Source organism: Coloeus monedula (assembly GCF_965178545.1).
Source record: "Coloeus monedula genome assembly, chromosome: 3".
In the NCBI taxonomy this organism is placed as follows: Eukaryota; Metazoa; Chordata; class Aves; order Passeriformes; family Corvidae; genus Coloeus; species Coloeus monedula.
The window spans coordinates 18,559,742-18,703,920 of record NC_138783.1 but is presented as its reverse complement, the minus strand read 5'-3'; the positions used below and the strand labels follow the sequence as shown (position 1 = coordinate 18,703,920).

Below are 144,179 nucleotides of genomic sequence, written 5' to 3'. Positions count from 1 at the left end.
TTTTCCTTAGGCACTACTGCTTGCAAACAAGCATTAGCTGGCGTTTTCTTGTTCAGAAAGTGACCACCCAATGCTCTCTGTGACAATGAAAGAAATAATTTTCTATGAATAATCTCAAGCCTGTATTCAAAGTGGCACATTTAAAATTGTAAGTATTTATTAAGCCAGAAGTATCATTTGGTATAAAACCTATGATGCATAAAATCTTAAATATTTCTTTTTGCTCATGTTTGTTTATATCTTGGAGCAAGGCAAGGCAGCAGTAGCTTCAGCCAAGTCTCACATTCCTCTGACATTAGGAAGAACATGTTCAGAAGAGTTGAATGGTTCACTGGTTTACTTGTCCCTTTTTCTCCTAGGAAATGAGATGTCACTATGGTTCCAGATACCTTTTTTAATCCAGTTCAGAGATAATGGACATAAGCAGGCAAAAAGATCCTTGCCCCTCTCTGTAATCATCTGCACTAAACTGAACTCACCAGATTGTTCAGTTTCTGCAAAACAAGGTTTGTAAGAAGAAAATCCCTCTACTAAATCAGCCGATTAATGGAGGAAAAAAAACCCAAGCTAAAACAAACTCCAAGCTGATAGCACTTCACTATCCTGAAGATCACTTTTTGGTTTTTTACCAAAGAGAATAACCAGTTCTAAGATTCTCTCTCCTTTGCTAATATTCTGACTTTATTCAATCTGTTCATATCTACTAGATTTTACAGAAACTTAGAAACACAGAACACCCAGAATCTTTAAATTTGTAACTGGCTGATAGCTGGCAAGGGGTGGCCCAAGACATGAGTTTTACCCTAGATTCCAATGAATAAGCTGTGTACTTGCAAATATACCGCTCCAGTAGGAAAAGGTGCTGTAATTTCTATGAAGTGGAGGTAGGCAGGGAAGAAAGAGCAAAGACAGAGCTAAAAATAGTTGACTGATAATACAAAGCCTCACTCGGGCTTCACTTAGAAATTGAATATGATCATATGTGAACATATTTTTCTATTAGTGACCTCTGGAACATCTCAGCGCTAAGTGGTGCTGGTGTACAACAAAAGAGGGAGCCTTGTGCTTCTGTAAAATAGGAAGCAAGGCCGTGCTCCTTCTTCATACATCATCAGGCAGTAACAGGATAGAAAGATTGCAACACCTGAGACACAGACATCTGTGCAGGTCTAATAGTTCCTGTCAGAGCTCCTTTAAGGCAAACTCAAGTTAACTAATTTGAGATTTCTGAATGATGCAACTTCATGCCCAATCTAACACTGAAAACGAGGCCCTGATGATGGAGCACTAGTCAGTGATGAGGAAACAAGACTGAATATAGACTTAGTCCTCCCCAGCAGAAGGGGTAAGGTCGGGCTGACTGAGATCCAGAGGAACAAAAAAAGTGCACTTTCATTTTAAGATGATTCCAAATTTCTCAGGTGTACACAGCATGGTCTGCCTAGGAGCTGACAGCAATAGGACCTTCATGATCCACTCCCATGCACAACAAAATGTGACAGTATCAAGTCCCTAAAGTTTGTGGAGTGTTCCAAGCATGGAGCACATAAAGCTGTCAGGTAAGATTGTGACAAATCATTCAGCTCTCAGCCAGGAAGCTGAGGGGAGCTGGCACTGGAAAGAGACCATGATGGCCTGTGGGAGCTCAACGTGCTTTTCTAAGCTGATACTGAAAGCAATTGCCATGACAATAAGGATTGGGCAGCCAGCTGATATATTTGGCACACATACCTATGCATATCAAGGGTGCTAACAAGGCCCCTTTCTTTTCTGGGATTGCTGAGTGTCAGAACAGACCATGTACAAACACACCCTCTTCTCTATCAGCACCATTAGCAAGGGGAGTCAATAGTTAAAACATCTTGCTACTGACAATCAAAATCCAGAATAAAGTCTGCATTTAAAAAGCCACGAACAACTGGTCTAAGGCGAAGGAAAAGAAAAAAAGGGCTTTGTATACAAATGGTTCATTTTCTTCTGCATCAGTAGATGGTGCTCTTCATTTTCTCTTACAGGCTACTTCTAAGCTCAGTGCTTCTGTGCCCGGGGGTGAAATCTCTAAGTGCTTTTTCCAAACACCCTTCTTCATCTCCTTAAATTGCCAGACCTTCTTCCCTTTAAAGTGGCTGGACAATAATCATATTAGTGCTCAAGGGGTTCAGTCAAGAACTTCAGAATTATCTGTCATGGTAAATAACCAAAGGAGACAAAGAACATGTAGGATTTCTATGCCTTTCTGGAAGGCTACCACTCAGTAAATACTAATGTGATCCTTCTTTTGTAAGTGCTTCTGAAGGCGTCTCACCATGCTTCTGTCCATGGCTGTCCTGGCAAGAATGTCCTGAGCAGCAGAGTGACACCACCTCTGACAAGTGCTTGTGGGTGCACAGTGTTTACAGCCACCATATAAATTTGGCACACTGGAGGTGCATGAAAACCACCTTGCACACTTCTGTAACACCACTTCCCCCTATTAGGCTACTCAGAATCCTAAACACTGCAAACAGCCACATTCAGATAAAATTTCCAAGTGTAGAATGAGGGAGGACACATCCTAGGAAAGCAACACAAATACCATCCCATTTTCTGATGCCCAAAACAGAGACATCCATGATCTATCCAGTAGCAAAACCAGCTGTCTTCATCTCCACAGGCAGGCACAAATGCCCTTTCCTTGTTCTGGAAATGGAGCATCTGGGCATTTGTTCCACTGCATTCACTGTAACTCAGGCAGGTGATGGAATATCACACGGTCTGTAAAGAGGCATGACAAAAGAGAATCAATTTCTGGGCTAATAGGAAGAAAATAACTCCAAATATACATACACATAAATCAAGGAAGCTGGCACACTTACATAAAAGTGCTATAAATGATGCAGTACTGAGCAGAACTCTGTCCTTTCCAAGTCGCCTTTTAAGTCTATAGACTTCTATAAACAGCATTCTTTTTTTTTCATGGCTTCCTTCTGAGTCTGGCTGTAGAAGTTGCTCTAAAGGCAATGTGTTGTATGAAATGATATAAATTTATTAAGAATATTGCAAAATTCAGCTAGCCCAGAACAACAGTGGTAAGACCACAAACCACAAAAAGTGGCACTGACACCGCTGAGGTAGCAATACACTGCGGTACTTGTCCATGAGTTTCCCCATCAGAGGGAAAACAAACTAATAAACAAAATGGGCCAAAAATTTCATCCCTACCCCAAAAAATCCCCAAACCTCAAGGTGGTATCTGTAACCTTTACTGCTGCCTTAATTCCAAAGCACACCTGGTCAGAGGCCTGAGACTGAGTCTTTAAATCTCTGGCACTGTAGGTAACCCACAGCAAACCACACAGAGAGTATTAAGACTTGCTCAAGAATTAGCTCCTCCACAGCTGCTCCCTTTTTAAACCCAGAGAAGCCCCTCTTTTTTTTTTTTTTTTTTTTTTGTTTGTTTGTTTGTTTGTTTGTTGTTACTCATTGCCATTGTGTAGAGCCTGCTCTGTGTCCTTGGCAGGAGGCAGAGTATTTCCTTACAGTAGGTGAGGAGCAGAAGAATGTAGTAGGAACATGGATCTCTTTCTACAGTGGCAAGATTCAACACTGCCACAGACTTCTTCCACATAAATGGATAAGGTTTATATGTCCATTACCTGTTGCCCCTGCCCTTATGTAAGGGCTCAGTTTTGCTCTTGCAGCAGGGCTCCCAAAGATTTCAGGAAGGATGCTATCCAAGAGTTCCACCACATAGCTCAGCACCATCATCTGAGGCTCAGTGCCTCTGGCTACTTTAATGAAGCATGGCTCACATCACAGGGGCCTTTGTTATCTTTCCTTTACTGAAATGATTAGAGTTCTGTTCTCTATCTTTCACCCACATATCTTTCTTTATTTGTTACCTGTTTCTCGTCTTAAATCTTGCCTCTCTTTTCCCTGCAGTATTGCCCAGTTGTCCTTTCCAGTATGACTCATGATCCCATTCAACCTTTGATGTAACAGAGTCATCGTTGAACTCAAGTATCCATAACCTGAGGAATTTCCTGAGAGCAAAGGAATTCAGCTTCAAAATGTGCAGCTGAAAAGCATGCACCGAGACTTTGGAACTCGCTGTCTCAGTCTGCATTCTCACGATTTCTTTCTGAGCTAGAACAGTTGCCTTGAGAAAGCACTGAATATGGCATGAAGATAAATACAGCTTTGGCACTCAGTGCACTCTGCTTTTTCATTTGTTATTCTAATGAAGCGACACAAACCCCAGTATTTTTCTCCTGACAGAAGCCATGTATCTGAGAGCCCAGAAAATCTCTTTCTGTACCTTAAACACGTCTCTAGAAATGCCACCCTGCTGTGGTAAACTGAATTATGTATCTTGACCTGATGTTTACTGAACATTGGTTTGTTTTCACTCCATATTCTGCTCTCTCTAGATAAGACATGCTTTGAACAGAGAAGGGAAGAGGAAATGGTAACAAAAGATTATAAGAATTTACTGGCACTGGGAAGGCTCTAGCTCCTGCTGCTGAGGGCATGGGACAGGTTCTATTCTTAAAGGTAGAAAGATAAATACAGAACAGAGCTGACCTGAAAGAAAGGAGCTTGAAAAGCTCTCCAAATTAACACAGATGTCTGCTGGAAGGATCTGATGCTCTGGCTGCTCAGCTTATCATCATAAGAAAGTCTTTGCACAGGACAGATGGATGTATTTACCACTTTAAAATCCACTAATTAAATCTTAGTTAGGGTTAAGCTAGCAGAAAAGTCCTTATGCTTGCCAGAAATCACAGGCATTGGATATAAAGCAACACAGCTATTGATTCCACTCCAGGATAACAAACATCTCCATCTCTGAGCTACAGCAAGGCAGCTATCAATTAATTGGCAGCATCAGTGTGCTGGTGAGGGAAGGGAAGGATATGGCTGATCTGAGCAAAATAACCCTGAAATGAGATAGGATCTCTATGACCACTAAAGAAATCAATTGGCTCTAAGAAATGCTAGTTTCATAGGTGACACCTCGCTATTTGATCCGCATTTACTAAGTTTAAAAGATTTGCCAGCACTCCCCTCCACCTTCTATTAGGAGACATCAGTGACATGCTGCTAAAGGCTCATGCATGCAGCCAAGCCTCTGTTCTTTTTCCTATTAAGGCTGTCAGATCTCACATCTGAGGTAAGACAACCTTGCCCAATTTTCTCCCATCATATGCTTCACTGTCATCAGAGCCTTCCTTTGTGAATCAGTGCAGGAGAGACACTCCAGCTCTCCTCTACAGCTAGGGAAGCAAGACATGTCAGGAAAGACAGTGCTCAAAATGTAGCCTGCCCATAGCAAACTACCAGCTGTTCAGCCCAGGGTGAGTCCCTCACCCACCTCAGGATGCTCAAAGCAGCAGGTGTCACATCAGAAAAGCAGAGACATAAAAGGATGGTACTGTAAGTACTGCCAGCCACACATTAGCGAAATGCCTGATAACAGTGCTCTGCTCCCTCCTTTGTTTCTCCACACCTGAAATTTAACCATCTAAATCATCTATATGACATCTTTAAAAACGTTGGCATCAAAGTGAGAAGAACAGGTAGTATTTCATAGTTACTCTGTCAGGCTCTCTACAGCCACAGGGAAATATTACCGAGTCGATACGTAAGTCATGTTATAAACCACAAGCCTGTTAGGTAGGGTAGAAACTGCCTCACTCCAGGAATTGCGGAAGTACTAGTACAATGCCCTCCTGAAAACCCCCACACGCCTATCTATAAATGCATTAAATCTTCAGATTTCTCTAGTGCTGAATTAGACACGAATTAATGCTCTCAGCAAGCCATTGGAGACCTGAACTTGCAAATACAGTAATGCTCAAGGGAAATGCAGAGCCAAGACTCTGCATATATACCATAGATCTGTTTGCATAAAGAGAAAAAAGCTACTCCAGTGTGTGAAGGAAACTGTGTGTAATTACCGGCACTCAGCAGAAGCCAACCTGCATTCCTCATTGGATATCACCCTCCCATCATGCCTTTAAACAATCTCACAGAGCTGCTGCTGGGTAAGGTGTGCATTCTAATTCAAGGTTGGGTGTATGATCTTACTCTGTATGGTGCACAGTATTTATTGATTTCACTTTATGAAGAGTTTTGATACATTTCAAAGACAGACAGTCCTGTAATTTTACCAGGTTTTAAAATGCACTTCAGTACAGATTCTTTTTTGTATAGCTTGTATCTGGATTTCATTGCCTAAAATAAGCAGGCACATTAAAAAACTGAACTCCATTATATGATAGCAGAGAAAAAAATTAGCTTCAAGTCACAGCATTAGCGCATGAATCATGCACCCAATTATACATCTAACCAATGACATAGAAAACTTAGTCAGGCCTCAGAGCTTTTTTCCTCCAAATTGAAGAAAAAATAAGCTATCAACAATTTCTTTAAAAGAACCTCCTCAGCCTCCAGTTATTCAGAAAGAAACTGGGTTTTGGTGTCAGCATTGCATGTTTGTTCAACAACGTTATCAGTACAAACTTTTGATGTATACTGCAAGCTAACAATGGTTAAAAGAAAACCAGTTATGTATATATGGAGAAAATTCCAGCTTTTCTTTCCATGCCTCAGTTTTGCTATTGCTACTGAGCTGAGCACCACTCCAGGAAAACTAGTGCAAAGCATATCAGAACCTGTCATCTCGGTGTGATCTAGTGACCCTCTGTGAACTGTCCCATGATGTAAAGTCATGATGTGCAAGGTTTCAAACGCAGAATAAAAGCATTCAGTAGGAGAAAGTCACAAACCAGAATGGTCAGCCTTTACCACATTTTTTTTCTCCTGAAGTGGGTGAAAAACCCAGGCTGTGACTGTTCAGCTAAAATGGATATTTGCTTTCAAAACGGACAGAAAATAATTTACACTCTTCTCTCAATTTTAGCATGGCGCTCTAACTCCTAAAAAATGTTTCATTTCAAGTAAAGTGTACAGCAATATATGAAACCAATGCTTTATCCAGGATGCTTGAATCACAGCAAAGATGAACAGTTTTCAGCATCCATTTAGTTATGTACGGAGAAGAAAATAAAGCTCTGTGTACAAAGATCAAATACTAACACTAACACTGTTCTCTTGCTTGTTTCACTTTGCTTTCAAGCTTCAGGCATGCTGGTACTTTTTTTGTTCCCTCACTGAAGTGTGGGTACAGCATTTAATCCACCTCCCTTTTCCTCTCTACCCCTCTATACTACTTAATAACATACTACCTCTTTATTAGGGAGGTGTGGGTAAGGTTGGAAAATGGCTTGATCTACCTGCCTCCTCTGCTTGAAGGGAATACCATCAAGATCCTGAGCTCCATTGAGAAGAATCTTTCTTTTCAGCAGCTGCAGAGTGCGACCTAAGGGGTATTCTATGGCACACTTTCTGCTGAAATGACAGCCAGTTTTAAAGATGGAAATGCCATCTATTTCTGCAGTGCTCACACAGAGGGATAGCATTGCTGGCTGCTTTGAAGTCATTCAACTCCCATCTCAGCCACAACCGTCTTTGCTCCCCCTGGCCATATCTGACATGGAGAATGGAACCTACACACAGGTGTACATCAGTGGTGATGTAGAAGGATGTGCATTTTATTTTATGCATCAGTTACATCAATATCTGAACAGAAATCTCTAAATAGCAACCAAATCACACAATTTGCTGTCACCTTTAAATATTAAGTAATTTTGTTCTTTATATTATAAAGAGAGAAAATCCACTCATGCAACTATTTCTTCATCCCTGGTGTCTCGGTTTTGGAGACAAAAGTTTAGGAGGAAGCGCTCAGCAATGAGTGCCTCCTCCAAAGGGACAAGGGCCTCCCCTTTTCCTCTGTCAATGAGACAAATGGGTCACAAGAAGTGAAAGTGGGAAAAACCCCCTGTTTATTAATACACAAACAAAACAGGGTAGAACAGGATTAAAAAACGCTCAAAATACAGCAAATTCCCAGAGAGGGAACAGACACAACAGGACCAGCTGCGGCCACCCCACGGGCCCGCCAGGGCCACCCACAGGCTCCCTGGACCGGTGAGGAGGGAAGGGAGGCAGTGAGGCAAGGGAAGGGAAGAAGAGCAAGAAAAACCAAGAGAACCTTTTTCCCGCTAGCTGGAACACAAAGGAAACCCCAAGAAGCAGCACAGCGCTGCCGGTGCAGTCCCTCCCGAGCCCCGCCGAGCCCCAGAGCCCCCGAGCCTTTGGGCTGAGCCGTTCAAGCGCCCCGCACTCGGTCCCGTGGCTCCGGCCCCGCCCCCGGGTCCATCTTAAACAAACAGCGTCCTTGGGCACTGAGCGGATGGTTAAGGAATAAATAACATCATAGGCTTCATAACATCAGTCCAGGACACCTGGACAGTGCTACAAATAAAGCACTGACTAAGCAACCCAGCAAGAACTTATTTGCACCAATAATAGCACACAGAGCAACTCTTTCATAATCAACTATGGAAGTGGGAGCTGCACATACACAATAAAGAAGACAGAAAATACTCCCGAGGAGCATGTTTCATAAAAGAGAAAAACACCTTTCTTAACTAGTCTATCTCAAAATAAGACTTGTTAAGGACAGAACACGAATAGAAAGAACTTTAGTAGCCAAGATTAGAACCAAAACAAAAACTGAAGTAATGGGATTATTCTGCTAGTTCAAGGTAGCCACAACAGAGCTTGCTTAGAGCTTATCCGTGTTTCAGCAATGCCAGACTTCTGAAAGCATAGGGTCTTGTTAACCAGGAAGCTTAGTGAAATGTGTCATGACATTTGGGAAAATTCTCTTGGAAAAATTTGCCATAGAATCATGGAATGGTTTGGTTTGGAAGGAACATTAAAGATAATCTAGTTCCAAACCAAAGTCCTCCCTTTGCAGCTGCAGCATTTGTGCATGACAGAGTAAGGCCCCCCACGATACCTAAAGGGGTCCATGACTGCATTTTTCAGCTATCACAGACAGAAGTTCTGTCCATGCCCTGCTTCCTTCACTTTAATCCAAAACTCTCATGCCCAAAGAGAACTCCTGGAACAGTACCTACTTTGGCCTCTGAGAAATGCCAAAATGTACATGCCAATGTAGGACAGTCACTTCATAGGCTTTCAACATCTTGTGGGACAGGACAGCCATTTCCCATGCACCTGTGTTCTTACTTTCTGTAAATGCTAACAAGTCTCTGACAGTTTAAACTACAAGAGAAGCAGCACACATTTTGCTGTGCCCAAATGTGCTGCTCAACAGGAAGTAGTAAGAAAACAATGTTTTAACAGCCGTGAATGTGGCAAGATGAGCACCTTTTATCTGCTTACCAGAAACTTCTTTAAATAGAGATGCGACCACAACACTGTTAAGCTGAAAGGTTCAGTAGTTAAGTGATTCAGTTCAAGTTCACTACTCCAATGCATCACTGACCACTTTTCAAGGCTTAGCTTAGCTTCACAGTCATTATTTCAAATCTTACTCTTAACCTACACACAAACTAATTAGATCTAAGCGGCCATTAAGCTGCACTGCAGAGATACCTTGTCTTACTGGTAAATATTTGCAATCACAGATTAAGTTGAGGCAGGCTCATACATTTTTTCATTTCCTTGTCACTGTTTCTGACTCGGCAGACATGTGCATGACCTGCACTTGACTCCCAGTTCAGTGGCTCTCCTACTGCCCTCTGGCAACTGTGTCATGTGAGGGAAACAGTGTCCCTCTGGATATAATGCAGGAAGGATTTTAGAGGAGAAAACCACGTGCTTCAAGTGCTTTCCCCTGCAATGTCGTGGCAAAGGGAGGTGGGAGCATTCACATACACACCAGTCTGACTTGTAACAAGAACCCTCAACAAGACAGCCTAGACTTGGTCTCCATCAGATTTTAAAGAGCTCAGAACTTTTCTTGTGCCCACAAGGACAGGCCAACATGAACCATGCTGTGATAATACAGGCTTGAAAAAGTGGTGGAAGACACAGAGTTCAAATGCAGAGACAGCATCCTGAGTTACAACAATTCATTTCCTGAAATACCAGTCACTCAGTAAAGTGCAGTTGTTTTGCTCAAAGCAAGGGCTACTTTCATTCAGAATTGTGGCTGGGAACACTTCACTCAAGGTAGAACAAGTTTAACTCTATGTAACAAGGAGAACAAGCTTCTGACATTCTTTTAGCCACGATGAGAAAGTCCACTATGAAGGCTAAGCTGGTTAAGGACACACTGCAGAGCAGGAGTCAGCTTCATCACTTCAGCAATGAGGACAAGTGTGGAGTCAGTTTATTAGTTCAGGCCACAGCAAGGGGCTTAGACTGTTCAGGGAGATTCTCCACAAGGCTTCAGGCCAAACGTACATGACTTTGGGTTTCCTACGCTAGCTCCAACAGAGCCACATGGACATGCTTGTGGTAGTCCCAAGAAACTTTTAAAAGAATAAGCTTAGTATTTTAGGGTCACTATCTTGCTCACAAATTCTTCTTGTGCTTCGGTCAAAGTTGATAGAGTTGTAAGCTTGCTACTAAGCACAGAGAGGGACCTGCTGGCTTCACTAGGGTGTCTCACATGAGGAATAGTTGCAGGGTCAGGTCTTTGGCTGCCCAGGGGAAAGTATTTACCCGCAGTCTTGTATAAGTGTGTCAAGAGGGAACTAAAAAAATCCTAAAACCAGGTAAATGGATTATAGCACTTTAATAGGAAATTCATTCTTCTTGTGGCTATTGAAAGAAAAATCACTAGAGATTACATCTCTCTCAGCATATATTATCTGTGTGAACAGAAAATAAAATCTAGAGAACTCAATGGAAAAGCCACACTTTATTTCTGCAGGTTCTGATGAAGTGGCATCTGGTCTGTTTTCTCTCTGCTAAGTACACAGGGACTGCTCTGCTATCTTAAATCATCCAACACAGAAAACCCCACCCAAAGCCTCACAAGTGTGCAGTGCTAGCTTTCAATGGAAAATTTTCTGTGCAGAATTATCAAGATAAGAAATTTTCTCTTTATAGTCCTTGATAATAAGGTTTTGTAGCATTCAGAAAAAAACCCACCCAGTGGTTTCCCCACAGGAAACCCATGATACTGCTTTTAATAGGAGTCATAATTTCAGGGACAGTTAATGAGACAGCATTCTGCTTAACAGTGGTTTAAGTGAAGCGGTGATTAAAGACAGACTTTGTCTACAACGCACAAATGACCCTGATTAGTTTTCTAATTTTATCATTAAGTACGAAATTCACTGTAGGAGATAGAAGAGCTGTCTGCAGCATTTGAAGCTCACTTGAAAGGCCTCACACTTTCTGGCAGCTATTTTAAACCAACCTCTCTCCTGTAGCACTGTTGCTCATTTGTGTTCACTGCACAAAGAGCACCAGGTCTGCACCCAACATCGAAGTAAAGAGTCACGTGCTTGGCTTAAAAGAACAGTTCTACTTCTCCAATATGTTTGTGAGACTAGAACCAGCGCAGACTCCACTTCAGCATAAACCAAATTAAAAACATTTCTGCTGTAGTTACTTTGCCCAGAAAATTCTGAAATCTCATGATTAAAAATAGATTTCCATTTCAGACAGAAATAGAATTTACATCTTGCAGGAATACCTATTCTTTTCAAGACTTCTACTACAAACAGTGTCTTTCACATTCTTTGGAAGGGGATTTCCACTACAACACTTAGCAGAGAAAATGATACGATTTTTCAAAGAAAGGTTGTAATTTGAGTAGTAATAGAGAAAGTAGGCATTTGACGCCTGATGGTGTTGTGAGCTGTGCAACTTATTTCACCTTCAGGAAGCCAGAAGAGACACGCGTTCTGCGGTCTTAGAAAAGCACTACTTGCTGGCAGCTTGCATACATTACAAAATGTACTTACGTACTGTTTGTTTGACTCCATTTCAGCACAGACTTATTCCTTCATATTCATCTGTGCACACCAATATTTAATCATGCTATGTTTACTGTCTCCAAGAACTTCAGTAGCAAGAGCTATTCCCAGCCAAGTCAGATGTCCACTGACCCGTTTTCTTGAGATACTTGCATCATATATTTACCAAAGATCACATAAGTAGTTAAGCAGGCAGAAATACTTTCCCAGAGTATGCACCCAGGAATATATAGCTTGGGGACTTGCAAAAGAGGAGGAAATGCTTTCATATGCAATAGATGGGGATGAAGTAGCATTACCTTATGTCCTGTATTTCTAAATATAGTCATGATTTGTCCTTGTCTCTGTTATCCTGAATAACAGCACTTTAAGCAGACTACTGGCTCCCTAAGTTTTTTAACATAGCAGTGATACAAAGGAAAGGAAAAAAAGAAGCCTCATATTCACAATGGATTTTACTGCCTGAAGCAAATATTTTCTTGCTGTCTAACAGAGCTTTCTGTCTCTTGCAGGTTGCCCAAAATAGCATACCAAGTTCATGTTCATTCCAATAGACTTTGCTTTTGCAGCCACTCAAAGCTGATACAGTACAGCAATGATTTGCTCTTGGAGAGCAGATTTATTAACACACCAGCAGGACTACAAACCCAGAAATTCCCCACTGCATTCTCAGGATTCACCTTTCCATTATGCTCTTAATTATCTCTGAAGGAGTTTATTTCTTGTAAGCTTCTTGTTCAGGCTGATAAGCATTTTATTCTGAATTCTCTGCAGATCTCAGATTTACTCCTTGTGCTCTTAGCTGAGAAACGAAGCAACTGCCTTCATTTTTGCAATGCATATCTTCCACCATCTCCAGTTTCTCTCTCAATTCAGTATCCTTCTATAAGAATTCCCACCATTTTGAGTATCTTCACATTAATTCCTCCTACTCTATTCACTTCATTATGATAAAGCTTTGAGTAGTTAAGTCTATATCACCCTTACACTTGAATGGAAGGATATATTATATTAACCAAGACTAATCTGTTATTTCATGTTCAACTAAAATGCTGATCCAATAAATTATTTCTTAAGCATTGATCTAAGGCAGTTAATATAAAAATAATATTTCAGAGTAATAGCACCCCAAGTAAATATAGATTGCAGAGGACATTTTATCACATTAGAGTCTTTCTTGAAGAGCAGAGTTTTACATTGCTCCTTCGACTACACTGAGGGCTATTTCAATTCATGTATTCCAAAAAGACAAACATGTTCATGTGATTCACTTTTTTTCATAAGAAATGCTTCCTATTTCTACATTACACACAGTAGGAAATAAAACTGTTTGCTCTGAAGAAAAACCCCCAAACCCATACTATACCTAAAACATCAGAAGTTAACAGAAGGTTTCTTTGACAGTACTCAGTGTGCAAGCTTCCTCTGGAAGAACCTACTCCGATTCTGAGAATAAAATGGCTTCTCTGCCTAAACACAGACATATTTCATTAAATTTTAAAGACAAATACACACAGCAAGCCACATGCTGATTTATCCTTTCTTTACACAACTGTACAGGACTGTGGCCCCAGATTCATAAACTCTAAGCAATGGAGGAATCACATTATGTTATTCTGATCTGACCTTCAAGAGCGGGTGGTGTTATAATTCCTTCATCATGCCTCTGAATCCTGTTGTTGCTAAACTGTAGGCTCTCAGCAATGGATTTTCAGACTTGGCTTAGAAACTTCAAGAGAGGAAGAGTTATGTAGCACTCCTAGGTAAAATAGTTCTGTAATTTCGTTTAAGAGGTATCAAAATACTTCTGTTGAATTCAACATAACATTAAACCAAAGAAGATTTAGAGTATGAGTCTCATATGAATATTACAAAAGTAAGTTTATATCACATAAATGAAACTAATAGTCCTGTACATGTTCTTCTGTGGCAAGACAGGTGGATAATGAGTACAAGGGTACACATAAATACTTTAATTCTCTCTTGGAGGCAAACACTGAAGAGGAACGTGAGTTTGCTTCTTAAAGCTGAACCACATTTCCTGTTTGTAAGAAAGGAGATGAAAAAAAAAGACTGGAGGGATTTGAGATTGACGACAACTAGAGACAGGTTCATGCTGCCGGGTCCGAAACAAAAGAGTATCCAATATCTGCCAACATAACTTGATTTCCTGTTGGATAAAGGGGAGGGGAGTATTCCTAGAAACAACAAAACCAGGTAAGCCTTATTTTTTAAACTTGTGACCATAGGAGCAGTAGAACCATGCTATGGTACATTAGCAGTCTTCCAAGAAGGTGGCTCACGGTGCTAAACCTTCATTAATTAAGTTTTGATAATGAAGACTAAGCATTGGCATTAGTTTTATGCTGAAAATACTGTGCTGTGGGCCTTCTTATTTTCCAATGTGCTGTTTCCCTTCTGAAGTGTGAAGTTGTTATCTTACAAAGCAATTAGTTGTGCACTAGTTAATTGCAGTTTAAGGAATCTTTTTTCAGAGAATTAATCCTGTAATAAAAGCTCACGGAGGTGGAAGCATTTTTAATGCTAATTTAACATTCATCAATCTCTTAATGGGTTTCTTTTTCTAAGGGCCATTAGTACAAAATATTATTTATATCAAGATTTAATTGGAAGAGGGGAGGAAAGACAGTTTTATCTCATCTTTGACAAATTTGTAGACAAAAACAAGAGGAAAGAAAGGAAAGAAACCATTTTGCGCTCCAGATCGTCCCCATAAATCTGGTAGCAATTAATCTGCCTCTGTGGCTAATGCGTTGATACCACAGGTGGCATGTCCAGCTAGATGGTATCTATATTCCTCGCCTCATGTTCCTTTTCAGTACAAAAACCTGTTAGATGTATGGTATCTTCCTGTTATCCTTTGTGATGGATTGTCTAAACAAAATACATTAGAGCAAGGAGGAACAAAGCGTAGCACCCCTGCTACCTATTCTTATGTTGTTAGGAGGACAAATACCCAACATGAATTGTTAAATCTGGCTCCTGTCCCTGCAGGTAAGTACGTGATTATGTCCACTCCTTTGAGTTGCAATAAATTGAATTGCACAAGTTTATCAGGAAAGATTAGAATGTTTTGGAGGCTTTTGTTTTTTTTGGTTGTGGGGTTTTTTTGCCTCTTTTGCCTCACAGCCCTCCAGTGACAGTATAATGCACCCCATAAGAAGAAAACCTAAGAACAAATAACCAAAACTCTATATTTATTCCCATGTCTTGTCTCTGTTGGTGGATAAAGTTGTCAATAGATTTTTAAAGAGAAAAAGTACAATTAACTACGTATTTAGAAGGTATGTTGTTTGTCTGTGTTTTGTGGTGTGAATATGGTAGCTTCAGTTTATAGCATTGTAAAAGATACTAAGAGGTGGAGAGTAATCCCATCCCTAAAGTCAGTAAAGTAAAAACATTATCCAAATGAAGTAACTTACCTATGTTCTAGTTGGATGCTACTCCAAGTTTAACCTGGTTTTCAAATAGAAATGGAAGAATAGGAGCATAAGAATGTATCATTAATACTAAAGAGAGACTGATACTAGTTAATCAAAATACTGTAATCTTTTAAATTATTTAAATATACTGCTTCTCCACTCACACATCCCAAAGTCTTCTAACGATATAACAAGAATTGTTGTCCCTCTCATGAAACCTTTGGGTGTATAATGAACTTTTTTCCTTTCACAGAGGAGTACATTACTTTAAGAATATTTCAGTATTATTTCTTGTAACAAACTACTACCACCCTTAAGTTTTCCTATCACAGATAGAAAACTAGTCAGATAGACTGTCACAAAAAACCGTGATGGAATTTGAGCTTAGCGTATTAGAATCATAGTGTACTATTCCCAAGGGGCCTAATTATTCCATATGACTCTTTTCCAAAGATATAACAATTAAAAAAAAAATCAGTTTCATTGCTTGAATGAGAATGCCCCTGAATACAGTGTCATGGATTCTTTGGACTAACCATATAATACGTAAAAAAGAATAATCTGGTTTTGCTCCATTTGAAAATAGATTACTTGAATGAGAATTAAAATTAGAGAATAGAAGACACCATTTCAAAATAGAATATAATTAATCTAATAGACTTTCTGTTTATTTCTCACTCACCATCTACAATCTCCTTATCTTATTTTTGTCTTTAGCACAACCTGTTAACTGTGAGAGGTTGCATCTGCTGTTGTACATTTAGGGACAGCAGTGTAGCTATCTGTGGAGACAAATTGTTCTTCACACAGTCAGTCAGCTTTCCTTCTAATGCTGCTGTTGTCAAAGTAGTTAATATTGATAAAATGCAGTTATAAATATAAGTGTCATATGGGAAACACCTATAACAACAAGAAGACATGGGAAGATCTGGGAGTTGCATATCTGTAAAGCTAGGATATAAAACCAAAATTTCTCATATTTTGTATCTGGGTAATAAGATTAACTTGAAACTGATGTTAGAATGGCATAGAGCTCTCAGAACAGCACCATTACATCTCTGATCAAAGTGTTTACTGTGGTTTTATGGGCTAAAAACTGTTGTTGTTTCTCCAGTATAAGTAGTGTTGTCTGACAAACAAATATCTAGTATTGCAAAAACAAACAAGCAAAAAAATTGAAGTCACACATATTGTTTGTATACATTCTACTGAAACACAAGCAGATGTTTAAGTCAGTGTTGTGGAAAATGAATTTAAAAATAAACTAAATAGTGCTCATCCAGGAAGAAATTTAAATGTTCTTCTCTTAATCTACCCACCTCCATGAAATTTCCTAAATTGTGTTGAAGAAAGAACTATAGATTGTGACATTTAAAACATTGGTATATTTTATTAGAAATCCAAGTTTTATGTGGCTTTTTTCCTAGAATGTTTTTAAAGTTCTTGAGAAGTGGGATTGCTCAAATACTATAGAATTTAAATCTGAAAACTGAAATGAAAAAAATTGTATTCAGCTTTTACTATTTCCCAGGTAATAACTTCAATTTAAATCAGAAGTTGAAACAGGAAAATAATACTTGACAACAAAAAGTGGGTCAGTTAAGGGTTGAAAATAGTCAAATGAAACTAAGAGTTTTCCTTCTACCCTGGAAACACGAGGGAAAAGTTGGATTCCTGGATCAGAGAGAAAAATTACAACATTCTATATGAAGAAAAAGGAACAACGTTGGATCCTAACTGTACTTTAGGTACCTGCTAACTCTTCTTATTCTAATGAATCACAGAGTTGTAGCTTGTGGAATGGGCTGCCCAGGGAGGTGGTGGAGTCACTGTCCCTGGAGGTGTTTCAGGAAAGACTGGACGTGGCACTGAGTGCCATGGTGCAGTCGGCAAGGTGTTGTTCAGTCATAGGCTGGACTCAATGATCTCAGAGGACTTTTCCAACATAATTGATTCTGTGATTCTACCACAGTCACATGTGCTTCCCTTCTCGCAGACCACAATACTGCTTTTGCTTTGAAAAAGTGTTTGTAGGAAAAGAAATATGAAAGGAACATGAGAAGAATGGAAAATAATCACATCAGAAAAGATAAGACAGGAGAAGAATGAAAGATGATTCTGATTATTTAGGGACAACAGTGAGACTTGAAATTTCTTGTCCTGGACAGACTTGTAGTTTTGGACAGGTTGCATGGGATGCAATATTGAGTGACTAATTGCACAGTAACTAGGTTCCAAAGACTGGTGATTCTTGATGTAGCCTGATAACATCTTTTCAGTGTAGGATTTCCCATTCTTTTAATTCCCTTCCTGAAAAATTAGGATGATGTATAGCTGCTTCATGGGGGTGTTGTCTCTCTTCAGGAATGTCAGTATCTCATTGCAAAAAAAGTGCCTTTCAACATGAAGAGGAGTATTGCAGTGATAAAGAATCCTCAAACACCTTTGGGAAAACTCAAGTGGTAGAAAGGAAGGGAAACAGGACATTCAGTTCAAAAAGAAGGATAAATGGCCACTAAAAGCACCACATGCAAAAAAAAAGTTAAAAGTCTGTCAGAAAGTTACAGCTTGTTTGTTCTGCTTTGTTCCTTTTAAAAGAGAGTTCTGGTCAGGAAAGAAACCTACATCCCAGAAGCCCAGGTGATTTGTGATTTTTGCTACCACGGTTTATCTTGTCTTGTTTTGTCAAGACAAAGAGTTGGAGTAAAACAAAAAGAAAAGAGCTTTGTCAACACCAGCACAACAAGGGAACAAAACCTGTAAGGAGGTTTTGAGCCGGTCAGTCACGGAACAAGCACGCCAAATCTCGGAGAACATGAAACATGTCTGGGGAAAGTGAAGAATCAAGCTGCAAGCTCCTTTCACTCATTTATTTGGCTAAGTGTTTCCTCTGCAAAGGAAGGGTCCATATGCAACAACGCTGATAATTTTGGCCACTGGACTGTCACAAACAGGCTATTTTCCTCAGCATGGTTTGTGATGGAAAATTTGTATCAACTAGGTTAATCAAAGAATTAATTAAATGAAAAAACCAGATTTTGTGCTAAGGGGGGTTCTTTCCTGTCTTTCTTATTGCAAGGAGAGGCAAGTTTAGAGCAAAAGGACTTTTTTCAAATAACTGGACCCACCTTTTACCAAGTGATTTTCCAGGAGCTGTTTGAACTTTTCTCTGCAGTAGTACTGGGGGCTTCATTGGTTCCCCCAGTGTCATTCACTGGTGATGATAAAGGATGCTTGTCCTTTATCATCACCTCCTCTCGTTTTTCAGGCAAAAAAATAAGTACAAGTAAGCGGTTTTAACAGCTGTAAAACAAGACAAGAAAACACAACCAAATTTTGACATATTTTGCAGGGATTATTAAAACGTTACAGTCTTAGGTATTATTCAGAGACACATCCAGTGAATTTGTTTTGACTGAATTCAGAACTACTTTCATGAACTCTAGAATTTAGCCAAGAATTTACTGAATTTACTGCAAATACTAAGTTAAAGACAACTGCAGAAATAATTTCACAGCTATCCAGTAAAATTACTTTTTTCTTTATTAATATCTTATTTTTTACTACATCTTACAGGCAAACCAATAGCCTAATCTTTGGCTGAATTCCTATGAAAAAGTATTTCTGCTAACAGTTTATTAAAATTGCTTTCTTATTATTTAGCATCTGGTTTTGATATTAATTATTTTGATATTAATTATGTACCTTGTATAGCAATAGCTGTCAGAGAGTAAACAACAAAATAGCAGCTTCAATTACAGAAAGCAAAAATCAACCAAGCAAAAGGAATACAGTAAAACTGTTAGACAACACAAATGGCAAAATTATTTTCTTTCAGTTACAGAAATGGACTGCCATTTTTCTGTCTGGGGAGTTTTGGCCTTCCTGACTTTGGCTCTGGTTGTTTCATTGACACTGAATATTTCACACTGTATGAAAAAGAAGCAAGGTAAGTAATGTCTCTTTGTAAGGAATGGAGTTTCAATATTTAAAGTCATCCCTGCTCAGAGATATCAAGTCGACAAATTGATTCTTCTGAATCTTAAGGTACCTTTTGGCAAGAATGATTTTACTAGAGAGCATTTAGCTTTTGAAAAATTTTAGGAGAGTCAGGTATCATTACAGAATGATTGCTAACTGCCCAATCCACTGCTAAAAACAGCTACCCAAATCCATTCTCTGAAGGCAAACCAATACAACAAGAAGAATTTAGTTCTAAATTTTTACTTTTAAAGTATATTTTTAACACCTGCAATTTCCTTTCCTAGGAAGTACACTTTTCCTCTAACTGGTTATTATCTATTCTTCCATTTAAAAATTGTTTTAAGTAGATGCACTGATACGAAATACATCTGAGAAAATTTTCTCCCCTCCAAATTCCTGACTGCTCATTTGAATTTCAGATTTCATACAGATTTCATGCCTTATCTGTGTATTTTGGAAAAACATTCTAATTGCTTTTCATAATGGGATTCTACTGTATTTCTTAAACCAATGTGTCACTCGTATGACTACAGTCATACTCTGGTTTTGGTTGAAATTAACTTTTACTTTTTTGACAGATTACGCCAGTGCAACCTCTCTTACGCGTGCAATTCTATGGTTAGGAAGTTGTACAATCCTCACCATTCCATTCACAGAGGGAAAACTGCACCTGTGCTGTACATGTAGGGGTGGGCAGGCCAACACTGGTGACTTCAACCCAGCTAAATATACCTATGTATATAATCTATGTAAACAGAAGGCCCATGCTTATAAACTGCACTCACCAAGTATAGTCACAGGATATTAAGAGAGTTGCTGGAGTGTTTTGGGATGGGTGTGGGTTGAGCTTTTTGGTTCATTTTGTGTTTTAGGACTACTAGGCAGATATTTCTATGAGGAAGAATCACAGTCATTTACAAAATTAACCTGACCAAGGTTTAGGTCAGAGTGGCTGATGCTGCATTTCTCATTGAATTGGAGCTTACTGAGCTAAATTCTGGAGTCCTGGAGCAGAGTTTAGAAATTCAGGCATTCCTGAATTATTAATCAAGTTCTAGCAAGAAATCTCCTTGTAGCCATTGCCTCTCTGCTTCAGTTTTTTCATCTGTGTGGATCACAAGATGTCTTTTTCAGATGTACAAGCAGAACTAATAAAATAAATAAACCTCTCACTTTGTAATATAAACACACGATGCACCTCCCCAGACAGGGAAAATCTGATGAGAGAAAAAGATGAGGGAGAAGCAGAAGGTGAAGGAAATCAGGAATGAATCACATGTGTTGCAATACACTTTTTGGATACTGCAAACTGACACAGACTTTGCAGCCACAGCACAGGGCCATAACACAAACATTTCTCGTATTTGAGAAAAGAAGAGGGACAATTGAAGGTCCTGAGAGCCAGAGCTTTCAACTGTATTCTCTAAAACAAAATCAAAAGCATGTCTGTTGAGACAATTATCTGAAGTGTTCTAAAATAGCACGTTTCATTTTCTCTTAATTTTTTTTTAAAACAAATTTTCCAGCTAAAATGCATAAAGATTACGAAGAGAACAATCCAAGGTAAGTTGTACAAAAAGTTTCTTTCCGGCAAGGGTGAAATAAGCAATAAATAATGACAGATGGCTTGGGAGGGATGGCATAGAGGAAAATTCAGTATCTCATGCAGTCTGCCTGGAAATGTTGGTGGTGGAAAAAAGTTTTTAAGAAAACACAGGAAAAAAAATTCATGTGGGAGATACATCCTCCAGTCATTTTATCAACAATGAAATAATTGCATACTAATACTATAATTTTATCTGAAAGTGCAAGATATTGAGCTAAAGCACCACTACCTATCACTTAAACTCAATAATTCCATAATAATTTAAAAGAACTCTCAGCTCTCACAAAACAGTGAAAAAATTATAGTGTGATAGTTAATACTTGTGGAGCAGTAATTTACATGTATTTACATTTCATAACCATCTTTATACATGCCATCCAAAAGCAATAAAACAGTCTGTTTACAGCTGCAGGATACCATGAGCTGTTACACAAATCTGTTTCAGGTCTCTCTCTCTTATGCCATACAGAAAAAAACCCAACCCAAACCCAAACTTTAGAAAACAGAGATGGAGAGTCTCATCCCAACCCAAATATAAAAGGCCACTGAAATGAAAATACAAAAGACTGCACCTGTTACCCAAAACCAATTCTCAATTACAAATTTTCTTGAAGTTGGGAAGTCTCTGTCTATTAGTGCCTGTTCAGATGAAAAATACCACGGAATGTGGTGTTAGAGCACGACTTCACCCCCTTGACGAGAGGCAATATAGGGATGCAATAGAAAGGTTACACAGTGCTTCCCACTAAAAATTCCCATTTTACAAACCCACTTAGAAGCATTTTTCAAGTAACACCAGGTAATGAAACACAACATACCATTAAAAATCCAAAGCTGAACTTGTCTTCTTCGGTCTTCTCTGTTTGTATTGTCATGAGTATTTTAGTTGAATCAAGAGGGGACCTTTTAAGAACATCACTCCAAAAGACACATATAGTGCTTTAGTTTGTATTGCAGAGTGGTCTCAGAGGACATCAATTGGGTTCCTTTCAGTGATCATCAACATTTCTTAACCTACATCAAACTGTAGCTTAATAGTTTTGAGATTAGCTTTGTGCTTAATGAAGTTACAGGAGTGGAGAGTTCAGTCCTGGGCTAGGTGACAAATCTCTCCTGAAAACACCCACATTGCCATTTCTGCCCCCTCCAAAATTTTTGATCTTGTTTATAAGATCACAAACAATCTGCTATATATAGATATATACACACAATCTGCATATTGCTACATGTGCATAAAACATTTGTTAAAATAGAATATTGGGGTGCTAAATAAAGCATATTCTGTGAATTAAAAGCATTTTTTCATTCCCCTTGTAGCTATGATGGCTATGACACAGAAGATTATCCAGTTTATGGCAATCTCAACCAAGATATTTTAGGTAAGCTTCATTTTAGGAACATGTGTCTATTCAGTGGTTATAGAAATATATGATTAGAAACTGGCTGACTGACATATTTTGTGTTTCTCAAATGGCAAACCTGAGAATCTACATATTTTAACTATTAATTAAAATTATTAATAGATACTTGGGATAGAAATGCAGACCTTCATACTGCACTACTATGTATAAGAACAGACCTCATACTGAATTTGATTTTTTACAGTCCATACGGTCCTGTTCAGCTAAGTATCTCAAAACAAAGAGCTTGTCTAAATGTGAAGCTCACTAACTGAAATAACAGCTTGGTCCATGTCTCTTAAAGCAATCTAAAACACAGATTACTCACGGTCCAAGGTCAGTGCTCCCACAGAAGCAGGTAGAAACAAACACATAGCAGTTCTCTGCTGTGGCTATCCACAGATCACCAGCAATACTGACAAATGTGCTGAAGCCCAGCAGCTGAATGGTGGGCAGACAGCTTTGCTTTGCTTTACTGGGCTCAAGTTAACAATCCTTGGCAGAGAGACACCACATTAAAGGCTGTAGCATCATATAACTGCAGCTAGAGATAGGTGTGCCAAGGGTTTGTCTTTTGAAGTCTTTATAGAGTTAAAGCAGCATTTTTCTGCATATAACTTTTTCTGCAAGCTTTAATTGGGGTTAAGCAAAACTAAAGCACTTTAACTGAAGGGGAAAAAAAGCCCAAACAAACCCTACTTTTTCACACATAGTTTGCATGAATTTAATCAAGTCAACACTCAAATGCACTGACATTGTAAAACTTTGAAAACTGTAACGAAGTAACCTGTTTTACTGGTGGTTAAAATGAGACATAAAATGAGAAAATAACTAGAACCAAATTTACAGAACACTGAAGTAGACTCAGGAAGAGAATTTAATCCCCAGCTGCTGCAACTCACAACCTCTTTCTCAGCCAAAGAAAAGGCTGCCTATGCTGAAAAATAGATCAATATGTGGCTACCTCTTACTTGCAAGAAGTCCTCCCTGCACTCTAAAATAATGCCCGGTTAGTGAATAATGAGAAACCTCCCCTCCATATGAACAGAAAATGATTTTAATTTTCACAGTGTGTGTTTGAATTTCTTAGTTATTTGCCTCTCTGTAATTAGAAGGAGAGATCTGTGTGTGATTTCAAAACAAACATCCTACCAAAGAAAACTGGGGGGAGTTCATTCTCTAAAAGAGAGGATCTGTTGGTCTGATCTTTTAACTCAGTAGAATGTCTTAATAAAAAGATTTTTCTACTTTGATAAATTACAGAAGAATGTTGTTACGAGCAGATGAAGTCCCAGCCTCAAAGACCAGTTAACCAGCTACAGGTATCTTTCATTTTAGTTATGGATTTCTGAATTAGGGTAACATGGTCTGTCTCAGAGTTCCTTTATTTATCCTATGATAAAAATCTTCACACTCTCACAAAAATTACCATGCATATGGCATGATAAAGTTCAGCCACAGGCATGCAGATCACATGGAACTAAATCCACATCCATGGCCATAGCTTATCTAAAGAAGTAATTTTATTTGGTTTAGTTATCAACCAAGTGAAAACACAAGCTGCATCACATGATACTCATGAGTTTGACTGGCTCTCTCCTGTCCTGTGCAAAATCTATATGCTTTAACCAGTGAAAGTTTGTTTTCTATTGGTTCGTATTTTGTTGAGATACCTGTATGCCTAAAAGCATGAAAGCTTCAAATGAAATTTTCCTGTAATTGAAGCATTCCTAGCATCAATTTCCCAAGTTGATTGCTACATATTTCATAGGGATCGATTTTCAGCCTCTCTCTCAGGGTATTTCCAGGAGGTATAAGAATATCTTTTTTAATCTAGACATTCCAATGTCAATAGTCATTGATGGTTTGGCTTGAAAAGCACTAAGAACCAAGGGAAAGACACAAAAAGCATGCATTTTGCACTGGAAATGAGATCGTATATACAGACAAGAATCATCCCTCTTTGGTTTTCTGCACAGACAAAGCCTGTTAATAATGTTGTTAATAACTGGATTCTAACTAAAAAATAAAAAAGTGAAAAGAAAACCAGATCAAATAATGTCTTGCATCCCAAAGAACCTGGACTTTTTCCCACAGAGAATCTTTCCAATGATACCTTGATGAATTTTTCCATATTGCCACTATGAGTCATTTGCCATTAGGTTATATTGATCTGTTTTCCATTCTCCCACAGTTTAATAATTTGTACTTTTAATGAGTTGTTTTACAGCTAGCTTAGGCAAACTACAGGCAGAATTATGATTACAGTGTAGACATACTTGAAATCTTAGATATAAATTTAAAGCAAGGATAACTACCGGATGTTAAAGTGAATTTTCTTTTAGGTGGAATCTACCAATCAGATGTGTTATGCCTCACTTGATCACAGTGTCAAGGGAAAATGCAGAAAACCAAGGAGAAAGAAAGATCCTTCATCAGAGGAAGATGAAGAAGAAAGATCATCTAACCCCAGGGTGGCTTCCAAAGTTAGCATTTACCTTAACAGTGAGCAGCTGGCTGCTGAAAACATGGCAAAAGCAGAAGCCATTCATGATGATCCCATCAGATTAATGGGCTTGATTCATAATACAAAAGGAGAGAACTGAATATGTAATGAACAAAATACGTAACAAACCAAGTATGTAACCATAAAGTGAGATTTGTTTTTTCATTCTGGAGGAACAATGAATGATTAGAGATAATATCCTGGAAAACTGACATACTAAACAAAGGTGTGAAATGTTCCAAACTGTCTGCCAAGCATATTTATAGACTAAGCAAGACATAGGTCCAGGCTGCCACTCAGATGGATCTGCCCTTCTGAAGATAATTTGAGAGTTGCAGAAGCTGGTAGCTCAGTGTTCGCATGGTATGGATTCCAGTAAAAATTGATCCTGTTTTAAACAATCATCAGCTTTCAAGCAGTCCTAGAAGACCTGCTCCTTGCCTGTAGAGCTCTAGCAGAGTACAACTATTCTATATTGACTTCAATACTTTTGAAATGAGATTGTGTTTTGTACTTGCACTCTTGGTGATTAATTATTTTACCAATTAAGAACTGATCTGCTGTTCCACACTGTGACTGGTCTATGGTAATGACTGGAGAATAATTTAAGAGCTGATTTACATCTCACAAGACTTAGCAGTATCTTCATATATCTTTAGTTTCCTTTAGCAATACTAGAATACATCTCAAATCTCAACTCCTCTGCTAGTGGAATATTGTATCCAGCTGTATTCTGGAGTCCACACAGATATTATCAAACCATCTGTAACAATAAATCTTCTGGGGAGGATTTCTTCCTTCTAATACTCTATGTTACGCTTACATTCCTATTGGGTTTTCCATTGCCATCCTTACTATTTTACAAAAACAAAAAGAGGTTTTTATTTCCCCAGACCCTTCATTTACTGTGGGCACATGCATCTGAAGACTAAATTCTTTAAATGGTAAGTTTTATAGAGTGGGTATTTATTTCTATATTCTGGGAGTCATTATGTAGTTGCAGCAGGAAACAATAAAGCAAGTTGACATAATACACCTGCTTCTAGGTGTCAGACACTTCTGCCTTCTCAAAAAACCAGGATATTGGTGCCTTTAAAATCCACAGAGCAGCGGCAAGGAGCTTGAAACTCTGAAGGACACAGAACCCTACAGCTGTTTCAGGTCCTGAAAGAGATCGACCTGGAAACAAAAGGCCCATAGTACAGAGAACCAACATCTCTTCTAACAGAAATGGATGAATACATCAAGGGATGAGACAAATTTATGAAAAAAAAAATAATATAAAAGAAATAGTTGTCTGACAGCCTGGTTAATGTTTAGTTTTGTTCGTATTTAATGCTCTTATAACTTCCATGCTGGACCAAAAGGGGCTGAGTCCTGCCAGTGCTTATTATCCTGTGCTGGCACTTGCTTTTGTGTGCAGAACTCAGGTCAGGGTTCTTGGCTGCTACATCCCAGAAACAAGGCAGACATGGAATGAAAAGTCATGGTATCAAGGTCTGAGCCCAGCTCCCACCGGATTGGCAAAAATAAACACTGCTGAAGAAGGTACAAAAACCACTCTGAGGGAGAACCGTATTAAATCATGACACTGAGGAAGGCCCTAAGGGGGGAAAGGAGGTAGACAAATCCAAAATCAAATATCCAAACATCAAGATACAAGTGCATGAAACATGAATTTAATTAGACTGGGAGGAATTGTACTTTGTTCTGTAGCAGGGACTAAGTAAGTAATAAAATGCCTATCCATATACTCTTTCTTTCATGTACATATCGAAACTGAATACAATACATTCACAAAATACTTACATAAAGTATTTTAATTTAACTGGTACCAATCAGATGCAATATTTACACCTCTCAATTAAAGAGAAAGCTTTCTTAATCTCTCAACCAAATAAGCATAGGCTCAAGAGTCTATTTATTATTATTTTCCAACATATACATGTACCAATGGATACTGTATTTTTAATAACTTGTGCATACTTTGTACAAAAGTTAGTTTCCTAATTTTCTCACAGAATTTGCACTGTTGATTATGCATTACTTCTAAAAATTTAAGAGTCAACTTGTACGAGATGCCTAAATTCAACTTCTCATTTCAATCTGGTAATTAACAGAAATGAAGTACGCACTTCTCTCATTGTGTGTACATGTAACAGTTAAGTTCACTTCATGGGATTTAGGTACATGTAGTTTCCTTTCTATTCTCGGTCTTCATTGTTTAGTCCAGCTATGTGCTTATGCTAACATTCATTAGCTGCTTTCCCTTGCAACATAGTTCGTTTGAAGAACAGGGCATTTTTGTTAATATTCTCCTCTCTATATATACACACTTCCTTTCCACATTTAATCACTGCCTCCAATAACTTACTGATTGTGGCTCTCAGACAGGATGATCTTTAATGGCTTATCAGCTATTTCCAAGGCATTTCTAACGATGCCACATTCAAATTTAACTTTATTCTTTTGGCTCTTTACCCTCCATCTGCTTAAATAAGCAGCTGAATGACTTATTCTTTTTTTTTTTTTTTAATGAGTGTTGGGGTAGTTTTCAAATGACTACTGAATCCTTACATGAAAAAGTGTTCAATATTGTTCCACCGTCAAGTCATTAGAGAAAGACCTACATAAACGATCATACACTAGTTAAATTCTTTACATATAAAACAAGTTTCAACTAATTACAACATAAGAGGAGGTGCTAAGTTCTAGGTTTATACTGTCTCAGTAGCCTCATCTATTTTTCCAGTGTTCCTTAAAAAAAATTATAGCAAAGAGAAGCAGTGTAAAGCTGTTTTTATTAACAGTAAGTTTAGCATTCAAGTATCATTTCAATGAACAGTAAAGAATGAGTAAACAAGAAATATGGTGGAAAAAGCAAAACTGCTTGGAAGGGAAGGATGGAACTCAAAACACAAGACAGATCAGGTACCAACATGACACCTTTGTAACCTGACACAGATATATTCCAGCAGTAATTATAGCATTTGATAATCACTGCAGATGTACCTGGCTTAACAGTGGTGTTAGGAAAAACAACACAGACTTTTGCTTATACCATACTTTTAAGAGTCTGCTGACTCACATGGTGTAGGAAGATCAACTCTCCCTTTTTTGCTACTGCTAGCACTCAAAACATGGCACAGGCATGATCTTATCTTCCAACACTTCAAGGTTTTCCAAGAATGACTGCTTGAAATTACTTTGAAGTAATTTTCATGGAGACAATTTTGCTATGTTGTATAAACAAATTTACCTTCCTGTGTGAGCTGCATTAAAGTTGCTGCGTAGAAGTCATATCTAGATTCAGAACAGGTCCAAAACCCAACTGCAGTTGACTTCTAAGTTACTTTGGAACAGAAAACAATTAATTATGCAATCTCTCAGTACTGGTGTATTAAGAAATATTGGGAAGTAATTACCTCAAAAAATCCAAGAGGAAAATAGTTCATAAAACATATTCTCTACAGTGCATCCATGTCTGAAAAAGGAAGAAAAATGAGCCCCAAGACCATTTCTAAAAGACAATCTTTTGCTGCTGTCATTGAAAGAAATATAATATGCAAATTATGAAGAATGGAATGTGTGTGCAGAACTTTTTATTGCAGACAAAACCTTAATGGAGCTGGCTCCTTGTCCTATTCAAGAGCAATACTTAAGATAACAAGATTTTGATTTTACGAGCTAAAATAACATAAAACCCTCCTGTGCATCCAGAAATAAAGCCAAAGGAAACCAATTTCTTCCTTTTCTGAAGCTCAGAAAGCTGACAAGGGGCAATGCTGATAAAACAGCAAGTACTTGATCTGATGCTCACCACTAACACAGTCCCCTTGCCAAGGAAGGCCACAGCAGTGAAAACCTGTGGGACACTCACACCTCATTCTCATGGATTTGCTCATGTAGGTACACAAACTCCTCCTGAGAATTCACATAGGTGAAATAATAATGTTGAAAGTAGGTATTTGCTCAGAACAGTTTTTGATTTAGAATATATACTGTGTCAGGTACAACTTTGTCAAAACACAGAATATAACTATCAAATCCACTAAAAAGTACAAGATTTTATTGAACAATCAACTTTAGTGATCTACTTAGAAAATTTTAACATTAACATTGCATAGCAGACATAAGTCACAGCATACAACAGTGAATTTGGGTCTGAACTGATACATCCAGAAAGCATGAATACAGCAATTTAGGTAAATGAGCTTGTTCCTAATTATTAATACTTTAGGAATCAAAGCTTATTAGCAAATCAAAAGAATACAGATCACCTTCTGTTATTATAAACACTGTCAAATATATAACTCCAACTTAGCCATAAATCAAGTAAGAAGTGCCCTGTCAAAAGGGACGAACCCTTTCCCAAACATTTCTATTACAAGAAAGCATAAACCAGAACTAGTTGTGTATTGCCTACATATAACTACAAATCCTTGATCTTGGAAGAAAAAACAACACTGAATAAAACCTAACCCATGTAAAACTTTTTATCTGTAGCAGTCCATGAAAGCTTCTTGCTGAGCTTTAACCAGGGAGTCATCCAAGGGATTCCTACAATTGGTCTTTCCCATCAGTGTAGCTTAGTTTTCTGTATACCCTAAGGAAAAAAGCCCAAAAGCCCGGTTTAGATGATGAAGCAAATTACACAAAAATACTATTATTTGCTGAAACTCCAAAGAACAGAATGGAATTGAAACAAATTGTCAAAGCAAGATATCTCAACATCTTGATTGTGAACAGCAGCAGGGCTCACTGTCTGCCTCCCTATGTGCTTTCAGATGGAGAGGAAACTTCTCATACTATGTCATTTTAGTGTCTCAGTAGTGCTACTACATCAATCTGTGTATATCTATCAAACTTTGAGATGCAATCTTTGAATGTATTCACAAATAGCTAAAAGTTAAAGACACAAGTGAGAACACAATTATTTCCTTGTATATTACTTAAGAAATTGCATAAATTTTCTCTCATATATTTTGAACTAATTTGGTTTACATCTGACAATTAACTGTAGCAGTAAAGCTGTAGGACAGCATTCACACAGAGCTGAAGAAAAGTTCACTAGTTATGACATTTCCTTTTCAGAAATCTCTTTCATAATCATCTTCTAGATAAAGGCAATCTGGTTCAGACAGAAAGACAATATTCTTTTTCTTTTCACAACCATTCATAACAATATACAGCATTTTGCCACATGGCTTAGGCATAAAACTTCTGAGGGATCTGAAGCTGTTGAAGAGCTTCACTGCTGGGAACCAAAGAAAGCTAAAAATATCACACCACAGGCCTAAGGAAGCTTTCCAGCTGATAGTCCATTTTGGCTACAAATCAGCAAACATGTCTCTGTGTAATTAAAGAACAAAGAAATAGATCTTATTCCAGATGACTTGGAAGAAAATGCTGAAATCTTGATTTCTCTACTTATATGCATTAAAGAAAGAAAAACCTTTTCCTTTAGAACAGTAACTCATCTTACAGGAATGGCTACTTCGTATGGGGAGCCAGGATATTGAGGAAAAACAAAAGGTAACCCAAGAACTGAGCAGAACTTTGCTCAGCTAAGTAGGCATACTCAACATCAAAGAAATGCCCTAGCATACTCATCAGCTTGTCTCCAATCCTCCAATTATATAAAAAATAATCCAAATATAACCTTTATCAATATTGTATGTATTTGTAATACAAGCCTCTAAATTTCAATTCCATCTTTGCTTAAACTGAAACTTTTTTCTTTACATCATTAAGCCTCTTTTCTGGTTAAATTCTCCACACAAGTAGTATAAAAATGCTTTCAGCCTTCCTTTGAAGTTCTAATTCAAACACTGTCAGAAAATGTTTATATCAGCTGTGTGATAATCTCAAGCATACTGGATGTATTTCTCGACCAAGTTTGGGAAGCCAGCATAACTTGTGGTGACAAACTTGACTTTATGGCAAAAAAGTGAGTCAAAAATGTTTTGGTAAATAAAATTAGGACTTGTTTAGAGAGGTTTTAATGCTTTTAAAATCCTGTTGAATATTAAATGTTTGTAATTAAAAATCCAAGAGATCTGAAACCTGATAATCCTTTAAAAGTTACATATTTCCTAAGAAAAACAGACATAGTAGGGCAGTATTCAGGGAACTGGAAAGAGTGTCTTGCTTCCAGAGATCTAAATACACTGCCAGTACTGATAACAGCAGGAGGAGAGGATCTCTGCTATCTTCCAAGCAGAGCCACTGCTTGTTTACACAGAGCCAAAATGCAGGTAATGATGTCCAGCTGCACAGGGGCTAACTTTTTAAAGTCCTTTTAAATGACAGTATACTGTACTCTCCACACTCTGCAAATCTGAGAGGACTTGTCAGCTGAAACACACAGCCACAATCAAACAATTCTACAGCATATATAAAAGAATAAATGCCTCTATAATGAACACCAAATCAGGACTACAGTAGCTCTTCAGCTAGGTCATTTTACTATCTTCTGCTCAGCAGCTCTCTTTGCAGGAATGTGGCTAGTTTTGAGCACAGACACTTGTCTCTAAGTGTTTGAGCCTGCAGGTGTGATTAGCTTGGGCTCTCCCATCCTTATTTTCACTCTACAAGTACACGTCACCTCCATATCTTTAATACAGGCATAGAGGAGTAGGAATTCATTTTGAAATCTCTTTTTTCAAGAGGCTATTATTACCTTTTGTGACACTTCCTCACATTTCTGGGAGAGCTGCAATTCTCCATTGCCCCAGGCCAACCAGAGTGTGCACCTGCACTCCCAGATTCTGGTGATGAGAAACAGTAGTATGAAAAGGACAAGAATAATGTTGAGTAGCATGAATATTACAGAATGTTAAAGTATTAGCCTCTTTGGATATACTTCAGTGGGCAAATTTCTTTAAGAAAATATTCTCATGCAAATTAATGAAGTGTCTGAAACTAACCTTGCAGGGAAGTGCCAGGAATACCAAGAAAACCTTTATCTGAAGAATCATGAAATCCAGAGTCCTGAAAATAAAGCATTGACATATAACATTGATGAAAAAAACCATGCTATTTCACAGCTTGCCTCAGAAGAATTAATTGTGAATGTGAAAACAAGCGTCTGATTTAAACCAACAAGTCTAATGATTCCAGTGAAACCCAGAAAAACTTAATTTGTTTGCTTCATCTTGCCCATCCATAAAATTAATGTCATCATTTCAGGACAACACCATAACTGAGTCACTATTTGAGACCATTTTAACGAGTGACATTGTCTATTAAAATGAAATCAAATCTTTAATTTAGAATCATTTCAAAGTCATTAAATATAGAGAGCTCCTCACATGATCCAGGAGACCTGATACAACTTGTATTTTATCAAATAAATATCCCCAAGCCCCCAGAGCTGTAAAACCTCCCTACTGACCAAAGAGCACCAGAAGCATGCTATCACTAGTTCAAACAGCTCTAATCCATTTTTAAGCCCTTCTCCAAATATCTAAAGTGCACAATTTTTTTCCACAAGGTCCTTAAATACCTGACAATGACAGCAGTGATCTGCAAAAAAGCTGGGGTTGCTGCAGTTGTATGTGCTCAAAAAATCCACACCAGCTGTCTGAAGATTAACCATTTTTCTGTGGGAAAAATCTTGACATTTCCTTGAAGAAAAATGATGTTCTGGTAAAAGTTTCAGCCGCTTTGTTGGTGAACAAGGAAGAGAGTTTTGAAAATTTCCTGCTCTTTTAATTCTGGAAATTGCAGAATAAGTTCGAACAGGAGAGTTAACAAGAGCATTTACAGTTTCAGGCATCTGTATTTCTTCATATTTCCTTAAATTTGAAGCTCTCTGAAACCCAGGGAATTTTGGAACAGACTCCCTACCCAGCTGCTCATAGATCCTGTCAAATTCTGTATTACACTGTTTAGTGGACCTCACAAAATCACTTAAATTACTCTTCACTAATCTTCCTTTCTCTTCAAGGTCCTGTGAGTTTAAAAGAGGTCTTGTCAATGTCAAAGACTTTTGGAATTCTTCAGAACACACTTTGTAGTAGAGTTCCTCAAATGCATCTTCATATTTATGGGGCATCTTTGAAGGACTCTGATTCATAAACCATGACGAAAATGAGTGTTTGTGCTGGAAAGTAGTTTGTCTTTCAGAAATTATTTTTTCAGGATATGTGAGCACAGTATTTGATGATCTTGCAGGAGAATAGTTTGTGATAGGTACAGAATTGTTACTATTGCCATGGGAACTGCAAGCAGATGAACACAACTCTGAGGTATCAACACAAGAAACGTCACTTTTCTGAGTCTTACTCTCTTTTACAAGATGAAGTGCTCTTGAATCTGAACTGGCAGGTGATGTTATAAAACTGTATTCTGAGAAATGTTTGCAAGCCATTTTTTCACTTTCTGTGTATTCTAAATTCTTTGGTGAGGCAGTAGTCGGTAATTCATCTTCAACTAGAAATGTTTCTCCCATTCTAGCCATAACATCAGGAAAAGCAGTGTTGTCTTTGGAGACTATTTGGCCCTTTCCAGATGCTAAATGTTGTTCCAGACTTGAGTCACAGTAGTCCATTTTGATTGCATTTGTATCAGTATAAGGTGCCAGACCAGATGAATTACTAATAAGGCAATTGTCATAACAAAATTCTCTGCTCTCATTTCCAAAAGTTGGATTCTGCTCGTCTTCACTTCCGCAGCTACATATGCTGTGAAATGGTTTCTTTAGTTTACAGGCTCCTAACCTCCTGATATTGTTTACAGTGACATTGAGCTTTGGTCGTCTAGAATGCCTCTTGGACCTTAAGTGTCCAAACATGTATTTTAACACTTTTCTCTGAGACCGCTTGGCCATGAGCCTTGTAAATACCTCTACCATTCCTGGATACAAGTCTGCAAGAGTCGTATTGCTCCAGGAGCACTCCTCATCTGCAGATTGGTAATCTCCATGGATACCATCACTCAAAGTTTTGCTCAGTTCTGAACAAGGTTGATGCCTGGGTGTGGTTATTGTATTTGATGAAATGGGAACGTCAGAATGTTGTAACTGTAGATACTTGGATGAAGAACATTCATCTGACAACTTCAGTTTCTTTCTGCGAACAACAGCTTGATCGTCTATTCAAAAAAAAAAAAACAAACCAAAACCCCCAACAATTGAGTCAAAAAACAAAAACAGAAGACAGAAAAAAATCCAAACCTATTAAGGCACTTCCAGTAATACATTGTATGACTTAAAAACAATTGCATGTGATACAGATAGTCTTATTGTAATAGCATATTTCACCAAGCTTTAGTGCCAGGCTAAATGGATGATTAACATGCAATCAATTAGGGAAAAAATTAATACACTTCCATAACCATATGGAATTCACAGATTATAGAGGACAGAAATTAAATATATTGGAAAAAAACCCACTATTTGAAGTAGCATAATATACAGATATTCATTGCAGAGGAAGACTTCTTTGTCCCTTCTGACTTCTGGTCAGAAGTAACAGCCTTATCCAAAACATTTTGTTACTTTTTTCCTGTGTTCCTTTAAAGCTTTGTATTCAGCTAGTGCGAGTGCAGCTTTTGCTTTCATAAACCATGAGGAAAACAATGCTTTGTGTAGCTGTTAAGGTTAAAATAATTACACCAAAACTCTTAGGTTTGCATCAAGTCTGGAAAGTTTCTGAAGAAAGTTTGCTAGTAAAGTACCACTTTGACTACCAGTTACCAGCAGGCTCAAAGCCACTGTATTACATTCCTTGAATTTAAAATAAGTAGAACTAAAACCCACTGCTTTCAGTGAGGTAAATGCTGCTGAAATTTTCTAACTAGGCATATTTTTTCCTGAGGTAACATCAGAAAAGCTGGATTTATGTACACAAGTTATTTATCTTCTGTTTTTCAAATACATTTTGCCATAAGAAAATCATGTCTAACTTCCCTTTAAAATCCAGCCTATTGAACTTTTCAGATGGATAAATAATGCCTTTGTGTTTACAAAAAATTAAATATTTTTTCTAATAAATGTTAATAAAACCACATTTTGTAACTAATATATTTAACCAACAGACAAAAGACTTAATTGTACCAATCAGTTCTTGCACTGGTGAAGTTAAATGCTGACTTTTCGACAAACCTGGAGATGTTACCTGAAAAACAAATAAAGAAAAAAACAACCTAATATTCTGAGCTTTTTGCACATTAAAGATAACATCAAAACCTTACTTGTGACTCCCCCTCCTCTTGCTATTCTAGGTCATGTATAGTTATGGTCTTTAGGGGCTCAGCCAAGTTCAGACAAAGTGGAAAACATCTAGTCTAAGACTTCAGTAAGAAGTTTTAGGAGTTACTAGTTTAATCTTGGAAAGCTATTAATCATTTTTTCAACTTATACATTATATATCATGTATTAATTCCTTTTCCAAATATAAGAATTAAGACATGAATATATATACACACACACAGCTGGATAATCTAGACATCTCTGGCAGGTCCAGCAGAAAACAGAAGCTGTACCATGTATCATAACACTTCACCTCTGATCTTCCTCAGCCCCCAAACCAAAACAAAGCTAATTGTTTTTTTCCTTTACAAAGCTCAGATTTAGACTTGTTGGAAAACTTATAGATCAAAGATCAACTTGCACATCAGGATTCAAAGAACAAAGTATAAAAGTAAAAAAAAACAAAACAGTGAAAATAAATTTGTAAATAATTTTCTGTTTCTTACATACCACTGCTGACAAAACCCCAAATACGGTAATATTTTACACAGACATGAAGCAGAAGAACAATGGGAGAACCACAGAGAAGTTGTGTTAGAATTCATCGTGCTACCCACTTAAAGAGTTCTTGTTTTACTCTAACTAGCTAAAAACTTAAAATAGAAGACATATGTTACCGTTATCCATTTGGGAATGTTTCTCTCATCACCTTGTACTATCAGATCCACTTGAACTATCTCTTTCTTTTGGACTTGTCCATCATCTACATCCAGATTCTTAGAGGAAAATAAAATTATTAAAAGACATAGAAATTATTGGCACAGACAACCCCAAACTTATGATTCAGATTTATTGCAAACTAGTATTTTTCAGATGAGGATATGCAACCAGCATAAACTTATTTTTAATGTATACATTTTATGCAAAAAAAAAAATCCCCCAAAAACCCAAAAAAAGCCACAAATCCCAAGAAGAAGCTATATGTGAAGATATATAAAAAGAAATAATTAACTAGCTTGTTCAGGGAAAACCACACATTGCCTTGAAGATTCACTGATAAAAACAAACAAACACCCAAATAAAGAGAAAAAAAGGAAAATGGTTACAAAGCTGATAATTACAGCTGCAAATCTTTATGTGTATTCTCTCCATGAGAACTCATACAGGTCTACTCTGCAATGCCCCTCTGTGTAAAATCTAAGAGAATTTGGTAAGAAATGGCAATTCATTAGTTAAACTGTCACTTTCTGAAGCAGATTGTATTAGCTGTTGTCAGAGAGAGGACACCAGCACTGTGCTAAACAAGTAAGGAAAGCAAATCACATTTTTGGTAATGGTATTTGAGCAAGCAGAACACAGGATTAAAATGGCTGCACACACAAAGTGTGTTATATTTTTCTTCAACAGTGTAAATACTCAGAGTAGTCCTGACAAACAGTCCAGGTCTGGGAAGCGAGAGCAGAAGATTCCAGTCTGCTTTTGTTATAGCAGCCATTATTTCACATTTACCTTTTGCTTTAAATCACGTTACCTATTTATGCTAGACTCTCAGGTGAACGACCATGTTTTTCATAAGTATTTTCACTTTATGATCCGTCTGGTTACTGTTTTTCCTTACCTATAAAAGCATTTCTCAGGGTTGCCTGTTGACACAGTACATTGTATGGCTTTCTCTGGCCCACTGGTATTACCAAGACAGTATCATCACTTTCTATTGGTCTTCGTGACATTATTTATTGAACCCCTCACTTGCTATACTTGCTAAAAATGTGCATTAAGATGCAGACTATACCAAGTCTTCTGCTGACTGTATCAACTCATCAGGAATGTATAAACTATTTAAATAGTTAATAGTTTCTATTGAACACAAAACCATTACATTATATTAGACACAGGAAATTTTTACCTGGAGGTGAATGTCTTCAAATTTTCTTCTTACTGAAACTATATCACTTTCTTCACCTGCAATTTGAAGGTAAATATTAAATATAGTTGAATTCAAAACCAAAATGTTTTTAAACGCACACTGTGTAAGTTATTGACTACAGTTTTCATTCTACAAAATAGTTTTTTACACTATAAATTTTAGCTGTATTACCTTTCCTTTTCAATTCCAATGGAACAAACAAAATATTTTGTCCAGGGAATGGAATCTGAAAGTGTTTTTAAAAGCCAAAAGGGAAATTCAGTAACACCTTTGCACCTCAAAGGCAGAACAGAGAGGAAAAAAAGAAAACTTCCACCTTTCTCTCTCAAACACTTGACCTATAATACACAAAGCTATTTCACTGGAGAGGCACCCAAACACTATTATTGCCTAAGTTGTAACTTATTTATCCCTTTCTCCAAATAAATTCATTTTTCTTTGATCGTATCCTGCTAGATACAAGTAATTGTTCAGATATACTCTGCCATGCTACTTCCTGTGAGAACAAAGAGTAACCCTAATAACTGTGGTGATGTGATGTTTTTACTGTATTTTCGTATGTTCTCTGTACCCTGATGGCTCATCCCTACCTTCCCTACTTCCATTCCCAGTTGGTTTGTCCCAGATCCAAGCCGCTTCCCCCGGTGCTCCCTATATGGTTGTTCTCCTCCCCTTATTCTAGTCGGTTCCTCATCAATCACCCAAACGCCTCCCGTTATTCCCGAAAGTTCAGTGTCTATCACCTAAGCCCACCCTGTTTATCCTTATATGGTCCTTGTCAATCCCCTGAGATCCTGCCCCTTCTGATACCTCCCCTCTGGAAATCCCCTAAACCTCGACGCCCCATTGGGGCATGTGATCCCTTTCCCTCCACCCCTCGAGGCTATTGGCCTACGTGAATGTCTATCCCTGTCCATAGCCCTCCCCTAAAGATCCCTATAGGTCCCCTATTAAGCCATGCCCATTGTAGTGCCTCCTGTTACAAAGTATTGTTCGGAGCTGCGTTGGGCTTGTCTTCTGTGGATATCATCCAATAAAGTTGGATTACCTCCCGTGGCTAAGCCTCCTCACTACTTTTTATCTCTTCCTTCCTCGAGGGCTGCTGACTGCTACAGTGCCTGGAGCCTTCACTCCCCAGGGTAGAGCAGAGGCTTCAGAGGGGCAGCTTCAAAGCTCTGTGCCTCTGGCTGCTCCCCACTGCTGCTGCACACCGCTGGAGCTACCCTGGGCTGTGGTCAGTAGTGGTCACTGCGACAAATAACTTCACCTCCTACAAGCAGACTAACACTTGGAGGTCCAGGTGAGAACTGTTCCAGTTTACTTTTACCTGCTGTAGACAGGCATTGCATACTTTCAGCACAAAAATAGTGTGTAATACCTGGCAGAAACACTATCTTCACTAAGAAGTGCAAAGTATTCTGTATGAATACTAAAAATGAAGAACACCTGCCAAAACTAAAGTAAAACAGCTAAAGATAGAATTTTTTAAGTTTGTATGCCCTATTGATAACCTTTTATATATTAAAGAAATACCAAAACTGAACCAACAAAAAAAAAAAACCCTGGAAAAAACCACCAAAACAACTAAAAGCCAAAAAACCCCAAATCCCAAACAGCAGGGTGAACTCAATTTTTTTATGTGAGGCATCCATTCCCATATCTCTAAGAACCTAATTTCTACATCTTGCAGTATTTGGAGATAGCTGGGACTCATAGAGGTTTCTATAAATCCTCTCCAGTGTCTTCATAGACCATTCATAAGAGAAGGAGAAGGGGATAATCTTATTATTGTATGCTGCTATGAAGATACCAGAGTCTGAAGCACTTCATTCGTTTATCCCACAAGTGCAAAAGACAAAGGACACTTACAGAACCCAAGCTACAAATACCTTTGAAATTTTTTTCCTGTTTCATTGAGTGGGTTGAGAAAAAAGTAGTGCTTTCTAAATTGGAAGAAATGATTTTATCATTCAGTTATTTGAAATTATCCTCTCAAATGATAGTAGGAAACATTTCCCTCAACAGAGAATTGTCTACCTCAGAGGCAGCTATGGAGATATACAACCTAACAATACCAGTGTACCTAAACCCGAGCTAAACATATTTTACTGCAACTGCTCTTTCAGCCATTAACTGCTGGCTACCACCTAGACATAGTTTAATTTATAAAAGATGCGTAAGTTTTTATTTGCTCAAGAATTAAAAATGTTAAGTAGTACCAGTTTTAAATACTTAAAAAAAAAAACCAGTCAAAGACTGCTGCCACTAAGAAATATAATCAAATAATTATTTGGGAATACAAGGTCAAAACCTCCCCAGAAAACTTTGCAGACCAGCCACAAGACTAATGCCAAACCCTTTACAAACGCTACTGAAAAATTGTTGCAACTGACTGCAAACCTCTGTTTACTGCTCCCCTAATATTTAATGCGTCTATTTTAACTATTAATAAAATACTGACATCTTGGCCAAGGTTTTTATTTCACTCTTCCTTTGAACATACTCCCCATCAACTTTCCTAGGTATCAGGGAATCAGGACTGAAATTTCAAAGAGGAATATGAATATTGATTTCATAGAACTACCAGTACCTCAGGCTCTTGCTATTCCTATTCTTTGCTTTCTGAAAGGATACCGGATATGCATAGAAACAAATTTTCCTATATTAGAAAATGATGGAAAAATTATTTGCAATTTTCTCAACAAGTTAAAAGAAGCGTAGCCAAGTAGTAAATTAAAAGACCCACCTGCATCAGATGTATCCACACCAGAGTTCTCAGAAGATTCCTTAAAAACACATGCAAGGAATTTTAATACATGGTAGATTAAGCTATATTAATTAGTCTGTAGAATTTTCTGCTTTTACTACAATTTTTTTGGGGGGAGGGTGGTGGTGAAATAAGCACAGTTGCATTCCACAAATTCTGTCCAAATCACACCATCTTTATTGACAAATCTATACACAAACTTATTTTGAGTCAAAAGAAGCTTTTGACTCAAAACAAGAGATTTTTGATTACAGATACACAGATTTTACAAATAATATAAAAAGTTAGACCCACATATTGCCTAACTAAAAAGGCAGTTGATGGTTAAAAGCCTATATCCAACTGTTCTCTCTCCTCTTCAAATAAACTTAATAATTCAGCTGAAATCCATGACTGATATCATGGTACAGAACCACCTGCTCATAACTAATTTCTTAGTTTTTGACTAGATAAATCCATTTTCCTAAAGAGGCTGTCATAGAATGGTTTGGCTTGGAAGGGATCCTAAAGATCATCTAGTATGAACCCCTCTGTGATGGCCAAGAGACCTTCCAATAGATTGCACAAAGCCTCATCCAGCCTGGCCTGGAACACTCCATAAAAGCAGATGCAATGTGGTGCCCATACCTGATGTACTGTTGAGTGCTCATCTTCAAAATCACTGCTCTGTTGCTCTGATATTTCTTAGAATGAATAGGAGGAAAAAAAAAGTTCTATTATTTTCATAATCTTTAGCATCTCTTGTTCTTTTTTTAAAAAAAATTCTTCTGTTTTTCTCTCTATTTATGTCCTATCAGTGGCTTTAGTAATTGGTTTCTTTTTCTGACTGACTCCAGCCAGTCACACTACTATGAAATACAAACCAAAATACTACAGCACACGCTGTATCACTGTTGAACAGTGCAGAAAACCTGTTTTGTGTGCTTTACATTCAAGGCACCTGTGCAAATCTTCTAGCACAGCGCGCGCTATTTTTACAGCGGAGTGTGATGTCCTTGGCTGGCTCAACCAGCTTTCAAAATTGTCTCTTCCTGCATTTGATTATTCCCAGATAAGTCTGTTACTTTGAACTTCTTTGCATGAAATTACACATACTTTACTTTAAGTTTTAGCCCAAATTTGTCAGACATCTTTCTCAGTGGTCAACCCTACTTGGTATCATCTGAGAGTTAATTAAGGGTATACCCTCTTTTACTGTTTACTTAAATAAAGTATAAACCAATAATGTGCACAGGACAAATCCTGAAAAAAAATCCCCTATATTTCCCTCAAGTTTAGACACAGACCATTGATAATTATTCTAAGCACAGTTTTCCAACCAGGGGGCTATAAAACCACTCTCATATAAAATTCATAAAGCATATTATATAACTAGAAGGGTCTGGCTATTGTCATTATTTTGCAAAATACTACAGTAATACTACTTCCTTTAGAATACATTTTTTTAGAAGCTGCATGGTGCATTTTCCAAACATATCTGGATTGGGAATGCAGGAAATTAGAATAACACAGTAGTGTCCAGTTGAAATCCCTTACTGAACAAGGTCTATGAAACACTACAGAGGATGTTTTGTTTCAAAAAAATTTCTCAAGGAAAGAAAGCATTTTAAGTGGCTAATATGACAGAAATATCACTTCTCTTGGAGGTTGAAATTTAATATACCTGGTCCTCCCTTATTGAGAGCTGCCACATATAAAAAAAAAAAAAGGCCACCACTCAAAGGATTGCCATTTTAATCAGTAAAACTCGATGAGGGTGCTGGACATTCTATTCAAATAGTATAACTCGAGTCTAGCAAAATTCAGAACTGTGAGTTGGAAAAAACAACACTAGTTATATTTCAAGGGGAGGGGTTCATTGATAGATATTTGGTTTAATGTTTACACTTAATAGCACAAAACTTCATGTATCTTGATTGAAAACACTTAGGCCCACTTAAGAGTAAATGAATAAGTAAAATTTGTACATTAGCTTTAATAAATCCATACTCAGAAGTAATTTTTTTGGTTGAGGGTTTTAGGTGTGGGGTTTTTTTGCTGGTTGTTTTTTTTTTAAAGGCTAACAGCAGCCACAACCAGACAGTTCAAGTGTTTACTCACGTGCCTTTGTGTTTCAAATAAAAAAAGTCAGAGCAGGATACGGTTTAAGCTGGATAAAATCTATGAGATTCTATTTGGTATGGAATACGTAAATATACATGTAAAAACACAAATCTATGCAGGATTGGTTTTTTATAAGAAAAGCTGTTCACCCAACTTTAATATTTAGTTAAATATTTAATATTTCTTCCCTAGGATAACAAAATAAAATTAAATACTAAAAAGTTTTTCTCAAGTTATATTAGAAGCTGAAAAAATGCATATTACCAATTTTTCTGCTCCTCTATGTCATCTGTAAGGCAGTACACTAAATTCAAAATTAATAGATCAAGACTTCATAGCATTAAAGAACTCCAAGTAAACTCCTTTTTTTTTTTTTTTAAGAACTTATAAGACATTCAGATCCTGAATTTGAATTAGCAAAATATTTCTCCTAAAAGACATCAAATACCATATCTTTGAAAAAACTTACTTTCTTTCCAACTTTTACCACAGACTATAGCAAAATTTTTTGTACTACTTGGCCCCATCAGCTGAATGGAGAAATTAGAGATAAAGGTCTGGACCATCTGAAACTCATTTCCCAGCCCTACATTTAAATTTCTTAGGCTGATTCAAACCCTGTACCTGACCACTGTACGGACAAATTTTTTTGTTTTGTAGAGGAAGAGAGGTGCTAGGCAGTGTTTTGTCCTCTGATGTTCCAAATAAAAGTTTCTCAGATGAATGTCATAAAATAACACCAAAAAACCCTCACTTCAAAACCTTGAGAGAATAGAGCCCAACATGCCTTCACAGTACTACACTGGAAATTTCCCCCCCCCATTATTTATCCCAGTAGAAATATATATTTTATTGGAACATACAGCTCCTGTTCAGAAGAATGTTCAGATATTACACACCCCACTGAGTAGTATCATATTTATACTTTGGTGTACAGACTAGTTTCAATTTCTGTCCTGGAACTTGATTTCTGAGGAAGTAACTGTATGCTACTTTTTCCTGGAGGCAGCCTGATTCACTGAGTATACTGAAAAATCTCCTAAATTTTGATAGCTCATTATGCAACTTCATGAGATTCTTTTAGTACATATTTTTTAATATGCCTACGTATCTAGTAATTTTTAAAAAGCTAACAACATTCATATTTCTCCAATCCATGCACAGAAGTCAGGGTTGGACTTTTTAAGATTCCATGATTATCTGACAAAAAACAACAAAAATCCCTTTGTTGAATTGCTAAGGGGAACTTATTTTAATCAGCTTATGATAGCACCATCAATTATAATGTATTTATTAATCTTAAATATTTTAAATTATATTTCTGAATCCTTATGAACATAAGTATTGCTGATTTATTAGATGGTTCCTCACACAAAACCCATTGAGTATCCTAAAGGGTTTAGCATGAACCCGAATATCTGCCATTACGACTCTTTGGACAAGGTAATTTATAGCAGAGTTTTTTTTAAACACTTTACCTCTATTCCTTTGACTTTGTCTATTTTGCTGCAATAAAAAAAAAAAAAAAAGAATAATCTTAGAATAGCAAAATTATTTTAACCATTGCCTTTATTTACTTTGGTATAGCCCACAGCTACATAGCCATTCAATTTCCTTAGGTTTCCCAAGGCTTGACCAGAAAAGCCATAAGTATCTAGCAAAACTTACATCATCATTCACTTTTTCCTCATATTGTTAATGCTAAAATCACTACAAGAACATACCCTGGCCCACATAAGAGGCTAAGACAAAGGATTGCTCTTTCAGTCCATAATGGATTTAATTGGGAAACGTGAAGCAATGCTTAGTAGACTGTGCACAAGGTATTACTGGGAGTGGAAAGGGAATCATAAATACAGCCTTTTTTGGTCTCCATTAAATCCACTATTGCTCCCTCAGACTGAATTTCATTCCTCATCCCCTTATTCTGTGGGGTTCAGAACAGCTTCTGTGTTAACTGCCCAGGCATACGATACAGGCCATGGCTTTACCTGACACAAGGAGTGGTAAGACTACAGAGAGTCTTTATTTACTTTGGCATTGTTTTACAGGGGAGAAAAATAGTTTGAAACTAAAGATGAAACCAGGAAGCCCTGTGGAATTGAACTGGTTTACAAGTGGTGCTAACCACTGATTAATGGTCATCTGTTTCAGTCTATTGCATTTGAAAATCTTAAACAATCCTAAAACCCTATTTTAAAGCAGCTATTGACCTCATTAATACCTCTGAAAATGTTATATGGCACAGCAAGATTAGAATATAATCCTTTTTATATAAAGAAGTACTGCTACATTTTAACTGCATAGTGTGACTGTACTATCAAATACCTTAAATATTTTCTTCTTCCATTTTTTAACATCCTTCCTTGACACTTGTCCCCATCGTTTTGGTCCTAGAAATAACAAAAAGTAACAATATTAACACAGGTTTTCTTATAACACCATCTATAGTGAATCTATACTCTAACAAACAAATATTTAGGAAGAATATATTACAGAATAACAAAGCATTATCAAATCTGAACAGTCTCCACCACAATTGCTGAAATAAAAACTTAGAGGAAAATAAACCATGAGAATATGGTAACTCAAATTAATTGAGAAGTCAGGCAGGGCAAAAAAAATAATCACAGGCTGAGTCTAACAAGACTGAGCTAAAATCCAAAGAGCATTACAGCCCCATGTGCTACCAAGAGGAGAAAAAAGGCAAATACTTTTAGTTTTTAGATTTTATTTAATGAATGAAGACTACATGGTATCTGAGGTTAGTTAAAGCCATAATGAAGGCTCTACAGGTGTGAGATCCATATTCATTCCATAATGAATCGAAGTTACTAAACCAAAAGCATAACCAAACCTTTATAAATCCAAAGCTGTCTATTACAGTACTGTATGAATATTTCCTCCCTCTCCCAATGCACAATGTATATAAAATGTAAGCCTGCCAGTCTGTAAAAACCTTTGGTGCACAGCTGGTAATTCCCCTGTATGTGTAAGTTACAAGAACTGATATGGCAATTTATGTATCATAATCCTCACTTATGTGATAATAAAACCTGCCAGAACATTTCATTTCCCAGAAAAGCCACCAAGATACTAAGTCACAAGTCCCACTAAAACCCTGAGCAATACATTTTAAAACAATAGGTTTTTTCTTCAATAAGCTTTCCATAAGCATTACTGCTTTGTAATGGATCAACCATTTCAATGCAAGACTGGATAAATATTGTCACAGGCCCACATGGTGTAGATTTGTGCTAACCACATGGGAACAGTCAATGAAAAGCTAGAGACTGTCTACCTACTCTGCCCTGATATTTGGCATAACAGAAATTTGTCAGAGCAGTACTCAGAATACTAAGTGGAGATGAAAATACATGACCCATTCATGCATATCACCTCCTCCTAAAATCTCCATTCCTTTGCTTCCTCTCAGTCTTTTCCATTTTGATTCTTCTAACAAGTCACCCAAACATTACGCATTTTTATCCTGAACTTTGCTAATAATTCTTGTCTTGTCTAAAATGGAGCATGCAATAGACTAAAACTGCACACAAGAGTAAACTCTTGGTATTGTACCGAAGTCTACATATGAAATGTCATACCTAAGTGAACAAAATTCAGTATCTGTTGTATTTGAATGTTCTATAGCTGTCAACACTTGCATGGTTTACTAAGTCTAAACATACAATATTGTAGCTTTAAGAAGTTCTTACCGTCAGGTGTATCATAAGTGAGGGTATCCATGGAAACAAGTAAGTCATCTTCAAACGGATGATTATACTAAATAAAAAGAAGTATTAAATATTAGAATAAACGATCAAAGCAATGTTTTTAACGTGTATTTTACGTATTGTTTTTAGGACAATTTTGCTTTATCCAAAACATGAAATTATCAGTATGTTGTTTTATTGGCTGAAGCTAGAAGTCATCAATCTGGAAATATTAACTCCTAGAGGAAACCGGTATGTTTTAAGCATGTGTGCAAGCCATTCAACCTCAAGGCGTAAGCCAGCCGGTGCCAAACCAGCGCTCCAGAGTTCTCAAAAGCAGCTCTCTTACACTTTCGCCCGACCTTTCTCTGTAGTAACTAAAAGCAGCCCTCACCAAAGACCAACAGCTCATGACATGTAAAAATATCCAGTGTGGCACTAGACGAGAAAAACCTTCTCGAGCCCGCCTTAGGCCGGTGGCATCGCCAAACATCTGAAAAGGAAAGCCCGCGTGCCGGGATAAACGCATGCGGCGGGGCACGGAGGGGGACCATTCCCACACCTCCCAACACAAAATGGCTCTCGGGAGAGGAGGATTCACGGAGGGAGTCCCCACTTTCGGTACTTTCATTGAAAGGCCCCCGTCTAACGCGAACGGATCGGGGTTAAGGACACTATCAAGTCAACGCGCACTTGTGATTAAATCACTTATCCAACACCAGCAGTGCGTTTTGTGGCTGTATTCCGGGAGCTGGCTCTTGCTAGCTCCCTCCTGCCAAGGCACAGGAGTGCGCGGCTCAGCACAGACGGCACCACTGCCTTCAGGCCCCGCTTCCCCGCCCGCCTCAGGACGGCGCCCGGAGCCCGCGGCCACCCCAGCCCAAGAGCTCACCCGCTCCAGGATGCTGTTCATGGAGGCCATGAAGCGGGCGTTGCTCCGCCGCAGCCCCTCCTGCACGGCCGCATCCCGCTCCATGGTGCGGGTGCGGGACCGCCGCCGCCGCGCGCCCCCCGCCCTCGCCCAGCGCGGCCGGCTGCTCCCACCCCGCGCCAATTCAAACCGCGCGCCACCACCCCGCTCCCCGCCTCCGATTGGCTCGTGCTCAAATCAGTTCCGGCGCTGCAGCCAATCGAAGCGTACGGTGGGCGGGCTTTATAGTCTGCTGCGTGGCCGATCACCCCGCCTCCAGTCCGGGCTTGAACCGTGAAGTCGCTGTTCTACCTGGCAACAGCGGCCGGCCGCGGGCTCCCATTGGCCGGGGGCTGGCTGCAGCGGCCGGCCGCGAGCTCCCATTGGCCGGGGGCTGGCTGCAGCGGCCGGCCGCGGGCTCCCATTGGCTGCGGGGCGCGGCGCCGCCTGGGCACAAGGCCCGCGCCCCACAGCCAGGATGAGCCGCCGGCGGGGAAGGAGATGCGGCGGGGCTCTCTCCGGCCTGGGCTGCTCTGGGCAGAGCTCTACAGAGCGTTGTGTCTCTGTGGGATTCGGCACGGACGGCCAGAGGAATCGGGGCTGGGAAATTTGGTGTTCAGTGGCTGCCGGCACTCACGCTCTCCCCAGTCCCGCTCCAACTGGTCCCCTAAGGCTGCAGGCTTGCGAGGAAGAGTGGAACTGGCAGAGACAAAGCGTTACCTGGCCACTGGCACTGGGCATTTTGTTCCTACCCAATATTATTCAAGTAACCATTGATTTTCTATAAATAAAGATTTTTTAAAAATCAAAATACTGTTGTAAACGAGGCTGAGACTTTTTGAAAGGAAAAGTCAACTCGTTTATTTATTAACTGCTGAGAGCGGGAACCCAGGATAAGCCCAGGCTCCTCGCGACAAGCCAGAATAAAACAATACACCAACAAGACAGTGACACCCACTGGGTGCTCCCTTGGACCCCAAGTTCCGCAGGTGAACCCCTCGGTTCAGGCGGCTTTTAGAGACTTTGGTGCCACCGGACTGGTGCATTTCTTAATCCTCGTGCTGATTGGCCCCTTTCGTGTTCGATGGTTGGTCTATACCTCCGTGCATTCCTCACCAATCATTTCCAAACAAGTCCACTTCATTGGTTGGCTCGTTCTCCAATCCCAGTCCAGGGCATCGTCCTCGTCCCTTGTACCCTACGAAGCGATGGACTAGAAAGTTCCTTCTATTAAACCCATTGGGTCTTTGTTATATCCCCATCCACTGGTTACATTCCAGCTTTACACCCGTACAGTCTCTCAACTTCCCTTCAATTAACATGTCCATCTATTCCACCTTCAACTCCCCTCTTTTATATCTCATTTAAGCACTAATAACCAACACCCTGAAACCAGTTCATTTATTACAATACCATCATCGCATCAGATTCCCTGGAACCTCCCATTACAAAAACATTTGGCGTTTTGGTAATGTAAAGACTGATGCATTTTTCATAATCCCTTGTTGTTTAAAGCTGATCTGTATTTACTTACTATTTACTCAATTGTAGTAAACGTTATTTTTTCAAATGGCAGGACTTCAGAAAAATACATAGTTTCATCCACATTTAAGTATTCTTACTAGTGTGTGACTGTGAAGTTTTCAGAGCTGACAAGTTCTGCACTAAGGCCTTACCCTGTTTGTGGCAGGTCTTACCCTTTTTCTGGTTCTTCATTAAGGCCTTACCCTTTTTCAGGGTATGATTTTTCTGCCACTACTGCATGAAATACTGTGCTCAGTGGTTAAGTCATGTGTGGTGAGCAAGCTAGCTAGAAGAGTACTGAAGTGTTGATTTCAGTTTGCAGGAAGAGAAAAGATGAGTGTCATAATTCCAAGATGACAAACCAGATCCTGCTCCTACATTTGTCACTCTACTACCACCAGGATGACTGCAGGACAAGTGTTCTTAAAAAACCCGGGGTCTCACTGAGGATCACCTAACTTCTTGTTATTTTTTGGATACATACCTGGGAGTACATTTGCAGAAGCTCTCAATGCTTTTTATTTACTTTGATGGAAAGCGTGCTTTGAGTATATCAAAGCTTATATAAACTTCCTAAGATTTAAAAATAGGGGGGAAAAAAAGTGTAACTACTCTGAATAAATTAGAATATCTGTATCACAGATTGACAAAATTGATGGGCTCTCAGTAGTTTGAAGCAAGTCCCTTTAATCCTTCCTTTCCCATAGGTGAAATATACTTCTAATTTTACTCCCTTGAACAGATGAAATATAATTTCTGTGATACTGTCAACATGGTAAAATATTGGGATAGTTTGGAATAGCAGTAGGGATTTTATTAGTAGACAAATAAATCTATACATATTCAGGGCAAGCTTTACATGATGTGTAGAGAATGAGACCTGGAGCCCCACATTTAAAGAAGAGTAAAAGGAAATAAGAGGTAACTAACTATTCAGTACTTCCAAATTTCAAAGTGCTAATCATATGGAAAAAAATGCATCATTAAGTCGCTTATGGGGAAAAAAGAAGCATCAGAATCTCTCTCTTTTTTCACCGGAGGGTTTAGGGTCATCATGGCCTTTGTTGTGGTGTTCTGTGATCCCCTTGCAGTGCTTTGATAACTGAAGATTGAAATACAGCGCACACAGGATGAGATTAGTTACTTTCCTCTGACATTTCCTAGCTTAGGATTTACTCACTTTACAGCCTTAATGTCCTTTAATTCCTTTATATGTAATTTTATACTAGAAATAATAGAAGTACTCCCTGACTTATTTTGCATTTGAAGTAATGACCAACCTAGGAAAGCAAGGGTATGATCCAGTTATTTCAGTTTTATCCACAAGTTACTTTTGCCTGTTTTGAATTCATGGTACACCTCAGTAGGGTGACAAGAGGACTCAAATGCAAATAATTTCTTTTACCACCTGTAGGAGAAAATGAGAGTGACATTCAGCAGTTGTGCATGAAAACTGTCCTAAACCAGCAGCAACTGGTACATTTGATAATGTGTAACCAAAAAATTTCAAACTGCATGACCTTAAGAACCACAAAGTCAACAGGGATTAGCTAATGCCTGGGTGAATTTATGTAGACGGCAAAGCAAGGTCGTGGATCATACTGTTGACAAGCTAAAGAAAGAAAACAAGGAAGAGCTACAGTGTAAAAACCCTGATGTAAGATCCATATAGGAAGTAGCATCTGTTAATTTGTCTTTTGTGACCAGAATGGCCTATCTTTTCTAACACTCTTCTGTAGTCCTTTTTGTGTCTGCTGCATTTCATCCCTTGTTTAATAGTTGAGGTTGTAAATTAACAGAGACTTCCCATTTGTCTTCTATTTATGCAGCACCAGGCTTAACAAAACCCCTGTCTCAGGTTCTGCTCCAGTAAAGATACTTAATAAATCATTAAACTATTTCTGAAGCCATGAATAAGCTGAGTCCTGAGAGCAGTGGTTTGCAGTCCTCATTTGGGTGGGGATGCTGGGGTTGTAAAGGTGTAGTTGTGCTATGTGCCATGAGGAAGCAGGGGCCTTGGGCTGTTCCAGTGGGGAGATGGAAACGTCCTGGTTCCACAGGCAGTACACAGCCAGACTTCTGAGTCTTGGCTCTTAGGTTGTCACCCTTGCTCTGCCACCGGGAAACGGCACACTACTGTCGGCAAGAAATTTCCTATAGTATGAAGAGAGCCAGCATCTTTTTAATCTTATGACTAAGTAAACAGTGAACATTGTGCCATTTTTTGCTAGAAAAGAGAATTCATTTCAAGAAAGAAACACATTTCAAGAAGAAAACCTCTTTGGTGCCTGTGTAGCACCAGAAGCTCATCCTCTGTTCTGTCCGAGCTCTACATCTTCTGCTTTTCCATTGAGTAGGTCTGTGCAGAAATGTTTGACAGAAGATTTAACTTCAACTATTCTTTGATTAGTTTGACTTGTAGAAGAATAATTTGTGGCTCTGAGTTGTGTGTGTCATTGTTTACCCTATGGTTTACTGCTATGTGTAATTGTTTTATTTGTGGTGTTTATTCATATTTGCAGAGGCCTGTGTCCTCCCTAGCTCATTGTTTAGTCTAGCCTCAAGCTCCATTTTATCCCTTTAATCTTTTCATCACTTAAAAAAAAAAATCAAAACATCTGCACTAAGTGATCATTTTTACTCTTCTGCTCTGGACTCTTTCCAGTTAGTCAGTATCCTTGACTACCTAGGCATCTGGAATAATAAATAATTTTCTGAAAGCAACCTCTGAAGAACCATATAAAAAGCCATTTACACATCTATTTTCAGTAAATGTTGATCTTCAGATACAGCCAAAACATGACATTGACTATGGAAATGACAAACTCCTCTCTCTTCAGTGTATTTCTTCCGGATTGCATGCTGCTCTCTCTCTTTGTACAAGGGAGTATGAAAGCATAAAATAACTGCTCCTTTCCAGAAAGCCTTGCACAGCTCAGCTTGTGTCAGGCCAGTGAATATAATTAGAGATTCAGAGACTGTAAAAAAACACTGAGGAGAGTGGAGGGGGGTGTAGCGGTAGGCATGCAGGAGAGCTGTGGAAAAGGGAAGTGTGAGTATTCCAGGAAAACACCACAGTAAAAGAGTCAGCACAGGTCAGGTGCTGCAGCAGGCACTTTGTATCCTCCCCTCTGCAAGGAGCCTGCTCTCCGAGAGGTAGGAGGGCAAGCACTATTTTACTCCTTTTATGTACAACTCCATCCAAAGTCATAAATTAGTTTCTTCACATAAGGCAGTCCCCGCATGAGTGTCTGTTAAACAGACAAATGTTTCCAAACCTTATCATAATTAAACACACCCAACCACTCCATAACTCTGCTTATATAAAGCATAAAAGAGAAGAAAACAAAAAAAACCAACCATGATTGGCCATCAGGAAGGCATCAAAAATCTTGCTTGTCAAGTCAAAAACTTTGCTTCCAAACACAGTCCTGGGCTGAGTAACATTATTTAGGTCTCTATTTCTGAAAATTGTGTGCAGGCCTGCTGGAATCACATTTGGAGCAAGCTCTAAGGCTGCACTTGCTGGATTGCTTGTTTTCTGAAGGCTTTGTACTGTCCTCAGTTGTCAAGAGCATGTGTAATTTTCTTTGGGAGTAATTTTATTAGTTCCAGTTTAATCATTCCTCTGCCAGAATAGGTACTTTGCTATTTTCGTTGTTTTGGTCCTGTTGTACTGGATCTGGCCGGGATGAAGCTAGCCCTTCATAGCAGCCCTTTTGTGCTAAGTTTTGAGTTTGTGGCTAAAGAAAGTGGTGTTGGTAAGACAAAAATTGTGTGGCTATTGCTGAACAGTGAGTACAAACACAAGGCTTTTGCCTTTTTCCCCACTGCGCTGCTCTTCCGCGACTCCAGTGAGTATGAGTAGGCTGGATCTGTGCAAGAATTTGGGAGGGGACCCAATAAGAAATCTGACCTGAAATGATCAAAGGGATGTTCCATGCCATACAACGTTATGCTCAGCAGTAAAACCTGGGGTAGAGGAAGAAGAAAATAAGGGCTTTTTTCTTTCATATTGGCCATTGCTTGGAGACTTCTCTTGTGGGAAATAGTGAGTCATTGGCTGCGCATCACTTCACAGGATTGGTTTCCCCCTTCTGTAACTTACTCAAGTGTCTTTATCTTGACTCCTCAGTTTTCTTACATTTTCTCTTCATTTTCTCTTCCCTGTCCTTGGGTGCTTGTGGAGGCTTGGCTGCTGGCAGGATTAGGCCTACAGCAGGTTATTTCTGCTGTATAACCTGGTTATTTCTGAAGCTTTCTGATCACTGAAATGTGTCTGACTGCCAGCTCATTTATAAAGACAGGTCCCAAGTTCACCTCCCCTGTCTGTGAAGAGAGGAGTAAGGAATTACTAGGACAACAATCACCATGAAATGGTGAATTCTTTCCCCATCACATGTGGGAATGCAGAAGTGAGAACAAAAATAATTTTTAATCGTTTAGGACTCAGGGCACAAAGCTCAGGAATCTGACCTAATAGGATTGTATTACCATTGAAGCAAAGGATGAGAATTTCCTTGAAAAGGAATGAGCAATTCTTGTCCCTTTCACTACTCACCACTGTCCTCAGTTTTCAGCACCTGTTGAAACTGTCCAAACTCTTCACTCTCTCTGGCATTTTGTAGAAGTAGCTCTGTAGCTCCTGCTTGGGTTGGCTAAGAACTGAGTGTCACCAATGTGCTGAACAAATGCCACAACTCAACAGTCACATCATGCCTCTCTCTTGCATAGATTTTAAAGTGCTTCACAAAACATGGCAAGAATTATTAACCTTGCCTCAATAGGCAGAATACCCAAGGCACAGTGCTAAGTGATTTGCCCAAGGTTGTGCACATGCTGTTGGCTCATCAGTGAATAGGCTGTAAGCGCACCCTAAATTCTAGTCTAGCAGCCCCCTGCTTGACAGTATTAACATCTAAATAATCATAGCCATTTCCCCTGGGTGGTCCCACAGACATCAGTATGGAAGGCTCAGGATGCCCCCCTGGATGCTTGTCCTCCTGATGCGTGCATGGCTGCCTGTTGTGTCCCTTTCAATCTGCCTTTGAAGGAAAGGAAGCAACCACTGCGTGTGACCCCATTCGTTCCTGCCAGCTTGCACAAATGGATGATTGCAGTTGGATACATTGGAGGTGATATAAAAGCACATTCATCTGTAACAGAGGCCACTAAAAGATGTGCTGTAATCATCACTGGTACCTAACCTCTGTCCTGCATGAGCAGATTAAATTGTTTTAAAATGTTTGAACACAGCACTCATTGTGATCAATGTCATTCTGTTGATCAGATCAGTGGGAATGAAGAATAAAACCCCATTTACTGAACAACAAACATTGGCAGTGTTTCCAAAACAGGCCAAGGGCTTATTGAAAAGAATATTGATTGAGCCAAGAAAACATCGAGCAGTTATAAAAGTTTAATCATATTCTCATTCAAGCCTGCCTTCAGTGCCAGGAATTAAAATTCTCCCATCTCCTGAGGATGGAAGATACATTTCCATAATGTTCTGTAAACTTCCAATGCTTAGCATCTGTGCTGAATGGTGGAATTATTCATTGCAAGTGGTTTAGCTGAGATGCATGGCACTTTCTGCACCAAGTGTACAAATTATGCACAAACGAGCTGTGATTTCTTGAATGTTTCTCATTTGCAATTGTTTAACAAAGAGCTGGGCAAGCCAACGTTAGCCCACAAGGTATTTTTGAAGTGGCCAGAATAAATATTTGGTCTTCATGATTGAACAACATATGCCTGGTCCCTCAAATCAGATGAAATTATAATGATTCCTCAGCTAGAAAAGATTGGTTTCATTGCAAGGGTGTGTCTATGTCTTTATCAGAAAACTGCTCATAAGCATTTACAGTTGCCTGAGAGAACTACTGTATGCAGGGAGTGAAAGGCCATGTTCAGAATGGTACAGGTGCTGTGGCAGTGTCTGGTTATAGAGGCTGTGTGGGGTTATAGAGGCTGTGTGGGGTTAGTTAGTGTTTGCCAGGAGAAAACAGGAAATTGTTTTTCTGGGCTGTGGTTGTGAAGACTTACACCTTTCTAAGCTGAGCTCACTGCTGTGGAGAACAAAAACAAAACAGAGCTATGTCTGAGCTAATATTTCCCTTCTGCTTTCAATCCTCTGCTTTTCTTACAGCTGTGGCAATCTTTATGGAAGTCATGTGTTGCTGGGTCTGCCCTGCAAAGGGAGATGTGAGTGTAGCCAGGGCAACAGTATCTCAGTGGCTTCCAAATAACTGAGACTGCAGCATTAGCAAGGATGGTAGGGTTACACGGGGCATGGACACCATCTCTAGACATCAGGAAGTCCTCAAACATGCTGCTGTATTTTCAGGGATTCTTGTATAGGTGCCTGGCTAAGTCAGAGTTATGTGGCATGTACACCTATGTGTTGTAAAACTGACCTATATCCTACCCAAAAAAGGGTGTGCTGTGCATCCTTCCCCCTTTGCAAAGCTTGTAAGAATTCATGGCTACAAGGTCAGTGGGCAGCATAGCTTTACAGACGTGTCCTGATTGTCTTGGAGGTCTGACTTCTGATGACTGTGAACTGCAGAATGAGGAGTTAAACCTGTCTGGACTCAGAGGCTTCAATTTTCTTTGTCTGGCCTGTCACTTCTGAGATGTAAAGGACAGTTGCATTGGTGCATGGAGTTCTGAATTTCTGTCCTTTCTCTTTCTGCCCCACCCTTCAGTTGCCTTCTTCTGTGAGATCTCTTCAAGAAAGTGGAAGGAAATTTCATACTTGAAGAATACTTTAAAATTAAGATAGGGTCTGTGTGAAGGTAGCTGAAGAATTGGGGTGCAAAAAAAAAATAAAAATCAAAAGGGATAAAAGACCTGGCAGCAAGTGCTAGGTAGAAAATAAAAACCTGTGATGCCTTGGTAGGGGTAGCTTGGGTGTAGGTAGATACAATTAGGAGCAAGGTCAAGAGGAACAGGGAAAGCCTTGAAAACCTCCTTTAGCAATCAACAGATGTACACAGTGTGGATGCATGGAGGCTCTTTTCTCAAGGCAAGAAGAAGGAACAACCTTTCCCTGCTTGAGAGAAAGCCAATAAGCAACACAAAACCAACAAGAAGATATAAATTAATTCTTCTTATGTTTTATCTGGGAAGGAAGCAGTCAAAGTAGCAAGTCCAGAGCACAGGGCTCTGCAGAGCTGTGTCCTGAGGCACCTTGCCTGCATTCACTTGTCCAATCCTGCATCTAACACTCATGGATTCGTAGTAGAGTACCTCTCGCTCCAGCTGTACACCTGCTCCACAAGCCAGTACAGTGCTTCCTAATGGAACCTGTGCTTGGAAATGCCCCATTTGAGGACATGTTCCCAGTCTACACTGTTATACCATGGTCCTTGACATCATCCAGCGCCCCCGGCGCCTATTGTGTAACTCTGAGCTTACTCTGTATGTGTTTGTTGTGCTGCTTTGACAAGATGAATGTTGTGCTCCCCATCACTTAACCCAGAGACTCAGTTTGCTTTTTGGCACAATTAAATCAAATAATTCAGAAAGCAAACAAAAGTATTGCTTTTTCTGCCTTATTCTTATGGTGCATGAGGTTAACATTTATTTGCTTGGACATTCCTCTGTGATTAGAGGAGGTCTGGTAAGGTCAACACAGACCTATACTGTGAGCTTGGGGGGTAAGATTGTCTCAGTAAGGAGACAGGTGCTGGGAGGGAGCAAAAGTGCTGCTAGTGAAGGGGTTGTACCTTTTGCTTTTGTGTTTTAAAGGATTACGTGGATTAGCAGCATGTGGAGAAACAACAGCTAATCAGGCACCATTTACAGATTATTTATGGAGGGGAAATTAGAGCTGGATTTATACAGCTCACTGTATCTGGTCCCCATATTACTACAGAGGTTGTGGTGATAACGAGTCTCAACAAAATCTCCTTTAAGAAAAATTTGTGATTATTTGGGCTGCTCTATCTCTGTACTCTTTTCGGTGTCACAGAAACATGTGGAGATAGACTTGTAGCCAAATACTAATCTCACAAACTCCACAAAAGTTAACTAACACCATCTGTGGCAGTTTTAACTGCAAATTACCACAACATGTGAAATGCTTCTCAGTGATTAGTAGAGCCTTATCATGGGAATAGTGTCACAAGGCCTCCTTGCAGCATGGCTCTCATTTCCAGATGTCTTTGTTTTAGATATATGGGAAAGGATGCTTGATTATATCTCTTCAGTAAAAAATAAGATTCTTCTTCTCAGTGTGCCTTGAATGTTAATGCAAAGCAGAAATGAAAGAAATTAAATCAAGCAGTGCAAGTAGCACATATGTAAGTAAGAAGTTTTCTTCATTACAAAGCTACTCCCCAGATGCTGAAAAGCCATTTTTATCTATCCCCTCCTGCTTGTTCTCAGGGTCTGATTCCCTCTCCCTTGATCTTGCAGTAGTACTTTTGACAAGTAGAAGAAAGCAGAAAGGATTTGGAGGGGGAAAAACCCACCTCAGCAACAAGCAGACCAAAACAGTGGGAACAGGAGAAAAGACACGAACAGTCAGTGAGTCCATAGGAGGAGCCACCAAAATTCTTAAAGGGATGGATCACATTTTCTAGGGGAAAAGCTGAGAGAATTGAGATTCTTCAGCCTAGAGAAGAGAAGGCTTTGAGGTGACTTAGCTGTGGCCTTCCAATACCTGAAGGGTGCCTACAAGAAAGATGGAGAGAGACTTTTTACAAGGGCAGGTAGTGACAGGACAAAGGGGAACGGCTTCAAACTGAAAGAGGGCAGGTTTAGATTAGATACTAAGAAGAAATTTTTTTCTGTGAGGGTGGTGAGACTCTGGAACATGTTGCCCAGAGAAGCTGTGAACTTCCCTGGAAGTGTTCAAGGCCAGGTTGTGTGGGGCTTTGTGCAACCCGGTCTGGTGGGAGGTGTCCCTGCCCACGGCAGAGGGGTTGTAACTAGATAATCTTTAAGGTCCCTTCCAATCCAAGCCACTCCATGATTGTGTGATTCTGTGATTGGTTGGACTGTTACCCTCTAACTTTTATACCTGCATTATATTCTTGCACGTCCATCCTCCTTTTGTTAAAGATCATTGATTAGCACTTCCCTTTAGTCCTGGCAATTGCTTCTTGCCTATTGTGCACATTTGGCTTCTCTCCAAAGGTATGGCAACATCTGGCAGTTTTCTAGAGAGGAGGCTGTGAAGGTGACAGCTGAACACATCCTGTATCTGAGTGGGCACAAATGTGCTTTCTACAACAATCAATACCACTAGGAAACAGCAAATTAAGATTTATAATTGTGTTCTCCAGAGACATTTACTAACTCTGGCAGACAGAACACATCTTTCTGGGAGCTTCCCATTTTGGGGAGCAGCACTATACTTTTATTTTGCTTGAGTTTTTTATATCAGCTTCTCAAGATGCTGGGTCTCGTGTGCTGACCTACCACTACAAGAACTTCCTCTTTCCGCTGATGAGCTAAGAAAAAGCAGTTCCTAACTTGGGTACTTGGGAATCTCACCATCTTAGATAATGAAAAAAATTGATTGATCCTTTATAAGCTTGGATATTTTTGTGTATTTTTGTGTATTTTTTCATTACTTAGAAGATCACTAAGTTATTATAGTCTTTCCTAGGAGCTGATTGCTAACTGACACTGCCATTAGAGGCTGAACTGGTGAATGGAATATGAAAGGGAAGACTGACCTAATTAAAAAATAAACAAGGACAAGGGAAAAAATATTCTCTTTTGATATGAGCACCCTTAGTATAATAAGAACAATAAAAACATGTTTAATTGCAAATATTCAACTTTTTCTTCTGTTAGCAGCTTTTTAAAAGCGAGCTGTGTTTTAAATCTGAGGGGATTTGAAATCCTCCAGGATAGAAGCAGTTTGTCAAATATTTGTAATTTAAATAAAAAGAGAAGGAAAAGTGCAAGCTCTTCCAATATTGTCCAGAACCATTAAAGCTAAGTGCTGGAGGTATGCTGCAAGTGTAAAAAAAAAGAAGAAAAAACCCACATAATTTTTATTGCTTTGGGAACAAGGATGGAAGGGGCATGTGAATGGATGGTAAGAATGAAAAGCTGTGCCTGAAGCCTGATGGGAGTTTAGTCTCTTTTGATACCCTCAAAACTGTGTCAACCCTTTCCATGAATATTTCATTGGTTTTTAAAAGGAAAATGATCATTATCCTAATACATCACCTGTTTTTAAAAAGTGTTTTCAAAATACTTATTTCATTCCTTCCATGCATCCTTCAGCAGTAGCCCACAGAAATACATAAAAGGTTAATAAAAGTGCTACATAAAAGGTTAATAAGAGTCTGAATAAATCAAGAATTTCATATATTCTTTAGGTGTTAGTGAAGAAATTCTGTTCTGGTTTGCAATCAATGGGATCATTGACTTATATGGGACCACAGATGGACCATAAGTTCATATTCATTTATCATTCTGAGTGTACTTTGAGTTTTCCAGGAAAGGTGAAATTTAAAACATCTATAATTGCTATGTATTTACAAGTGACTAGATGGCTCATGGGATAGGAGAATAAAATACTAACCATTTTCTCTTTATATCAGTTGCTCAGACTCAGCTGCCAGTTGCCATTCAGAGCTCATGCAGTGACTTGTGAGGAAGAATTTACTGTGTTTCCTAAATAAATAGCAGTTTTCCACAGCATGGAAAATTCTGCATGCCAACACATCAGTTGCTACCTTGCTAACTTGCACAGCTAATGAAAATTAATCTAGAGAGGAACAATGAAAAGTACCTTTGTTTTATTGAGCTGTTGGACATCTCCGCGAATAAAGAGAAGACATCTTGAGTGGTTAGTTCCCTTGGTATTTGAGAAATCAGATGCGGTACAAGTGCAGAAGAAACTGCTGGGGAGGTTATCACTGTTTCAGAGTCTTTATTTGTAACATTGCAAATCTGATTTCTTCTGAATGCTAGAAAATTTCAGAAGACAATTTTAGTTTGTACCCTTGTGCAGGAGATGATAAAGAGATGACAGGCTAATGTGTCTGACCTCTTTTGAGCTTTACCTTCAGTGCATTGTTGGAAGTTCTTCAGTTCCATTAGGGCAGCAAGGAAATCCAAATTTTAGACAGACCGTCAGATTGAGTACCATATACTTTCTGTTTTTGTTGTGTAGTTGTTGTTAGGTATTATCTGAGGCAGAGAACATGAACATGCCTCTTCATAGTCTCAGTCTCTTCTTCCTTATCCTCTTTTCCATACTTTGACATTTAGACTTTCCTTTAGAATTTGTCTCTTAGAGACAGAGATTGTCACATCATGATATTCCTTTGATGAGGCCTGATCTTTGCTACCTCTTTTACTTTTTAAGGTTTCTTGCCCTGCTTTTTTTCTCCTGTGGTCATTTTGGGTGTTCTGTGACTCCATCCAGTCCTCTCTCCCAGCGTTTCCAGTATTCTGCATAGGACATGAGTTTTTGTAAAGAGTGCAGCTTGAAATGAGACAAAAAATTCAGGCCTTACTTTCAAACTGGAGCCAGATGGTTTAGCAACTCAAAAGTTATTGTTTCAATACAGTGTTTTTTTTAAGCACAGTAAAAACTGCCTAGCAAGGTGTCTTAAATTTTCTTACATGTTGTGGATTCCCCGTCCTTGGAGGTGTTCAAGATGAGGCTGGATGAGGCTCTGAGTAAACTGGTCTAGTGGAAGGTTCCCTGCCCATGGCAGGGGATTTGGAACTAGGTGGTCTTTAATATCCTTTTCAATGCAAACACTTCCATGATTCTACGGCAGAGGAGGTAGAAGTAAAAATTAAGTAGTGATAGAGCAACGCCTTTACATTAACTGTCTACGTTACCTTTGATGGCTGACTCTTCTCTCACATGGCTGCTGTAACACAAAAATCAGTGCAGGCCTAAGCAGAAGATGTCACTTTTCAGGTTGATCCATGTAGCTCAGTGATGATCCATGTAGCTGAAGTCCAGCCCCTGGCCCTGCACAGGACATCCCCAAGAGTCCCATCCTGTGCCTGAGAGCATTGTCCAATCGCTTCTTGAGCTCTGTCAGCCTTGGTGCTGTGACCACTTCCCTGAGAAGCCTATTCCAGTGCCTGACTACCCTCTGGGGGAAGAATCTTTTCCCAATTCCAACCTAAACCTCCCTTGACACAACTTAAGGCCATTCCCTTGGGTCCTATCCCCGGTTACCAGAGGAAAGGGATTGGTTCCTGCCCCTCCTCTTCCCCTCACAAGGAAGTTGCGGGCTGCAGTGAGATCTCCTTTCTTCTCCAGGCTGAACAGAACGAGTTACCTCAGCTGCTCTTCAGATGGTTTCCCCTCAAGGCCCTTCACGAAGCCCTCCTTTGGACACTCTCTGATTGTTTAATATTTCTTTTATTGTGGTGCCCAAAGCTGCCCCCAGGACTTGAGGTGAGGCTGCCCCAGTGCAGAGCAGAGTGGGACAATTCCCTCCCTTGCCCAGCTGGCGATGCTGTGCCTGATGCCCCCCAGGACATGGATGTCCCTCCTGGCTGCCAGGGCACTGCTGACTCACGTTCAACTGGCCATGGACCAGGAACCCCAGGTCCCTTTCCACAGCACTGCTTTGCAACATCTCATATCCCAGTCTGTACCTAAATCCAGGGTTGCCCCATCCCAGGTGCAGAATCCAGCACTTGCCCTCATTAAACTTCATACTGTTGGTGATTGCCCAGTCCTCTGAATATTCTACCATATTTAGCAGAAGTTTTCTGAATGGATTTTAAAAATCTCTCCCTGATATCTTCAGCAAATTCTATAATCATGGAAGACTTATATCTCCCTGTGAAAAATTTTATCAAGTAAATGGACATATGCCCTTGTATGCAGGGAACTCCAGCTTCGAGTATTTAGCTGTTATGGTTTGTATGGTACAGCTAATCTTACGTAAGAGCAAAAATGAAATTCAGCTATGAGATCTCTTCCACATCACAGAAAGTTATTATCCCACTTTGTCATGAATGCATAAATATACCGCAAGGTTTAATCCTGCCTGTTAATACTGATGTCATATCTACAAGGAATGCAGTTTGCTTGTGGGTTTGAATTCCCATATTCCATATTCTCAGCAAAACAACCCCAAACAAACCTATTTATTTTCTTAGCATACTGAGCAACTAGAAAAGGAGATAGTTTTATGACAACTAGGAATTGTTTGAAAAAGGAGACTGTCAGGCTAATTACCCCTAGCAGTTTGGCTGCAATGAAACATAAAATCATAAGGATTTCTTAATATTAAAAGAGATTATATTAGAAGAGAAACTATCAATTATCCTGTGGATTGCCAAAGCTCACCCAGCTACACAGAAAGAAACCTGTGATTCTTTCCAAGGTGAATGTATTGACAAAACGATTAGCTGTTCTCAGTGCACATCTGTCTTTAATTAAAGCCTGATGATGATGCAGGCAGTCCAGCTTCTCCAGACAGTCACAGCTGGCATCTGCATCAATCTTGTTGACAAAAGACACTTCTTGAAAGCATGTGCTTTAATGTCTTTTCTTCTAAGCAAAACCACCCTGTGGACTCAGGCAGCCCTCAGGATCATCAGGTCAGCAATGCCCTAAGCCACTGAAGTGTTTGCTAAGGTGTGTACGTAACATGCACTAACAGTGGTCTTTCTTTTTCCTTTTCTGCTCTCTGTTCAACCAGCAATAGGCATTCTGATAGTCAGGTCAACTTACAGTATACCTTTGTGACTATGAATCGCCTCCAGAACGATGAGTTGCAGCTTCATGTTGTTTCAGAACAAGGTTTTGGGAGGAGGGGTCACACTTGACAGGTTTTCCATGTGTCACCTGATTTCACTGATACACTTGACAAGCAGCTGACAAGTTTAGGTAGAAGTTATGGCCATATCGCATTTATCTCAAGCAGCTGTTTATCAAATTGTGTTTAAGTCATCAAAGGAAATGTATGTTAATCAACTTACAAAAAAATTAGATAGAATCTTATGTATAGTTGCAAATGTGGAGTTACTGTAGATAAATAATTTTTAAAATGATGTGCCACGGTGTTTACATTAAAATACACAAATATTTGCTTCTTAGTTACACAGGTTTCTGCTAAATGATTTTAGATTAGTGTAGGAAATGAGCATTTCAGCTACACCTTCTTAATTTGGTCTAACAAAATTTGGCCAAGAATTTCCTTACACACATCGTTTTTTAATGCAACACAGAACTGGTAATTCACTTCATATAATTACAGTTACGCAGAAAAATTAGGTGAATTTAAATGGAAATAGTATTTTTAAAATACACCTATAAAAAAAAGGAGTCAGTGTACATAGATAGTAGCTACTTTTCCAAGCCTATCACTTCATTAGTTTAAAACCAAAAATCCCAAACACAGCTGTTTCCATATGCCCAATCTACTTAGATTGGACCATTTTATTTTAAGTATTGTAAATCCAGTTCTGAAGGACACCACCCTCCTAGGCTCTAAATACAAAAGCATTAGACTAAGAAAAGTGACTTTCTGAAGTCTGGATGTGAGAAAACTGACAGTGACGTATTTATGTGTCAAAGATGAATAAATACAAGAACTTAAAATTCAAAGCACCAGCAATCTCATACATAATTTTATTTTTTTTTATTAAGGACATAAAAGATTCAAATGTCAGAACTATAATGTCAGAACTGTTTATAATGTCAAGTAATGCATGTTGCATATTCTTTCTCTATTCCATTGATCAACCAGAACCTGGGATAATAATTGTAGATGATGGAGTATATTTCATGTGCAAATGGTCATGGATTTGAAGTAAATTTGGAAGAAAAACACTTTTGTATTGAAGTCTTAATAACGGTTTTGTTCAACCTGCACCAATCCTTGCACTACTTATTTTGCATAATACTAATGTTTCTAACAATAATTAGTGTGATGCCTGCAGGGCATTGTCAGGCAAGGAGAACTTAGTCTTATGATATAATATAGTAATTTGATAAAATTTGTTACAGACTTGAGAGAGAATCAATTGTGATAGAACCAGAAAGAATTACAGTTTTCCCTTTGCAGACATTTCATGCCATTCCATTTCAGCTCGTAGAATTAATCTTGTTATTTACAAAGTAACATTGTGTTGTTTTGAGCCTAGTTTCCTAAAAAAAAGAAGAATATGTGATCATGCCATCTGCAAATGCCTTCCCTGCACTCCTGGCTACCACCTTCAGAGATAATTGCAAGCCAGTTTGACAGGAGGTAGAAGTCTCAGAAAGACTCAGTTGCTGAAAGCTTTCACCCAGGTATTTGGGCAGGGCAAATAGACCTAAATTAGTCAGAGAAAGGCTGTCTGTTTTGCAGAAGTACAAGTTACCCTATACCTCTTACCTTTTGTCTCATGCAGCCATGGCAAAGAGTTCAGTAAAAACACTGTTTTGCAAAGGAGGACATACAAGTCAAAGGATGCAAATCTCTGGGAGTGCTTACAGAATGATTCGGTTTTTGCTATTCTTTGAACTTCTAACTTTGCATTACAAAGATAACAGAATTTAATTCCACCACTTTAATAAAAGGTTAATTTGAAAGAACAGTGGCTGAGCTCTGGAAAAAACATCAAAATATCACAGTATTTTAACTTACAAATGTAATAAAATCAAGAGTAGTAGAGAGCTTGTTAAGGAGGATACACATCTTTGGAATATCAAGCTAACTGAGGTGATTCCCAGAGAACTTAACCCAACTTTGAGTACTGATTAGAGCAAATGTTAGGTTAATACAAAGCAGGCTTTGTTCTTAATTCATGTGGATAGAACCAAGTCCTACCCAAAAGCTTGTGTCCACACTTTAGATAGAAGGTTAAAGAACACATTATTAAAAGAAAAAAATTATTAACTTTGTGTCTTCTAGAAAAGTTGCAGTTTGTGTTATATTCATTATTCTATTGATTAATCTGAACAGAAGAGAATGTGCTGGTTTCAGTTTGGATAGTGGTAATTTTCTTCATAGTAGCTGGTGTGAGGCTGTGTTTTGGATTTGTAACCAAAACAATATTGCTAAAACCAAGAAGTTTTCATTACTGCTGAGAAGCACTTGCACAGTGACAAGACCTTTTCTGCCTCTCACCCCACCCCACACCGAGTGGGCTGGACATGCACAAGGAGTTGTGAGGGGACAGAGCCAGGACAGCTGACCCGAAGTGACCACAGGGATATCCCATACTATGTGGAGTCACGCTCTGCTGTGTGAGAAGAAGGAGGGGAGGGGATGTTCAAAGTGATGGCATTTGTCTTCTCAAGTCACCCTTATGCTTGATGGATCCGTGCTTTCCATGGAGATGGCTGAACATCTGCCTGCCTGTGGGAAATGGTGAATTAATTCCTTGCTCTGCTTTTCTTGCGTGCCTCTTCTTTCTGTATTAAACTGTCTTTATCTCAGCCCACAAGTTATCTCACTTTCACTCTTCCAATTCTCTTCCAAATCCCACTAGAGTGGAGTGAGTGAGCACCTAGCCAGGGTTTGACCACAACATGTTCACAGAGCCCAATTGAGTTACTTTTACTGCATCAAATACTTTTTCTATTATATGCAGGCAAAGTTGTTTTTTTTCCCCTGTGTCTGCCACAGTCATTAGCAAGGGAAAGAATAAAGAAAATAAAAGGAGATATATGAAAAGTGAAAACTGTTACTCCTGGAGAAGGCTGCTCAGTATTGCCTGGGCAGGCTTTGACAACATCAAGCTCTCTGAATAGATCAAATATTTCTTCTTGAAATGATGACACAGAGACCACCTCCATGACTGGATCCTTCAGACGCTGTTTCTCCTCCCGTTCTGTATGACTTTGAGTACGTTGGAAAGGTCAAAACTTTTCGTAATCAATTCCATTAGGTCCTCATCTCTTTCCACACCATTGATAAATTCTTCTAAAGTCAGCTCCCCTAAAAGAAAGTCAGATACTCCTTAGAAACTGAGAAACCAAGCAATCTCTCTAGCCAACACAAGACCATTCATGGGGGATTGAATCCCTTATGAAAGTTGCTGATAGGCAAATGCAGGTAGAGTATTTGCTAATGTTTTCTCACTTTGCATCAGTCAGGTCCTAGAACTCAGACTCACTTGTTTTTCTGTTAAAACAGGTCAAACACAGCTTTCAGTGAAGTCTGAGACAATTATAAGTGCTCATGAATGTGTGCAAAGGGGCACTAATGAAGCCTGTACCAGGGCTGAATTTAGATGTACTGGCCACTTCTCTCTGAGCTAACTGGAATTTATCTTAGAGCTGGTTTTAACAGAGATTAGGGTGTGCTTTGCTAAGGATTACTGGGCATAGTCCCTGTGTTGACTAGTAGGATTATTTAGAGCCATGATCAGATGTAGCAAAAAAAAAAAAAAAAAAAAGAAAAAAGAAAAAAGAAAAAAGAAAAAAAAATCAGCTAAGTGGCTTGATAGATAAATTCTTCCAAGGAAGTGAAATGGCCATTTAGAGTGTGATTTTTTGGGCTCATATCAAAATCAGCTAATAACTTGGTAGTTCCAAGATAACAATAAAATCTCTTTCATTGAAGAGTAGGGATATTGTTTAGTGTTATTCCTGCTCTTTTCCCTGTCAGCAAAGCCAGTTCTAGGCATGTGTCTGTTTGCATAGTACACAGAAATGTACACAACTCTCTTTCTAGGGGTTATTCCAGTGATGCTGCTTTGAGAAGAGAAATAAAACTTGGTTTAATAAGAAGAGCCAGATTCTTTCTTCTGAGAATGGTTTAAAGTTTCTTATTAAATTCACAACAATGAATGATTTCTCAGTAAAGTAAGAAATTACAAGGGCCAGGCAAAGAGGAAAATAGCTGGATGAGTTAGGGCCCCAGGGTGCAGGGGAGCAGCAATTCAAGTCTGTCTGCTGAATGCCTAGCTGGCTGACTTTTGGCTGTTTTCAGATGTAAGTACTCCTTGTAGGGGTTTTTTTGTGTCTTGGTTTTTGTCCATGGCAGCCTTGGAAACTTATCTGATATGAAAAAGGAAAATTATCAGCATTCAAAAAATGTGAAAACCACTTTCCTAGCAATGGTCAGTAAAGGTTACTTTCTGTTTAGTCACATATGTCCTTGCTGCACTGGTGACAGGCTCATATAAAGAGGAAGGTCATCATTTGACAGAAGTTCTGGTTCTCAGGCTTCACTGAAAGTACTAAGACCCTCTCCAGGAGCTTGCCTACAGAGCCCTGAGGAAGTTTGTACTTCTTTTTTCAATAACAGTGGCCTTAAATAATCATTCCACAAGCACAGACAGAACAAGCCATCTCTGTACACTTGCATGCATCATCCTGCTTTGGCACTCATCCACTCACTTCCTCTGAACTCTCCTCCTATCCCAGGCACTCCTCTTAGTTCCCCTCTCCTTCCCTTTGTATTGCCTTTGATACAGGTCTTTGGGTGGATGAGGTTCCTGGACTCATCATGTGGACATGCTGCACCATTTTCCTGCTCATTCAGGTCAACTGGTTATGGATTCCCTCCTCTTGATCTCAAGCTGTACATTTTGAAGTACCAATAGCCATCTGCAGGCATACAAACCACACTGCAGTTGCCAGATGTTTGTTACACTGCAGGCCCAGACTCACTGCTGCTGTGATGGGCCGCAGATTTCTGTGAGATAATGAAAATAAATTGCAAAACAAACAGGAGATTGTTTGAAGAATTGTTCTTTACAACCCATGGGATTATTTATTGTATATTAATGTAAGGAATGACTTTGCAATTTATTTGTCTGTTTGCACTTTTCTTTAGTAAGCTACAGGGAGGTAGCATAGTTGAAGCTAGACTTGGTAAAACTTGGCCCATTCCTCAGGCTGAGCTAGTCCTGTTGCTTTCCAGCAATTTAAAAAACTAAGAAACTATGGGAAACAGTTTGAAAGGGAACTACTGTGAAGATAATCCTGAATATGTCATGTTCTGGCTTTCCCTTGCTAAAATATATGACACAAAAGTTATTTTTTCAGCTGATGGTCTAGCTCAGATACAATTATTACTTGCAGTAAATGTATGGCCAAAACAGTGAATAATCATAGAATTTGGGCTAGATTTTGACTTTGTTATTTGGACTCCTTTCATAATTTGTCTTCACCCAAAGACTGGGCCAAGGAGGTGGGTCAAAAACATCCTCCACTAGTGCATCCTCCACATGCGTCACAAGACCACTGTTCATACTCTGATTATATATAGAAAACAACTTTTTAAAAGAGTAACCTCAATATACTAAATAAGACCATAAAAATGCCCCTCCCTCTGCCAAACTGCCGAAAATTCCTGTCTGTGACCTGACTTCACTCTGTTTTGCTTTCCGAATGTTCCTATTTATCAATGATCACAGCAATTGGTGTAAAACATAGTTGCCGGTGGAAGGAGGATCTTCATGATTGGAAGTATGCGGGGGCACATTCATGTGCAACAAGTTTTCAATTGGAAACAACTCTGAAGCAGTGAAATGAAGTTTTAGTTTCCAAATGCAAGTCCAGTTGGCTTAATGTAGTATCTTGAGGAAAAAGCAGGAGCATGTGTCTTAGCATGTGTTGACGGTCAGCCCTCAAGGAATATCCAATATGCTGACCAATCTTTAGAACATGCTGGAGCATATGCAACCATGCATCTTATGTGTTTTCTTAAATTATTTTAAGTAGATTTATACCAACACAAATATATTACACCCCCACCACCAATCATGCTTTCATTTTGCTGTGCAAACAGAGAACTGGCATTTTGGATGAGCAGTGCAAGACCTCTGTTTTAGCCCTTACTGCATGTGATTCCTATGTCAGTTGATTTACACTCCACTGTAAAGCTGAAGTAATAGGGCAAAGAAGAACAGATTCAGACTTTCAGTTATCTGAACCAGTCAGTCCTTCAGTTGTGTCTTCAAATCCTTTCTTGCAGAGGAGTCCCTGCCAATGCCAACAGAACCTAGGTCCTTACCGTCATTGTTCACATCTATCTTCTGAAATATCATGTTTGTGAACTCTTCAGCAGTCATGTTGGTGTAGCCATTAATAGCCTGGATAGCCTGAGAGCGGAAACACAGGAAGTTCTTTCAGAGTTTTTTCCATCAAGTTGTGAAAACAATACACTGGCAGCAGCACTACTTGAAATGCAACTCTTTAGTTCACCGACCCTTTCAAAAAATCACTAAATAAACAGCTATTTCAAGTAAATCTTCAGTAATGAGGATTGGAAATTTAATTAACATAACACAGCCTGGAGATTACAGAATAATTTGCATATCTCTGAAGGTCTGAAGAACCATGTGGCATCACTGCTCTGTAATACACTTTAGATTCCACACCAGCATTTTATCTGGCCCTAGAGAGTTCTTTGCCTTCAGAGAGTGCCCTATGGTCTGTGTGATTTAAATGCAGTATTGTTTTTCCCAGCTGAAAGCACATGCAGAGAAAGCCAAAGTCATTTCTCTGTTAAGACATGTTTAACTTAGTCATTACAAATAAAGTCAAACCAGCAGTCCTGGAAGTTGAAAGAGTTTACTTGTCCTCCAGAGAAGTTAAGAAAACCAGAAGAATGCCCTCTGCTTTTTTTTTTTTTTTTGGTGGCGAAAGGATTCAATATTTGTAGTAAAGGTATAAATGTATGTTTGTGCAAAATTGTATCCCATTGCCTGGGAAAATATGTGTATGTATAAACATGCATATACATTATATAAAGGGCACACTAGAGAATTTGTTTTTCTTCACTTGAATTATCTTGAGGTGAACTGTGTTGTGTAAGATGTGCCACTTGTTTCTTTTGGTGTCTCTTTCCTAATATTATATTAGACCTCATTATATTTTAAAACAATGTAAAGCATACCTATTCAGCACTGATGTGAAATTCTTGATCGTCACTGTCTTTATTTTGCTTTTCAGCTTTTCATAAAAGTAACCTTAATACACCAAATAAGACCATAAAAATGCCCCCCCCACCAATGCCCAGAATTCTTATCTGTTTCAAAAAGCAGCAAGAATTTTATAAAAATAGTTACATAAACTTTTTTCTATTACTAATTTGTACTTTAGGTACTTTTGGTGTTTTATATGTCTGACCGTCCTGCAGTCTTCAGTAGAAAGTTGTAGCCCTTCCACAGTTAAATTTTTTGCAGTGCTAAGAGTAAAGCAACACTGAAGTATTTGAGTCACTGACTACCACGGAATCCCCTTAAATAGTAAAATACTGGGCACTGAAAGGGTGTATAGTTGTCTGGAAGGAGTTCTGATGATTGATAGTGATATGCTGGTCCATAGTGCGCATAGCTGTAGAGACAGATTTAATTTTAATAGGACTTCTGTGTTTCTAAATTAATGTCTCAGATATGACACATCTTTTTGGACAAGCCCTTGTTTACTGATGCTTATTATAAGCTGGGCACCCCCTAATGGCTGCAAGCCCGTTTGTTCTCTTTTAGAGCCCACCATTTTTAATCTAGTCTAGGTCAATGACTTAGGCAGGCTTAAGTTAAAGTTCTTATGCTCCAAAAGAGATGAAAACACACAGAGTTTTAAACTGGTTTTAAAACCAGATAAGTTGAAAAATAAATATTCTTTACATTGAAAGGATTTTAATTTTAATTCTCATTTTGGATAAAGCCCCAGACAAAACATAGTTGATTCATTGGCTCTGGGTGAAAATTAATGAAGAATAGCTGTGAAAGAAAGATTTCATTAGTCTCAAAGGAGAAATCTGGAAGATTCAATCTCTCCTTCTACCTGTAGAAAGCTGCTCTTTAGGTAATAGCTTTATTTGTTTGACCCGGTAGCTCCAGTTCTTTTTAGTTTTGGCAGCAGCTGTTTAAAGTCTCTGACTGTGACTGGCTTGGCACCAGCAGTAATGCAGAATCCAGGAAAAGTACATTCCTTATTTGTTATGACATCAAAACTCTATTTAGGTCTGATGCTCCCTGCAGCAAAACTTTGATCTGTAGTGAGTCCTGTACATTTAGGGAGCAGTACTGAGTCATGTATACTTGTAAGGAGCCCTAACATACCTCTTGGATGAAAGCAGCTAACGAAGAGCACGTTATTTCATTAGAGAAAGCTGAAAATTATGAAGATCGTTTTAAAGAAAGAATTGCACTTCTTTGGTTTTATGGGTTTGAAGGGGACCCATTTTCTGCAAAATTTTGAAAGTCTTTTTATCCAAATGTCACTGCATGATTTAATAGTAAAATTATATTCCCATGATTTCATTTTAAAACAGGGGTCATGGTATTTGTAGTAAACAAATCTAAAAGCCTTCAAAAAAGTTAAAATATCATAATATTTTGATGACATCTATATTTTTCTTGCTGCAAGTTCAGTTTGAGAAGCCAGTTTTCCACAATAGACTGGCACATATACTTGTAACCATCTGTTTTATTCATCATGCTGTTACAGTTCTACCCTGCCTCATAGTATAGTTTATCACAGAAATGTCTCTACTGTTTCAGCAGTATTTCACTTTCAGTAAAGTATTTTATCTGTAGAGCCGTGGTTTAAAGTAAAATACTATTTAGATGTGTTCAATAAGGAAGAAACTAATGTCAGGACTGTCACTACTAGCCACTGTTAATTCTGGTTTTACAACTGTAAAACAACAGATAAAGTACAGACAATCCATTTACAGCACATGATGAACCACTGTTTCAGGAGCAATGCACTATATCAAATGCTCTTGCTATTGGTCATAACTTGCTTACCCTGAATATGCTTAATAGTTCCTTTTTGTCAATGCATCCGTTTCCATCAGCATCGTACAGCTTGAAATACCATTTCAATTTTTGGTCAATTTTCCCTCGTATAACCAAATTTATTGCAGCTATGAACTCCAAGAAGTCTATAAATCCATCCTAAGAGAGAGAGAAGGAGAGAAAAAACCACACCTATTTAACAACATTGGTATTCTGTTCTTTCTGGCAATTGCACAGAAACAGGTCATCAAATTCCCTACAATACACATTGATTTATGAAGCACCTTAGCATAGAAATCTCCTGTAGTATTAAAAAAGGATAAAAGGGTGCACTCAACTGGAAGAACTTTAGGAAGAGGTGTTAGGAAAGACATTTTTGTTCTCCCCTGAAATCTGGAGGTAGTGAAGGTGAAGGGCAAATCTGTTCCGAGCAATTGTTATTGACAGTTCTTAAGAGGAAAAGAAACATTTTGTGGCAGACTGCCATGTGAAAAAGAGGAGTCTGAGATATCTGATTTGGTACTAATGAGATATCTACAGTGGAGTTGTTTACATCTATACTGCAGAACTGTGAATGATTTCCAGTGCCACAGAACTGGTCCATATGAGACATCATGTAGTATGATATAATTCATATGAGACATCATGTAGTAAGTGTTTTAAAATTGTAACCAATACTCTGGCATGAACCCTAAGTACTGTGGTTTATCCAAATAAACGTCAAGTCTCTCTGATGAACATTTTGCATGGGATATAAAGCCTTCAAATCATAAACTAGTCTCTAAATATTGAGGATTAGGGATATTCACCGGGAGAGAGCATTTTGGATTTATTTAATTCATTATTTTCTGACTCCTTCACTCAAGCTACTGATAGAAGCCTGTCAAGGACAGACCTCCATAGTCAGGTTCTTCTGTTTCTGTAAAAATGTGCTTAGGATGGAAGAAATAGTTGCTGAATTTGGAGAATACTTGCTCCAACTGTTTCTCATGTGCATACAAAAAGAATTAACAGCTGGTAAATTTAGTCTTGTGAACTTTACGTTGGTCAGAATCCAATTGCTTGGAAAACCTTGGAAAGACTGTTGTCAGTTTCAGATGGCCTTTGACTGAAAAGAGAAGGTTGGATGAGTATCCAGTAGGTTTAGCATGTTAGTTTTATTGTCATATATCAACACACATCTTGCCAGTTGAGGTTTACAACCAGCAGGCATTAATCAGTCCTCAATATTGTACTTAAGGAAAAGAAGACCTGTCAGGATGCGGTTTGACTCATTGCCAAAATCAGAATCCTGAAATCACTTAGGTTGGAAAAGACCCTTAAGGTCATCAGGCCCAACACTTAACCCACAACTGCCAAGTCCATCACTAAACTGTGTCCGTAAGTGCCACACCTTACATGTCTTTTGAAGACATCCAGGCACTACCAGTATATTTTTGTGACAAGGAACCAAACATGTGAGCATGCAAAGAATGACGACAAACAGGAATTTATAAGGGCTAGAATATACTGAATTTGAGAGCTCTGCTGACCAACCTTCCATTGAAAAAAACCCAAAATGCCTAAAACCATCCCCACACATCTACCTGCCTAGATTCAGTCACGGCAGTTTGTGGAAGTGAATGTGGGTTCTCAAAGACTGAATATATAATTTTAAATAGGGGTCTGTCCTCTTGTTTTTCTTTTCTTCATTCTCTTTTTATATTCCTCACGACTGTGCCCTCATGATGCTGATCTGGGTCAGAGCTCTTGGGAGCCCCTTGTAGTGCTTGTTTTGATTTCTGTGCAAGGCTGATCAGCAGAGTGGCACCTAAGAGATAAATCCAATGTATTCAAACACACTGGGTTCAGCGTTCATCCAGAAATGGTGTGTGCATAACTTGTGCAGACTGATCATTGCTTCACAGACCCTCTGCAGGTTCTCCGGTGGTTGCTTGTTTTACTCAAATTGCAGTCACAAGCAAATGCAGCAAAGACACCATTCAACCACTGTTTAAGTGAAATTTGACAGTAACTACATATAATTTTCAAACAAAATTAGGCCCAGTATTAAAAGCAGATACTTAACCAAAAATGACATATTGTGCACCACAAACATAATCTTTGTTTTGGCACACTGGCATAAATTTCCATTTTGCAAGTATTATTTCAAGAAGGATCTCATAAAGTATTTTGCTGGAGGGCAAAATGTATTTTGCTGATTACATTTCCATCATCTGATTTGATAACTCTATTAAGAATGTAGTTAAATGCATTTCACATTGCTGCTTTTTTACTGCATTTCATACTGCTTATTGCAACTACAGATTAAATTTAGGATTGTCAGATGTCCATGGCCAGATTAATTTTCTTTTTTCTCCCTTACATTTCACTTGGGATTTTGGAAAATATTATTTTGTTTGCTTTCTTTCTACATCTTGGTGTCACTATGGTTGCTCTGACAAAACATCAGAAGTTTGGACAATGTAATAACCAGCCTAATGTGTTTGGGTATGTAATTCTGATCTGGTGGATTATATGGCCTATCCCAAACAGGAAAGGACCGAAGGCCAGGGCCAAAAAAAGCTTGCACCTCTGAAAAACACCTGGGAGAAATTGTGATTGTCAGGAAAGCCCTTGCCACTTTCTGCAGTCGTGCAAAAACTACTGGTGATAGGGTAGCCAGCAGCCAGTTTCTATTTCTCAGGAACAGAAATACTGAGAAGGTAGACATGTTTGTCTACTTGATGTGGAACCAGAAGCATTTCATAAAAGCATTGATGAGAAATGTACTGTTTTCCTTTCTACACCAAAAAACATACATTGTAGGTAAAAAAGAAAACATTAATGGAATGCAGAATGCTACAGGGATCTTGTTGCACATACACAGAATTTTCTGAGATAAATAGAAATACTGCACTTTTTATAGTAGCATCTCAAAACACTACATTAAACAATGAAAAACATCATAACAGTAACCTGTGAAGATCATCCTGTGGTTCTGTGAGTACAACAAATAATGCAATAAATGTGTTATGATGTTATTAAAAGAATACTGCTGTGCTGATTTACCCATCTGCTGCTCTATAATCATTCTCAATACAAGTATCTAGGTAGGTCTTTATGTGTCTCTGGGCTCTGTAAAACACCTCTCTGCAGCATGCACAGTAACGTATCTGTTGTCTGTTAGGAAGTCATTAATTCACAAACAGAGGACTACCAGAAGAATAATAAAATAAATTTTTTAAAAATGCCTAACAACATAATAAGCAGAGCTGATTACCAGTGGTGGAAGATATAAATTATTTACTTTCGTTGTTTTACTCTGTAATTGTCAAAAGGCATATCTGTAATATTTCTATTAAATGGAATTAATGCCAATGAAACCTGCTTATTCATCAGCTTAGGATACAGGACAAATTTGGGTGATGGACAGATTGTTCTGTGTGAAGGTTTCTTTTCCATGTCTGTATGGTGCTGGCTCTGCCTTTCTTGTCTGCAGCACATTGCCATGGGCACCTGTAGGGATGGTGAAGTCCTGTACCCTCCCCTGCCCAAGTGAACAGAGGCACATGAAGTCAGTTCACAGGGTACCCTTCTGGATATGGTGTGAAACAGAGGGATAGAAATCTCCCAATGTAGTTATGAGGAGTGGGCTGGAGAGATACCAAAAAAATGGATTCAAAATTTCTTTTACATGCCCCATACTCATCTGTACTTTTATAGATAGTAGGCTTAATAAAAAAGTATTTTTAAAAAATGTATTTTTATTCTTTTAACAGCTTGTCTGAATGAACTAGAAGCTTAAGGACACATTAGGGGCATGCATCTGTTTGTGCCCTTTGATGTTGTGCTTTTGTAACTTGTTTTTGCCTTCGCTGATGAGTGATTTTTTTAAGTCACTTGCAACAGATTGATTCACACAACAAAGACAAAAGGAGGCTCCAAAATTGGAAGGAGAGCTTGATGATGGTATGAAATTGGTCCTCAGGGCACTACCAACTGTGACTGTCTAGGGCCCAGAGCCCATTTCAGTTTTTCACTAGCTACTGGATCTCCTGAGGAAAAAGGAATTTATTTTTGTCTTTTTCTGAGAGGTTTTTACTTCAGGCTGTCAGTCTACGTGCCTTTGCTGCAGGCTGCTCACCATTATTTGGTGAGGACAGAATGTGTGTCCCCTGGGGCAAAGCTGGGCAATGAGGGATTGCCACATTATACAACGCCATTAATACCCCAGCCATGGAGCTGTAGGAGGGCATTACCCTTTGGCTCCCAGAACAGCACTGCTAATCTTCACAGATCCTTAAAAACCTCTTAGGACTTCAAAATATAGAGATTTTTAAAAAGCGACTTGTCAGCTATGAATACACACCTGATCTGAAACAGCACGGTTATCCAAGGTTGTGCCAGGGTGATCTGAACTTGGTGTTTTGGCTGCCTAACTCTTCCCTGAGAGTGATTTCCTGGCACTGACAATGCTACAGGGATAGTGAGCCATCTCCCACCACACACTGTGGCCACGCATGTGGAAAGGGACAGTTTCTGTCCCTGAAAAACCCTATGGTGAGTGAACTCATTGTCTTACTTGGACCACTGTGGGCTCTACCAGGAGTCTATACACAATAAACAGTGTCTTGTTTCCAAAATTTGCTCCTGAAAAATCTCTAAACTATCTGACAGCAGAGGAATCACTCAAATTATTTGTCGGGATTAATGTGTGAAAACATAGATGGTCCAGGTATTTCAAACCTAGGGCTTAGGTCATTAAGCCACCTCCCTTCCCAACCTCCTGTCTTTCAGAATAATCCTTAAACCTCTTAAGGCAGGGGAGGAGGCATGGGTCGAACAGCTCAGAATAACTGAGAAATTTATATCTAATCCTGTGTGCTTCTTTCTTTCTCTCTGGCCTTGATTTCAAATATAGCACTGCTTTATCTGCCCTCAGAAGCCTAAAGGAGGATTCAATTCACTCCATTTAATCTTCCCCCATTTCATGGAATCAGAGAATAATAGAATCATGTAGGTTGGAAAAGGCCTCAAAGATCATCACGTCCAACCATCCTTGGTTTGTTTTTGCTTCTGAGTACTTTCAGCTGTTCCTCAAAGGTTGCATATGCATTATTGAAGAAATAAAGAGCTACTTGTAACTCTGTTATTTTGATACATCCTAGGATCCAATATTAGAGTTTGGGCTTGGACAGAGCTCCAGATACCCTGCAGGCTACAGCCCGACTCACAAGTTTCGTAAGTAAACAGAGCTGGCATTTGTCATGGGGCAGGGGAGACCTCAGCAAGCAAAGATTATTAAGTAAGGATGAAGAACAAAGCAGGGAATTAGGAGCTGCAGATTGTTAAGGGGTTTTGTAATCATTGCGTTCTCACTGTTACATAAAGAGATGAGGCTGTATTGACCAGATTGTTACACAAGGTTCTGCTTTGCCCAGATGAAGAGGATCTGCGAGGTTTGGGGATTTAGAAATTACCAGGACCTTTGTGTTGGAGGAGTTGGAAATGCAGAGCCAGCTATGTGTCCCGGCTCTCAGACTTGTAGGCTACCCTGGTAAAACCTGGTGAAATCCAAAATATTAAGATGATGACCAATTTTATTTCTTTAAAGTTAACAACTACCCCCTAACTCCCTGCCATCGTTGACAATTTTCTTTCAAGATTACTGCAGAAGACAGGGAAGTCACCAAGGCATCAGGCTGGCCCCTCTACGCAGGAAGGCTGTACTGAAAAGACCTAGCCTTCTGCCCTCTGCCATCCTCTCCTGGATGCTGGGGTTTACCTTTCTGCACTTCTAATTTTGAGCCTTTGCCTGTGCTTTTAGGATCATCTTTCTCAACTTAAAGCAGTAGGCAAGAAGGAAAAATACTAAACACACAGCCATGACAACATAACACATTTTCCAGCAAATTCCTTGCTGATAATTCTAGCAAAATTATCTTGTTTGACAAATCCAAAACCGTAGCAGGACAAACCTCCAGGAAAAGTTGGCTTGGTTGGAAAGACAGGTGTCTGTCAAGGAAGGCAGGAAAAAAATATGACCCACTTCCGTCTGAATTATTATAACTTCAAAATTACGGGGCTTTCAGGCAGATATATGGGAAAAGGAAGAAGAGTTCTTTACTAGTACATATATGTATAACAAGGCAAACAAACAAACAACACAACCACCGGCAGCAACAACAAACAGAACCAGGTACCCAGTGCCAGCCTCTCTCAGCTGTCGGGCCCTTTCCCCTCGGTGCAGTTCCGCTCACAGCCGGCAGGGGGCGCTGGTGGCTCCTGGCCGGGCAGGGCGGGCGCGATGGTTCCCCGCGCCTGCAGGGGGCGCTGTGGCGCGAGCTCAGACATGTCTCCCTCACGTGGTCTAAAACTTTTAGATCATAACTCAGAACTCATAACGTTAAATCCTACAGTCAAGAATTCAACTGTACTTGCATTAAGCAAGTGATGATTTTAATGATAATGTAGGTTTTTAGTTGGTAATGACACTTTGTTGTAGCATAAGTTTGTACTACCACAACAGTGTTGGCTTCAGACCCTCTGTAACTTCAGCTCCAGAATCCCAGTGGTCAACTCCAAGTCTCACCAGGCACCTTCTGCCAAAGGCTCCAGGACAGACCATTGTTCCCGGCTGCAGAGTAGAGCACGTTCTTCACCTCCAGTCCTGTCCTGACTGGGCCAAGGGCTACCACATGAGCCATCTCCTGCATGATCTGGGCGAAGGCTTGCTGCTGTTCAGGACCCCAGTGGAAATCGTTCTTGCGGGTGACAAGGTAGAGAGGGCTCACGATCTGGCTGTACTCAGGAATGTGCATCCTCCAGAAACCTATGGTGCCTAGGAAAGTTTGTGTTTCCTTTTTGCTGGTTGGTGGGAACATTATGGTGATCTTACTGATGACCTTGGTGGGAATCTGATGCCATCTGTCTTGCCACTTTACCCCCAGGAACTGGATACCTCAGGCAGGCCCCTTGATTTTGCTCTTCTTGATGGCGAAGCCGGCTTCCAGGAGAATTTAGATGATCTTCTCTCCTTTCTCAAATACTTCCGTTATCGTGTTCCTCCACACAATGATGTTGTCAATGTATTGCAGATGTTCTGGAGCCTCACCCTTTTCTAGTGCAGTCTGGATCTGTCCATGACAAATGGTGGGACTGTGCTTCCACCCCTGGGGCAGTCAATTCCAGGTGTACTGCACACCCCTCCAAGTGAAGGCAAACTGAGGCCTGCACTCCGCTGCCAGAGGAATGGAGAAAAACGCATTGGCAATGTCAATAGTGGCGTACCACTTCACTGCTTTGGGACTCCAGCTCGTACTGGAGCTCCAACATGTCCGGCACGGCAGCGCTCAGCGGTGGAGTCACTTCATTCAGGGCACGATAGTCCACAGTCAGTCTCCATTCCCCATCAGACTTGCGCACAGGCCAGATGGGGCTGTTGAAGGGTGAGTGGATCTTGCTGACCACCCCTTGGCTCTCCAGCTCACGGATCATCTTGTGGATGGGGATCACAGCATCCTGATTTGTCCGGTACTGCCGGTGGTGCACTGCCAAGATGGCAATTGGCACTCATTGCTCTTCCACCTTCAGTAGCCCAACTGCAGAAGGATTCTCTGACAGTCCAGGCAAGGTGTTCAATTGCCTAATGCCCTCTGCCTCCACAGCAGCTATTCCAAAAGCTCACCTGAGTCCTTTTGGGTCTTTGAAATAGCTGCTCCAGAGGAAATCTATGCCCAGAATACACGGGGCCTCTGGACCAGTCAGAATCAGGTGTTTCTGCCACTCCTTCCCAGTCAGGCTCACCTCAGCTTCCAACAGGGTCAACTGCTGGGACCCCCACGTCACCCCAGCGATAGAAACAGGTTCTGCCCCCACATGTCCTGATGGCATTAGGGTATACTGCGCACCAGTATCTACCAAGGCTTCATATTTTTGTGGCTCTCATGTGCCAGGCCATCAGATCCACACCGTCCAAAAGATGTGATTTTCCCATGCCTCTACCTGGCTAGAGGCAGGGCCCCTCTAGCCCGGGTTATCATTTCCTCCCCGGGCATACATACTAGAGGTTCCGTCAAGGGGATCTGACATATCTGACATTCCCTTCTGTAATACCTGGCAGCTTGGTCACGGGAGGCTGAGGCTACCTTCACTTTGGCAGAACTCCCTCGGTTAGTGTTTTCCTCCTTGACTTTGTGCACCTGTGCTGCCAGGACAGAAGTGGGTTTCCCATCCCACCTTCTCATGTCTTCCCCATGGTCCCACAGAAAGAACCACAGGTCAGCTCATGGGGTGTACCCCCTCTCCCAAGCTGGGGGATATCAGGCTCTGACGTTGGGGCCTGTGACTTGCGGTGGTGCCACACTGTTCTTCCTCGCCTCCTCCCTCACCTCCCTAATCTCCTCTTCAAACTCCTCCTTGAGGTCCTTAACCACAGCAGAGACATGGGCCTGCATCGGGCCACTGACCATACTCTCATAGTACCTGAGCCTGTTGGTGATGGAACCCACTGTCTTGTGGTTGTCCTCAGCATTAATCATTGCAATGATGGTGGTGTATTGCGATGGCCCTAGCTTTGCCAGGTTCCACGACATCTGCCCCGTGCACCTGACCTTGCTGGGGTCATTATCATGCTGTCTGTGCCTCCCAAAGAATACCTCTAATACTGCTACCTCTCTTAGCTGTTGGATCCTTTCCTCAATGGTCTTCCAGGGCATTCTATGATGGTGATCCTGCATTCTGTGTTTGTGAACAAATGTCTATCTTACACCTGTTAAAAGTCGCTCCCAGAGAGAAAGGGGGCCTAGCTCCCTCACAAATACCTGATCAATACCCGCATCCTGGGTCAGGAATCCCAAATACCTTGCCTCACCAGTATCCAGTTGCACACCTGTGCCCATAAGGTCCCAAACCCAAAGCAGCCAGGTTGTATAAGCCTCTCGCCTCCATCGCACAATGTCTTTTTGCAGATTGTGGAGACTGTCGTACGACAGGGACTCAGTGATGATTTCAGGCTCTGGCCCCCCTGCTGGTTCCCCAGGGTCCCCATCATCATTAACTGGGCGTACTGATTTGGTCTTACACTTCCTCCTCTGCACAGGAGCGACTGCTGCTGGGTGTGGGTCACTACTGGAGAATTATGTTTGGTCTAAAACTTTTAGATCATAACTCAGAACTCATAATGTTAAATCCTACAGTCAAGAATTCAACTGTACTTGCATTAAGCAAGTGATGATTTTAATGATGATGTAGGCTTTTAGTTGGTAATGACCCATTATTATAGCATAAGTCTGTAATATCACAGCAGTGTGTCCTGTGCAAACCACTAGAAAACAAAACTAAGATTATGAAATTGCACCAATAACTCTGGGAAGTACTTATAATATTACAGAATCCTTTTTTTTGGAACCAATATATACAATTGAATGCAAAAATCTGGGAGGTAGTTTAGAATGAGAAAAAAGGCATTCTTTAGTATAGTCTGTAAATAAATAGAGTAGTATTTGCAAACAGGTGAAATATTTATAGAACATGGAATTTTTTATCAGGGCACTGCACCTTTCAAAGGCACTTACGCATACTGAGAAAAATTAGGTAACTAACACTGCCTTGAACACAGCAAAGCATAATTTAACCTCCGTATTTACAGTAATCAGGGTAATTACTTTACATTTGAGATAATTTTATGCAACATTACTCCAAATTAAGGAGAAGCAAATGATTTGGCTTTGTTGCTTTTGTTGGATTGTGTCTGAAACTAATGGGAACAGGATTTTTATATGTTACCTTCAAAAAGTCCAAATATATCAGGAAGTAAGAGCTGTAGATTTTTTTTCTTCTGACAGAAGAATACTTGCTGTCTAAGACGTATCTAGAGCCTTATTTTCTTCTAGCCCTTGGTTTAGAAGCTGATTAGTTTTTTGACATACAGGCTTTTATTTCTGACTACAATGTGATCGCAATGACTGTCATAAAAATAAAATAAGTTTTCTCGGCTTTTCTTGTTGTGGAGACATTTATGAGAGTAACAAAGCCTTCAAAATCAGAAAAAAGCAAGCGTTAGACTTCTCCGGGCAAAGTAGAAGTGCTAGCTACATGTGCTGAGCCAATACAAGAACCATGGAAAAGGGATAACGTGAAATGTCCTGCCTCAATACAATATCACTTTATATGGTTCTTGGCCCCACAGTGTAATGCAGATGTTTCTGCTGCAATCTTTTTGCCTTGGCTAAGCTGGTTGGTTAGAATAGGCTAAGAAAAGTGTCCAAGGAGTCGTTTCAGGCTGAAGACATCCCTAAAGTTGTGTGTTGCTGAACTTATGTTTGCACAACTATTCAGAGACTTACGACACAAAAGAGGACTAGTTCAGGAAAGCTTGGGAAAATATTTCTCCGATTATCATCCTTACTATCTATTAACTATTTAATTCAATTTTATTGTGTCAGCTTTGGTAAAGCTTGCAAACATGTACGGATGCAGCAAATGGGCTAAGCAACTCCTTAGGCAGCCTGACAATTCATACCACAGCCGCTATTCCCAAGACTGTCAACAGAGCAAGACAGTCTGGGAAAGGAAGGCCAATTTAAGATTATATTTTCCAGGAAAGGGGACTCAGCAAAGATGTCCTGAGCCATTATAGTTAATCCCACAAGAAGTGGAAATAATTGAGATTTAGCTTCCAGGTAGTTTTTGAAGCATTGCTCTCTAGCACCCTTTTTTTTTTTTCATCCTTTAAGAACTCTTCATACCCTCTGTGATCATGTGGAAGGCAGCTAACACACCTTGCTAGGTAACAATTGCTCAGCTGGGCCCTGCTGTCTTTAACAAAATAATATCTTCACTAGAATCTCTAGACTAGTTGCTTCATAGAGATGAAAATAATATTCCTCTCTCTCTCACAATTCTTAAAGCGGAAAGAGTAGAAGGAAAAAACCAACTGAAAGTCAAATGAAGAATAAATTACAATAATCAGCAAAAGATCTCTGAAAAATATGGCATCTTTCTGTGGACATTTGTACGCTTTTCATGGAATATAAGGTGCAACCACTGCTTTAATAGAGAACTTCATGGCCAAATGAGTCTCATTTGCTTTTACTACAATACCAAAGATGTTGTACTTGGCTAACCACATTCATGTCCATATAACCAAAAGAAGATAACATCTATTTATATCCAGAATACAAAATCAGATGCTGAAAAGACTACATGAAAATTTGAATTATAAAGATACAGAAACACAGTGGGGAAGGAGCTAGGATGGGAAAAAAAGAAAAGGTGGTCTTCCTCCCAGCACTTATCAGCTTTGTTCAAAGTACAAGAAGTGAAGGGAATCAGTTACTCTTCAGGAAAAAAAGAAATGGGAAAAATAAAAAAAAAAGATTTAACTTGAGATTTAGTTTACATTGCTATGTAGTCATCCCTACATGCAACAAAGTTCTATTGAAGTAACATATTTTTGCATTTCTTGTTATCTGTTCTACATCAAACATCCTTTTAAAACTTTCTTCTTTATATTTTAAATGGATTCATTTTAAAATCTTTTTTTTATCATTCTAATCTGCATAATGATGTCAGATGAACTCTATCAAAGAACTACTTTACATTTTAAATGAAAAATACAAAGTAGAAAAATGATTAAAGGTTGACATCAGCTGGTGGCTCCTTATCTAAAGATTTCTGAAACTGCTGTGGAGTGTCTGTCTTTGTGCATCTACCAACTTTATCTCTGCATAAGAAGTGTAGTAGGAAATAGTGTTCTCTGACGTGGTCTGTCCAATGCTTTATAAATTTTAACAGAAAATCCTTGAATTTGTGTAATTTTCCTTCAGTGCCAATTCCTATTAATCTTCTTTACTCTTCACAGTAATCCTACCTTTTAAAATCCAATTTTCTTACAAAGCAACAGACACTTATTCCTGTAGCTAGTTTCAATTAATGCCAAAAGAAGCACTAAGAGAACTACAACAGCAGCATCCCATTTTCAGTACATTGCTTCACGTATGCAAATGGCTATGCAAATTTTGTCCTGCAGAGGTCATAAGAACCCAATCAATCAATCAATGTGTTTGATTTTCATTTTTAGTGATGTCAAAAGCTATCTGCAAACTAGCAGGAAATGAATGACAGTGATCTGGGTTTCTGATTTAAAGAAAGAAAATATTTTAGAATAAGTATTAAATAGTAGCAGTGATAACTGTAGAATTTTTCCTTATTTTTGCCTAGAGCAAATAACACTTCCAATGTATTATGGATACACCAGACATTATTTTTCTATTTCCATATTTCTAGATATGTTTTCTCCTTTAACATCTGTGAAACCTCGTTTTGACAGATATAACAGCACTGAAGTATGATACATAGTCTCCCTGACAACCAAATATACATCAGTATATTTGGCAACTACTGAGGTATTTTAGGTGAACATAACTATTTCCTCTCTAAAATTCATCATTAGGATGCATGAACTAGGACTGCCAGTTATGTGTGGACTGAGATGCAGGGGGAGGAAAAAAAGTAGGAAGAATTAAATGTATTTGTATGTGCTTGCAGATTTATAATTTTTGTATTACAAATAGCTTAAGGGCGAAGAAGACTGAGATAATTTTTCCGTAAGAGGGGACTCTTCAAGTCTAAGAAAGGGAATACTTAAAAAAATGAACTTGGTTGCACTTATATTTTAATAAACACATTATTTTTGGAAGTTTTCATTGGGAAGCTGTGACAAAAGATAAACCTTCCACTTATTATCCTGCCAATGTCATTATATAAGTAATGCTTACAAGTGTTAATGTATGAGTCATCAATAAAACGTTTCCTGAAATGCTACCTTCTGCAGTCCTTGTGATAATCTCAAGGAAAGTGAACTTTGCAATTACAGTTCCAAACATTCAGCATCTTTATTTTTCAATGCTGTTAAGAATGATGAAAAACAGCTTTCAAACTTCACTAGCATATTTATTTGCTTGCTTGTTTGTATGTTTAATTATTAGCAAAGCATCCCACAGCGGGCAAGGAAGGGCTGAAAATCTTCACATTATAGCCCCTGTTTTTAAGGAACTTAAAAAAATTAAAAAGATGACTCTGTTCTTGGTGTATAAGGTCATTTAATTATGAAACCACTGGTAGTCTGCACAAGATACACACTAGAAAGGGTTAGTGCTTATTTAGTATGTTCCTGAGAAGAAAGCTTTTCAGACACAGTCTTGGTCACTAACCTCGCACAGAAAGAGGCCCTGCCTGGAAATGGCCTTTGTACATTGAACAGGTGAGCTCTGTTGAGCTGGAGTCACGAATACCTGTACAGTGCTGATAGGCGTACTTGTACCTCACAGGTGTAACTTACCTTACAGGTGTATCTGTACCTTACAGATGTACCTGTACCTTACAGGTGTACCTGTACCTTACAGATGTACCTGTACCTTACAGGTGTACATTACCTCAGGTATCCCTTACTTTATAGGTGTACCCGTACCTTACAGGTGTACCTGTTACGATACAGGTGTACCTTACCTTATAGCTGTATCCATACACACATTAGCATGTCAGATAACTGAGCCCAAGAAGCCAAACAGCCACAGCACCATTGCCTCTTTGGCATGAAATGTTCTGCCTGCTGCCGGGACCAGAGGAGACCTCAATCTCCACATGGCATTAAATTGGTCTGTGAAGATGTCCCCTTCCCTGTCATACGTCCACTGGTCATAGTGACCTCCATGAGTGGGGAGCTGAACTACTTTATTATGTCCAACTTAAAGAAAGGCAGGGAATGATAAGGTTTGGTTTGCAACTGAATTCCTGTTGGTATTTATATGGATGACTTGAGTGAAATGAGTTTTGACTGGGCTTTCAATCTATCACAAATTGTCAAAAAAACCCTTACCATGCTGCTACTATTCCTTTTTATCTATTTTCAGTTTACTAGAAATTTGGGGTTTTTTACTGGAAATCCTAAGAGGAAGGAGGGTGTTTGTAACAGGCTTCAGCTGGAAGCAGCAAAGCCAATGAGAAGGTGAAATGCAATTCACAACTGTAATTACATCCCCTCACCACAGTCCCACTGGCAGCCTATGAGGTTAGTATTCCACACCTTACATGCTAGAGGTTTTAAACTGGGTACACATGAAACACAGAGGGGAAAGTCTATTTCACCTTTCAAGAGTGTTTTATCATCTGGTTATATACCTGCAACCGTGGATGTCCTCAGATTAACTCGAGGCATTAGGCTGCTATAATTGGAATTGTAGATTACTCACAGGACTAACTCTTTAGCAGAGCTTTCTGAGCAGATTCCTATTTTGAGACAACGGAAGCCTACATGTGAAAAATATATTTTATGCTTAGAAGACCGTATTAGATGACTCAAGTTTTCCATGAGTTTCTCTAGATTTAGATCAACTGTAAAGTAGTCCCTAAACTACATGGTTTTTAAAAGCTTCAGCAATAGAAATCATAACAATTTTAAACTGTAAAAGTCCACTATTAAACCATGGTTAGAGTAGGAAAAAATCAGGTCATATATCTATTAAAAGTCAGCTGGGGGAAGCATGGGAGAAGGTTCAAGTTTGCCAACCATCTAATTATAACAGCACTTCTGTATGAAGGGTACTTTTAAGAGAAAGGAAATAATTTCCATCAAGAAGTTTTGTATACTCTGCCACTCACTGGGATAATGACCCCTTTATTAGAAAGCAAAATCCAGAAACAAATGCAGTAGAAAAGGAAACAAAATTTTGATCTTCATATCTCAGAAGCTGTTAAAGTACTGAAGGAACTGAATGCAATCAAAAATGACCAGATTATTTCTGAATTTGTGCATTATGCACTTGCATCCATTAATTTCTGTGGCTTGGAGATGAAAGATTCTCATCTGTTTAATACAGCAGAGTGCCTAAATGTTCTGCATAATGTCACAGGCCCCTTTTTTGTACAATAATAGTTGCCATTTCAGAGCCCACAGTGTGATACCCTCAGTCAGCCATCCATTGACCACTCTTCACGCATTGGTACTTAACTAAAAACTCTCTGGATCAAATCCTACATTTTTGCCAAAAATCCTGGGGTAGAGAAAAATCTGTAGAAAGGTTATAGAACAAAAAGTGAGTATATGGAATAAAAAGATCCTCCTATTTTATCTCATCAACAACATGCAACAGTCTTTTTTTCCTGCCCTAAGAAGCTGTCTGTTGCCACTTTATTCTCATCTTAATCACATAAAAAACATCACAGCCAGGTACTTGAAATGCGTTTGATCGATGCTACTTGTTTCTAAAAGTATTCCTTAAACATAGTGGCCATTTGTCTTGGTAATAAATGAAAAAAAAATTCAAATTTATGAAAACAGAGTGCCTTTAACAATGCGAGGAAAAGAAAAGGAATACAATCATTATACTGAATAGAGATTAAAATATGGCAAATCTGTAAAGCTCTGTAAAAAGTTGCCATGGGCACAGGAGCTAAATCTTGCATCTTACATCTTAAATTGCTCCTTCCCATTTTTTTCTGAATAAAAATATCTGTTGGTCTAGAATATGCCAGTGATAGTTTCATTTGCCTGACATCCTTCCGTAGCAAGGTTGATCTTCTCATTATCTAACATACCTTTACAAATGCTCACAGGCTATTGATCAGCATAGATTTCTGAGCTTTGCTGCACTCTGGCTTGATTCCCAGATGCTCTATTGTTTAATACCTATTGCTCTACTCTGTTTTCCTGGGACTTTATTTCCTCATTTTTCTTTTAGCTTGAGAACTGATCTAAAGGTTGGGATGTCCTTGCTGTAACCACAGTTCAACTCCACATTACATGGAAAGCTGAAATTTTCAGTAAAACTAGTTATGAAACACCTGAAAAAAAGGGATATCTGTAGGGACTGGTAGAGGTGCCATACTAAGACACCATCTGGACATATATGGCCTTCTCTGACAAAGGGACTGCATTCCAACCACCCAGTTTGTTTAACCAAACAGGTTACCCCTCATTGGTCTGGTATCTGTGACCCCAAGAATTATAAAATACAGACAAGGGAGAAGGAAGTGGGGGGAAATGCTTTCTCCTGTCTTGACTTTACAGCCATACCCTGCAGTCCCCCAAGGATGTGTTCCTGAAAGTTGTGATGGTCAGCAATATGATGGGCAATGAAGCAGTTTTCCTGCAAGACTGACTTCCTGGTCATTACCCTGCTTTCCCATTCTTTAGCCTGTGTTGATCTTAGCTCATCTGAGGAAGACAAGGATGAAGACAAAAGTTCAGAAAGATGCAGCAAAAAAGTTCCTGATAAAAGAGGGAGTTCAGTCACAGAGATGAGGCAGCTGAGATCTTTGAGGATGGTGATTCTGAAAGCTGTGCTGAAAAGGCAGTGTGTTCTCCAGCTGACAATCCTGGTGCAGCTCTTCATGCCTCCCTGTTCTTGATGCTATACATACAGCCCATCTACATTTAAAACGCGTATTAAGTCCCTCCAAGCATCTATCCTCTACTTCTCATGAAAGCAGTTGCTTTAATATCTGGCAGCTTAACCACTTCATGTACAGGTGATGACAGCCTGCAGAGCAGGGTGACACAACTCTGTAACACCAGATAGAGAAGCATCAAATAACTGATGGTTCCTATTTTAAGTGTCTTTGGCCATTGCCACAGCAAAGAGTGAGCAAATGCTCTTTCTGTAACCTGCTTTGATTCCACTCTCCTCACTTTTACATTAATCCACAATCTGAAGGTCTCAACAAATCTGAAGGTTTCACGGTACTGCAGAGTGTGTGCCCCAGGCTACACAGCATCACAATGAGTGGAGGGCTCAAGGTGGCCAGATCCAGGACCTTACAAGCATGAGGCGGTGCTCAAGACAGACCTAGAAAAGGGTGCTACACAGAAGTACCAGATGACTGTGTGTTCAGCCTTGTCTGTACTACTAAGGAGAATATATCTTGTCTGTCTGGGAGCCAGCTACATTACAGAGAGCTGACTGCAATCATAAGCAGTTATTGCAGTAGAAAGGAGGGTAAATTAGAAGTGTAGCCTGGAGAAACTGCTTGACCATTCAGTAGTATTTGGTCTTGTGACTTGTACACTGCGTGTGAACTGATCGTCTGAGTTGTTTTCCTCTCTGCCACACATTCAGTATAGTACTCTGAGAAAATAAATTTAAATCCATTTATATACACTGCCCTTCATCTTCAGTTAAGTGTGAACCGTATTTCCCCTTTGTCTAACATTGTTGTAAGGATTTATTAACTTTGAGTACACCAACGTTTTCATATGCTTATATACAAGCACAGGATAAGCAACAAATAGAAGAATAACCAATGAACTGCAAATTACACCTCTTTTTAAGAATTGTTTCTTGACTTTTTTTTAAGTGCTCTAGAAGGTACTAACAAAAATCCTAATGCAAACCCTCAAAGCACAGTCCCACTTCTTTACCTCTAGTGCACCTTTATGGCAAACCTGTCCACAAGAGCAGTTTTGGGAGCATAGCACAAAGAAGAGCCTGCAGGCTACAACTCACTAACAAAGCAGTTGTATGAGATTAAAAAAAATAAAGAAAAGAAAGTTTACCTGATTCAGATCAAAGATATCAAACACTCGTTTAATGTATAGATCTCCCTCTGGATCCAGCCCTTGAAGGCCCAAAAGCTTCTTGAATTCGTGCAGACTAAGCAGCCCAGACGGACATTCTCTCATAAATTTGCTGTAATAATGGTGCATCTCTGCAGGGGCATCTTGCAAGGGTGATGATTCTTGGGAGCCCATGTTGTTACACAGTAAGCGTCCCTTTTAGTCTGTTCACATTTCTATCTCCCAGGTTCAAAGTCTTGCTCATAACAACAACTCGGGTTAATATGGCTTTTAAATGGCCACGTTAAACATCTTACACGTAAGTCTCTATTTTTATTTAGTGCCTATCTCTACTCATGAGATTACCTTTAATGCCCAGGTCTAAAATAGAAGGGATTTCAAATTGTGGCTAAAGTAGAAGCAAAGAGCACCATAGTCAAATTATAGTTCACCATTCTCCCACTGACTACAAACATATCTGTTACAAAAAGAGGATATTCTAAAAGTGATTGATTTTGAATTATATACAAACCATTAGCAACATATAAGAGTCTAATCCTGGAATAGCTGTAAGGAATAGCTACAATTTTTGCAGCAAATAAGGATGGAAAAGGTTGTCAGTGCAAACAGAAATGACTATTATTACATCCTCTTTGCTGTAAGTGGATTAAGCCTTTCTAAAAACTGAGCCCTTTGGACTCCTCCTTGATGTACTTTTTATCATAAATATGCTGTGTGGGATCTTGTATTTGTGTGCAAATCGCATCCTATTTCTTCCCTCTCAGCATGGGTTTCCAGATAAAACATACAGTTTTGGTCATCAGCCTTGTCACAGAACTTGACTGGAAGAGGAATCTTTTACAGTAACTTCCTTAAGAGGAATTGACTTAATCTGGTAAATAAATTAAAAATAGGGTTGCTATTGGTCAGTGCTGTAGGCCTGCTTTTTATTTTACAGCTTTCAGGAGCTGAATTCCTTCTTCCTTCATAAGCTCAGGGAAGGGGTTAGGTATCAGTAATACTTCTGTACTGATTAGTACAGAAGTCCTTTTCTACAAGGAGATGAGTGGCTCAGGAGCCTTACTATAGGACAAAGAAATGTGGAGCTATAAATATCAGTGTAAACATATAGGATTTTAGTGACTCAGAAACAAGGCACTGCCATTCATCCTTTTCATTTATAATCACACACAGTGGAGTTAAAGAGCACAGTCCTGTGAGGTGGTGAGTACCCATGAAAAATGGCAATCATCCTCCAGCCCGACTTCAGCCAGAGAGCAATCAATATCTTATAGGATCAGGTCAGTTTCTGAGAGGGACTCCCATACTCCTTTGCTACAGCTCTCTCCACAAGGACACCAATAAGTTTATCATCATACACTTCAAAATATGGCATACAAGTAAGAAAGCTTGAACACTTTCCAGGTGCCCATGAACCTCTGAAAATCAAACAGAAAGACACAGACATTGCCATCAGTTTAGCCAAAACTTGGTTCAGTAGGCAAAGAACATAGAGCAAAGTCGGATTGTCAGTGTGTTGCCTTTCCTCCAGAGACCACGTCTGAGCCCTAGAGATGCTGTGTGGTCGCAGTGATGAGGGAGAATGGAAACACATCCTGTGCAGGCATTTCATCTGCAGGTGTGTGCTGGCTAGAACAGTGAGGGTGAATGAAGAGGATGCGAGGACAAGGGAGGTGAAAGGAAAGCAGACAAACCTCTTGACTATGCACAGTCTGACAATAATCCTGAATTTTCTTCTTCAGCCATCATGCCCTGCTCTTTAAGGAATGACCAATAATTGTGTCAAACAGCAAAGACAGGTGTTGTGGTTTTATCCCAAGCAGCAACTAAGTACTGTAGACAGCTGTGCTCTCACTCTCACCACCCCCAACCTCCCCCTGGTGGGACGGGGAGGAGAATAGGAAAAAACTAGTAAAACCCATGAGTTTAGACAAGAATGGTTTATTTATATTTATATAAATGAAATAAAATAAATAACTACTACTACTACTATTACTACTAATAATAATAAAGTGAGAGAGGAATAAAACCCAGCAAAAACTAGTGTAGTACAATACCATTACTCACCATCTGCTGAGCGATGCCCAGCCCCTCCCAGCCAGCTCCCCTTAGTTTATATACTGAGCATGACATTCTATGGTATGGAGTGTCCCTTTGGCTAGTTTGGGTCAGCTGTTCTGGCTGTGCTCCCTCCCAGCTTCTTGTGCACCTCCTCAGTGGCAGAGCATGAGACATTGAAAAGTCCTTGACTTAGGATAAACACTACACAGCAACAACCAAAGCATCAGTGTGTTATCAATATTGCTCCTACTAAATCCAAAACACAGCATTGTACCAGATACTAGGAAGAAAATGAACTCTATCCCAGCTGAAGACAAGACAACAGAGTACCAGGAACAAGACTTAAGCAGGCTGCAAATTTGACATGATATGGTTAGGTTAAGAACTGTCCATCAATAACTCACCCAGTGCTAGTCATCCTTCCTCTTTTCTCTCTTTCACTCGGGCAATGACAGCTCTCTCCCATCTCTTCACATGACCTTGTGCAGACACTGGTCACAGGATTTCACTTAGGCACAGGGAACTTGGGAGTTGCTCACACATAACTGATCCCCCTCCACTCCCTCCTCTTTTCTCCCCCTCAAAAAATCCACACACTACTTCTGCTTGTTGCTTCCAGATAGCAAGTCTTGGGGAAGTGTACCCACAGTGATTGAGACACAGGAGAGACTGCTGCACTGCCTTAAAGAAGGGCCTTTTTGTCAGATTTTGTACATTCTAGCAAAAGACTTATAAGAGAATGTTAAGTTAAAGTTGGAATGCTTTTAAAGTAATACCTATTTTCAGAATCCCTTTAGCTTAATAAGAATAACTAAAATACCTGTAAAGACAGCAAAAATGCCTGGGTAAAAAATCATCTGATTTATAGCTCAATCTCACAGCATCTCTCACCCCTAGAAGGGAACTAGAACAGTATATATTGGTTGATATAACACCTGACATAAAAAGAAAGGTGAGTTTTATGGGGCACAAAAAGACTAAAATTTATAACCCTCTGCATAGTTTGACGACACTTAATGAGCTGCAGACAAAGCATGTGCTGAGATAGTAGAAATTCTATAGAAATCACCCGTTGCAGAAGCCAAAGGCGTCAGAGCATTTCCATTTATAAATAAAAATAGAAAAATTGATAACAATGTGGAGCTGAACTGAATAAATTAATATAGGAAAGCCATTTCAAAGAATGCTGAAAAAATGGCTGTAGAAACTAGTGTGTGTATAGGAAACCCAGTGAAACAATTCCTAATGAGCTATCTGTACCAAACTAAGCTGGTTCTAGAAGATGAAGATAAAATTATCTATCTGAAGATAAAAGTATCTATTGAGATGCCAAGAAGCTTTCTGGAATCTGTACAATATTCTGGGAATAAGAAAACCCCATACAAACAGGCAACAGTGGGACTATGCACTTACACCAAAAATGACAGTCCTGTAATAAAGATTGCTGGTTCAAGGACAATCAATGCAACAACGTGGGCACACATAAAATGCACATTGCAGGTAAAGCAAAACTGTCTCTGTAGGGAACCATGAGAAAAAAAATCAGTTTCCTTAGTTCTGCTCTGAAAATGATATAAAAGCTCTTAGTTTTAGAAGGGGTCATGTAATTTAGATTTCTTTAGAAGTGAAAAAAGGTAGTTTTTTGAAGGAGGTTGGGAATAGAGCTTGAGCCTTTTAAAAAAAAAACAAACCACATCACAACAAAACAAAATTTCTCAGCAGGGTGATCAGGAATTAACTTGATATATAAAAAAGCAGAAAAATAAAATAATAAAAATGACATTCTCTTTCTCTTGGGTGTTGTGAAAACAGTGGTACCTTGGCAGTAGGCAGGCAGCCCTGTGTTGTGAAACAAGGAGGCCACACATCTTTGTTCAGCTGCATCTAGATGCAGCTGAACGCTACCTCTTTGAAGTGTAATACAAAAAAGAGAAGTGCTATCGCTTGAAGTGGCAAATGCCAAGTTTTACATGTATTTGAATAAAAAGCTTATCTACAGATTTTTGTCTAAATTTATGTCATCTTTGCCAATTAAATTTTTGTATCTGCTCCAGCTCAATCCAGCCCCACTTTCTGTTTCCTTCCTCAGCAATTTCTGTGTGCCATTTTCTCCGAAAACAGCCACTTTTCTCTCTTGAGTTACTGAGTTCATGCTTCTATACTTTGCCCCATTTCTCTCTCTCCATCCTGTTCTTCCCAGCACCCTGTTGCCATCAGATGCTGGATCCTACCAGTGCTGGGTGCGCATGGAGATCTGCCACTGCTCATTTCAGTTGCAGAGGGGAGCTGTGTCGGCAGGACCAGAGGAAGCAAGGTTGCAGGCATTCCCATGTCCCTGACTTTAGAGCATGGTTTCCTTCCCCTTATCCTGCCATCTCCCTCTAGTAGCTGCCTTGCCAGCTCCCCATAGACATGTGGCCACTCATCATCTGTAGCCAACTTCAGAATCCATTTATGTCTCTGAAGGTAGATGCAACCTACCTCCCAAGCTCAAGCAGACCTGGGTGAGGTGTTTTCAGAGAGACTACCTAGCCAGTCCAAATGAAAGAGAGTCATCTGGACAAGACACAAAATTTTGGAAAGAGAAGGTTATCTTTCCAGAAGAGCTGGAACAGCCTATCCCAGTCAGAAAATTTATCTATGAAGGCTTTAAGTGTTTAGGGTTTTTGCTTTTTTGTTGTTTGCTTTTTTTTTTTAAGATCCAAACTACTAGGTCCCAACCATCACCATCTTCTCCCTATGGACCACTCTGCAGTTTTCTAACTATTTGAATGAGTGTTTAGCTTCTCAGTTCTGCATTTCTTCTCCTATGCATGATACAAGGAGGAAGACCAAGCTGGCCTTTTTTTCTTTAATCTTCATCAGAATGCAGGTTGCTTTTAAGGGCTGTATTTCTCTCCTTTATAAACCAGAAAGATTTTGCCCCAATGAGACAAATTTCTGGTAGGACACAACCCCTAATCTCTCTGTCTGACATGAGAGGACTCACAAATTCTTGCTAACTCAAGCATGGAGATGGGGAAAAGAGAGGTCACTGCTGCTTTCTGTGGTGTTTAAACCCTGGCACCATTGTGGGACACACAATTGCTGAATTACTCTCTCACTGAAAACACTCATCAAGCACTGGCCCAACTTTGCTAGTTCACAGCCACATTCCTTGTGTGCCTGCTACTATAGTTCTTCCTTAAGTTGTTGTATAGCCTTAAAACTGAAAAAGAAGGCAGTGACCATTAAAACAATACATCTATAGGAGCTTATTATGTCTGATTTCTTTTTGTACTACTGCTTCATTATTGCTGACGCGGAGATTATGAGTATAACTCAATGATACACGTCTTGGTGATGAGAAAGTCAACTGTGCTTATCTTAGTTGTGCAGAGCCTGGTCTAGGAGCTTTTTTTTTTGTCATTAACCCAATGACAGATGTAATTTTGTGGGTGTTGTTAGCCACACATGCTACAGTGCACCCATATCTATAAATAACCAGCAAACCATGCAGAATGAAATAACAAGTCTTATCCTTCCCACAGAACCATTTGTAGTGCAGTTCCTTTAGTTTTAATGATTATGGGAAGTGCTCTGAGATACCAACTTTACATTTTGCATTTGGAGTTCATGACTTAACACAACAAGGACCCACTGATGAAGCTGTTGTTTTCGTCAGGGTTTCTAGTTGCCTTTGTCAGGAGGATAAATCAGGAATACTTTCTTTCAGTAGCTATTTTGAATTCACTGATCTTCCTAAACTCAGGGTGGGCAAGAGCTTGGCCTGCACCTTCTCTGGTAGGCATCAGGGAACTGCAAGGTGGACTAACAATCCCTGCTAATGCTAACACGCTACATTTCAGTGGTCTTGTTAGAAATGAAGGGAAAGGGTTCTCTCATCCAGGGAAAATCTGAGAGGCCAGTGAAACGTCCTGGCTCCAACCAGGACAAATAAGAAGAAAAGCAAACACCGAACTTTTCCATGCTGATGAACTTGATGGGAGGATCCCCAGAAATCTCCATGTTAATGGTAATAGTTCCAAATTAATGCTCATCCCAACAACATTTTAATGCCACAGGCTGTTTTCATGAAGGATTTCAGCTTAGACAAATTGGATTTTTCCAGTTAATAATGCTACATATAGATCCTTAAACAACTCTAAATCCTGGCTTCCTGTTTTTATCTGCCTACATAGCACAGCTATTTGGAAGAAATTTTATTTTATTTTTTTTCTACTAGCAATAAAATCCCCTAAGTACCTTGGAAAAAGGAAAGCCAAGCCAATAGATTCATCAGCAAACATTTAATTAAAAGACGAGGCTGACTTCCCTAATTAAGTGCCGTTGTTTTGATTGGAGACGTTTTCCTTCCTGGTGCCTGAATCTTTCCCAAGGTGAGCAGACACTGAGCCACTGGCATCTCCTAGTGGCCTGGGCTTGCAAGACAAGGGCTGGCGTTCTTGCTAAAGAGCACGGTGATATTTCTGTCCAGTAATCCCTGTTTCAGTGCTTTTTTGGGACACTGGAGAGGCCTTGTGGAGAGACACCTTGAGGGATCTTGTGGCTGCCACTGCCAGCCCCCTCTCCCTGTCACTGCAGAGAGCAAACAACCACATTTATTCCCGTATGTTGTTTCTGTCCAATTAGCAGCTCTCTTTCTGATGGAGAATGAATCTCTTGTTAAGATTTTAACTATCTTTTCAACACTTTTTCTCCACAACTGACATTTCAGTTACATAAGGGTTTCAATAAACGTACAAAGAACGGATGAGGCACTATTTTCTCCTTCCAGTCCTTGAACATTTATTTCCATCTCTTTATACTTGTGCTTTGATCTTTTAAATTTTGCTTTTTGTTTTACATTTCACTTCTTTCTTCCCTCTCCCCAAAAGCTGTTATCTACTTATTCCTGTCTGTTCCTGTGTTTTTGACTGCACTTTTCCCACTCCATTTCTCAATTCTTGCTATTTATCTGCTTGAAGTACCAGAATCTTCTTTCTGATCTATGCAAGAATTGAAGTCTTCCTTCCACTACCTAGCTTTAAAAGTTGTTTTTTATAAGAGATGGATAGGGAAGTAAAACAGCTGTCTAACTCTTTTACAAGCTTTACAAATAAAAATAAAAATGGCAATGATAAAATAAAGAAGAAAACCAGAAAAGATTAATTGTAATTGTCTGACAATGCAGCTCTGAACAGAATTTACATTAGAAATGGTGGGAAAGTAATTTTTAAAAAGGAGAGTGAAGACAAAAATATTCACACAACCTACCAGTAGTGAAAGGGGAAAACCTGAGGGTTTTAAGGCTCTCATCCAGCCCCACCTACAAGGAAACAAACTAATTTAGGAGATTTTTGAAGAGCTTGTCAATAGGCGGGTCCTTCCCTTTGTCTGGAGTGACCTTAACATGTTCTCAGGTGCTTTTGCATGGACTCTCTTGAAGACAAAACATGTTATTTATGCTCATGTTGTATAAGAGCTTGTGCCAGGTTTGCAGCCTTGGTACTCTTGCTAAACTTCAAATAGACCATACCACATCATTAAAATTGGGGAAAAGTGTTCAGATCTGACAGAACTCTCTCACAGAGAAGATCAGGTTATTTAAATACAAACACGGGTGAAAATCACATGACAGCACCCGAAGAAAAGATGTAAATCAGAGCTAGTGAAATTCAGGAAGGGGACTTCTTACTGAAAACAGACTCCTCATGAATCTCCAATTAAAAGTACATACTTTGAATTAACACCCCATCTAAGGCAAGCATGGGTATAAGTACTTTTCCTAATACAATCCTAAAGTTAAAAAGAACTAGCAACATGTCTTTATGTATATAATTCTGAAACTGTGGCGATCTGTTCACCCATTGCTTTTCGTATCCCGCATTGCTTCCCTCCCTGTCTCTTGCCCCTAGCCCTGGCCACTCCCTTGGGTTCTCCCTATTGGTTCCTGTACCCCAACTCTTCCCATGTACTGCCCTGGAGCCCCTGAGAAAAGACCCCTGTGCCCAGATCACGAGGTCTCTCTGCCTCTGGAGATCACGGAGACAAGATGTGATTAAAGTCTTCTCAAACCCTCATGGAGAGACCCTTCTCTCCTCCTTTGCCATCACTGGTTGTAGCGCTGCTAGCTGCTGGAGCAAGAACTGCGGGGCTGTCCGAAATGGGCTACAGGAGTGGGACTATGGTCACGCTGCCCTAAGCATCCCTGCTGAGCTCTCAGGAAAGCTGCAGCCTGCTAAGCTAAATCTAGCGACTACAAAAATGGTGCACCAATGTGTGGCATCTGAGAAGAGGTGCCCTGGAGAGCCTAATCACCTTTGGGAAGCCATTTCCCTGACGCGAAACTTGTGTTTCAGTGAGATGACCAAAAGGACAGCCAGCAGCCTCTTGAGAAGAGTAGCACTCTTAAAAGATGTCTGCCAGTGATGGACCACATCAAGTGCCCTAATTTGATTCCCCATTCTGGAAAGCCCTGAAGAGGAGCCTGGTGGGCCTGGTAAAAAGAGTGTACCAGCACTCTTTGTGCTGGTACGCCTCAGAAGGGAGCCGGGTATTGCCTGGTTCGGGGGATCATTTTTCTTTTAAGTTTAATCCTTTTGCCTTGGTTTGGGTGGAGGGTTGGGGGTGGGTTCTTGATGAGGTAAAGGAGGTCGCGCCTCATGTGAAACCCTGACAAGAAAAAACCTATTCCTAACAAGAGAAGATGCAAGTTCAGTGCCCCCAGTTTGGGAATTTAAAGATTCATGGTGCGGGGCGGGGGGTGGGTGTGTCCTTGCGTGCGAGAGAACTAACCTTTGTTTCACTCAGTCATCTGGAAACAGAGACCTCCGATCCTCTCCCTCCGACCCTCAGGAGAGATCAGAAAATGTTCTGACCCTTCCGTGTCTCCCCTGTCCCCTTACTGTGCTAGGGCTGATCACCCCGGCCCAGGAGCTGCCCCTAAACCCTCATCCCGACCCCCCAAAACTCCCGCCGTGTAGGCTCTAAGTAGCAGCCAAGATGGCCGCAACTGCGTATTCGGCTCCGCCATGTTGCCTTCTACTGCTTGTACTCCATTATTTTCCCGCGCGCACGAGAACCCTTGGTCCCTCCTTAACCCCGCCCTCTGTGTTGGTCGGTGTTGCTGCATCGGCTCTCCCCCTCCGAAACACGGAGTGCCTTTATGCCAAGTCCCTGCTCCACAGGCGCGTGTGCCTCCCTCCGCCCTGTCACCACGTGTCCATTCCAGCCATGTGCCATGTGCCCGCCGTGGTCCTGCCCCTAGCCACCCCCGCCTCCCTCCCCGCCAGCTGGCTCCGACCGTGGCACGACAGCAGCACCCGCACCGAAAGTGAAATAAAAAGCCACAGTGGCTCGGCAAGAGGCGCCCCAGCCCCCGCCAGGCCGTCCCCGGCCCCAGGACTGGGCGGGGAGGGCCCAGCCCCAAGTGGTATCACAGTGGGAGCAGCGGCTGCGCTGGGGAAAAGCCCCGCTTCTGGACCAGACCTGTGGGGCGGGCCTGGCGTGGGGACTGTGCAACCCAGCCTGCCCCAAGGGTATCGGCAGCTCCGCACGGCAGAGAAACAGCAGCTGCATCCCTCTTCCCCGTTCGCCACGTCACCTGGACTGAAAGCCACAAGCAGCAACCAAAAAGATGCCATCCCAGCAGCCCCAGCAGAAGAAGCTACAAAAGCAGCTGTTGTGTGAGAACTCAGCTGGCACCGATCTCCAAAGCCAACAACCAGCCACCTCATCATTTTAATTTAATTATTTTGCACTGTTTTACCATTTTTTTTTGTTGTATAAAAATTAAGCCCTTCCCTTTTCATTTTAAAATGAAAGGGGGGAGATGTGGCGATCTGTTCACCCCCTGCTTTTCCTATCCCGCATTGCTTCCCTCCCTGTTCCTTGCCCCTAGCCCTGGCCACTCCCTTGGGTTCTCCCTATTGGTTCCTGTACCCCAACTCTTCCCATGTACTGCCCTGGAGCCCCTGAGAAAACCCACCTGTGCCCAGATCACAAGGTCTCTCTGCCTCTGGGGATCACGGGGACAAGATGTGATTAAAGTCCTCTCAAACCCTCATGGAGAGACCCTTCTCTCCTCCTTTGCCATCACTGGTTGTAGCGCTGCTAGCTGCTGGAGCAAGATGGTGGGGCTGTCCGAAATGGACTACAGGAGTGGGACCATGGTCACACTGCCCTAAGCATCCCTGCTGAGCTCTCAGGAAAGCTGCAGCCTGCTAAGCTAAATCTAGCGACTACAACAGGAAACAGTAAGGGCATGGGGAGAAACTAAAAAGCAATCATATTGCTTCATTTGCATAATCCACTTAAAACACATGTTCTGTTCACAGGCTCAGTGATGAGTTTTCAGATAATAAAGTGATAGAAATTTGAATATTTAAAGCATAGCACTTTCATTATCACAGAAACTGGAAGCTGACAGAGTCCTCTTCAGCAATTTAAGGTTCAGGAAGAAGCTTGCAGACACCTAAGTCTGTTGTTTGCTTGGAATCTCACTTCCTAAAATCTAAACACATGCATGCTGCAAGGAATTTAATCCCAAAATCTTTTCCTCATACACTAATATCATAGATCTGACAATGATTTTTCCACCATGGCAGCAGAGAAAATCTGATCCTCTATCAGAGGAAAATTAATATGCATGATTCAGGCGGGACTGTGTTTGGAGGGGACAGGGTGAAGAAAACAAAAGAAAGTTAATGCTTCAATTTTCAATGTCAAAATAAAATTGCATTATGGCTTTTTGCATCTGTACGTGTTATGCCACTTCAGAACCTAGATTTACATGTAGGATGTTTTCACAAACTGATTGAAAAAATACCTGCTTTTTCTGTCAAGAAACAGTTAGTTTCCACTGACTCAATCAGGTAGGTTGTTATTTCATTGATGTATAAGGCAGGGCAGAGAGACTTGGTTCATCTGACTTGGAAAGAGCTGAGTCATCTTGAAATAAGATCCTTTGTCTCTGCTAAGCATAGAAAGGAGTCTTGAGCTGGATTTCTGCATTAAGACCAGAATCCAAACGAGAAGTGCTTTTCCATTGTAGTCTGCCTGAGCCATGCTCTTGTTAGAAGGGTTGATGCAGTGGGAATGACCAAGAATGCTATGAGGATACTGTTATTGAGAAAGCCATGCCAAGCCATAAAACTCCCAAATGCATTTCTATTGGCAAGCTGGTATGGCCACAGCTCATTCTGCTTGTTACGTAAATCAGTCCCCTAAGACAGCCTGAAGCCCCACAGAATGACTTCACAGGAAACATACATTACAACAGATAAATATACACATCATATCTAACTAAACAGAGGCAGTGTGAATGCCAAAGAGGAAACTTATGAAATCCTGGCACATTATTTGAGAGGTCCCGGTTCTCATTTGCCACAGGGTTTTCAATGAGGCTTCCACACGACTTTATTCAATGCAAGAGAAGAATAAAACTGAGTTACAGCTTATCTAGATGCTATGTGCTGTATCTGAATAATGTAGCTGTTGCCATTTCATTAAAAATGGTACTGTTGCTGTTTAATCAAAAATAGATTTTAAAAAAAATTATTAAAAGGGAAAAAGTAAAACATTCAGGTAAAACATTATGGTTCACTTGATTCAGTTCCCTAAGTGTTTAAGCCTTTCCAAACATTAAATTATACAGATAGAGTGGGCAGGGATTAAAACTTGCCAGCCTTTTATCTTGGAATGGATGCTACATTCTTCATCTTATTTCCATATCCAAATGAATATAGACTATACAATCTTATGTAATTGACAATTCTAAACGTGCTATTCCTGTTCTGCCTTCTAAAAAACTTTGCTTGGTCCTACTGCTGCAGCTGAGCAACAGCTCAATTAAGAAAACACACAATAAAATCTATGCCTCAGATTAGCAGTAGCTAGTAGAGGATTGCTACAACATCTTGCAGAACAGGAAATGAATATCAGATATTTAGTGGGAGCACATTATTAAATAATGAGGTTTTAAGCCCAGCATAAGCAGTTTTATAGTGGATTTTATGAAGCCCTAAAGGCCAAATCATTGTTAAATTTCATTAAAATGGGGGAAGACTTCCAAACTGATAAAAAATTGAAGCATCTTTTTCTGTCTAACATGGAACATTAATTAAACAAGCCCTTCTGGGAACAGCGAAACAAAAGCCTAGACCCATACAAGCTATGTCTTTTGTCCCCTAAATCCTCACATCCTGTTACCCCAGCACCACCCTGTATTTTCTCTAGGCAAAAGGAAACAAGTGCCTGATCATTTTGTCTGCCAACTGTTGCCTTAAACAATGAATAAAAAGCTTAATTCTGCATGAATGGGGCATTCATTCTGGGTGTGTCCCTGCTACCCAGCTGCCAAATTTTATGAAAACATTAGGAGCTAATTAACTGAAATTCCTGCTTTTTGAAATTTGATGGAAATAAACCAATTGATTAAAACGTTATGGGGATACCAGAGAAGAGGATGAGAGATTGGTAGTAAGAGTCAAACTCTGATGTGTATATAACCTGACAAATTTAAGGTATACATCTTAATATTCCTCAGATAACTTGAGCAGACTACTCCAAGGGTGATAAGCTACTTGTAGTGGGAGAAGGCAATTCGGAATTTTTAAAATGCTGACAAACCAAAAGACGTTCTCCCATTAGAAAAAAGGCCAAAATCCTCAACAGCCAAAGCTCCCTGTACTTTTCAAGCGCACTGAAGTCAAGGGCTTTTTGCAGTACACATTAATGCTAAACTGGAATAGCTCTTAGGTGAGCTCAGACACTGTCTGTGTGCATCAAATTATTAATTGAAAAGAACATAGCAAATTAACAATTTCTGCAAGTCAGGTTTCATGTTTGTAGACTGGAAGTTTGCTCATCATCTGTAATTAGCACATTTATTGAGTTAGGTGATGCTACTTAATCAAATTTCAGTATGTTTAACCATCTGGTAATTGGCTGTGGGAAAAAAAGAGCATGCAATGAGCCTGATTTTATAGGAAGAGTCCTTGAGGATAATGGAAGAAAGAATTACATAATTCCAAAAAAAGCTAGCTGAATTGGGGGTGGAGGTGTGTATGGAAACACAAGAAAACAGTGTAATAGAGGTACTGTTGCATGTAAAAACACGTGGTACCTTATACTCTCAGCATTTTCTGAAACAAATATAATTAATTCCATAAAGAAGAACAGAAACTCTATTTCTAGAATGGGAAACTGTCTGGAGTAGTTATGGCTACTATTTGGACCAATTTTAACCTGCTGTTAAAGTAATTTGTGTAATGTAGTAACACTTTTTTCATTGCATCTCTGAACTCATTGAGATAAATGCTGTGGGTAGAGAACGCAAATGCTTTATTGTTTTTTTAAATATTTTTTTATACCATGATGGGCCCTTCTGTTCTCTTATCTGAAAGCTGAATTTGTATTATTGAGAATTCAGCCTAAGCCTAATTTCAGTCACTTTTGTAGGGATTACAGATGACACTTCACATTTGGTAGAAGGTGTTGCCTTGGCTTAAGGGGAAAATAACTGGCTGAGTCTCGTGGCTAGAAGGAAGCTGTATGAACACTGCATTGGAATAACAGAGACAGCAATGCATCTAACAGCTGCTGGACATATCTTTAGGAGGACCTAGGATGTTAAGCAGTAAAACTGGGATGATGGAACAAAACCAAACAGATGTGCCTTTGTAAAAGGGGGATTGACTGATACCGAATTAAGCCACAGAAGGTGTTGAGAATTAATCCCGCGACAGCCAAAACATATTGTGCCCATGTTGCATAATCTGAAAGCATTAATACCTATGGATCCAGCCTAACACTTTCTGCTTGCTTACTTACTGCTTTAGAAAGATTTTTCAAGCAGCTATATAAACAAAAATTTCAATTATTAATGCACACTGAAAATAATAATAAAGATCTGGCTTTCAAAGATGAGAAACCGTCAGCATGTATTAGAATAACTGTATGAAACTTTCAAATTGGCAAAATGTACTGGGAACAGAGCATTCAACATTTCTCACCTCCTCTCAGGTTTATGTGTTCAGGGTTTTCTATTGAATCACCTCTGAATCACTTCCATTACCTCTGTGTAGGGAGCTTGCAGCTCTCTGAGACCTGTCTCTGAGTGCATCAAATGATACAGCCGTAAGAAAGCCGGGAAGTCAAGAATGAATTCTTACCTTATTCATGTCAAATGTGTGAAATACTTGTTCCACATAGTTGTTAGCTTCAGGGCTAAGTCCGTGTAGATCCAGGACATGTTTAAATTCATGCAGGCAAAGTTGTCCAGATGGGCACTCCTTCATAAACTTTGTGTACCAGTGGTGAACTTCCATAGCATTAATGTCATCTGCTGATCCAGCAGCACCCATTGCATCAAACATACCAGGTAACCTTTTTCAGTTTTTATTCATCCAAATGTTGATTCTTGCTTTCCAACAATGATCATTCAAACACCAACTCTGCCTTTGAGAGCTACTTTAAACCTCTTACAGATCACTGCCAAGATAGACTAGGTAAATATAGCACCCTAGCAAGATTACTGGCACACAGTTTTAGTGCCCCGTGGCTTTATCAGCTAATTACAGTCTTTGTGCACAGTCAGTCTGCAGAGTCTCAGGTGAACTGATTATACTGGTTCTCATTTTGAACTTGCATCTGTGGTGCTAAAGGCATCTAAACTGGATGAATATTGAAAAAGAAACATGCAGGAACTTTGAGGCTAGTTTCTAAACCTTAATTTTAATAATTTATAAAGTTTTTACTAGAACTTAGACCATTTTAAAACTTGGATACATTTTGTGCAGCTGCCTTGGAGTAACTGACTTTTCATTTTCATTATTTCTGTATATACAGTGATCCAAATCTTACCTTACAAGTCAAAACTGCAACACAGTTTGTCTTGGATAACCTGAAATATTGAAAGCGGCTGTACACCAAGCACAAAAAACTTGTTGTCTTTAGACAGCAGTTCTACAAGCATCTGAGTCTCCTGTAAGCCAATGTTGTCCTGAAAATCACTTCCCCTGAAAATTACTGCCATTGCTCTTTCAATCCCATAATTTCCCTTCCCTTAGGCCAGCAGAAATGTTTGTGGTTGCACTTGGAAACAAGTGTTAGAACAGATCCACGCAAAAGCTTGCAATAAGAACAAATACCAAAAAATAAAGCTAGCTTTAGAAAACATTGCTTACATTTTTGCATTTCCTGGTGCCACAATACTGGGTTGTACAAGAGAACGGATAAAGTGAGGGTGGAAAAGGGTGGCCAGCAGTACAGGGGGTGCAGGACTGGTGCTTCTGCTGCTTCAAATTGCTTGTGGAAACTTGCAGTGTCATAATGTCTGTGCTGTATTGCAGGACATAGCAGTGTACAGGTTTACAGCATTTAAGCCCTACAGCAGCATGCAATAGTTAAAGACTAAACTAGTAGAATTAAAAAAATACAGCTGTTACCCCTAAGCCTACTGCAAAGGTGGTGTCCCACCAGTGGCACTGCAGTGGTGTCTCACAGGAGTAAGGTGAGCACCACCTGAGCAGCTTTGCTCTGCAGAGCAGGGTGCAGTCCCATTGCTCTCAAGTCCTGTACAGCTGCATGAGATGAATTTTCCTCTGGCCCTAGGCTCCTGCTGGTTCAGTTGCAAAAGCAGTGTCAACAGTCAGGAGAGACAAATTTGGTTTTAGGACGGCAAAGGAACTGAATGCTACTGTTGGACATGTCATGCAACCTGGTTTTCAGGTGCCAGGAGCGATGAGCATCATGGTGGTGCATCCATGGGGTGTGCACTGGTGGCAGAACCAGCAGGGCAAGCTGCCCCTGATACATAAAGTTTAGGGCCATGGCATGCAGGTTCATGTGGTCCTCCAGTATTTTGAAATCATTCTTTAGGCACTTAAAAAGCTGTGACGTGCTAATCATGTAAGATCAGAATTGCAAGGTATTTTTCAGAAATGGGTACAAGCCTCCACTGTAAAAAACAACAAGCTGGGCTGTTGTTGGAACAGTCTTTCAGCACATATTTGCACCTACATTGCATAAACCAGAGTCTCCAGCCAGTCAGGGCAATGCTGCTGAGGGGGGAGAGATGGGGGAGAAAAGTGCACAGGGATGCCTGGAGAACTTCAACAGAGACATATACTGTATATATTATTAAAAGGTGATTTTTTTCCCTAATCTCTAGTCATTCCTTGCATCACTTTTAATGGTCTCCCCAGAGCAAAAATAGCTGCCCACTAACATCCTGTTAGTTACAAGATCAAGACCTTCAGTACTGAGAAGCAGCAGGGATTTTCTATATGAAATACTGAATAAAACCAGAATCTGAAACATGTGAAGTGGTATTTGGAAATACTTCACTTCAAAATATCACTAGCAGGCAAAGAATGCCAAATTTTTAATAACAAACAACAGCAAGCAAAAGAAAGGTAGCTTAAAACGGCAATCTTCAGTATTTTATTGTTCTTCATCAAATCTAAATTTTCAGTAGTTAGGAATTGGAAATGCTGACACAGAATTTCCCAAGTGTATATCTACCAAATTTCTTGTTCAATGAAAAGAAGTTCTAAAAACCTCAAATGTTACTCAGCCTTCCTTTCCCTCCACCCCTCAAAATCAAAGGATTCAAAGGAAAAAAATCAAAGGTTTGAACCATAGGTTTCAGAGGCAGTAGACAATTTTTTTTTAGTAAATAAAGTGACCTGCAATTGGTTTTGTACATTTTCATTTTCAAACCTTCTTCTGAAAAAAGCAACAGCATAAATGGGAATATTAAAAGTAAGCCATCTCAGTCCTTGAAAATGTCCATATTTCTTTCCATGGCATGGAAAACTCTCCTAACTCTTGTTGTCATTTTCCTTCTGGAAGACAAGGTTAAAATGTCAGAAAAATCTACATTTTATTTAAATAACTATTCAAGATAATCATCAAGCTATTCTAAATTATGTATTTGATGAATCTGAAAAAAAACCCTCAACTTTTACACTGGAGAATTTGACAAAATAAGCATATGAACAAGCATGACATGCTTATCAGCAAAGGTCATAATTCAAAAAGAATTAAGAGAAAATGCCCAGAAGACTTGAAGAAGCAGTGCAAAAACCCAGAGTAAAATGGAAACATGGAAGCTAGAATTAGGTGCAAGTAGGAGAAGAAGCTGCTTTTCATGGAGTTCTTGTTGGCCATGTTCCTGCTAGGAGTACTGAGGGATTATAGTGATGAAGTGCACACAGATTAGAAGGGCTATGCTGGCAAGAGTGTTCTTTTTAGCCGTTTAATATCCTCACTTTCACTCTGAGGAAAAGTTACGTTTCTATTTAAAGCACAATTTTCTCAGATTTATTACATGTCCACATCCAGGTTAGCTGGGGAGTACATTTTTTCATGTGTATTACCCTCCAACAAAGTCCAGAAGTAGAATGAGTGAGAATGTAGAAGCAGAGAACTCACATTGTAGGTCTACAGGCAAAGTAATACAAAAGGGAGGAAAGGCAGATGGAAGAAGAAAAGCAGTACCTATCAGAGGGACTGACAGGGCTTTGAGAATGCAAGGCACTTCAAGAAAGGATGAAAAAATTATATATTAAATCCTGCCATAAATGTGAGGCCTGAAAAGAGAAAACTGAACTTATGCATTACAGTAAAAACCAAAATTTTAATTTCAATTACTTAAATCTAGCATCAACAGTTACACACAGAAACCTATTGCCTGAGCATGCCTCTATCAAAGAAGCATGTGCTTATTTGCCTCTGAATATGATTGTAAAGAACCACCCAGGTCACCTGGAACCTCCTAGCACTGTTCCAGATGGTACCTGCACTTAGACCTTCATATGTGATGGTGGGGACACACGGCTATTAACATAGGTTATGAAATATAAACCTTTGAGGGGATGGCAGACTGTATCTAGGACATTTCAAGTTTTCTATGGATGATGCTATAAAATATAGGGGAAAGTTTAATGAAGCATTTGAAACTTAAGAATTGCAGACAATGAAGACAACAATATCAGAACAGAGAAATCCACGTCTCTTTTAGGAAGAAGCTTCAAAGGACTAAACTCTGACCCCAGCTTTTCCCCAAAGCAAAATTCTCACTAAGTCTCTCTCACTGTTATATATTAGCATGATCAGTCTTTGCAAGCCACAGGAATAAAACATTTGGACTTAAAGATGTAGGAAGACAGCACCATTTAGAAGTTTTATCTGATACCCTTACTACAATGACAGGCAATGATCTTATCTGTAGCCATGAAAACCACAGGTACCTGAAATGAAAAGTCTTATTTTCCTTTAACCTCAAGGCAGCCTTTCTGGAACTCTTTGAAATATTCCTGCAAAATAATCTGAGAAAGAATTACATTTCTTAAAAAAAAAACAAACCAGAAGAATGTGTGATTATAAGGTGGAACTGATTATCACTGATGGAGGCTAAAAGTAAATTAAGTTTAAAAAAAATAGATAATTTTGTGGAGGAAAAGCCCATTTAAGCCATTTGTTGAACCTCTTATTTGAACTTATTTGAATGATTGGCCATAGGCTGCTGGAAGCAGAGAGGGTGACTGAGGGGTACCTGTCCCCTAGGCACATGCTCCTGGCTTTTGCCAGAAACAGGAGAGTGGAGACAGGAGAGTGGGCCTGAAGTATCTTTGTCTAGTGAAGTGTGGCTATTTTTATATACCAGACATGACTCAGAGAGTGTTTAACTGGCTTATCTTTATCCAACCAGTGGTCAGACTGACTGACTGAAGATCAGTCATTTTGGAAAAATTATGGTGTTCTGAAGGTCCTGTCTTAGGTGGATGTCTGGGTACAATGCAGGCAAATCCACTTTATTTGTAAATTGCATATTTTTCATAAAAGCATTCATGTAAATTATATTTTCTGTACAGTTTCTATTTGCATCTTCCGATAATTGTTTTACACAGGTTTAATGCTTCTTTATTAGGACACTTTCTGATTTAATTTGCTTGTAAGTTTCTTAGTGTGCTTGCATGTGACAATACACAACTCTGAATACACAATAATAAACCTGTAAATTAGTTATTTACTGCCTTGTTATTGTCTTAGGTCCTGTGTCTGTTTTCTTATGTAACAAAATAATACTTATGCAGAAATCTGTCTGCTACCAAAGTCATGACACATAAAGGGACAACAAGGTTCTACTGATATCAACTAATAAGAGAATAATTTTTTGTGATAGCCTACACTGAGGAGATGATTAGATGGCAATTAAAATTTAATTCTTCCTCTTCTCTAGTTATCATTAATAATAATTTTTTGTGGTTCTCAAACTTAATTAGATGCCTTTTAAAATTAGTTTTCTAAGTAGGTTCTGAATTGTTTTTAAGGTTACTTAAGTAATATTCTAATGCTACTAAAGCCCTTTATGAAGTCTTAAGGTGACACCATAATCTTACTGGGACTCTTACATAACACACACTCCTCTGTATTAAAAAAAAAAAAAAATTAGGCAACCATGCCCTTTCCCCTACCTAGTAGAAAAAAGAGATAGGATAAACAAAACTTATTTCTTCTTCAGAAGGATAGTAAATATCATAAAATTCACCAAAAGGAATTAATGAAACAATTTAACAATTAATATTTGCTAAGTGATTATATAAACTCAATTTGAAGAACATCTATAACATGCTTACACCACTAGTCTTGAAAAGAATTCTGACATTTAGTAAGTCATAATTTGGTTTGATACCAGTAATTGCATGTAATCTGTCTGTCCCTCCCTGGGATAGAGTCTGGGATTATCTAAGTGGCAATATTAGTGCAGTGTGAACAGGCAGAGGAATTCATGGCACACAAAGCACCAGATTCTCTCATGAACCCAGAGGGACTCAGTGGGAAACACGAGCACATTCAAGTAGAGTGCAGCAGGGGATGTCTCCCTATGAATAATCCATAGGTGAATATCTGTGCTATCTGTGTGCAGCTGTGCTCATAGATGAACATGCTACTAACTCTGGAAGCCCAGAACCAGCCACATTCTTCTTCTTTTGTTAAATAACAAGAAATACTTGAAAATTAAGTGTAATTTAATGTAATTTACCCTGTGAAGGGACTTTAGTAATTCTGCCATCTTTCCCCTCAGACGACTAAGTTTTCCTGGAAAAGCTATGTTTGCAGTTCACAGCTTTGCTGCAGTTTGCAAGCATAGTCTGCTTTGTAGATATGGCAGTGGATAGAATTTTTCTCTTTCATTTTTAAACAGTATGAGGTCTTTTCAATCTAAACAGACTGTTTCATTTTATATCCTGAATACAGGCAATCCTAAAGTCCCTTTAAAATATATTTCTACTGAGAACTTCTTTAAATATTCATTGGCACGTAGAGAATTACTAGCTAATAACTCACCATGGTTAATAATCCCTGACAGAGGACATGCAAACAGTGGCCTGTAAGGTCCATCCATGGTTCATGCCTGGTCAGCAGCAACCGATGTAGAATGGACTCATGTAATTCCAGTAACTTACTTAGTACCATATCCAAAACCTTTGGCCAGCCACGATGCCAATTTTTTACATTAGTGAGTTCAGAGTGAAAAAGCTTGTAACTTTTGTTACTAATGTTTTTTGTCTGTCAGAAGGACCCTGAATAGTTGAGAGCAAGGTATAATAATGGGATAGGACAAAGAAAACAAAAAGGAAAATAATATCTTTTTATCTTACTATCAGCATTTGGTATAACATTCTGAGAGGAAATGCACGAAAATAAAACCAGCATGGAATTTAATTTAAAAGAAAGATGCATCATGGTCTTTCAACCCTTTATAGTTTATATTCCTCAAGAGGAATTTCATCACCACTGTGCTATGCAGCTCTGACTGTGCTCTAAAGTTGTCTCATGCTGCCACAGTAATCTCGAGGTAGTTCCTGGCTGCTGTAATTCTTGACAAGCTTTAAGATATGAAAAAATACTAGTAGGCACAACACTTATTCGAGTGGTTTTTTAACCAAGTATTAAGAAAGAGTATTCCTTTGTGTTTTAGTCTGAAAAACTGATAAAAATACACATTAGAGAACTTGCACAGAGAAGCTGCACTCTGAGTAAGAAGGCACAGCTCCAGTGTATTTAGAAGAGGAATGTACGTGCTTAATCAGCACATGCAATTAAAACAAAGGCAAGCAAATCTGTTAGAGTTTAAAATGCAAAGATCATTGTTTCCAGACTATTTTGCTGATGTATTGCAGACTTCTTTTTTGCGTTTTTAAAGTGTTTTCATCATCATGGAACAGGTCATAATATCAGCATTCACTATTAAGAGTAAATCACTTGAACTCTAAGCTCTGGAAAATTTGACTCAGACTTCCAATCAAAATTTGAAAAGAAACTAAAGGGAAAAAAGATTGGGGTCCCAAAGCTGTCTGGAGGTTTTATTTAATGAAAAGAAATGTGCTCTTTAGCTTATGAAGTAGGAATTTCATATTCTGTTTGTGAAACCAGGTATGCTCCCACAGCCATTAGACTTAGACCCTTTAACAGACTAATTTTTCTTCTATCACAATTCTTAAAAATCACCATGTTGATATGATTTGTCTAAAACATAAGATACACCTCTTAGAGGATTTCCTCTCAGTCTGAGGAGTTACTCAAAATTAATCCTTGCTTTTGCATTAATGAGTTTGAGACCAAATTATCCAGGCTGTTAGCAAAGAAATTAATGTATTCACCCCCCCCGAAAAAAAAAAAAAAAAAAAAAAATCACAAAACCCAGTTAAGTGAACTAAATTTTTCATTAATCTTTTGCTAGTTTTGACTACGAAAATATTTTGCAACAGTAACTGAAAGCTAAAGCTGTGCTCAGGTTTTCTGAATTAGGCTTGACCTGTTTGTCTACTTCACATAATTTAAGAAGGCTCTTTGAAGTATTAAACATACTTTTGTTAATAAATTCAAGAATATAAATAAAATCATGCTCTTTTTCTTGGAAAGAGTATCCACAAAGCATTATACCACCTATCTAGTAGCATGTTTTTAAAGAAAAAATTTTACCTGGATGTAGCATGATTTTAATTGTTTAGAAGGAATGTTATTCAGAGAGAAAAAATAATTAGTATTTACAAGGTGTTGCATGTGTATAAAAGGAATCAAAAGAAGTTTGTAAAGAAGAAATAACTGAACAAAAGCTAATACAGAAAGGAGAGAACAGTAATTAAATTCAGGAGGGTATAGAAGCCCTAGCTGAGCAAATTAACTCTTTATCATCAGTGGGTGAATAATGACAACTGATTTGTCCTCTTATGCCTTAAAGGTGACATTGGAGTATTTAAAAATAGTAAGTCTGCAGTATTGGAGTAAAAGGCCAGGACAATAGATAAATATGCCCTCTAGTACGAGTACAAGTTTCCTATCCTTTGATCTAAAAGGAAACTCAAAAGAAGAAGGATAACAGGGTGTTTAATACTGTAGATCAGTTCCTGGAAAAGTTTAAAAGCCTGAAGTTTGTTTCTGTGAAAAACCTCTAAGAATGTGAATGTGCACTTTGGACAAGCAGCTGCTGGCATCTCCCAGTAAGCACACACAGGTAGTAAACTTTCCTGATGCTTTAAGTCAGCATAGGACAAAGCATGAAAAGATCCCTGAAAACAAATTCTTGTGTCCTTGATGGGGAAGCAATTCAAACTTCACATGCAAATGTCTGATCTTTACTTTTCACCTTAAAGGCATCTGAAAGCTTTTACTTCTAAATTGAATTAGCAGTTTGCAAAAACTGCAAAAATGCAGCTTATTAATGGGAACAGAGTGACCTGCAGCTTCTCTGAATGGTTCTGTAGCCCTGACTTCTGAGTTCATTGTACATCTGCACAGTTGTAGAAAAAATTGGGTGGCAATTTGGCCACAGAGGAAAACATGGCAAGTAAGCACATATAACGTGGAGTGGTAAAAATAATCAAGCTGAGTAGCTGTACTTACCCAGAGTGACTCCACAAGCGTAACGATTTCTAAGTGATTGTGGTGGGTTGTCTGTGTCTGGCTGCCAGATGCCCACCCAACTACTCCCATTCCTCCTCCTCAGCAGGACAGGGGAGAAAAGAAGATGAAAAAGCTCAAGGGTTGAGTTAAGGGAGGGAGTTTGCTTACCAATTACTGTCATGATGAAAACAGACTTGACTTGGAGAAAATTAATTTAGTTTATTCTCCATTAAAATAGAGTACCTTGCAGAGAAAGAAAGACAAAACAAAACCTTCCCCAAAGCTCCTCTTTTTGACATGCTCAACTTCACTTGTTCATTCCTGACTCTTCTACTTCCTCCCTCCAAGCAGTGCAGGGAATGGGGGCTGTGGTAAGGCCATAACAGCTCCTTTCTGCCTCTCCTTCCTCTGCATTCTTTTCCTCTTCTGCAGGGTGGCTCCTTCCCATGGGCTACAGCACTTCAGGATCAACCTGCTCCAGCATGGGTTCTCCACGGGCCACAGTTCCTTCAGGGCGTGTCCACTTGCCAGGTGTGATCTTTTCCTGCAGTGTGGATGCCTGCTCCAGTGTGATCTCCTACAGGGAGAATCTCTGCTCAGGCACCTGGAACATCTTGTTCTCTGCCTTTGGTGTCTGCAAGGCTGTTTTTCACAGCCTCCCCCTCACTCCTCACTGACTGTGCACACGGGCTTTTCCTGGGGCACTGCCATTGTGGCTGCAAGGTTCAGCTGTGCCTTGTGATCGGTCTGGTGGAGCGAGCTGGAAGTGGCTGTGCTCAGCACAGTCCCTGCCACTCCCCATCAAGGCCACCTTGCAGCCCCCGCCACCTGTACATTGCTTCAACCACAATTTCAGTGCAGCTGAGGATTGGGACAAAAGAAGACATTGTCTGCATGGAAAAACAGGATAAACAATCACTTCCCATACAAAACTCACTGGAAAAGTTGTGACAATGCCACAGTCAGGGTAACCATGGTTTCCCATGAAATGGGAACTCTGCATTCTGAGTGAATACAGTCAGGCAGCTGTAGGTTCCCAGACTGTTAACATAGATGTAAAACCCCTCCAGGTGTGCAGGCAAACTGTTCTCATAACAGCCTATGTTTGGAAAACAATAACGGCAGATCTCTGAGAAGTTCAGTGACAATAAAAGCAAATACACATCAGTGATGAAGATTTTGAAAGCACCAAGGCCATGTCCTGGTCGCTCACTCAGGGCACCTTTACTAAGAACCATAGCTTGTAGTGCAGCTATCCCCTCGTAGAGTGGAGGGAAACAAACTGTATGCAGCAAATGAAACCAATGCTTTCAAGTGCTGCAAGGCTTTAACTTCTTGTAACTTGGTCAGAGCCTTTATAGAGAAGGATTAAAATCATACATACAAAGTCTGCTTACAAGACTTTGGTGCACACCATTCCACTACAAGAAGTAGCAGAAAATTTCCTTAATGGGCAGTGTTTAATTTAGTACACTTTTAAGTAGCTGAAAACTTCTCAATTTTTCTGATAATTAATTCTGGGTTTTTTTTCAACCAGCTGTATAAAGTGATACCAAACCATCTGGCCACCATAGTGTGTAATTTGCTGTGATTAAAATTAAGGAACTGGACTGCAGGCCAACTTTCTTTGCTATCCCATGTGTCTTCACACTCTGTCTGTACTAGCTGACACCATCAATGTGTCTTCCACACAGTGCCAGTAGCGGAAGAGAAAGCTTTTTTATTTTAATTTTACTTCAATGAGGGAAAGACTCCATGTTTTTAAAAACAATTCCTTTATTTCAGATAAGAAGCTGCAGCACAGAAAGGGATTTGTCTAAGAGCTGCAGGAAAGCCACGCTGGTGCCAGTGTGTGCAGATCTGACGCCTGACTTAGTCACTTGGCATCTTGGGGATGAGATCCCCTCCCACAACTCTGTCTCCATCCATGGAAGGGGTGATGAAGAGCTGCATTCTGCTGCAGGGCTGCAGTAGCCCCCACTGGACATTTTAGGCTGTATTTTCTCAAGGCTCTGCTTGCACAGTGGTTGTGAGTTCAGTCAGGAGGGTAAGAATAACAGCAGAGAAAAGGGGTGAAGGAGGAACTTCTTTCAGACAGAATATTCATGTTGCCTAATCTGCATTGCTTAATAACCCTGCTTGAATTACTGAATGTCTTGAGATGGAAGCAAAGCAATCATGGATGTCATTTCAATAAATGAAGTGCAACCAAAGCCACAGATAGAGGCTAAACACACCTAGAAACTGTACTGCAAGCTTGTGTGACACCTTGCCTTACACACTGAATTATTATGCCACTGCACTCAGAGTTAAGGGAAGTCAGCTTCTTGCAACTTAGTGTTACCTGCAACAAGTCTGATGCTGGTAGCACCTCAGATCCTGTGATTTTGGCCTTAAGGCTGTTGTCCTTTCCCACAGAACTCTGTTGAAAGGCTGGGTCTAGTGCACTTCTCCCTTTTGGCAGAAAAGTCACTTTAGGGAACCACTGGTATTTCTGGCAATTTTATTGGACATTACTCAGTTTCAGACACATAATAATGATAGGGCTGCTATGCTTATAACACACATTTGAAGAGACTGCTTAATGCATGAACTAAAATCTGATGGTTCAACTGCAGAGTGCTCTTGCTCTTCTACGAACTGCATTTACTGAATAAAAGAGTAACAAAACCAAACACAGCAGCTTTTCCTCTGTCAAAATTATGAAAATGTTTTTGAGCAACTTCAACATTCTTCTAATTAAGAAATTGTTTTTCTCTCTCAGAAAATAACTTAGAGTAATTATTTTAACAATCTAAAGGAAGTAGTTGCCACCATTTTGCTATTATTTACCTTTAAAACTTATTCATACCTCCACTTTTTTATTTCATAAGTTGATAGTCCTTAAATAAAAAACCTGGTTAAGTTTTAACATTTTTATCTTAGTTCCTGACTATGTTTTTCTCTTTACTTCAAGAAGAGTCTACTAAACTCTACTTTATCCAGTGGTTCAATGTAAAAGACTCCCAGACGGCAGAAACCTACTGTGAGACTGGGTACTCTTTAGACCTGACTTAGAGCTTCTTAGTTTTGATGGTCAATGTTAACAGAAGTGTGGAATATGCCCCTAATTCTGACACTTGCTTAGTATACACCCCTTTTTTCTCAGGGAGTAAATGGGCTGAATATATCTAAAACTCTTATTGCTTCTGTTTTCAGAACCTAACACTTTGCTTTTTACTACAGACCAGACAGTCTTATGAGACCAATCTGCCAAGTGAGTAAGTTTGGTATTTTATCCCTATGCACATGTGGTGCATCACAGGCTAAATTAAAAATGCAGTAAAAAGTGAAAGAGAGTTACAAAGACAATTTAGATAGCACTGCTGCCACAATGCATCCATTTTAAATTCTAAATGCAATGTTTCAATGTTATATTCTCAACTCCTTATTCCTCCTCCATATCTGGTAGAAACACAACATCTGCCAAAAACTTACATATTCAACTTACACCATTTCCTGAGCCCTGAGTTCAGCAATAAACCAAAGATTTCCTCCCTCATCCAAGGACAAACTACTTGCAGCTTCACTTTTAATTCAACTCACTGTCCAGAAAAAGGAACAGTCTTTTGGCCCCTAAACACCAGTCCTGAACACCCACAGGGGGCACGACTATTACTGGCTTCAGAGACAGGCATAAGAGGTAGTAAGAGATGAAAATCCTCACTTCACCCTGCTAAATCCACCATTACACTGTGGTTATGTGACAGGAAAAGAGCCAAATACCCGCCACTTTCATCCTGCTGAAGTGCTGAAACAGGGATTAGAGTTATATAATGTTGTAAAATAGGAATTCAGTGTGCTAAGGGAGGAATGTCTCAGTTCCCTTCCTTATTAAAATCACTGCTCACATGGAGGAACAGCACTGCCCCTATAGGAAAAAACGACAGCCAAGCCCTCAAAACTAACTCTCGCCAGAGCACAGTGTTACAAAATCACATTCCAGAGTGATCGCTGTGTGCCTGAGAATTTCTGCTGAGAGTAAAACTGTACAGCACGTGCCCTAGACTGGTGGAAAAGTGGTCAGAGGTTTATTATGTTCTGGGTATTTTTCACAGTGCTCACATTTTGTTTATATTTGTGCATAAGACTCTGAAACAGACTGAAAAATGATTCAAACCAATCTGTACACAAGGTGAACACAGCAGGATTTCTAAAGCATTTGCATAGAATTTGCCTTGGATGAGAAGTTGGCATTTCCAGTGTTCTCCTACACTTGCACAGGGACTTCTTCATAAATAAGCAGAGAGCAGAAAAAGAACTTGAAGAAATTAAGAACTGAAAGAAAGTTAGAAGTCCTCTTCCTTAGCAGTTCTTAAGGCTTCTTAGCAGTTAACATGCTAAAGCTACCACAGTAGGTGTCAAACTAAAACTTGAAATCAGGGAGACCACACTGTCCTTACTTTTGAGTCAGGGCTCTGAAAGCAGGTGAAAGCTCCAGTGGGCTGAGGACACTGTTCACAGGGCTCTGGACTGGGGAACTCTGGTTTTCTCCAACCCTGCAGCACAATCCTAAAGCCCACTTGGTCCAGAAAGCAGGGAGTAATGGATGACTATCCCAGCCAATTCAGCCAGGCAGAACAAAATTAGGCATCACAGCAAATTGAAAGCAAAGAGCTGACAGAAAACTTGTTAATAAGTTCAAGTAGGTTTGAGCCCTTCCACATGATGGTGGTACTAATACTTCTCCAGAAGAGAAAGGGTTGGAAGAGTTTGGAAGAAGTGGAGTGAAAACAGCTCGGGTATTAAATGTCTGCTTGTGCTTTGGGAACAAGAGGATACGTTTCTTGGAAAAGCATGGAATCCTTGACAGCCTGGCTGTGTAGGGTAGAGTGTAATACACACAGTGCAAGCCAGATAAATGTTGATTAAATAATCTGTTTTGTCCACTGGAGTTCAATAGTATCAGCCAGGGATGAACAGAAGTCATCCTTCAACATATTCCTTTTGTAGCAGGGAGACAAGTGAATTAGAGTTGCAAATTTTATTAAAGAGCAAATAAGAAGTGGTTGGTGGAGTGAAACTTTAGAAATTAATTAACTTAAACATGCAAAATCAAACAATTAACAGGCACTTTTGCACAAAAATAAGGAAAAATTGAAACAGACTAAAACTTTTAAGAAACACGTAGTGTTCTGTATTTTGGATTAAAAAAAAAGTTGGATATTTTACACGAAAATATCGAGTATTTCAGTGCTGGCTGTTGCCATCTTCAGAAATATTACATTACTTGAGAAATCTGCTAAAACAAAAACTTTATTCGGTGGGCTTCCTTTCAATGACTTTTAAGAGAAGCACATGAGAAAATTCAAAGCACCAATTCCCAGTTTTCATACATACTCTAAAGTGCAAAAATTGATGCTGCACACAGCGGCAGTTCAAGATACCACATAAATGATTGAGGTACTGCAGGAAAATTATTTGTCCAGATACTACCTCATTCTGATATTATTTTAGTACCTGCATTAGTGTTACTGAAGTGCCTTTTCCATTTATCTCACCTCTGCACAGCCACACTCTACCTGTCTTTACACTCATCCATCCAAAAAAGAACAAGACAGTTGGTGGAATGCTATATTGCATTTAACCACCCTGACAAGAGTAGGGTCAGACATCCAACACTCCGGCCTAGGGAGTCTTATTATAGCAAATTTATGAGAGCAGATGTTGCTCCAAGCCTTGCAAGACTACGTGTTGTATTTGGCACACTGGAGTTAAGCAGCTACATTTTCTTGCAGCTGCATAAAGTAGCAATTGTACTGTTCTAACTACATGCTAAAAATGTACCACTGAAGCTAAGCTAGCATGATTAAGGGATCTGAAACCTTGGACAAACCCTAGATTTTAATACACTGGGTGAATAGCAGGGTCTTAGAATAACCCTTTCTTTTGGTTTTTTTTTTTTTTGGCAGTTTAGAGAATAGGTGTTTAATCACTTCTTTTAAAGTCTTCTTTCTGAAAATAATTGAGGCTGTTTTCCATAAACAATGTCAGATTTATTGTCTTAACCCTATATTTATAAAATAAATTACCAGTAAATGAAGATGAACAAGAATAAATGAGAATTCTGTAGATATAATTTACATCAAGAGGCATTTATTTGCAGAAAAATGTGGCTTGTAAAATTATTATTAGTTTTTCAAAATTGACTGCACTTACGATTTAAATCTTTAAAATAATAAAATAATCATTTCAGTGGGTATGGAAGGCAAAATCCCATGCATAAGATTCAGTTAAGATCACACTCAAATCTAGGAAAAGCCTCATGCTGAAGTAAGTCTTCAGACTCATCTTGAAGTTTATAAAATGCCATGTACAATAAATTCAGGTTTTCCATGTGTTAATCTACCCTACTTTTGATTAAAAACAAGACTGTAGCTAACAAGTGTCAGATGCTACTGGTTCATCAGGTGCAACTGTCTCCTACTTTACCTTTGCTTCTATTTTCATCAGAAGCAGGTCCACTGATGTTAATGGGTTTAAAATGGTGGAGCTGAGCTAGAAATATTTCCTTATTATTTATTTCTCATTTCAATCCAATACATTTTCAAACAGCAGCTCATTGTTATTATAAAACAGATTATGACACTGTCTTTCTCTTGAACCACATATTTTTCTCACTTTTACTCTTCCTATTCTTTCCTCCAGCTCCTGGGGGATGGATGCGGTGAGGGTGTGAGAGAGTGGCTGGTGGGTAGCCGGTTGCCAGCTGCAACTGCAGGAACTCAGGCCTTCTGATCAACAAATCAATATGATTATGCAGAAGCATCTCATTGTTTAAAATATACTCCACTCACACATCTCACAACTTTGACATAATACCTTACTTATACACTTTGCTTACTTATACATTTCACTTGCTTATCTTATACTACTTACACATGTACATATCACTCTACTTATACATTTTCTTACTTACACTTTTTACAACTTCTTTGTAACACAGTACTTACGCATTTTACTTCCTTATACATAATACACTACTTACACATTTTACAACTTATCCATAATACAATACACGTACATTTTGCAACTGCTGTACATGAGATCACACATTGCTTGATTGGTTTCTCTATTTTGTCCCTGAGCTCTGCACACACTTTTCTGATAATATGATTGGTTTTAATCCAGTGGAGCACAGTCCTTTTTAGCTATTCCTTGCTGTCTTGGTATTTAGTTTTTCAGCTTTTTCTTTCCCAATTCAGCACAGTTTACCTTTCAGTCCTTGATGAATTCCTGAGGGCTCTAACAGGTGGGGCTCCTGAGCCAGGCAAGCAGCGTCAAGATGATGACAGCAACAAAACCCATCCAGTGATCAGCAGTCAAGTTAGTCCAGGAAACCGACGCGACGCAGAACTAGAACTAGAACTAGAACTATCCCACCTCCCACCCCCAAAACCTTCAAACTGGAGCTTAAAAACCCTCTTGGGGCTGATGTGCTGCAGCTGAAGGTGGAAAGGCCAGGTGAAGCCGGTGAGAGTAATTCCAGCCTGGTCCTACTCTGAGGGCTCTGGTAAAAATAACTAAAAATGGTTTGGCTGGGGCACACTATCAAGCGTTGTTGTGTGTTACAACATGCAACATAGAACAAAGGGATGTATATATGTAAGTACACACAAAGCATTTTACTAGATCTGGTGAAAAAGATTAAACTTTTTGCAACTGCTTTGACTGACTTAATTATCTTAAATTGTCTGTCTGCTGCTGGTTACTAAATAACATCATAAGCAGATACAGAGACCTGTAAGAGAAATGGCTGAACTAATGAGAATGGAAGAACCCTATTCACAGCTGCTGTGAAAATCTGAAGAAACAGAAGCAGCTTAAGCCTCCCAGGGCAGTGCCCGGTCAGCCTCTTTGCTCATTCTGCCCTTGGACATGCTAAGTCCAAAAGGAAGAAGCAGAAACAAGACTGATTTTGCAGGGAAAGCACTCAGTGGAGCGCAGGCTGTCTACTGGAGACAGAAACTGAAAACCCTGCTTGACCAGAGGAACAGATTCCTACCAACCTACAATTTCCTGTCATTTACGTATAGCACATAACTGCTTCAACTGCCCTGTTTTATTGCCTACTGGAAAGTGAGTGGGTAATTTCACACTTGCTCTTGGATATTACATTTATTATACAAAGCTTTATCTTAGAGAACTGTTATATATTTCAGAAGAACAGGGATTTGTAACAGACCTTGTAGCAGGCCTTTATTATAGAGGTGATAGAAGTTACCATCTGAGAATAGCAGAAGCTTTTTCGCAGTGTAATTGGCACTGATTATCTTCTGTCCATGTGCACTGTTGCTTATCAGTACAGATGCCCCAGAAAGATGGTTTTATGTAGTTTCTTTGTGCAGTACTGTAACTTTCTTTGCCATAAGAGAAAGTTGATTATCAATCACAATGAAATCAGACCAGCTACAAAAGTTAATCATGGAGCTAGATGTCTGGTGTAGAACTCAAGTAAAGTCAAGAATTATTAGTTCACAAAACAAGACAGGCAAGCTTCTAACTTAAGGCAAAAAAAAAAAATCAAAACAAACAAAAAAACCCCACTCCCCCACCAAAGAATACCAAACCCAAACACAACAACAGAAAACCAAACCCAACACCAAAACTCCCCTCAAATCCCCCAGAATTAAAGAAAAGAAAACAAAGAGCTCCTGAAGAGCAGGGTGCTGTCAGGGGATGCAAAGGGCCCAGCATGAGGAAGAGCATGAAGTGCTCTTGTTCCTCTCTTGTGGCCACAGTGAATTTTCAAGTGAGTTTTGACAAGGCTTAGCTATGCCATTTCCCCAAGTGTGTTGATGTAGCTATTGCCAACAAGGCCCAACAGATGATTAAAGGGATGAGGAGAGGAAGCAATGTCATGCTTTCCAAGGAGGGAAAGGATCAGGACAGATGTAACTTACTCCAGTTCTTAACAACACGTTCCTACAAATAGAAAGCAATACTGAAGCTATTACTGTCACCACTCAGGCATGATGAGAAGTGTTAAAAGTAATGAACTACCTATCTGAACACATAAAAATGAGGTAAAGCATGGTATAATGGTTATCAGACATGTCACCTAGTTCTGAAACAGGGATAATATGTGTTCTGCAAACTATCCATCAAAGCTATCCTACATTATTCCATGTGACAGTTTAAATGGCTGATCTCAGTGCATGCAAAATTGCCAGATATCCAGGAACTTAAGAAAACCCAGGCCAGCTTTAACAAAGAGCCTGGGTTTAGTAGTAGTAAAAATTACTACCTTATTTTATTCTGCCAAAATGTCAGAGTTTGCATGGCTTAAAACATAAAAATGAGAGAAAGACTCTGTGCAGACAACCAGGCAAGGAAAAGCAAATCACAGTGTAAGACGTGTATCTATGTTTTAAACAAACTGAGGCAGTGATAAAGGGCTAAAAGAAACTCCCATGGAATCACAAAACATAAGCATTGTGGGGGTGGCATACCTGGAGAGAATTATGCAGTAATTTTGAAAAGTTAATGTTTAAAGCATAACCATTTGGAATGAGTTTATAGCTATTCACCACTTACAGTACAACCAGAACAGTATCTAAGCAGGAATTAAAGACAGACTGGGATTGAATGATACAGGGTGGGTAAAACTTGTGTTATGGTGAATGCTTAATTAAAAAAAAAAAAAAAATAGTGTAACACGAAAAAGTGTCCTCAGGATGTAGTTGGTTTCGCAGCACCAAGTACTGTGTATAGATTCAACTTTTGTTTGCACATCAGCAGGCACAGGGCCCATCTATTACAGAAAGGATACAGCTAAGTGAGGAATTTCATATGTAACATGATTTGGTAAGACCCGCAAAAATCAGGTGAGATGATACTAATTTATGCTGCAATTCTATCATTCATGCTGCCTCTTAAAAATGAGTTTATTTGCATACAGACAGGTATTCAATTGAAGGAAAAACATGGAACAAAATGTAAACAAAAGTAACACAACTATGGTTCATCTTGACAAAAAGGACTGCAACCTAAACAGCTTCCTGTGATAACACCCCAAAATGGATGAATTCCAAGGTCTGATAATAAATGTAACATACCCTTGGAGCCTTGCTCAGTGCCAAACTTTGTATCCCTTATGAGAAACAGTTGTGTGCTATAAGCACTCAGAACTTTGCTGACATTTAGTTTGATGGATTTAATTTGTTTTCCATCAACTCAGGAATGTTCTGCTCTTGAATTAACTGCTAATTCCTAATGCAAACCTACTGCTACTACTTCTTCTTGATTTGAATGTCCTTCTCTTTCTCCACCAAAGTTGCCAGAAATTGGTGCAGATTTCTTTTGTTCAATTAAAAATGACATTAGGATTTTTTTATGCTCTTTGTACTCTAAAAATCCTGTTTTGTACTGTGGTGAAATGCTACAACTAATTAATGAACATAACCTGTTAATACTGTCTAAGCTTTGCCTGATTTAACTTCTTCCTACACTTTGTCCTCTTGATTCTGGAGCATTCAGTTCTAAATATTTTCAATAAACTACTTTTGCAGTATTTCTTTATAATTTTGAAAACTGGCCTCTGGCTATCAAATTTCCATTTCTGAAAGTTCATACATTTTGGATGTCTTTATCTCTGATTTACTGTATCAGTAGCTTTTCTTTTTTTTTTTTTTTTTTTCCCTTTGGAAAGGGGGGTAAAGAGAGAGTAAAAGATAAACCTGCTATTTTGAGGGTTTGATATTTTTCTAAGTTGTTTATATTTGTGTAATTACTTGTAAGAAAATATTAATTGAAGTTATAGATCAGATTTTTCAGTTGACTTTCACTGCATCACCAACCTTATGTTTTCAGGAACAAGTCAGCACTTTAAGACAGATGATCCACAAGTAATTAAGGCAAATGATATCCCAAGCCAGAGATTTAGAGTGCTCAGTCACCATATTAAGAGTATTACTGGCTTTTAGACTTTCAAAGTCCATCCGTGTTACTTTTCCTGCCACAGCACAGCCTTTTGTCATGGTTTACAAGAACGATGGTAAATTCATATTTATGCACAAATGCTTTCAACCGGCAATGATAGTACAGCACTGTAAGACACCAGTTCAAAAAATGTTTTTTTAAGCAGCAGGAGGTTTAGCATCACCCCTGTGTTCAATTCTGATACAATTTGTTACCATACAACAGCTCTGGCATTTTAAAGAAATTCCTCACACAGATAATTTGTGGATCATTGTTTTCCACATCAATTTTAACAGCATCCGCGGTTCACAAAACAGGTGATTTCCTTGAGATTGGGAAGAGGTACCTGCAAAATTACAAAGGAAATAAGCTAGGTTGGAGCTATTTTTACCTAAAAAACGTGTATCTTGATTGCCTTCACAATCTGAAATCAATCCCTGGGATGTCTCCTTCTCTGTGTCACATTACAGAATATGTTTCTTTTTGAAAAAGTCTTGAGATTTCTAGAGGACATTCCAGATGTGACTTACTTCTATGCCTGGGGTGCATAGAGATCTTAAATACATTTCTGGGTAATGAATGAACACATCTCCATGCTAAAAAAAATCCCAGTTCACAGTTCTGAAAGTGACAAGCTTTCAGGAGAGAGGCATTTCTTTAAAGCACCATTTTCTTGTGCAACATCCTGCTTGCAGTTTTCCTAGAAAAACACTGAGTGAAACTGGATGCTTTTACATTTCACTGATTGACTACTATCGGAAAAAAAGTTTTCAATTAACAGCTTATTGGCTGGCAAGCCTTTATCTTCTTGGTAGCACTTAGGTTAATGACAGGTTAATCTTCCTAAGACAGATCTGACACACCTCTTTTTCAGGAAATCAGAAAACCAATAAAACCCTTATCAGTTCACATGTGGCCACATAATGCCTCTCTACTACTTGCTGCTAATATGACCAGGCATTATTTTATCAGGCTAAATCAATATTTCACGTAATCTTCAGCTGGAGTCAACAATAGGGAAAAACAAATAAACCAGAATGCAAACAATCGTGAATAAAGTTGCAGTGAAAGGAGGATAAATTAAATGCGAGGGGATAAATGTTTTTCAACCTTTTTGAGTGATCAATGTACATCCTGAAGCATGAAGACTAACAGCATCTATAAGTTTTTACCCCAGCCAGTTTAACTAAAAGCATTACTCATGCCCTGCCTTATAATTTAGACTTGTATTAACATACAGCTTTATTTACTGCTCTCTGGCATTCTATTTCTTCTAGCACAACACAGAAATGTGGGGCAAGGTGAATTATAGGAGCTGTAACATCGCATTATTTTCCCAATTGTATATACATTAACGTTCTGATCCCTTTCTTTCAGGAATGAAATCTGTAGTGAAAGGCCTGGTCTCTATCCAAGACAAAGCCATTTGCTTAGTTCACACAGACACCCTTCCCCTGTCTTTAATCGTTCAAGATGTATGTGTGGGTGGAGTTTTCAGCCATCTGAAATAAAAGCACTTCTATCTTTTTGACACTTGAGGGAATGTGAGAACAATCTAATTGAAGAAAAGTTAATTTTTTGTTTTGAATAAAAAAGGCAGCAAAGTACAATGAGCTGTCTCTAAAATGGTTTGGGAGCTATTCTAATGGAAAAACATAAATATAATAAAACCTTCACAGATGCAATCCAATTAGTCCTCTTGTCAAAAGCATGACCTGCAGTAGTGTAAGAGGTTATTGCCAAATCTAAGAAGCTTTAATCCTGAGTTGATCCAATCACCATAATAAAATTACCATTGCAGAAGATGAGCTTCATCATCATTTGTGTGCTAAAAGATGAGTGGAAATATTTGTGTTTCAGCAAACAAATGGCCTTTTCCAAAGCACTTGCTAACTATACTCTATAAGCCATACAGGTGCTCCTGAATTTGGTATTTCACGCAGCCTTTGTCAACAGCAGTAAGAAAAGTAAACGTCTTGCTCTCAACTATGAACTGGTTTCAAAATGAAGATGTTAAAACATGTAGCCAGTATCTATAATTACAAGAAAACTTTCCACTGAGAAATGAGATACAGTAACATATAATCACCATATTTGCAATTTTAAGATCAGTATACAGGGTAAAGGTCCTAGGAGACCAGTTTTCTAATAGACACCAAATTCTGCATGCTTGAGGGAAAAATATTAATGGCTCCCTGAATGACCACTATGACAATTGTGTTTTGATGTGCAGCAAATGTGAGTGAAACAATAGAGAGATACATGAAAACAGGTGTGTAACAACAGCAAAAGGAGTACACACCTCTTTCTGGGAGACTTGGATATTTTTCCAGGGAAGTTAATGTCCATTGAAGTGCTAAGAAATGCCATAATTTATACATTGAAACCTAACCAAACCAGGTCAATATTAAATGTGTTAATTCTTCCTGTAATGCCAAATACCACTTACAGAATACAGAAGTTTCTGCAACTGCACCTTAGGCTGCTCTTTGTTTGATCTGATTTTTTGGTCTTCCCTATGTGGTATTTAACAGAACAGATTTAAAAAAATTTTTATTTTACTGTATTTCCTCTTCCATGTGCCTCCATGTGTCAAATGACAAAGGGAAAACTTGTGTTTCAGTGACACTCTGGCCTGTGTACACAAACGATCCCCTGGGAAAAATCAGTGGTTCTTTAATTACATAAAAACTACCTCAGAATTTGAAATGAGGTTTCTCATGTTCTTGGAAAGCACAAAAGCATTTACTATACACACTCAAACAGCATTTTAAGCCCAGGGTTTGTTTTGTTTGTGCAAGAACCCTTTTAAAAATACTGAGAACAATTTCTCCTTCAAGAAACTTACTCTTCAATGAGTCTGAAACAAGCAAGATTCAGTACATGGGGCCTCCTTACATCAGCCCCCGCTTTGTCACAAATGCCTTTTAGAGGTCTGCCTTGCCTTAATCTCTCGGTGTTTAGTGCACGGAGCTTTAGTGAAGCTACCATGGTGGCCCAGTACCTTGAGAGCATCACAAAACCCAGCTCAGTGGCAGCCCAGGAGACAGCTGTGGTGTGCAGACCTGTGACCTGTGTGACTCTCACCTGCATGCCTCTTCCACAAGGTGCATGTGTCAGCCATCGAGCAGGGCTCACAAAGAAAGAATTTGCCAGACTTCTGATTAGGTCTGGCAAATCAGTTTTGACAGCATTTGCACAATCTTCACTGTTTCAAAACCGCGTTTCAAACTGCTTGGTTACAAAAGAAACACTTTGCCAGTGCAGAGCTAAAGGTAAGGTGGGGAATGAGGGACTGCAATACTGTATCTCAGGAGCAAGGGGATGATCCCCACGGTTCAAAAAGAAAAGACAATATGCTCATCATCCAGCTGATCTAGTTTTCTTTGGAGATGGAAAGTCTTTATCCTGACTACAGCACCTTTTAGAGCCCACTTTTTGCATGTGGCCCTTTTCCCCTTACATTTCTGGGCAGAGAAATGACAGAATTGATCCCTCAAGTAAAATTCATTTGGTGCTTGCTTTTGTGACCATCCATGTACTCCTCAGAGAAAGGAAGAGGCCAGCTATGCTGAGATCTGCATCACTTCTGCTTGGTTAGTCTACTTAAGAGTCATCCATGTTTGATTTTACAGAGTAACTCATGAGTAAGTGCAAAGTTTGACTTTTTCTAGTTCCCTGCTAACACTAAATGGGTTTCCACCCAGGCAGACAGCCCCTGTGAGACACAGCATGACTTTTTCTGGGGACGAGTTTCTATTTTGCGCAATGTAAAGCCAAAAGCCGACTGTGTGCATGGAGTATTTTAATTTTTATTCTAGCACTGTTTCGTTAGTATTTGTCAGAAAGCATGAAACCAAACAAAGACATTTGTTCATGGGGTTGTGCTGCCTCCAGAATGAAGACCTAGCTGTTTGTGGCCCTAGTGAAAAGCCCTCTAGGAAAAAGGTGCACGAAATTTAGGCACTTAATTATGTATGCCTGTCGTTAAATAGTAAAGACTCACTGAATGACTGTCCAAAAGGTTAGCGAGTGACATTTTAAGTTAATGGTCAGATTCAGCATGCCCCCTGATGTAGCAGCACAAAGAAACAACTACAGAAATAAGCTGCAACCCGCCTTTCCAAATGTCTAACTACCCTTACAAAAAAAAAGGTCACTTCAGCTGTGGACACCTGCCTTCTCAGAGATCATTCACCTTGGGCCTCTTCTGGTGACATCAAACCACCTTTCCCATGCAGGGCAAACATACAGACTGCAGGCATACAATTTCCTCGGCATTACCACCTGAACTCTGTATTTTCTGTTTTTAGGAAACATAGGAAATGAGATTATGAAATGTCCCTTCACTTTTTCTTCTCAAAGGTCTTGAGGTTGGCTGTTAACTAAACTCTCCAGAAGACTGGAGGATGAGCAGAATGAAAATTTATCAAATAAAAATACTTATCAAAAATGGGAATAGGAATATGTTTTAACATGAGCAGTTTGAATGGTAAATTTTCATAGATCACACTAGTCCAACACTAAATTATATCTCTCCTTGGGATTCCTTAAGAGCTATTTTGCATACATTTTCCACACATAGAAAACACGTTATGTGCAGAAGGTATTTCTGTAATATTCTTTGCATGAAGAATACTGGCTTTGTAAGAGTGGTCACTCAGCATAAAATTCTATTTGGACTTTCTTGATGGAACAAATGCATGTATCAATTTCGTAAGTGTGAGGCCAAAATACTACAGGTAAATTTGTGATCTGGTTCAGCCCAAGGGCCCTTCTCACCACCTAGTCTGTTCCCAGAAGGGCTATAAGAAAATTCTAAAGGGAGAACAGGAACATATTACCACATGTAACATTGCTGTAACAGCTTTCAGCTACTTTCAGCTGAATTTTTTTACGTGAAACTTCTGTCCATTAAAAAAAAATAGTTAAAGTATGTTTATACATGAAAACAAACACAAATTCTCAAAAATGTGAATGCATTTATACTTCCTTTCTTGGAAAAAAGTTAGTATCACTTAAACTATGTGCTACAATGGCTATTGTATCTTCTTTTTTATCTTTTTCTTTCCTAAGAATAAAGGTTTGCACTGCATTTTGAAAAGTATATATTATGCATCACTTTTCTGTATTGTGCTATCACTACATTTTAGGAATTCATTTATTATTCTTTGATAAGTGATTTAATTCCAAGAAGCATGCAATAAAGAGCTTAACCCCTCTTCACTTGAAAATCCTCAAAAGATTTTGTCATTCAAGAGAGAATTTAGAAAAAATGGACTCTAGCAAAAGCAATGATTCTTTACTTGAAAAGGCTGTGTGTCTTGGGGTGACTTTATGATGTATATCCCATATCGCTGCCCTATGCCCAGAAATTAACTTTTGTGCCTTTCTATGCCTTTAAACTGAGCATGAGAGGGGGGAGGAAAAACTGAGCAAAATTTTTTCAAAGCAGTTTGCAGCTTGTTCAAGGTCCCACAGAGATAGAGACGGCTCTCTGTGTTCAGCTGCGGCTGGAGAGTGAGAGCGGAGGGATGCACCCGGCTTGCTTTTCTTTCCAGACAGCTTTCAGCAGTTTTTTTTCCTCAGCTCCTTTTCCTCCAGAGAGCTGAACTTTTGTCTTCCTGGGACTTTGTTTTTTTTTCCTTTTCTCTCTGCTGGACAGTTTCAACATCAGAATACATTGGGAGGACTTTCCACTGAGGCCTTGGCCCTGGAGGTGGGCCCACCACCCTGTCCCAACTCCAAGGAGGGGGAAAGAGAGAGACTACGGAAGGACTCTGAAATTTTCCCAAGTTTCTCTCAGCAGAGCAAGAGGTTTTATTATTTAGCATCATAATCCCTTTTCCTGTGTGTTTGTTAAATAAATCGTTTTTATTTCTTTCACTTTCCTTCGAGGAAAATTTTTTTTTCCGAACCCGGGGCAGGGGGTGGTTGTAACCTGCCTTCTCTCAGAGGATATATTTCTAGATTTGGCCAAACTGGAACACTGTGGTATAAAGAGGTAGTATAAAGCCACCACGATAAAATGCACACGTTTGTCAAAATTCCTTTGGATCCATGCATAGCTGAAGTGTTATTCCTTATTCCTTTGTACAGTGGAGAAACCATTTATCTTAACTGCAAGGGTCCTTTGAAGGTATTACCACCAAGATAAAGGGAAATTCAGAAGATGTAGTTATATTTAGATTTTTCAAGAGCAATTGGCAAGGGATTTCAATCAAAGAAGGTACAATAGAATATGGAATAAAAGAACTGTCCAAAGAACAAAAAGAAAAGCTTCATAGCAGGAAGCTTTCAGTTCAGCAGAGGTGGCTCCAATACCTGCACCTTTTCTACCCTCTGGAGAGGCAGTTCTAGGAGCTAGAGACTGCCCTCAGACTGAAAAGCCAATAGTTTATATAGTTTAGATAAATGTGAGATGTACTAAGAAAAAAATATTCAGTATGGCAGTAACACAAGTGTATCAAGTTAAATTTTAAAGTAAAGTTTCAGCACTTGTATGATAGCTGGTTCATGGTGATTCATGAAACCTTTATTTGCTTCATTTATGGACCATCAGTGCATTCCTGTATTCTACATGCTCTAAACTCTTAACTTTACTAAATCCTTTTTTCATAATTCTTTTGGGAGAGCTAACAACTTGGCATAAATGAAGCAGGATTGAGTAAGAGCTGCAAACATTGGGCTAAATAGAATGTAGAGATTATGCTACCAGGCAATTAAATACCAAGATACAGAAGATATGCACAACAAAACCAAAGATAATCAATGCTGGAATAGACAAACTTCAGAACAAAAAAGAAGACTAGATGAAGACAAAAGTAATCTATTGGTTAACTTGGTGAGAAGCAACAATCCCAAAAGAAATTTTAAGGAAATAATACTAAGAACAGAAGAGGTGTGCATTTGGTAAACTGAAGGAGGAATTCTGAAATACAAATAATTTGACTTGTAACTTAATTTATTGGTAATTTCTGATCAATGTATCAACTATATAGGGAGATGTACTTTGTTCTAGAGAAGAAAGAAATATAAATAGAAACTTTGATATTGAGGAACCTGTTTGTAAACCCCTTAAGAAAAGCAGAAAAATGATCAAATATACAGATGAGCAGAAGGGATAAAAGAGAAGAGTATTACCAGCCTTGCAAAGAACATCACAAGAGCTGGAGTCAATGTGCTTTCCTGTAGCTGGAGTGATTTCAGCTTTTCTATTAGAAACAGATTCAAAAACAATCAACACAACTACTTGACCATTCTTATGTGAGCATGTTTCTGGCTGACAACTTTTGCAAGACTTGAGATGTGTCCAAGAATCTGATTCTTACAGAAACTGTAGTCAGAAATCCTTAATAAACCAAACAGATTTTGCCCAGAGTGCAGTGGTGAAACCCTAAACCAAACTAACTTACCTGAAATGGAAAATCTGACGAAGCAACAGGTAGATAGATGTCACTATGGAGATAAAAAACACATGGGCTATGAGACTGAGGACAGGCGAAAAGGGATAATTCAAAAATTTAGGATAGCCAAAGATGCAGTTAACAGTGAAGCAGAGAGAAGCACCCATGATGTAGAAGGAAAGCCTGATCTTCTGAAGTGAGGCATAACGGAGTGAGTGGAGTTGGGAAAGAAAATGAGAGTGAGAAGATACCAAACCATACCCTGCAGAACATCTGCAAGTCATGAGTAATCGCAGAACGGTGCACTCTTTAATTCCCACTTTACCAAAGAGCTGGAAAGAAAGCAAACATTTAAGAAACTGTGTGCAAAATCCATCTTCTTCAACTACACATGTTCAAAGAGATAAAAGCACAAATGGGTCCCAGCAATGGAATAAGGCTCTTGAAAAGAGAGCGCTTACTGCTCTGGAAAGAGAAGTCCCTCTTTCTGAAGGAAGCTCCAATAGGTGTCCCTCTGTCACAGAGCAGGCTGCGGCACTGAGACCCAGGCTCTGGAGGTGCAGCCCTGTTCAGCTAAAGAGCAGGTGGTGCCAAGGCACAAACACTGCAGCTCCAGCTGCTGCAGGGGGCAGAAGGGTTTGTGTGACACTGCACAGCTGTGAGCAGACAGTGCAATGGACACAGGAGAACTGATTTCATATGGATTAACTAAATCAGCTTCATATTCGCTTGTGAGGCTGTAAAGACAAATAAAATACGAAATATTTTCCTGTCCTTTTATCGCTACCTAGCAATGGGTAGAAATTACCTGAGGTGCTGTGTCTTCATTGTCTTCATCTCTGATTATTAATACCAACTCTGTCAAGCATCTTCTTGGAAAATAGCAGAATAGTTTGAAACAGAGCATAACATGACAGAAAGATGGAATGAGGTAGTCTAAAAATGAACATGCTAAGTAATTTTTAGAACTATGCAACCACTGCATATCTAGTCGATAAGGAAAATTTCAACTGTTAAGACAGCAATTAGACATTAAATATATTTAAGGAAAGTCTTATGATCTCTTTTTCCCTCAAGAAAAGACAGATCCAGAAATCAGGATTAAAAAGAATGGTATTATGCATCACAAAATGATAATTTGACCAAACAGTAATTTTCTGTTCCCTAAATATGGCAGAAACAAGCAGATGTCCTTGTTCACATTATTAGAAGTTTGTTGATGAGAACAAGAACTTTGTCATCTGAAGAAACACTAAGCTGTACAGTTTTGTGATGCAAATTCCTGTGAACAGCAGATGTTTATTTACCCTTTGTCCCTTCATCTAATGCAACAGTTCTTAATGGAAGAATTCTCCTTGGAAACCAAATGCTGGACTTAGGCTCAAGATCCTGAAAGACATACTTGCATTTGAACTTTTTTTTGACCACTCCTTCCACAGACTAAGGAAGACAATTCCATAACAGCATTTAGGAAATAGCTTGGCTGTAAACTACTAATATATCCTATTCCTTAAAACCTAAATTCCCTAAACTTATTACTACTTTAAAGCAAATATTGACTTCTGTATTTCAGGTTTAGGAAGAAGAAGGTCTATGTCTTTCAAACTGGTCAACATCTGTTTCATTCCCAGCAAACTTGGTGTTTGGCAATAATTTCAGATGTTATTAGCATCTGCATTGCATTTGGATAAGAGGTTACAGCAGCTGATTGCACATTCCTAATGCCTATATGAAAACTCCTGAGTTAAGACAAATTTCAAAAAACATTCATACATTAAATGTAGTATCATTGTTTCAATGCTTGTACAATCAGAATATTTTCTGTGGATGGATTTAGAAACTTTTTGTAATTTAAAAAAAATTTTATTTTAATAAAAGGTGTGTTCAAACAAATAACCTTTAACTAGGCAATGGTAACCCCACAGCTGCCATGGTACGAGTACCATGTGGCCCACAATCCCTTTAATCATGCTGCTTTTTTATCTTTTTTTCCCAGGAGATAGGGAGGGAAGGGAGCCCAGAAAACAAACAAAAAAATTCTGGTGCTCAGTTCTCAAATATGGACTGCACTCAGCAGAACTTTTCAATGACAAACCACAGATGAGTCGAAAGCGGGATAATCTTCAAGTAACAGCTCACCTGGGACTGCAGATTTTCCAGTTGCTTTTGATGTATCTCAATTGACTCTCTTAAGATGATTCTTTTTGTCATTTGACAAATGTAGTAGTTTCTTCAAAGTGCTCAGAGGAATAGAGTGTAAGCACCCCAGTCTATCACACCTACAGGATATAGCCAATCAATACATGAGAAAGAAGCAGCAAGAGAAGAATATTATGTGCTATCATTATCTCGCATTACCTGGCAAGAAGTTATCTTTAATGATTTAAAGCACAGCACTGTTCTCACACGGTATTGTTCTCCAGAGTGACTGGAAGAAAGGCTTTGTTTTATACAATAGATCCTTCTCTGAATGCACTCCGCATCATTCCTGGTAACATCAAATGATAAAGCAGGCATTTTTAATTTTAGCTGTCAGCTCTAGGAAGCATACGCTTCTCAGAGACAGGCACTGCATGCACAGTACCACTGGTTACTAGGTCTGCAAGAAAGGCTAGTTGTTAATTGCACTGAAGGCAGGTAAAGGTCACTTTTTTGTAAAGATGGTGCTAAAATTATACAGCCAGAATAGAGCACTGATGTGAAGAGACTGGTTGAGCATCACAGGGACAACAGCTTTTCTATGCCACTTAGTTTCTTTTAGTAGAGCAACCAGAAGCAAGGTTTCATTTGAAATTTTGTTTGCAAAGTTAATTTTCAGACTAGAACTACACCATGCATACAGGTCTCCACCAGACTTTGTACCCTCTGCCCAAAGAAAAGGGTCCCCAACTCTCGCCGTGGACAAAAAACAGGGATGTATGTCTCCTCCACTTCCCACACAGAACAGTTTTTGATAAGATCCCACAAAGCTGCCTGGTTTTCAGTCACATATCCATTTACCCTCAGCAGAATGAGGCCCTGGGAACTGAAACTATGAACATGAGAGAAAGAATTGGGTGACTCAAATGTTTAAGTTCACTGTTAGGCTGGGTCCAACAGCAGCCATCAATATTTGGTGTATGTTTGCTGAGCTGGAACAAAACCACACCCTATTATTAGGTCATGAGAGTGAACTCATCTGAGGGAATTTGCTGTCAGCTGTGGCTTGTCAAAAGATGCTGTGTATTTTACTCTCTATAGCTATTTATAACGGTATATTTATGCATTAACAGAGCAAATCAGAAACACAAAAGGTCATTCAGCTTCCACACCTGCTTTTACTGGGTGTGATTTATTACTGTAGCAACACTGAAGGTAACCAATGGAGAAACAGCTATGTCAAAAGGACTCAAGTGATGAATTAGAAGATTCATTTCCTCCAAAGCCCTGGGGATTTTTGCACAAGTCCTTAGAACCTCTGCCTTCTACACTAGAGGAGTATGTTTGAACTCTCCATGTAAGACATTAATCTGGGGGCAACCAGAGAGAGCAAACCAAAGCAGTTACCAAATTATTGTAAATGTGGGAGCTAATATCTAACCCTGTGCCCCATTTTTTTATTTCTTTTGAATAACATGCTTAACTGCATCCTTCATGACCAATCATTTCTTGGACTTTGTATTAATTTAACATATCAAGATGAATGTAAGCAAACAGCTTACATTCAAAGCTCCAGAGTAGCCCATCAGAGAGGAGCCTGCTTTTCATATTCCTTGACCTACTACCACATCCCACAATGGGTAACATTTAGGGTGGATGAAATGCCATGACTTGAAGTATGAGAGATGATGATGGCCCATCCAGGAGTAGGAATGACTGAAACCTGCTGTCAGCCTTCTCATTAAAAAGCCAGGAACTGGGACCACAAATCCTTTGAGGAGAGAAAATATGGTGCCATAGAAATGACACGACATATAAAAAACTAGCTGAAGTAGTTCCAAAATGCTTCCAAGAGTGATGTCGCTAACAGGAATCACATTACTAAAGAAGGTAACATATATAATTCCGTAGCTGGTGCAGTGTAGCCCTGGTGCCCAGTACATACTGTATTGCCATGCTAGCAGCACTATTGAGTTTGCAAGGCCTCAGGACAGCAGCTTTTCAAGTTTACTTTGTCTCAACTTCTCATGATCTGCCTGCAATTTCCCAGCTTAGCTATAACAGAATTTCTTCAAATGACCAAGTGGTGATGCTGAATTTGCTTTATGTTTTCTTATCTTAGTATGGCACAATAGTTTTATCCTGATATTCTCTGTAAAAGACATGGCACGATAGCAGAGACCTTGGAAAGCAGGGACACAGGAGATGGTCTAGAGAAGTGCAAGCATGGGATGGTAAGAGATGGGACAGTCTCACACAGGAGCCCCAGCACTATACACAGCTCACCAGTGCTCAGCTGGAGAAATGCAGACTAAGAGCTGAGCAAAACCTCATGCAGAGGCACAAAGAGAGTGGAGAACAAACATGCAGCTTGTTGGAGTAGTGGAGAGGAGTTCACTGCTTTTTCCCTGGAGCGTCTCTGGCAAGAGTTCGCTTCAGGTGCAGCCACATAGCACGCTAGCAAGCTTCTCCCTTTCCCCTGTGTAGCTGTTCAGGCGCTGATATCACACACACACTCTCTCAAGCCAGACAGCTCAATATTACCAGGGACAAAGAGTCAGGAGGGCTCTCCGCGTGGTAAATTCCACGGTCGAGGTTTACTCCGTCCCCGGCAGAAGAAGCCAGAGACGAAGCCGAAGGAGGCTGCTCGTAAGCAGACTTACATAGTGTTACAGAGCCAGTGATGTGAGGGCACGGGGGCGGTACAAAGGCGGGACCAGGGAAGGGAACCAATGAGGGGAGGGAAAGGGCAGAGCCGGGAACCAGGTCAAGCATGCAGCCGCACAGGTCGCTGGGAGAGGGACTTTTCCTTTAACCAGGATCTGGGGTGTGTAGGGTTACAATTCATTCCCAAGACAGTGTGGGAGAGGCTTTTCCTTTCTTTACAGAAGTAAGAAGGCTATTTCATACGTCTGACTTTTTCCACCAGCAGGCCTCTGCTACCTCGGGGCTCTCCAGCCCCTCAGCCATGACAGCTGCTGGCTCGGTGACCCCAACAGCTTGTGTGAAATGGACCGTGGATAGGAAATTCAGCTGCACCATGAACTACTCAGTAAAGAGGAAGCAAGGTGCACGACACATTAGCAAACACAGAAATATTACCTCAAGAAGCTCCCAAGATAAGAAGGGAGAAATCAAAAATATCATATTCTTCATGGCTAAAGATTTGAGCTGCATGATTCTCTCTTATTTCTGAAAGCTTCAATGCCCAAGGGGCACTGGAAGGCTGAGCATAATACCAAGAGAAGTAGCAGATACTAGGAAGCAGGAGTATGACAGCTCTATAGGATTCAATTTCTTTCTTTTAAAGAACTTATTTTTTTCCATGATGACTTCTGTGGGCTTCTGTGGGATAATAAACGTTATTTAATTAGACAGGTAATTTCCCATTTGGACTTAAAATAAATTCTTGGCATTACACATAATGTGCTTCTTCTTTTGCCCTTAATTAAAATGTGAGGGTAATGATATGTAGGTATGGTTTTGCTTACAGAGGCGATTCCATGCCAGGATTTTGCATTATTAGTATGTGTTATTCAAAATAATAATAATTTCCTTCCTTCACCCATCCAAATTTAAAAGCAAAACTGCTCAAACATGTGATTTTTTTTCCTGGTAGATTTTTTGTAAGTCCACTGATATCTAGCAGTAGTTTAAATGCCTACACTCTTCTGGTTTCTACTTGGTCAAAACTGAGTTAATTTGTTGTTGCATACAGTCTGTTTGTGTGACTTAAGCAGTAATATAGGGAGCAGAATATTTTCTAAATATTTTATTATATTTAAATAAAATAAAGTATAAAATATTTTCTAATATTTTTCTTCCTATGTGACAGAAGTCAGTATTTTTCTAATTATCAGTCCAGCATCTTAAACATACTTGAGAAATGACTAACCAGTAAATCCGCTGTCAAAATGTCATATTGCAATTCACATTGCTGGCTTTCATTTCCACTCCATTGAATTCCAACACTCTCAGTGTCACAGAAATCACAGAAATGCACAAAGAATTGTGCTACTGTTGTGGAAGCAGCAGCTCAACAGCTTCAGCTCTGGCTAACTTCCTGTTCCACTGGTTTTGCGATCAATTTTTGTGATCAATTACATTTGAATTCAAGTGCCCTGGGAAAATCAGGCAGATATTAAATTTTAGGACTTGTAATTTGTTATTCAAGTCACCGTGTCTTTCTGAATCTGAAAAATGAGTACCTTGCATGCCGCTTTGAGGTTGAGCAGTGTGAGGTTCTGATGATCTAAGGCAAATTCTGGTGAGCCCTGTACATTTAATGTTTATCAATAGTTTTTCTGTGTCACAGTGGAGACTTTCTGCCACTGATCCAGGCTGAGCATTAAGTGCAAGTACAAGTCAAATATTCATTTCTTCTGTAACAACTTTCAATCTTTCGTGTATGAAAATATATGTATTTAATGGATGAAGAAAACAATTTTATATTTTTGACTCTACACTGAAGCAGAGGACCATATATGAGATAGAGACATTTAAAATTTCATACACGATCTGTATCTTTTTCCTTTTTAACTGTAAAGGCAATTTAAATGTCACATTCTTCACTCTTACTGTTATTACAGTAGTCTCCTTCATGAAAGCAGACGACTTAACCAAGAAAATACTGTATTTCAGAGACATTGAGGGGAAAGAATACCTACCCTGTTACAGGAGGTTTTCCTTGAAGATACCTCTTATTAAACTTTTGACTTGGAACACCTGTCTCCTCAGTTCTTCAGAATGGCTTGGGCTGCACTTGTTTATCTGTGTTATGATAAACTGAGATATAGGAATAGTTTCCTATTATAAAGTCAGGAGGTCAAGCTGACCATCTGCAAAATAAACATTTCCATGGGATGGCTGGAAGCTGTAAAAAAAAGAGGTTGAAAATTAAACCTGAACAAAACTGGCAAGACCTCTGTTCACAGTATGTTGCTCATATGAAGAGTCCATCCTTGCGTGCCCCTGGTAGGCAAGGAAGGAAGAGTGAGACAACTTTAATGGGAGCACACTTTGCAAAATAATACTTGTAAGAAGAGTTTAGAGGGTTAATTTAGAATGATGATTAATGTTAGATTTAGGTGGTTAGACTTAGATTAAAAATTTTGCCTCTATTCTCCTGTTCTTGAAGTAATGAGTCCTGGTACACTACAATGCTCTGAACTGCTGTGGTCTCTCGTGAATCTTCAGAAGAGAACAAACAAAAACTGACAGAAATGAAATCAGCAAATCGCCTTTACAAAATGTTGACAAAATTTTTAGGCAGGGATGAAAAATGAAGAAAGAGAGCATTAAGAAATAGAACATAGCCTATGTTGAAAGAAGCAAACAAGAGAGCAGCAGTGTATTCTCGAGGTGCTGGAAAGAGCAGAAGCAAGATGTTTTATTTTTATAATTTTTAGGGGTACTACCTTGCTAAATTCTATCTCTGTTTCACTTTATATAGTTCCAATTACATTGGCTCACCACAATGAGCAACAATGGGGACTGCCTGGCCTCATTAATACCGAGTTGCCTCTGAGGCTTTCACAGACCATTTGTCACTTAAACCATAAACACGTTCCAGAATGAAGCTACCCCCTTTGGGTTTAAAAAAACCAAACAAACCAAAATCCCAAAACCAGCCAGTTATCCTGTACCTGAGGAACATGTTTGAGTAGTTTTCAGAGATTATGGTTGAAGAATGTACACATGGGAAGCAAATTTTATGCATATGAAGAAGCACACCTGGACAAGAGGCTAACTAAAGCAAGTAGCTGCCAGGACACGGGCCTGTGTGACATTATGCTGCCCTTCAAGGGCTTTCTTCCAGAAGCTACAAAAGCATCAGGGTTGTCTTTTTTTCAGTTAAATACCTACCTGATGTAAGGGTTGCAGCAAGACTGATTATCTCATTTGTGCTAAGTTTGCTGAAAATCCTTAAACACACAGGAAGCATCTCTTCATCATTAAACTCCACTAGGTAAGTTGTGAACTCCTGCATACCTATAATTTGAAGATGTGCTTTAAGTGCCTAGTGTGAAATAGAAATGGAGATGTATGCATAGTAGAGCACTCTCCAGAGATGTGTTTTTATTTCTTTTCAAAATGACAGCCATTCCCACCTGCCCAAACCCCAAGGCACAAATGTAAGCAAAAGAAGACACTTTAGTATCAATTTGTAAAATATGTTCCCTAAAAACTCTCCAGTGCCATGGGAACTTTCAATCTACATTTTAACTAAATCATTTTTCTTGAAGCTAAATATATTCCAGTCTCCTGTGATGAAAAACAGTGGCAGACCAGGCAAGGTTTCCAAATGCAGTTCAGAAAGTTTCCGAAAACCTTTACTGAGGCATTCAAAATAAAATTTTGAGACATTCTCATCAATTTAATAGGCATGTCTGTATCAAAGCAATTAATGAGTCCTAAATTATGTAAATACTTTGTATATTTAATTTAGGGCTTAAATTCTACATATTTTAACTCAAAAAAATTTATAAACCTACCCACTGGCATTTAGGTTTGGAAAATTAATTGTTGAGAATCTCAAGATCACAGAAAACAAGGGAAGATTTACTGTCAAAAAATACAGAGCCAAGTAAACTTCCAGAATATCTTTCTCATCTTCCCATTGTGTCCAAGAGAGTGTGTCTCAGAAGAATGAAGAGATAATTTTGCTTTGGTGAAGATGTGGAGCACATAGCACAGGAAGTGTTGATAAGTGGTATGGCATACACAGGTATAACATGTTTTCTTACTCTAGGTTTGTAGTTCATTGAGAACTGCTCAAAATTCTGTCCTGGTCCCAGGTGAATGGACTTGGCTGCCCAGTTATCTGGATGTCCAGACAGTTCTGTCAATTTATGTTCTGCACAAAAAGTTTGCAATTGCTGTACAGCATAATGGGTCAAAGGCAGGAAAAGTTAATGACAGCACACCTGGTGTGACTGTTTCCCCTGCAGTTACCACCCTTGCTCCTTGTGATAGCAGAACTGGTAGTTCATTGCCCCAGTCCAGCCCCTCTCCTCTTAAAACATCCTTGGGTGCTGCACATATGGCCAGGTTAGCTATGGGCCTCTGTGCATCTTTTGAAGCAGGGACTTTTGCTTAATTTTGTGCTTTACCAAAGCCAAATTGCTTTTGAGATGATCCATATGACTCAGCAACTCTCACTAGTTTTTTAAATCCCATAAGCAACAAGCAAACAAGCCATAATGCTGCACCCAGTGTTAGTAATGCAGCCTAAAAAGATGAGCAGCACCTTCTTCTCCACTCCACATTACTGTCCCTGATATCCCAGGGTGTGCTTGGCACAGGCATCCGGACTCTCAGACACAGGTCAGAGCTGTGGGGAAGGCACCAGAAGTGGATTCTGATGCACTGGGATGAAGTAAGCAGGAACCTCACTTCAGCTTTTATGATTTATACACTGGAGCACTGGAAGTATTTTATTCCTCTCCCCCTTTTTTGCCAGCTACTGTTGAGGCCATGGCAATGATAATTGTCTTTTTTTTTTTTTTCTCCGAATTAACAGATGAAAGTGGACAAGAGGAAAAAGGTAATCAGCCAGAGAAACAGACTAGGGCTGTGTTTAGTGGGTGGAATCAAAAATACGGAGACTTAAGCCTATCAATATATTTTCAGACACTTGTGTAATAATAGCAATTGAGAGCTTTTATAGCTACACAAATCTGTCAAACAACTACTTCAGTGATATTTCAGGAGGGAACTGGGCAAAAAACTTTTTACAGAGGTTTCAGGGAGTTCTGTCACACCTGATCTATGAGATACTGCTTTTAAGTATTGCAACAGCACCTCTGTGCCCAAGGTGGAAGAGGGAGGGCTATAAGGGAAACCTAAGCTGAAATAGAAAAGACAGGAACTCTTCTGAGGCAGCCAAAAGCTCCTCCCCAAAAGAACACTTTTGATGGTAGTGAAGGATGAGGAAACTAGACTCGGCAAGAAACAGAGCTGGGTGATGCAAGAAGCTCAAATGATGAAAAAAATATCTGAAACAGAAGAAAGTTCCTTTTTAAAAGTGACAAATTCATGCTTATATTGAAAAAAAACCTCAACCTTAAAAACAGAACCTCATTATTCCACTCACGAGCATAGAGCTGAGGACTTAAGACCCTAAACAAAATCTAGTAACATGTTTTATTTATAAGAAAGCCATACTAAGATTGTTCATTACTTTCACTCCTGAGTTGTTATGAGAAAGCTCAGGTTTTATTCATACTGCATAAATTTGTAATACACATTGGAATTAAGAAATACTACAAAAACCAGATTACAGTCTTTTAAACATTGCTTTTACTTGGACACACCAAGGGTTTCAGCTAATTTGCATGCATATATAGGCAGATTTTATTTAAAATTTACATCTTTCTCTATTTGCCTTTCCTTTTTTTCTTTCCTTGCTATTGGAACAGAAATGGCTTGATTTCACTGATACCAGAGCATCATATTGAGCAGGGAGGGTGTTCTTTCTCTCATTCTTGTCTGCACCTTTCTCCTCTCTCGATCAAGGGTACAAATGGGTTGCCCTTTAGGGTGACTCAGCTTCAACATCACCCAGCAGCCAGCTGCCCATTTAGGTTTGTATTTGCTTATCCCAGTCCTTCTGCTTCTTAAATTAAACACTACTTAGGTCAAAAATAAACTGTCTGACCAGACAATGACCTTTCTTAGATCCCAGTTTAGCTTTTGAATTGCTAATATCCTTGTACATGATATATGCCTCTTAAGAGGTGTCAGGGCATTTACTGGTCTTTGTTCCTACATATATTCCCAGGCAAGGTGACAGCTGCACAGCAAGTACATCGGTTATCTGGTTACCATTTATGTTCAGCACTCAAAAATTATCCAGAAATTGCCACGGGTACAATTTTTGACTTATGCCCTCTCCCTGTGCTTCCCTGCTACTTTACCAGGTATATTTAATGGATTAGCAATGACATCCAGAGAGAAAAAAACCAAACAACATGAAAAACAAGAACCTAAGAAACCCTGCTCACCTGGGCCAAGTGACCAGACTTGCTTGTGACTGTGCCCTCCCAGTGTTCGACCTGCATACATTGCAAGGATGACACCGAGGGGCTTAATTGCCAGTAAAATCTGTGTATCAGGAGTTGCTCACATTACATCCAAAAACCCACCCACCTTAGCTATTACAGGAGCTCCAAACCCAAAGAAAACCAGCTGGAACCCAAAGCACTTGGAGCAGTGAATAAAGCAAGAACATGAAAATGTGTTGCAGATGAGAGAAAGGAAGAGTCTCTGGAGCCTGGGGAAGTAACAAAGATGCTACCTCTGCTTTTGTCTTGCCCAGGAAAAAACCCCAACTTGAAACAGCATAATCAGGAGTAACAACTTTGTAGGCAGGATGACTTGGAAGAAAGCAAGAACCAGTTAGTTCTTTTTTAGCTCTCCTACAATAGATTTTATCCTGGTATAATTTTAGATATCCCAAATTTTAGATATTCCAAATATTGGTAAATGTCTTGTCACCAACTAAAATTGCTGTTTCCTGGGAAAGCACATGTAAGTTTTTTAGCAAGGTCTTATTATTAAAAAAACCCCAAATATAAACCTTGCTAAGATTGTGGCTTATTTTCAGGCTGTAATTTTTCATGCATTCTGATCACACAGATATTTTTACAATTTAAATATCCACCCTAAATTCTGTTTTCTACATTTATTCTGAATATTTGATAGCACTTCTTTGACTTACATAATTTTCTAGATAGTGAAAAATGAACACTTTTAATTTTTAAAAATATTTTAATGTATTTCCTGTTTAGTGGCTATTGCCAAGCTGTGTTTGGAAAGAATTTGTTCACTGACATTGAATAGCTGTCAATGTGTAGGAGAAAATATTAGCAAAAGCAAGGAAAAAAATTACAAATCTACCCTTTCCGATAGCAAGAAAAGTCAGAGGCGTCTGAATACTGGTAACTGATACAGAGAATTCCTACTGCAATCTTGATGAAAAATCAAAGCACTTGGCTGAAAGGGAAGATAAGTAGAGTTTTTAACAGATAACTGAGATAGCTTTAGATTTCAGGTGTTCTTCCAGAGAACACAAAGTCACAGCTCTGCTGAGGAGGAGATAAAAAGGCTCAGCATACCTACAGAATACTGGTGTCCTCATGGTATTCCCAAGGATATCTGAGATCTACTCTGAAGATGATCTGGCCAAGGAAGACAATCCAGGCTATTTCCTCCATGCTTTCCAAAAGAATACACTAAACAGATAAAAATATTCCTGACATTAGGGATTATGAGCCAAGCTCATAATCGTAAAAATCGTTTTTTTAACAGAAAGTTGCAGAGAAGCAAGTACAGGCTGCACCCAGAAACCAGTACAGGAAAATACCAGCTGGAATCTAACAGCAGAATATTCCTCTCAAACCCCCCAGCTTTATAAAGTACCAGCGGCCTTGCCTGTTGCATGCTTGCTGTCCTAAGTGGCGTAGCGGCACCTGGGGGCTCCAGAACCTACTTTGACATAGTTTTGATTTAATCTCCCAGGCACAGGGGAAAATTTTCAGCGACACTTCTAACAAAGGGAACCAGAATGTAAGACATTGCTTTCTTTATGCATTACAATTATCCCAGAGCATTTTCCCCCTGTCCCTTAGATGGAGGAACCAATCTTTTAATATTTTGCATCCTGTCCTTGTTTCTCTTCAAGTTCCTGAGACATTCTTTCTGCATTTTCCTGTACAGATACTTTCTGCATTTTCCTGTACAGCTGAGCAGGCTATTTTTTCAAGGGAAGAAAAAGGAAAAGAAATGTAATTTTGCATCAAGTAAAATATAACAAGTTACATCCTCCTGTAAAAGAGAAAACAATGAGGATCTCATGGTGCTTGCAAAGCTACCCCATTTTCTGAAAGCTGACTGAGTGCTTGTTCGTAATGTTTGTAAACTGGAAGCTGAATCAAAATAAGTTTAAAAGGCTGCCAAGTCTTTGCTCCCACCTTTCAGTAGAGGAGATGGAGCTGAAAGCAACAGCAGGATACATTGATGTTGGCATATTGAAGGAATTTTCTCTCCACAAAGAAAAAAGCAAAAACAGTCCTGTGAGCTGAGAAGATGAGAAGAAAATTGAAGAAATAAAACCAGTGACTTTGACAAGTAAATATAAAATAAACTGTAAAACACAGGTAGAAATGGCAGACTCCTTCCAAATACTGAGAAGTGTGAATACTGTGAAAAAATAATTTAGAAAGTAATTTAGTTCAACGCTTAGCAATTGTTTACCTACCTGCATCTATTGCTGGTCCTTCTTTTCCATGTTTCTATTAATTCAGCAAAGTCGTATATGTTTGCAGAGGAAAAAAGCCTTGCTGTTATCACCCCTAGAGAAACTGCAGAGAGAATTCTAGTCTGTGTACATAAACAGACAGGAGACTGTGGAAAGAAGTAAATAGGGAAAAAACCCATTTATTTGTTTTCTCCCACAATACAATTGATTTAAACATAAGGAAGTATGAAAAATTCAGTGCATGTAAACTTAGGGAAGTATTATCAGCCCAATTGCTTAAGACCTTGTCTTGGAGAATTGACAGAATTTGATCCCAAAGCTACTTTCAGCTTGGTAACAGTAAATAAGTAATTAACAGCAAACTGCTCTGTTGATCTTCTCTATCATTTAAGTCCAACAGAGGGATAATGTCAAAAACCTTTCCTTCCACTTGATATGGTTTGGAACAATTAGATTAAAAATAAACAGAGTGTTTTTCCAAAAGCCTGCCATTGTTGATTTTCCACAGGAATGTCCTGGGTCCCATAAGGCAGGTGTTGCTGCAGTGTGTTAGAAATGAGAGGCAGCAGCTCAGGGTTTGTGTAAGGGACATTATGTACGCTACAGTGCCTCGCTGGGTTCATGCTAAAGAGCCGCTTCCCAAAGCTTTAATTGGCACTTAGCTTCTTTTACAGCTTGTTCGCCCAGACAACCTGCATCGTGTAGCCAGTTAAAGTGTAGCTGAGAGTATTACAAAGTACATCTTTACAGGAAATAGGAACATTCATTTGATAATTGGCATGAAAACTTGGCCATATTAGATTTAAAAGTCATTAGTTTTGCATCTGTGAGATGCTGAGGGCTTTTTCACCTCTGGGCATGCACAGCCACCAGGAGCACTAGCTAAACTGCCTGGAGGGACCTGTTCCATGTGAGCTGCCTGGTGCTGAATGTGGCTACAGCCACTGTAGATGGCGAAGGGGCATCACCACCCTCCCAGCCCCGGGCATCGCCACCCTCCCAGCCCCAGCCATATGCACAACCCCAAAAACAGTTAGCCAGAGGTTTCTGAGTGGTGTATTCCCCATTCATGTTCCAAGATATCTCACAATAACTCCAGTTTGAGTGAGAAAGTGCACTTTGGTTGCAGACCTAGAGATGCAGGAAGAGTACCAAGTAATGCAACCTGCAACAATCAGGAAACACTTGTTCAATAAACCCAAAGTATTCCTTAGGAGCATGCTGACTGCTGAATGAATATTTTGGACAAAAGTAAGAGGGGAAGTGCAGGGGAATGGGATGGCAGACTTGGGTATGTACAGATGAAAAGATGTCTGCCTCCCAGA

The 144,179-nt window shown here is 39.4% G+C and overlaps 2 protein-coding genes across 2 annotated transcripts; one reads left to right on the top strand and one right to left on the bottom strand.

Annotated features, from left to right (window-relative positions):
• Nucleotides 1-19,132: 19,132 nt before the first annotated feature.
• Nucleotides 19,133-24,891, top strand: TRAT1 (T cell receptor associated transmembrane adaptor 1; the record flags this gene model as incomplete). The annotated part of the gene is made up of 5 exons (XM_082279354.1): nucleotides 19,133-19,244; nucleotides 20,806-20,842; nucleotides 22,203-22,264; nucleotides 23,549-23,607; nucleotides 24,631-24,891. The coding sequence occupies exons 1-5, from the start codon at nucleotides 19,142-19,144 to the stop codon at nucleotides 24,889-24,891; spliced, it is 522 nt and encodes a 173-aa protein (XP_082135480.1). The 5' UTR covers nucleotides 19,133-19,141.
• Nucleotides 24,892-64,679: 39,788 nt separating this feature from the next.
• GUCA1C (guanylate cyclase activator 1C) lies at nucleotides 64,680-102,551 on the bottom strand (the record flags this gene model as incomplete). The annotated part of the gene is made up of 4 exons (XM_082279032.1): nucleotides 64,680-64,810; nucleotides 67,838-67,925; nucleotides 70,584-70,733; nucleotides 102,348-102,551. The coding sequence occupies 4 exons, from the start codon at nucleotides 102,549-102,551 to the stop codon at nucleotides 64,680-64,682; spliced, it is 573 nt and encodes a 190-aa protein (XP_082135158.1).
• Nucleotides 102,552-144,179: the final 41,628 nt, after the last annotated feature.